The sequence below is a fragment of the Thermobia domestica genome, chromosome 12, assembly GCF_964235325.1.
Source record: "Thermobia domestica chromosome 12, izTheDome1.hap1.1, whole genome shotgun sequence".
Classification (NCBI taxonomy): domain Eukaryota; kingdom Metazoa; phylum Arthropoda; class Insecta; order Zygentoma; family Lepismatidae; genus Thermobia; species Thermobia domestica.
Window position 1 is genome coordinate 147,214,321 of NC_137465.1, and position 144,179 is coordinate 147,358,499.

The following is a 144,179-nucleotide window of genomic DNA, read 5'->3' on the forward strand; positions in this document are numbered from 1 at the left end:
TCGCCTGCGAGACATAAGGTCTCTTCAATATCCACTTAGTGAAATAGGAGGAAATCGCACCATGTGGACAGTGGAATTTGAAAATAGCGTACTGGGAATGATCAGAGACCGTCCTGAAACTATTGTGCTGCCAAAATGTCTTGAGCCGTGCCAAAAATGCGAACTAACACTCACACCCTCAGACACCCACGCGTTGAGCCAATGAGGGTTCAGCTGTTGCTAAGCGAGAGAAAGCGAGTGGAATACCTTCAGCCGATAGCAGCGCTTACAACGGAAGACTAGGGATCAAGTCAATCTGGCATATCTTTAGAAGTAGCCATGTGTAGGGCATAAAAATCCACATGCAACTCTATTATGCTCCCAATATGTCTTGGGCCGTGGCAAAAATGCGAACTAAAGCTCACACCCTCGACACACTCACGCGTTGAGCCAATAAGGTTTGAGCTGTTGTTGAGCGAGAGAACCTTGCAGTCGTCTACGCTATTGCCAGATTTAACAAAAGAGTCACTTTTCAGTTTTACTCAGTTGTAATAAAGATGACTGAGAAGAAACCCGTTGTTCACAATGAGAGGAGAAAAATAATAAGTCAGGTGATCAAATTTTGTGAAGGGGAGATACGATTAGGCCATTGGATGTTTCCTATAGAAAAAGCAACCGAGAGAGCAGCTGCTGCTACCGGAAAATCTCTGGCAAATATCAAGAGGATAAAGAAAGAATCTCGTGATGCAGAAATAAATAAAAGCGAATTGACCACTCCCGGCAAAACAACGCGGGGAAAACCCCCAAAAATTACTCTCGACGATATGGACAAGTGTGGTTTCGGCGATTGGTTCACGAGTTCTATACCGTAAGAAGAATGGTACTAAAACGTGAAAATAAATTTAATGGGGAGCGCGAAACGCTTAGAAAAATTCTTCACGAAATAGTTTTCCGATTTGTGAAATGCAAAAACCGCAGACATTTTTTAATCGAAAGGAATGACATTCAAGCAAAAGGGCGCACTATCTCAGAAAAATTAGAGCTTACAGGAAAGCGAACATATCAGTATTTTATTTGGATGAAACTTTTGTTCATCAGAACTGTGCAGTAGCCACATGTTGGCAAGGGGAGGGGGTTAATGGTGTGTTTACCTGTGAAAGTGTTGGCCAAAGGTGGATAATTATGCACGCAGGAGGTGAAACAGGCTTCGTTCAAGGCGCGTTTCTCATATTTAAAGCTAAAACCAAAAGTGGCGATTATCAGAATGAGATGAACGGAGAGAATTTTCTTAAGTGGTTAAGGGAACAACTCACACCAAGTTTGCCCCTCACAGTGTCGTATGCATGGACAATGCCTCGTACCACAGCATGGTTTTGAAGAAACCACCGACAACAGCTTCTCGAAAGCACGAAATTCAAGAATGGCTGCGTGCTAATAATGTGCCATTCGATACTGAATTAACGAAAAGTGAGTTGTTGTGTTTTGTGAAAAGAAACTATTCAGGGAAAGAATACGTTGTGAACAATATTTTGAAATAACATGGACATGAGGTTCTGAGGCTTCCGCCATATCATTGTGATTTATCACCCATTGAACTTATTTTGGAGGATAATAAAGAAAAAAGAATTGCCGAACGGAACTTGGAGAAGTCTGCTTCGAAAATAGAGGGCATAACTCGGGATGTAGTTTCATCCGTTACAGTGGAAGAGTGGAAAAAATCTTGCGAACATGTACAAAAGAATGAATTAGAATATTGGGAAAGAGATGGTCTCATAGAGCAGGAAGTTGAAAGGCTAGTTATCGGAGTGACAATAGTTTGTCTTCTTCGGAAAGAGATAATTCGGACAGTGAAGAAGAAGGCATAAGTGGCGTTATCCCTTTCCCAGCGTCACCAAGTCATAATCTAATATTAGCCATATTATCAATCAGTAATTGCATTGTGTTTGTATTTATGTATGTAAATAACCTGTGGTTTCAGATGGCAGTCGGCTAGGGCAGCCCCTAAATAAAACTCCCCGTGATATTTCGTTTTGTAAATGTTATGTATATATGTTAATACCATCCGCGAGAGAAATGACGCGTAGCCACCTACACGTGGTTTCCTGAGTAATGCTAAGAGCTACGTTTCAAAACTATTCTATGTAGATTTGTAGAGTTGTAATCATTATTCCTTCATACGTGCTGGAAAAGCTCAATTTGTACGCTTAAGAACACATACCAAGAAACTATCGTATAGAATTCGCACGTTCTGTACTGACCGCAAGATTCACGTTCCAAAGTGCGGCAAAATTGCTCTACGGATGACGAAAGAGAATGGAATTCCTTCAGCCGATAGCAGCGCTTGGAAAAGAAGACTAAGTATCAAGACAGTGTGGCATCTCTATAGTGAACCATCAGCAGCAGAGATTTAATGTGAGCGTGCGGTGCAATATGGTGGTTAGTTTTGTGGTAGAACCTTGTTTATTGCCGGCCCGCCTGTGTGGGAGTACGTATCCTTTATTTTTACCTAATATTCTGCCAGAATTGTTTGAACATGTGTCCTAGAACATAAGACAATAGATGTGATCTCAACATGACAGTGCACCTGCACATTTTGACAGGAATATGCAGCCCTACCTAAATGAAACATTCTCAGATTTTTTGAGTTGGGAGAAAAGGACCTGTGTTATGACCCCCTCGATCATCCTACCTCACGCCTCCTGATTTTTTGAGGGGCGGGGGTATGAAACGCTTTTCGTATGCAACAACAGCCACGATAGCCTAAGAACTTGATGCTCGAGTTAATATTGCTGCGGGAATCATCTCCGCCCACATAGCACAAGTACGTCCATGGGATGTCCGAGACTGAGCCCCCAACGGACGACGGGACATCCCGGGATTATCCGAATGTGCTCGCGGGACATCCACAGGATTTCCGCGGGCGATCCAGATGTCCGCTAATATCCCGGGATACGGGATATTCAACGGGACCACGAAGGGATGTCTATTGGTTTTCCCTCGGACCTCCTGTCCCATCTGGGACGTCCCGTGGACATCCTACATGGAAATCCTTCAGGACGTCCCATGCAGGACGTCAATGGGATGTCTTCTCATTGTCCCGATAATCCCGGGAACCAAATGGGATGATTGGGATCAAAATGGGACATCCCAGGGACCTAGTGTGCTATGTGGGCGAAATTTCAGGTGTGTTTAATCGCACGCGGAAAAATCTGCTTCGTCGATGTTTGCAATGTGGTTAACGGTAGACAATATCAGACTGTGAACTATTATTCTTTATAGCTGTCTAGTGTACACATACTGCATTGCACAAATACTGTACAAGGTACCTCTGAATATTTCACAATTATCCTACTTTGTATGAAACAAAATATATCTTTAGTTTGAAACTGTATTTCTTTGTATCATTTGCAAAAGCGCAACAGCATGTGTTTCCTCGAGTTTTATTGGTTCTGTGCACGAAATTACGTATTACGAGGAGGAAACCCTTTGATGCAGCTTACTTTCTACCCAAATTGAATTCACATAATTTGTGGGAATCACTGTTATCATGTGAAAAATCCCTGGTACTCTCGTTCATCATACATAATCTTTGCCACCTAACTGTCTTATGCACAGTCATTATAAACCTAATGTGGATCAAAGTTTTTATTTCCATTTTCACACTCTTGGACAGAAACTGTTCATTTATCATCCGTTACCATTAGCCTAGAAAATGTAACTGTGATACCGGTACGTTAAAGAATTCTTTTCATTTAAATTATGCTTCCGAAAGTTTATTCTGTTGATACAAAATAGATCAATCATACATGTATATCTCTCTTTCTGTCGAATTCTAAGTGTTCTAATTTGAACGACGTACTATTACTTTTGATTGTTCAAATCTTGTACTTGATTGTTGTTCATTTTTCTCATTCAACTGATAAAATACTCGAAAGAATACTCTAGTTCAGCGTTTCCCAACCGGTGTGCCGCGGCACACTGGTGTGCCGGGAATGGGCCGCTGGTGTGCCGCGAGAAAATCGAAACAAATTATTAATTCTATAGGAATCAAATTGCAAGACATGGGAAAAAATGTATATTTGTGTTTCACATTACTATGAACCTTTACTATAAATCTACAATTTTGTTTCATACTGTGTTACTTTTCTGTACATTTTTAATGTTGGAAAACGTATTTATCATTGTCATGGCCATTATTGCTTCTTTATTGTTGCAGACTATTTCGTAACTTGAAATTTTAACATATCATTCAATAAATTCAACAAAGCAAAGATGCATACAAATTACCTACATTTGTGTTTTAAAAGTATAGGAGACTTGTTTATTAATTCGTTATTTAGTGATCTTCCCTTTTAGTTAAAGAATAGATACAGTTTTCGAAAGAGAAAGTGGATTTTTAAAATCCTGAGTCCTATATGTCATTGCAATTGTTTTCTATTTTAAAATTAGAATGAAAAATAAGCATAATGATTTACCACGGGGGAAAATCAGTGATCGAGCTTTTTTCTCTGTAAGGAGATCAGTAATCACATAAAAATATCACGGTATTTTATATTTACAAATAATAATAGTAATATACATATATATATATATATATATATATATATATATATATATATATAACATGGGTGTGCCGCGAGAATTCAAGTTACACCTATAGTGTGCCGCAGGTTGAAGAAGGTTGGGAAACGCTGCTCTAGTTTCTTTGGGATTCACCCTTGCACCGACACTGTACCACAGCCTATCGTACACTAATGGTATCTACGACTAAAAATAATGGACATTCTCTTTTGCCCGATTTCGATCCGAAATTTTGTTCTCGAGTCTCAGTTATTTTCCCATTTTTCCGAAAATTTTTGTGGAAGCATAGCTCCAAGGCATTTCCACACCCAGGTTGATCTATACTTTTCATTTTATCTTGGGGACAGGAATCACCTCCCAACGTTTACTATGTTAATTAAGTTACACCATATAATGTCATGTGGTTCGAATTCCACGTGAAGCAATAGGTCCATGTATCATTATAACCTTAGCGTTGAAAGGCAAGGGCGTATATGTTGTAGTTTCCAAGGGTAGCAAATATAAGCGACATTTCAAATGTAGTCTCAAATTTTGCGGTAACTATTCTTAAAAGTCTATTGGGTTTTCGATCTTCCAAAGCACAATTTCTTCTACAGGGGGGTGAGCGCCCCACCTTGTCCCACTGATGGGCGCCCTTGTTAAAAGGGGCGCTAAACTCCAATGAAATGTAATACAATTTACTTGTATGCTCCAGTTGGTATCCTTATATGGTTCGTAAACAATGCTAACTAACAATGACCATCTAGCTCAAGTTGGTGGGCATTTCTCGTGCAATTGAACCGAGCATGGCTTACCTATAACGACACTACAACGCTATTTGCCGCAAAATACTTTTAAACCAGATCTATTCTTGAATGCAAATGAAGACGAACTGAAGCGTGTAATGTAAAGTTATTTTCAAAAACTTTTTTTTTTTTTTTTTTTACATGGTAAAAATAGCAAGGCCAAGATGCTTTTAATATTACATCATCAAGTGAGTTCTGCATGTAAAGTTGAAATCAAAATTAGGTGTTGCCTTACAAAGTGCACGATTTCTGCAAAAGCCAGTGTATTCATTTTGAGCGCCATCAGTTAATATATGATCTAATAAAAATGTTTAAATTGTAGACAGTAATAACATTCATGTGTATTGCGTTTTTTAAAACTTCTATTTGGACGAAGATTTATTTGAGGACAATATATTTGTACTGCGTAAAAAGTGAACACAAATCAAGGATTATAATGCAAGGTATTTCACAAGTAACAATATTGATAATCTAAGTAATAATATTGATAATCTTTCTTTCTAAACACACACACACATAAAACAGAGAAACGAAAACAAGCATAGTAGCAGGTTGAACTTGAAACTTTGTGACATCATCGGTACGTGGCCAATAAAATGCTACTTCAGCCATGTATTGGATGAACCTCTTGGGATCGGCGAAAATGCGAGCAGAGTTCTGTGTGACCTTGTAGATGCGCGACTGTTATCAAATTGCGCCAAAAATTAACCGCTATTAAGGGGGGAGTACGTAATAGAACTTTTCCATGCTGTTTTCGTACGTATGCATAACGAAATAGTGTCGGCAGACTGGATTAGCACTCGGGATGACTGCTACAAAAGCTATTGTGGTCCGTTACACGTAACAGGCTCCCCTTGCGAAACATTCACCCACGAAAACCATCAGAAGGGCTGCAAGCAAAGTGACACCCGTAGTGCTAATAGGGATCCGTCGATTGGCGTGCCAAGAAAATCCCCCGACGCAACATGATATGGTCCACAGAATCCACCTCGCACAAGCCAATTTGCAAGCGCCCCAGGTTCAAGTGTGTGCGGAAGGCCCGTGTACACCACCTGCTACCGCGTCACATTACCGAACGTAAGACAACCTTCAGGAAGCTGTATGAAAAGTATCTGGCGGGTTCCAAATGTGAGAAAATTGTCACAATGGATGAATCATATGTCCATCTCACAGCTGGTTGTCACATTCGGGCGATCACATACCGTGACATTGACGGCAAGGGGCGCAGCAATTTTGTTCGTCAGGCAAGGAAAGTTTCCTTCATAAAGCAGGCTGTCTTTATGGTTGTTACGGAATTTTGATATGAGGTGAAGTTGCTGATAAGCAAGGTAGACAAAAACGTGAAAGTGAATTCAAAACATTTCCAAGAATACATGCTGACTATCGGAAAGACATCCCACAATTGTATGGAATGGACCCTACTAAGTGATGATCTACATGGACAAGGCTTCGAGTCATACCTCCAGAACATCACTACGTTTTTATCAGGATATGGCAGAGGAATTAGAAATTCGTGTCATTCCATTTGAAGACATTCCTGTAAAAAACTCAGATACCAGTCCAATGGATTTTTGCGCATTTTGATTGTTGAAACGTCTTCAACATCGCCGCCCGCGCATCCTGGATGATCTATTGAAAGTTCGCAGAGAGAAGTGAGACAGAATTCCGATGTCTGCCCTGTGTCGGAGTTCGCTGCAATTGAAACTGCGATGCCGTATAATAGTCCACAATGCAAGGGGGTCCAATAAAACATGATCGGTGGCAGCGGCGCGATCTAAGGTGAGTACCCGTCAAAAATGGTCGGATATAAAGTGAAAAACCCTAAATTAAACATAACTTTCTTACAAGGCTGTCTGTATTCTTTATTATAAATTAACGAGAAATGTAACAGTTTCGGAAGTATATCACTTCCTTCTTCAGACTACTATTTCAACTCTCTATATATAAAAATATCTATGAAAAACCCTCTGTAGCAAGTGGATTGTGATTCTAGTCCTACATAATATCCGGCCATATTTGATGCATTGTCAAAACACTGTCCACTCATGTCTTTTACGGAAATGCTAAGGATGATAAGGCATCCAAAACTTTTTTCTCGAATTCACTTGCTACATGACCAAAAAGGTTTATAAATTTATGAACCTCTCTACAGGGATTCCATTCTCAAGTACATCCCTGAGTATTAGTTAGCTGACCTGAATTCGTATTATCTAAAATAGAATAATATTTGGATGCCTTTATTTCCTGCACTATAGTATTCAAGCTATTTTCATGTATTAAGTCAATAAATTCACTGCAAATTGTTTTTAACAGCTTGTTTTACCACTTCCTATACCACCATGTATTTTCATATGATTTTTCAAGAAATCGTCATATTCAGAGCTATAAGTTCTAAAAGACCCATATAATTTTCTTTGTCTTCCCCACCTCGACCACGAACCCCAACAAATTGCTCCCAATATTTACTCTCCTGTAAATATTGTTGGTGTAAAGCAGAATCTATTTTTTTCAGTGCACTTCCTCTCATAAATTTCTTTGTGCACTCGCGATGCCCATTACTGCGCTCATCTTCGGCCAGCCGCATTGAGGTTTTCCAGTCACAAAACCTAATGTGAAAGAATTATCACCGTGATGAAATACTTTACAAGGAATAGAGAAGTATTTACCATTGCTTTCAGAACAGAGGATCCACTCGCGCTTCTTTACCTCTCCATTAAGTATCTGTGAAAAACATCTGTTTCGAAGCATATCTTGTTTTATCACTGTAAATACGCTTTGAATTGGAGAAATCCAAGCTACTCATATGCCGCTCTTTTGGCAAATTTCTGATTAGTGTCAACATCATTTGAAGATAAATGTAACCACGAACCAGAGTCGGTAAGATTAATTTGATTGCTTCCTTCTTCTTGAAAAATTAAGGGGCCTTCGCTACAGCACAGTAATTCTTACACGAATTTGTAAGGTTTGGTATATCGAGCAAAGACTGTTGTTCTATTAATAGGGTGTCCATAGAAGAACTTGTTGCATTTGTAGTTGACGATAATTTAGCAGCAGCATCACACACGGTTTCTGAACAGAAAAATGTATTTAGGGATTTTATTCAGAATTTCCTGAAGACTTTTTCTTTCTTCACTTTTCGTTTATTTGCACCACTTGTACTATGGAATTTTCACACTAAGATAGCAACAAAAAAAAAAGAAAGAAAAGAAAAGAAAAGAAAAAAGAAAAATAAACTATGTGGTAACAAGTTCATTTGGCACAATGAAAGTCAATTTACCACTGAGACAATTAAAACGAAAAGAAAAATCAACTCATCAATTGTACTTTTAACGAATGTCTTCACTACAATGCCTCACTGTCTTGTTCTGCACAGGCTCGCAATTCTATTACATTTGAAAAATCAATACTTCTGTTTTAGTACATAGTGCGAAATTAACAATATTAAATTAAGTTTCACACTCATCTTCTTGCATTACTATTGCGAAACGAATTGCTCACGTCCTCACCACCCCACCATAATTTGCCACACAGCAGTTATTAAATCAAGGAACGAGTTCATCTACTGTGATAATGGTTGTGCTTGTGCAATGTCAATGAACCCGCTTCTCTCCATCACAACAAACGTCAATCCAATATTTTGTTTCAAAGTTTCCACCGCTGGCTGAGGCCAAATGTCGACGCTGAAGTGAAGAAACCCGGTCAGTCTATTGTTATCTCTACGATGAAAAGGAACGGTAACTCGAAGGAGCAGGCCAACACAGAGTGATAACATTCAACAGTATTCTGTTTCAGAGTGGTTGTGATGGGAATTTAAATAATACAAACACATTCATTTACCTCATTTGACTCTTGGCCTCTACAGCTGATCATAATGAGCTGTTAGTTTTATCACCCGATTCCCATCAGTTGTTCTTTTAAGTCCGCTAGCCACTAGGAATTTTTCTTTCTAAATTCTGCGTAAGGTTTCTGTGCGGCTCCTATGATTTCTGCGGCATTAGGGTGGCTTAGTCGTAAATCCCTTCCTTTTTTCTAACAGTACTAATCTTTGTATATTCTTGTAGGGATAATCAATATACTCTTTAACCCCTCACCAATGTTTCCAGTATAATGCATGAACCTCCTCATCAATGTTTTCTAAGCTACATTATGAAGATGCTGAGCTATTCACATTCTAGAGCAAGCCTGGCCACGGCGAGCAGATAGTGGAAACTCTCCTCGTGAACGCTCACGAGCATTCTACGAGCAAATACCGTTGTTCGTGCTTCGTGAATCTTCGGGTTTTGTCCTTAGAGGAGCGGAAGTGTTGTCAACCTTGGCGGTAATCACTAGCTTACCAAATAAAAAAAAAAGTATGTATAGTAACTGATTGCCATTTAGTGTATAGTGTTTTTTACAATGTGGTAACCGTTAACTATAGACAACACAAACTGGTAACAGCAATCAAATGATAAACTATGTACGTTCCTTTTCTTCTTTTTTCTTTCCTTTTGTTAAAGAAGGATGTGGTGGAACCAAACCATCGCTTACATTTATAAAAATTTGCCAGTTTGACCAATGGAAAACCAGTTTTCAATATATTATATATATATATATATATATATATATATATATATATATATATATATATATATATATATATATATATATATATATATATATATATATATATATATATTATCAAGTTCTTAATCCGAGTGTGGGTATGTTGTTTCGCTTTTTAGGAAAACAGATAATCTGTTGATACGAAAAAAAAAAAATACTGTAGCACTTGTTTGTAATTATCTAAGTATTATCTCCAGAAAATTAGCTTATGCATGTATGTGTGTACGAATAGGCTTAGCAAGGGGTTGGTTGTGGAGATTAGAGGCCACTATCAATAGGAAGAATAGTATTTCTTACTCCACTTTTAAAGTGGGGCCGCGGTGGCTCAGTGGTAGAACGTTCACATCTGGTGCTTGGGGTCCCGGGTTCGATCCCAGCCCCCGCCAAGTGAACTTTGCGGTGGACAAACACCGTGTGCGTGGGTTTTCTCGGGGTTCTCCCATTTCCTCCCACTTTCTTCATTCTATCATTTCATTCATTACTCATCATCACCGTCTCCTTTAGCCTAACCGGTATAACCGTGGGACGTAAAACCCAAAGATTTCATTTCATTTTTTCCACTTTTAATGTTACTTTGATCGCAAAGAATCAAACAAAATATTAAGAGAGCCAAAGAGATTTTCCATTTTTAAGAGTGACCATTAGTGGGTACCATTAGTTTTTTTTTTTTTTAACAAAAAGTGTCTTTTTAATAAGGAAAAATATATTGTCCCTGGCTGGTTGCTTGCCGGTAGCTTGTTAAAAGTGAAAAAGAATGTTAAATCATATCAACGACTGAAGCTACACGCTTGTCTTTCTTCGATAGTTACTGACTGGTTTTGAAAGTCACGATGTTGTAGGCCTACTGTAACAGCGTAAACTTGGAAGGGAACGTTCCAACTGAATGATACGAACAATTATTCCCAATGTCTTGAACATGAAACGTGGATTGCACGGATAACGCTTAAAGTGGGCTGGACTGCACTGGAATTTCCTTCCGGCAAATTAGTGTTTGGTCGGAACTCAGTTCTTCTGTGTAATTGACTCTTAACAACATTTGAACATTTCTTTTAGATAATAATATCTAACTAACTCTATAGCCTATGGAACCCGAAGGTTCAATGCGGCGTTTACAACATATTTCCACTAACTTCTGTCCTTAGCCAACTGGATCCAGTTTCTACTCTGTACTCTTATTTCTGCAAGATCCATCTTAATATTGTCTTCCCATCTACGTCTAGGTCTTCCTAGTGGTCTTCTTCCAATTGGGTTTTCAGTTAAAATTATGAAAGCGTTTCTAATTTCATCCATTCTGGCTACACGGAATGGCCACCTGAGCCTTCTACACTTAATGACCCTAACAATGTTAAGTGAGCGGTATAAACTATGCAATTCCTCGTTATGAATTTCCTCCAATCCCCATTTTCATCCGTCTTTGGTCCGAATACTACTACTACTACTACTACTACTACTACTACTACTACTACTAATAATAATAATAATAATAATAATAATAATAATAATAATAATACGCATTATTATTATTATTATTATTATTATTATTATTATTATTATTATTATTTTCAACCTCCCGTCGTTCTGCTATCAATCTAGCAACGAAAGGCGTTCACAACTTAGCAAACGTGAAGCGAGTGACAAGTTACAGACCGAGTGCTAATGTAATACAATGTCACGAATTGTGTAAGCAAGCTAAAAAAGGCCTGAAACAATTCGTTTTCGATTTTTGCAGTCGTTTTTACGTCTGTAAGCTGACATGTTTAATATTAGTTTCTTTCTTTCTTTTTCATTTGTTAGTTACTTCAACGCTAACTGTAACCTCTATCATGAGTCTTCCTGAATCAAAAAACGTACCAATTTTATTTCCTGCAGTGTTTTCGCGTCACTGCTTTCGAAATGGGGAGGGGGAGAGCACACCTGCACATTTCACGCTTGCGTCTGCTCAATGCTTCAACATCGTGCGAATTTGTGACCAGGCTTGGCCGTAGGTTTTTTACCATCATGTGTGGTTGGCAACACTTATCGGATGCAGTGGAAGGGGCGGAGCTACCAACACCTGTGCTCACCTGTTCTTATCTCCGCTCGTTGTCGCTCACGCTTCGGCTCCGGGAGCCAATTCATGGGCAGGCCTGTTCTAGAGTATAGCACTTCACTGGCAATAGCCAATTTGTAAATCAACGTATTCCTGCACTTCACCCAATGACGAAAACACTATAAAAATATTTTATATTCACTTCATATATGACCCAAAAGTGCGCTTTTTAAAGTTTATATAAACTAATAATTTCTTTTTCAGGTTATCATTACCTGTCTTGTAGCAAACACTGAAGAGTTTGTTAAAACAGCTCTTTCTCTTCTTCCACACTATTTTAAACGGTCTATACTAGAAAAAGATTTGAACACTGATACAAGATAAAACATGCTCCATATGTGTATATAAAATAAAATCAGCGAGGCAGTGAGAATGTTGCCTTTGACTCCCGAGGAAGCAAAAGCTTCTTACCAGCGCCGCATGACGCCGTCACTATTGGTAGCAAACGTAAATAATCCAGACTTAAAATTTCCGTTTTATTCCAGTTAAAGTGGTGTATATCTAAACAACAATGGATAGCTGTCCTCTTCGCTGGTCTAGTGACTAGCGCCTTTGGTAAGCGTGGTTCCTTACTCTATTTCTGGTGGAAGAACACTGAGCGCATTACGATACTTTGGATTCTACTTTAAACTTTAGATCTAATGTTTCGTGTAGCCTCGACACTCAAAAAGGAGCGTTAAACTTCAATAAATAAATAAACAGTATATAGTTATGTTTTTCTTATCTTCTGAAAACTTGACATATAACATGGTTACTTACACACATTATTCAAAGATTTCAATTTTAATTACCTTAGGACTGCGTGCACATTTCAACTGCGGGATTAGTAGCTTTGCGTTCGATGAAAGACTGTATTCTTTTAGGAAATCGGGGAGTTAACTGGCATAAAAATAAATAATTTAATTTTTCATATTTTATTAACAATTAATTACATATAGACTCTTTACCAATAATATTGCATCATAAAATTAAATTAACACACACGTGTAATAAAAAAGACATCCCGAAAATAATAAAAAATATAATACATTTTAAGGTACCTGGACAAATCTGACTCAAGCAAAAAAGGTAAGTTGCCAGGACTATACTGAAAAGTATTTGTACAATAGAAAAAACGTATTCACATCAAGCTAAAATCTAAGTCAGTAAAGCTATGAAATACAACAAGTTTGAAATGGAGAATGATGTTTTATATATACGTTATATACATGCAACAATAATTTTTCTATATCTGCACTGCTTTATCCATGTACCCCTTTTGTTTTGTGTTTAGCATTCACACTAATGAATACAAGCAAATGCATACAACAAAAATCGAACAAATGACCAAACACACTTGGTAATGTGGCCCTCTTCAAGTTTATAAACAAAAGAAAAAAAGAGGAGTTAATTATTTACTAAAAGCAGAGTAGTAATTTTATCGCTTAAAATTCTTATTTTTTGTTTCGTTAATATTTTGTAAGTAAAATATGTTAGCTGAAATATATTCTCTTATTTCATCTAGATTTCTTAGTAGCTCGTTTTGATTAACACCAGCACAACGACTAGGATCTATTTACATTATGGAGTGTGTGTATATATTATGTTCAGATATTAAGTTACTATTCTCCATAATGCATACACGAAAAAATATTTTTTTGAAATTTTGTTGTCATTTTTATATATAACATAAAAATGAACAACATTTATATATGATAATCTGATATGAGTATCAGATTAATTGTTACAAAGGTTATTTCATGTTGTTTTCTTTTTCTTACAAGTGTAACTTGTATATTTCACATTACACTACTGCAATTTATACAAGCAGTTAGAAAACTAGAAAGCTCTTTTTTTTTTTTTTTTTAATTTCTTATGCTTCTGGAAACAATTTCTCCCGCTTTCGTTTATCTACACTAGTTATGTAACATTCTCATGAGGTAACGCGATCTGTATCATATGCTCTAACTGCGAACATAGTAGTACAGTATTAAGATTCACGAAAACCAGCCAAGTTTACAATATATTATGAAAACTGATTGAAATATCCTTAATTCTCATTCAAAAATTCTATGGCGTAATAAAAAGAGGAGATAGATGAATGCTGTCTGATATTAAAATCACCAAACGACTAGAGATATGAAATGTTCTAAACATTTCATTTACAAATACGGAATTTGAAAATGTACGCACGTCGAAAACACTTGCATGATACCAAGTAGCACCATTATAATACAATCTCAGCACCAAAATATTACCTTTTTTCTTACTTTTAATAATAAAAGCAAAATACTACACCAGTAATTTCGCTCATGTAAAATTAATTCTTATTTTTGTCATTTTTATTTATAATCTAACTATAAGCCAAAATATACACATCTACGTAATTCTGACGACCATAAACAGTAAACTTCAGTGGAAACAAACAAACAAACAAAAAATACCTCTGCATGATTCACAACAGAACAGAAAATTATTTGAACATCAAAAAGATATCCTGCAGTTATGATTCGGCTTCAGTAGTACAGTAATGGTGTTCGCAAAAACACACACAGGGTATATTTGAAAATTTGCACAAACTTTCAGAAGAACACAAAAGTATTCTAGGAACATTATTATTATTCCTGCTGTTCAATAAGTTAAGAGATTACAATCTAATATTATTAAGTCATATTTAATTAGTACCATACTCTTTTTTAAACGAAATAATTTCAGTCAACTATTCACATACAAACTTTTAGAAAGAAAGAAGCAGTAGATTGAATTGATTTTTCTTATATTTGCAGTCTACTTCGTCTAAAGTATGCGATATAAAATATCTTACTGTATTTCCTGTTACAAAGTAATTTCGCCTCATAGGCGCAAAATGCTGCTTATTCAGTTGGGAGGCATGCGATTAGTTTAAGTAACGAACAATTTGGTTACATCATAATGTTCCTCAGTAAAGTATATAAAAATTTCTACTTATACTATGTTAAGGAAATAAAATTCGCAAATTCTATATTCGCATTTCTTCTTTTGTTACCGTTCTTTCTTTCTTTGACTGAGGTAGTCAAGATAGATATAGAATACGCCAAGGTAAAGAAGAAATCCTTATTTAACTATCCTCTTCTGATGTTATGTGCAATAGTGCCAAGAAGAATGAAAATATGGAACAAGAATCGTTACAAGTGAAGAAAGAAAGAAAAAATGTGGGATATGTATTCAAAATCCGAGTGAAACAATTCCATTTCTTTCTCAAATCAAAAATAAATAAATTTTAAAACATGATAAATATATACCTTAGATTGGGCATAAAAGCTTTTTCTTGTACTGTTGCGACAGTTTCTGGTATTGTCTCTTACAATAGAATTAGGTCAATAACGAGATCACTGAGTTACTTCTTGTACAAGTAACTTGCACCTTCTAGTGCAAGGTTAGACAATGCTCAACTCAAAAATCTAGACACACTGTTTTTTTTTTCTTTGTTTTGTTTTGTTTTATTTCTGAATGTTAACTGCAATGAGATCTTTCTTAACGAAGCACTAGAAGCAACAGACTTTACTTGAAGAAATTATTCATTCGTACCAACTTCTGAGATCAGATATAAATTTCTCGATAATGTCATATTTGTTATTGAACGCATACGAAAAATTAAGGGAAGTTAGATATATACAAAATATTTTCAACTACAGTGATCTTTGCTTAACTGTATGATAGCAAATTGAAAAAATAGTAGTAGTTGATTTGAACTTCTGAAAATTTTGTGATTTGATTCAATAATTTTTATTCCATTATAAAATTTCCACATACAGACAAAGATCATCCAGATCTTCACCTGTTTTCAGTTGAAACTAGCATCAGAAAAGAAAAACGATTTATCACAGCCATAAATTTTTCACCAATTCAAATCTACTATTTCTTATTGTTAGCTGTTATTGAAGCTTAAACTACCCCGTATTTGTTGTAAATATTCCGTACAAAGGCATTCAAAAGGTTTTGCACAGTAAACCAGAACTTTTTAAATAGCAGCACAAGGGCCATAAAATTTTGTGTGCATATACTTCTGTCCTTTGTGTACATACGCATGTTACCTAACGTATTCTCCATCCGCTGTGACATATTTACGCCCACCGTTCCTTCCATGTCGTAAATGCACTCTGGTAAAACCCCAAACACTGACTATTACACGACTGTTTCACACACGCAATGAGATCTTGGTCATTAGCAAACTGCCTACTACAAAGTGGGCCTTCAAACAACCAAACACAAAGAAATCGGACGGGGCCAGATCCGGACTATAGTGGAACTGAATTGAATTATTTTGAGTATAACGTCCCTTTCAGCAGCGAGGCTATATGAGACAAGACTTACTGATTAACGTGGAATCCGAACCACATGAGCTTCGGCCGGGAATCGAACCCGGGTCTCCCATGCCAAAGGCGCGTATACTAATCGCTTAGCCACGAAGGAGCTCCGGACGATAATGGAGTAGAGGGACCACTTCCCATCGCATACTTCTGATTTTCTGCTGTATGTGACTGGCAGAATGGGCTTATTTCTGTTTCTCTGTAAGCAAGTGTGACACCCAAGGGGCACAAGGTTTTCTGTAACCTAAAGACTGTATTAATGTTACAACACTACCCACAGATAATCCAGTCGCTTCAATAAGTTGTCGTGTGGTTCCAAATCTGTCAATGTGGTCTTTATTAACGTCGCTCACTACAGTTGACTGTCTGCCGGACGGTGTTGGTCCAGCAGACTGAAATTACCACTGTGGAACCTATATACTGATAGCTGAATTTTGCTGTGGCCCAATGTCTCATCCTCATACACAAGAAGCAATTTGCGTCAGATGAACGTGGTTGGGTAATCGCTGGTTTTGAACAGGAACTCAATGACAAACCGTTGGCAGGTGCCACTGTCTACTTCCTTTTTCATTGTGGGCGTCTTTTATGGCCGATTGTGCAAAATGTTTTGAATGCTTTTTATACATATCAAATTTTTGTCTTTTTAAGTTATCTGCGTTCAAAATGTGACATTAACTTCAATAATTTATGTAATAATCTCTCAAGCTGGTGCACTGAAACGTATCTTCGGACTGTTGTCCCTAGTTCTTCATTAAGAAATATCTCACTGCAGGTAACATCCAGGAATAAAAAGAAAACAGTCTGCCTAAGAGTTTGAATTGTTTTATCTAGCCTTACACCACAAAAATGAATCGATGAGCTCATTGGTGACCTAATTCTATTGACAAAGACAGTACTAAAGAACTGTCGAAACTGTGCATTTTTTAATTATTTTATGTTAAAAATGCGTTAATTCTTCTCTCTAAATAGTTACTCTGTCATTAAGAAACCATTGTTTTCTATTTCCGAATTATTAATATTTCGCTTTTAGTCATTCACAAACTTTTGACCATTAATTCTTCCTAATGCTACGTAGTTTCCAGCGAATTTGGATGTCTCAAGGATTTGAAAATTTTCTCTATTTTACAAAACGTGATTTTCTGTAAACTACAGAAGTATCCAAATAAAAAAAAATGTAAAAAAGATTTAACTAATTTTGCAGAAGATACACTAACGAATAACCCTCAAAAATCACGAATTTTTACTACATTCCTCTTAGCGTTCTTCTTGAAGCTCATCTTTTCTACAGCTCCTACGACTTTGGACAGTACAATGTTAATTTTTCAACCTGCAATAATGTTTAACGTTCAAGACACCTCATCAATATTGTCCGATAGTCTCAACTTAAAACTTGAAAACATGGTTTCAACGTTTATAACATTGAGTTAAGCGACCGAACTAGGATAAACAAATACCTTACTTTATAAATCATCGCGGCTCATTTACTTTAAAACCCAATACTTCGTACTTTTAACGATCTATTCAATCCACAGAACAGCATGGAGGCTGCATGTATAAACCTACCACCAGGAAGAAAACTATTGACGACGATGATGACATTATGCCCCAAGGCTACATTATAATTAAGAGCTTACATGTCAGAATGATAAACGCGATTTAAAACTTCATTTTTCATAAGGATTCACTACGCTACGGTTTGCTTCTAAATTTTCTTAATTACCAAAATGTAAAAACAAACCATATCTGAGATCTGAGATATAAATACATTTTTCTTGGTGTTTTCTTCTGTGTATTTAAAGCAGATGCCATAAAGGTAACCTGATTCTGAAGTGCGTTAAAAACTTATATTTTATTAAATAAGACCAGTACAAATTGATATTTCACTGAAAAAAGTTTCGCTTGTTCGACTTACGCATCAAAATGACAAAATTCCTACTAAAGATTTGGTTGTTCGAGCTATATATCAAAATTACAAACTTTCTGGAGAATGAGGAAGAAAAAAAACACGATGCTACCAGCAAACAACTTCTAACAGTACAACAATTCTCCAATTAACTAGAAATGAGTGGATTGCATTGGATAATTATGATTGAATATTTTACAGTATATGCGATATATATAAAATAAGGCAAGAACATAATATTTGCACTAAAGACTCTATCGTCAATTTTAATTTCAATGAAAGAAATATTTAAAAATATTTTTTCTTTTCTAACGATACTTCTAACTCTCCCTTTCCAGAATTTTCAGAGCCGTAATTCAGCATACAAGATTACTAGCGTATTATCTACTTTATTTAATAATGTCCTAGAGAACACTTTCCAGATTTATATACAACACGCATACATATACACAATGTTAATTTAGAATTAGTTGTACAACAGGATGCAAATGTTTGGCACGAGATAGAGCACAAAAGGAAGAAATTTCTGAATCTGATCGTACAATGGCATGCAAAAGAATGAATTGGTGAGTAAAATTCAATAGGAAATATATAATATTATATCTCAGTTTTCGTTTCAAAAGCAGCTTCATATAAACTTCTCAATTACGAAACTTCTGTAGAAGAATTGAAAAAAAGAACAGTATATGCTGAATCAGAAATATTCTAGTGATTTCTCTCAATTATTCGTTCATTTACGCGTAGTCAATAATATACTTGTCGTACTTTAAAATCCTATTTGTTTCTATTGCTTTTAAAATATTTTTTTTTTTCAACAGAACCATTTATTTATATAGATTTCTACAATATTAAGATAATATACGAAATCTGGATTCTTGTTCGTGTGTATATCAAAAATTGATAGGGCCTATTGCATTCTGAGCTATGGTTTACTTAATTACATTTTTCATACATGAGCTAAGACATGGTTCCCAATCGCATGCGCGAATAATTCATATTATTTATTTTTAAAAAAATCACAAGTGTGTCGCGTTGTCGTGGGTATTCAGAAAAGTAAAAATGAAATATTTTAGTTTTACGTCCCACGGTTATGCTGGCTAGGCCAAAGGAGACGCTGATGATGAGAAATGGATGAAATGGTGGAATGAAGAAAGTGGGAGGAAACGGGAGAACCCAGAGAAAGCACACACCTATGGTGTTTGTCCACTACAAAGTTCACTTGGTGTGAGCTGGATCGAACCAACGACCCCATGCACTAGATATGAACGCTCTACCACTGAGCCACCGCGACCCAACGCTCAGAAAAGTGTTGTTAGCCAAAAAAAAAAAATAAATAAATAAAATGTTATGAACCACCGAATTAAGTAACAACTGAAAAAGGAAATTTAACACAATAAATCAATTAGTATCTTAACTATATAATTTTTAAGGAAACTTCATATTCGATCAATTATTGATTTATAAAAATTAAAAGGATATTATAACGGATCATTTTACTTAAAATTTGTTATCTTTCTCGTTATTTTAATAAAACAATTTTAATAATGATTATAATCTCTTCATAGCTTTTGAATAGTTGCTACTATGCATTGCTAAATCTTTATTTCTCTCTATGGTTAACTATATCGAAGACTAAGTTATTCTTTTTCTAAGTGTTCAGAAAATGATCACTGTAAATACTTTTGCATGCCTTTGTACAATACATGATTGAACACGGAAATATCCCTTTAATTAAAGGGTAGAATAATTGATAAAATGTATCAGAATCTTTCACAGTGTTTTATCTGACGTTAAAATACATGATTTCATATGACACTATCTCCTAAAGAAATGATTCACTATTTCTCCATCACACATTCCTTTTAGCTCAAGATTAACCTATTTTTAAAAATGGAAATTGTTCTGGATAAACCTTATGAAATCAAGGCTTTACGTAAATGATCATCCAACACTACAGATACATTCCTTTATAATTTACTGTTATTTTCACACATACAGCATTAAAAAAGTGAAGTTAGATAACAATTACACTCACATATATATTTTAAACTGAAAAGGGATACAATCAGTTACGAATATGATTAACAACAATTAACAACTTATTGCGTATTCTTCTTAGAAAATATTCTATTGTAGAAAGAACATGTGTCTTCATATTTCACTTAACGAAATTATATAAGCATAAAATATATAGCATTTCTAATTATTATTCCTGCACGGTAAATTGTAAGTTTATAGAATATAAATGTACAGTCCTGTTCAACTGACCACCCATCTCTCTAATTTTCACCACTCTTCTATATGAGCATAAGTAAATGAAACAAACGTGAAGGCTGTTACTTCGAAGCAAATTAATAAACTGATTTATTAATTATGGTTGTGAAAATGCAGCTTTTTAAAAAGACATGGTTACCTAGGAATTTTTTGAATAAGGCTGTACACAAATACACACATACAATTGTCACTAACTCTCATAAGATCATTTGCTACGTTCGCATATTTTTAAATCAAAGCATTTTGTCTCGGTTACTTAGTAGTGGCTCTTGGAGGAAGTCACACCGGTAAAATTGCAAATGTTATTGTTACAAGGTAAAAGAAGAAAACATTCAAGAATTAAGACATATGATAAGTTTTCTTCCTTTAGCTAGTAGCAATAAAATCGTATATTTTTTACCGATATAACTTCCCTATTGGCCAAGTGTCTTTTTCTCTCTTCATCCAATTGTTGTCACAACTTAATCTGAATGTACCTAGGTATATATCTGTATTATATCATCAAAACAGACAAATAAAAACTAATAACGATAAAAAAATTACGGCAGTACAGAGCTGAAATAACGGAACATTTTTCGAAAAACTTCCGCTTTTACAATACAAATACTTCTTTAAGAAAAACGTACACCTGGCCAAAGAATCATATTACTTGATACAATTTAAGCTGGCGATATCTTTCAGATAAAAAAGAATAGTGTTTATTGAATTATAGAACATCGTCCTTCCTATCACTCGTTCCGGATGGGAATCATTTCGCAATCTTATTTCTTGTCCTTTGTGAAGCAGCATTTCGAGTAGTATATGTTGCACACACCAAAGTTACAGAATATGAAGGAAGATACTGAATTTTTAATAAAATATTAAACAAAATCATTATTCATGATAAAATATATAAGTAAAATTGCAAGTATTCTAAGTTTTAAAAAATTAAATGAAATGATATTTTTTACGTCCACAGTTATGTTCTTTAGGCTAAAGAAGACGCATGATTAATAGAAGTGAACGATTGTAAAATTAAATTTTTGTGCTCTCCCACCGGAATCGAACCCGGAACCACGTGCATTAAAGGCACAAGCGCTAGCCACTAGACCAGAAGGAACGATAGAGAAAGAAACGAAAGAAATTGGGAACTTTGCTTTTAATTCAGATTAGTCATTTAACGATTTTTCAAGTGGAGTACGGACACACGAATTTATATATACGGTTCACATGGTTCTTCGGCCAGTTGTATCAATAAAATCTAAGTATCATTGATCTTACATTTACGTCAATAATAATAAATAAAATGAGGAAAAGAAAACACAAAATTACACTGCTGTAAATTTTCCATAAAGAAACGAAACAACACTTCAGTAAGAATGTTGCAAGTCTTAACGAAAGCAAAATCATGCGTAAATATATTCCGCATTTTTTTTAAATTTTAATAATAATTTCTAGTACTTCAAATTAAGAAGTTATTTTTCTGTACAAGGCAGCATAAAGATAGTATTTACGATAGTAATGAAATTTAATGATCCTACAAAACAACATTTCACACTTTTCTTTCTTTTAAATTTGGGCTTCAAATATACTTGTAAATGTATTTTAATATTTGTTGATAAACAGTTTATGACGATGAATATATCAACTCTATTGTACGTAATAAATACACAGTAATTTATTCTTACGAATTCGTTAACTATGTTCATTATTCACTATATTTTTCACAGATTTAAAATGTCAAAGCAGAGATTGATTTAGTGGTAAGAAAAATAGATTTATCTTTAGTCAATTGTTTAATCCTCTCCAAAATAGCTACGCATTTTTGTAACAAATATATAAAACAATGTAATACATTCTTTTTGAAATATATATTTAAAATTTATACAGAAATATATCATTTTTTTTTTTACCAAGAAAAGAAAAACATGCGATATGGATCAACGGAACTCTCCAATTAATGTAATAATAATATATTTGGCAACGATGTTAATCATTGATAAATGCACAATTCTATACTGAAATTTGAAAGAGAGGAAAAAAACTCAAATTACATTTTCGATTACCTGGCTACTATACTATCTTTATTTACTTTTACCTCTCAACTTTACAACTGCTTAGTAAACATCTGTCTTTTCATAAATTAAAGCAAATTTCAGGAAACGAAGAACAATACAACAGTTCTTACTTTTCTGTTATGAAGCAGAAGTCATATAAAGTAGTACAAAAAAATAATAACAACAGAGTTTTTACTCTATAGAAAAATAAAGAAGAAATATATAACCTCGTTGCAATCCTTCAGAGATATTCTTAATCGTAATTCTTTGATAAACTGCGATAATTACAGTAAGTTCCAAATTCTGATTTTCAAATATAGTCCCGAGGACGGAAAGCAAAATTAAGTGTTAAATTTTTAGAAAAAAAAAAAACTATTTTCTCTCAAAAAAAATACCGTAAAACAACACAACAGAGTATGATAAAAGAAAATGGCAACTGGAAGCAGAAAAACAAAAGTTATGCACAGTCAAGCAAGCATAATCTGAGTTATTGTAAATTACTACAATATAATGATGAGAGCCATACTCCGCATTTAAGAGAAATACACACATTTAAAGAAACATTTGCAGACATTTTTGTTTTTATTATAGGGGCTAAGCTTACAAATTAACATAATTTAAATCTCTGCACAGTGGAAGATTTTATAATAGGGCTATAAAAGCAAAGGAAAGGGGTAGTAACCTAGGTTTCAGAACTAGAAAGCCTCGATTCTTGAAAATGCACAGAACATCCGCACGGCTATGTTCCCTTCGAACAAGCCACAAACCTAAGAAAACAATAAGCGTCCTCGCTTAGAAAGAGGAAAATAAGTTGCCAAACGCACCCTTTTCTCCAGATTTATTTTATTTTCATTTATCACGAACAGTAATAACATTGTCTTTATTTTGCAGGTTTCCTTTTTTTTTCTTTTCTTTCTTTCTTTCTTGTTCCTTCTTCTATCTAATGACATCGGATATCTGTCAAGGTCCAACCACCACCGTCCTAACAAAGGTTGGGTTGCCCTTTTGATAGCGGTGTCAGACAAGACTCTTATGTTTTGAAACGGACAATACGCGAACTCGTCCCTTGAACATAATACGAAGATTTCTTCAACAATCAACACTGAACTTACAAATATATAAATTTTTAAAATTAATTTTGCTTATTCGATGTTTAAATTGTTATCTTCTCATTCATATACCTATGTAAAGGAATGTGCTGGACTGTAAAATTGAAACTAAATATATACTCGTACATATCACTCTTTATATACATTGAGACAAAACTAATACGTTTTCTTCAACCCACACAAATTAACGGATTTATGAAGAAAATTGAGTATTTTATGACTGACAATTTGGCAATCAGATCTAATAATAGTGATAACCATAATTTTGTTTTTCCAAAAATGAACAATTTTTGTAAGACGTAAGAATTCCGAAAACCTTTTCATGTTAAAATGAAATGACTGTTACCACCTATTTTAACCAAAATTCCAGTTATCCGAGGTAGTACTGGTTTGTAATCGCGGGAAAATCGCGATTCTGTAATATTACCTGCGAACGACAATCCTTCAAGGAAACGAGAAACCATAAACTGTGACAAAGATAGTGAAAGATAGTAAGACTTGAATACAAAGACAGAAGAGGCGAAAAAAAACAATTTAAGATTTAAAAAAAAGTCGACAACCGAAGAACATTTTCTTTTTTTAATGATTATTTCTAATCTCCAGTGACTCATTTTCGAAATGATTATGATAAAGTGTTAGTGGATATACTTTTGCCATTTTTCTTTTTAAATAACGGGAAACTTGAAAACATCTATTATAATTTGAAAATATAAAAGTAATATTACTATTAAAAAAAAAAAAAAGAAATCTATGTCTTTCCTATATTGTTTACGATTGCATTATGTAACCGTCCATTACTGAGGAAGACAGTCGAACTATACGCGTCAGGAAATAATACATTAAGAACACTGACTACTTTGTTGCACTGGATATTGTTCCACTACGGCTCCGTTATTTTGCAAATTGTACATACGCAAATATACATACACATACAAAAATGTCTGTAGAGCTTTTTCGAAACGAAATTATAGTTCCATCATTATGTCTGTAGGCTAAAGACGACTCACATAATCATTAACCCACTGGAATCTATGACGAACTATGGCCGAGCGAAGTATTTAAACGTTTAAATCATATGACGAGCAGAGTTCACGCAATATAGCCAATCAATATAAGCGAAAGAGTATATTTTCATGTTGAGAGATGTCTCTTACATTCACTTTCTCTTGTACAGGAGACACGTAGATTGGGGATTTGCGTCTTAAATATAGCGTCACGTATTATACGATAGACCTGGTGAACCGCCTGACACATTAAGACTGAAACGTGGAGAATTTGAAATTTGGTCTGACAAGAATATTTTGTACTTAAAATGGAGGCGTAACAAGGACGTTCACCTTGTTAACACCTAAATACAAACCATTTGACATAACCAATGCGTGAAACACGAGAAACTACGTAGAAAGAAAGGCCAAGTGCCAAAGGAAGAGAGAAAGAAACCCAAGTATGTTGTTGAATATCTGAAGGGAATGGGAAGGACTGACAGGATCACATGATAATTGTCTCCTAGCATACGCCATACAACGAAGGATTATGGAGAAAATATTTTTCTTCTGATAGATATATTCGTGTTCAATTCTTTAACTGTGTATTACAACATCACTGGACAAGAAGAACGAGCGTACACAGACTTGAGAATATGTACTGCAGAGCAATTTCTACAGTCAGGATATATGTCAGAGTACTTTGTGCGCGGTCTACTTTCATCTAACGCTACCCCCACGCGATTTCAAGCTAAAGCCTGTCCAATGCACATGTCAGCAACTGCAAAAAAAAAAAAAAGTCCTACTAAATGATGTGTAGTTTGCTACAGTAAGGGAAAAAGAAGCGAAGATATATATATATATATATATATATATATATATATATATATATATATATAGCAGTACAAAAAATGTGTTGTAGCTCTACATTAACACAATGTTTTGAGATCCACCACAAAGAAAACGTGTTGTATTTCAATTATTGTAAGTTTATAGTTTCTAGTGTCAGAATTATGCACGCAATTAGTTATTTTTAAAATAAATTATTGAATATGTTCATGCAGTAGAAACTCTAGGACACTTAAATCTGATGTCTATGTTACAGCAAAGTATTTAAATTCAACTCCGATAAGTTAACGTAAATAAAATAACACACACAAAATTCTCCAGCAGCTTTTTTTGAAATTAAATTAAATTAGATCTTCAAAATTCCGCCATTATATCTGTAAACTAAAGGTGACTCTCATAACAATTAATGTAAGTCAATCACATTATTACTGATAAGAAAGAGTCAATGGAACTACAATTGTGGAAAAAAAAAGCAGAAAAATCCCACGGACACAATGCTGTTCAGCACAAACTTAGCATGGCTTGAAACCAAGGACCCTTTGTATCAGGCGCAAGCACTATTAATAACTAAGGCATCGTCACTTTTACCTGCAGCTACTTTGAGATTACTAATTGTTATAACTTTCTTTACACAGTAAGCTTCATATACATACTGAGCACTATTATAATTTCATTCGAATATTTTACTTAATTATTGTAATATTAATTCGCCTGTAGGAGCCTCTGTTCTGAGTAACAACTCCACTTCGGATAAAACTAATTAATAGAAACAAATGCTTCATAGTAAAATAATTTCTTTTATGATCGCAAATTCCGTGCTATGCTGCAATTCCCACACTTGGTGTGCCACGACAGGTTTATATGCCGAAAAAACGCATCTGTGGCAGGAAATGCTAATTTTCAATGCTACAAAAGTTTTGCCATATTTATTCCTGTTATTGTGAGGTAGTTTCAAATGTCACTTAATGAAATACGAAGTAGTAATTAATGTTTACCTTCAAACTATATAAGCGTGTCACAACATATAACGTTAGTTCTTTAATCTTTCTGAATTAAGAGAAAATATACATACGACAAAACTAGGCCTGTGTTCCAGTCCTGAAGATATCTTTGACATCTATTATGAACTTACATGATACAGTAACCCATTTTGATGCTAATAACAGGCAAAAGTCTGACATAATAGTATTCGTATGCTATGCTATTTCACCGTACTATTTAAAAAAAAGACACAAACATAGTACAAACATATATTTTATACACATGTGATTATTATCTAGAAAATTATCTTCCAAATGGAAAGAAGCTATATTAGAATTTGCGCATTATAGGCAATTACAACTTCTTTTTTCTACTGCATAGATCAACATGACATTTTCAGGATGACGTTCACACATAGTGCCTAGAATTCTAAATTTGCCAAATAAGAATTTGAAAAATCCAAAATGAGGACTCTTCGGGACAATGTAGGCAAAAATTCTTTCTGTTACTTACCTTTTGTATGTTAACTGTGTATGTTACACTGTCGTAAAGCCTTGAGTCGTGATTCAAATGAAGTATCTACAGATACTTCATTAGAAGTTACAGGTATTTAAATAACTCGAGAAAAAACGTTAATTTTACGAAAACAAACTCGTATACAAAGCAAAAACGCGTATATTACAAAAAGATAATGAAAAACAATGTAAAATTTTGGATACGACGATGACGGCACGACGGGAAAAAGCAGCTGGATAGAATAAAATATCAATTAGGAGTGTTAGCACACGTTGCGGGAAACATTTTAACATCTTGCAATTCTCTAAACTACGGATGAAGGTAGGAAAGGGGCTGTCGAAAAACTTACTATCACTAACACAATAAAAGAGAATTATCACAAGAGGTACGTACTGAATATTGTAGTTAAAATTAAAAACAAACTGGTTACAAATTATTTGAAAAGAGCCTATGTTACTAATGACGTAATACAAAATATGGTAGCATGTAAAACAAAAGAAGGAAGAAGGTGATTGATGGAAATTATTATTATTATTATTATTATTATTATTATTATTATTATTATTATTATTATTATTATTATTATTATTATTATTATTTGCCCACTGATTAATGAAGGATTTTAGTGCATGAAATTAGCTAAATATAGAACATTGTAGCTGCGTATGTATGCGGTAATACTAGAATATTTACGATGATGATCTGGCTAAGATTAAAATCGCTGCTATACAAAGTGCTGATGTAATTAAAAGGTGTCTTCAATATATGAAAAACTGTTTTCCGCAGTAATCGTTAATTGAAATGATAGATAGTAATGCTCCTTTTTTTAACAGTAAGTGATTATGTCCAAGTGATGATTGGATGAAGAAAAAAAACCTCAGTAATTTTAAGTGAGTGTTGAATTATAAACATACACACATACACTTCACTAAAGAATAATGAAATCGTTAATGAATATTAACAAATTCGTCATACTCGTATACTATGTAAACACGATCAATAGTAATAATAGTAAATCTTTTAAAAAAATATTTATTGCTAGGATTTCCAAAGGAAATTAAAACGCTAATCATGGCTTAGAGAGCTTATGATTGTCCGAGTAATTTTTTGTTCCTTTGTAAGATCTATATCATCACATCAATGATTCTGTACCATTTGTTCAGTTACCATTCACCAAAACATGTTTGAGAAAAGTCTGATCTTAAAACCACTTCTTTCTTCGACTTGAAACAAGTTCTTTCTTCGCTAGTACCTAGGTAATTTAAACGTTTCTTTGTTGGTAGTTTTGATAATAACTGAGCAATGGAAAGAAATAAGAAAAATAACTTATAATAAAATATTAATTACTGTAATTTTTATATGCGCTCAAAAAATATAAAATTCAAAAACAAGGGAAAATATAAAATTTAACGAAGAAGTCATTCACAGAGCAAAAGGTTTCCGTAATCTCCAAAATATACACCCTCCAATATATTTGCAAAATATACTGTTAAGTTCTGAAGAACAATCCAAGCCTTGTAAACGATTAAAATTAAAGCATACTGACACTTAAAGCATACTTCTTACATTACAAGATGTAAAAGTGGTCCAAAGAAGCTGAGCAGGCCAAACACATGAAAATATTAGGGATGGTCAACTATCCGGACAATACTGCAGGGTAACAACTTTATGTAACATCCGAAAATTACGACGAAAGTGTTCTTACAGATTCAATACTTCCAATTAAAATTAATTATATATTGAAACAACTAAATATAGAAGCATACTTTTGTTGTAATTTTAGAATTAATTCTTGCTTTTTACAATTATATACGGTGTCAATTTTCTATAGAATAGTACTCCGGATAACGGATATCAGTTGGCGGACAGATCTGCACACAGCCATCTTTAGCAAATATCCAACATACAGATTATACTATATGATATTTTAAAAAATCAATGATAGTTCCGTAATTTCTGAAACAGAGTACTACTATACAATTGTACAGCATTCTTGTGTTTACAGAAGGAAACTGTACAATTGGCAAAACAATACTGACAAATAGTCTATAACGTCAAATTTTGCATAATACACGAAGATTTTACTAACTGACTTCCCAAAACTGTGTGTATTGTATAATATCAAAATAAAAACGAATTAGGGTAACAATAAAAGCACCTCGTGTAAAACAGCAAATATCTATTTAAAAATAGAAAATCCATTAACAAATAAAGAAATAAACAAAAATGTCTGCAAAAATACAACTCCTTCTAAATATTACTTTCCCTATAAACAATTAAATAGATTAAAATTCTTACTAATAAAGAGTCTTTAGTAAAAATTATTTGGCATTAATAAGTTATTTTGTGAATCAGTAACACATTGCACTGGAAAACATGCACATACAGTGAACGCATGTAACAGAAAAAGTCTTAACACAACAGTTATTAAAAACAGGTAGTTATGCAAGACAATGTCTTAACTCCTTCGCCTGTATATAAACGATTTAAGTTACGGAATGTTAATTTCAGGGAATGCACAATGTCCAGGAAACAATACAGACAATTGTCAACAAATGTCCACGAACATCTTTAATGTTCTTTATTAGTTCGTTCCGAAGTTATACAAAAAGAGCGTATAAGGGAAAGGTATATTCGACTCTGCATGCCAACAGGAAAAGAAATAGTATCATATGATCTTGAACATGGAATGTCCTTCATGGGATGAAAAAAAAAAAAAAATCTCAAGTACTGAATAACTTTGCAAGAAACTTACAAACTATCAAACTTCAGGCTTTTCTCATAAAATTAATAACACTTCTAAGCTTACAGAACAACTCTTTTATTAAGTTGCTTACTTATCAACGATTTGCTGTAAAGGAATCACCCTGGAAGTTTACAGCGTTGCCCAGAACAAACTATTTTACTTTTGGACAAAGAGGAAGAGGTGGAGATAGCACAGGATCATCAGATTTCTTTCAAACTGAAATATCAAAAAATATACGGTACATTCAAAATATTGTTGAAATTATTATGTTATTGTTTCGATATTCGGTATGGCAAGAATATTTTTATTCTTTTTCTTGTTTGGTATGAGACTCAAAGAATTATCCCTCTCACCGCTACAAAGATGGTTAGGACTTTTGCTTTTGAGTGATGGACCAGAGTTCGATTCCCGGTAGCAGCATAACTGCTCGAGTTCCCACATTAAACCAGAGGTGCATATCTCATGTGTCCTCAGACGTCAAACAAACAAAACAGATCCATGTAATCTATTATTATTATTATTATTATTATTATTATTATTATTATTATTATTATTATTATTATTATTTAAATCACCTCTCACATTTGCATATCCGTTCCACTTATACAAAACTTGCGAAACTACAAATATTCGTTTGATACATTTCTATAACAGATAAGCGTGTAGAGATCTTCAAACGAACTAGTCTGTGTAGTCGCCAGTAAACTGATTTTTCTTTTTTCTTCTTGTAATAATTTCAGAACAAATGAACAAATCTGAGTACTATTCTCGTTCATTTTTTTAATAACCACCAAGGAATACAATCGTTTCAAACTTATTGAATAAAGAACATGCGATTCTAATACTGACTCTGCAATATTACTCAAAACAGCACCCCTATACAGTCATCTGTAGAGCGGCGCTGCTCGGACATTTTAGTGAAATCCTAGACATAAAAGTTACCAGCCTATTAAGTGTGGAAGAATTTCTAAAGAAAATGATTTTTTAAACCATAGTATACAGCACTACAATACGTCTTTCTTTATTCGTCATTGAAGGCCATAAGAGATTTGGATCTACAATCTAATACGGGATCTGATCCACTTGCACTCTCACCAGGAATCGAATGCGATTTTGTCACACTGAATGCAAAAGAGCATTTTTTTCCCTTTCAATAACTGTATGTAATAAAGGTTACATCTGAGAGTGAATCAATAATCTGTAATTATCGACAACGAGAAATTGTATATTTTATGTACTACTATTTTTTTATATGGAATAAAAAGATTTTTTTGATAACTGCAACCATGACTAAAAATTATGTAAGAGTGAATAAATTGTCATAAAACCAAATATATCCAATACACGTGATTTAAGTGTGATTATCAATCATTTATCTGAGAATTACACTGTATACTAATCGCCCATTTCGTCGGCCATATTATTATTACTCAATCACTACATTAAATCCTGGTATCATATCTTACACATTATGATTTTGCTTTGTAAATCAAGAAGACTTAAATAAGGAACAAGGCTTACTAGTCTTATGTATAAAGCTAAATGTTTGTTTATCGTTTTATATGTTTGTCCCGTATACATATCCATAGTATTGGCCTGAAATAGTTTTAGGTATGGAAGAGACTGTAGGCTAAAGAATCTTTCTATGCGTCCTAAGGGAGGAAGGAGGGAGGTTTCAAATTTATAGTTTCTCACATGTTCCTCGAATGATCATATTGTGTTTCAGTTTCATACCGTTGAATCTTGCGAGAAACGGACACTTCTGCTAGTTTCAAATAAAACAAGTCTTGGCTGATGTGATATGTGACAAATACATTTGGGAAACAATACTCTTCTTTACAGAAAACATTAATATTTTACTTTCTTAGTAAAACGTTTTATACTAGGAGTTAAGACAATGAATTGCATCACCATACACTCAAGAGTACAAAACTATAAAAACGGCACAATGTCTATTTACCTACATGACTTGCGATGTGATGTAATGAAACCCTGAAAATTCTAACTATTGAAAAAAAGCACCACATGTCACACATTATTTACATTATATACATATACTATACATGAGATAAATAAATTGTACAAAAAAAACTAAAAAGTTTTAAGAAGCTTAAAGAAAGCATTCTCTTCGACTTAAGAACGTTGCAGGATTATTTTTTTTCGAAGTCAATCTACATCTTCAACGCATAAAAACCACACACGTTCTTCGCGCACATTTCTTTATACACACAAGCACACATGAATTGCTATTTGGGTTATCACTGAACATCAAACACCCATCACCCTCACTCGCAAAACAATTTCTAGGCATTCAATATTCACTTCAGTCTTCAATGAGTAAGTAGAGTGATACGTCTGCACACAACTGAAGTATGCAACATTTTTGTCAATTCACACTTTTAAAAAGTATTTGCTTTTTAAATAGTTTTTGTACACAGCACTTCAGCCCACTCGCACACACACACACGCATATATATACACAATTATTATATACAACTGTCCGGATGCTGACTCGTTACTGACTTACGAGATTTTGACTTGCCATCTGCTTTTCCCGCTGGGTCTATACTGACCTTTCTTGGATTTCCTAGTGTTACTAACGCAGATGCTATAGCAAGTCCTGAAAGAAGAACAACAAAAATAGCTTCTAGTGGATTTCAATACCAAATAATAATAATAATAATATACTTATAGTCTGAACCACCCGAAGTCTATCGACGCTTGCCATTACCTCATACCTTTTGTAAACCCAATCCAGTCAGAATTGCCCTTTAAAAAAACAAAATAAATAAATAAATAAATAAAAACATGCGTTGTTTTTTCTTCCTGTTTTAATCAATTTCGATGACAGTTCGTCTGCAATTGCCAACGTTTTCGAATCGACAAATCTTCGTTCCTGTAGTTTGTACGTCCGTTCTTTACATTTTTATTTGCTCTTTTTCATTATGAACATTTACTCCTATCCTATTTGAAAACTTTTACTATAGACTGCGAAGTGTTGTTATCATTAAAAACACTACATATTAGGAACTCGAAATTAAAAATGAAATGTAAAACTTGTTATATGCACGTTATATTGTTGTAACTAACGCGACTCCACGTTTTTCGTATTGGTTATTACAATTACCAGATCATGTGCTTTTTTTTTTTTCGGTGTAAAATATCTTAAGACATCCTTGACTTCTATTTCCGGTTCTTCAAGTTACATCTTGTATTCTTTTCTTATAAAATTTTATTTTTAAAAATCTTGATTGTAAAATTTCTGTTCTTTGTAAATTACAACTTATTAATCAAGTTATTGATCATGCTATTCCATTATTTATCTAAACTAATTGTTCAGCCGAGCATTCGGCCTGCTGCATCATCAAAGAGCGATACATCGAAATAGGTACGAGCACAAAGAATACATTAAATATTACTTTTGTCTTGTATCCATAAACAAAACGAGTGTAGTACTATATCTATATCTAACACATGCAATTAGGTTATTAGGCGCCTTCCCTCACGGCAATGCTACATCACATGTGCCTGGTAACCCTCGCAAACTGTTACAAGTTGACTGGGATGTTTGGTCCACCAACCTTACCCCTCCGACCTTGTGCCTTAAAGACTATTAATTATTTTGATCGCTTCACAACACTTATCTTTCGCTAGAAATCTCAGGCCTCCTGTAAGTGTGGGATTTTGCAGCAACCGGAAAGATGGACAAAGGTCAAAAACAGAACAGCATATACTTTATTAATTAAATCTTATGTTTAAGAAGGCAACTGTTTTAAGTTTTTTCACAAAAACGGAACAAACTGTTGCATCAAACCAATATATAATAACTTCTATACAATTTTTAATTTTAATTTCAAGTTTCTAATATTTAATGTTTAAAGTGAAAACACTACGCAGTCTACAGTAAAAGTTTACAAATGAGACACAAGCGTTTGGCGGCTATCCTTAAACATTTATTCTTCTACACGTTCGGCGCCTTTTTCGACCTTCCTTATAAGATTTCTGTTTAATTTGATCTGATCAATCACTTTTAGAAGTTTGTACCTAAAGCATTCATTATACATATATTTTGCTAATATTCACAACACATAATACAATTACTAATATAATAATATCTACATGTAAGCTTGACTATTTCCTTGCACAAAATTAAAGCAAAAGAATGGCTTTGGTTATTACTGTTACACACTGTCAACTGGATAAGGATAGAATGATGTTACTGCTGCTGTTCAATTTTACTAGTATAATATAATCACGAAGGAATCTTCAGTAGCTCTCACAGCAGAAAAACTTCATTAATAATTACATTTAATTTCATATACAGTTTCTACAATGCTTATTTAGCATATCGACTCCATAGAGAAGCAGGATTCTTACCTGATTGGCCTGGAGGTGTGTACGATTCACCTCCTGTTGGAAGTCTTATTAAAAGGGAAAGAACTGCAGCTCGATGGCCACAACATGGTTCCAGAGCTATAGGACTAGGTGAATCCTGTAACAAAAAAGAATCATGCTGTAAATGCCATTTTGGAGAAAGCTGAAAGTTTTTTTTTTTTTTTTTTTTTTTTTTTTTTTTTTTTTTTAATCGTACGAAATTACGAATGAAATAAATACACATTTACCATGTTAAATTCGATGTAATGGAGTATTTCACATGTACAGTTGTACAAAATTCAAGGGAAGTAAGTGAACCAAATTAAGTATTGCATTCAACGTAAATTTGGAATTTATGTTACTTCGATTGATTGATTGGGTTTCATTTCAGCACTGATGCTATATGAAATGGATATTAAAGTTCGAAGCATTAAGCGCAGATTTTATCTGAAGGGCTCCTACTGGAAATTGAACGCGGGACCATGAGAACAGAAAGCACATCAGTGACTTTGAATTACAGAAACGTGGTCTAATTCTAAATGACAGAAGACAATAATTCTACACTGTAACAGTAAAAGTTTTTATGGTGCACCATACCAGTTTCATTTAACTTTCATATTTTAGTTCTACACGTGAAACTAATGTTGGAAGGTAAAACAAGATGTCAAATTTGGGCGAAAATTACTATGATAATGAAAATATGGTTTAGGTTAGTATTCTGTAGTAGATTTTTGATATACATAAAATTTAATATCGTATTCAAAATGAAATGAAATCTTTGAGTTTTACGTCTCATGATTATGCCGGTTAGGCTAAAGGAGACGGCGATGATGAGAAATGAATGAAATAGTGGAATGAAGAAAGTGGAAAGAAACAGGAGAACCCCAAGGAAACTCACGAACACGGTGTTTGTCCACCACAAAGTTCACTTGGCGCGAGCTGGGATCGAACCAGGGACCCCAAGCATAATATCGTATTCAGTTTTGGAGACTTAAGTGGTACGGTTTGTGTTCATTTTATGATTATTTTTTATATCGTTGTATATATAGTTACAGTTACAGCAACAATGAAGATACTTTAAGTTTCAACTGAGTTATTCCGTACAGAATTTGAACGTTTCATATTGCCATATCTACGTCTTTAAGATTCTAGTGTTTTGGTTAGCCTAGTATTAGATCGTAATTCGGCAAATTTCGAGACTCAGCGTAAGTGGTGACTGTATTAATGATAAAAATATTAGGTTTTTGCACCTGCACGACGTAAAAAAATAAATAAAATAAAAAAATAATCAGGTGGTATTATTATTATTACTTTTTGCATTGTCGACTTGTTAAGGCCTCAAATCTAATGTAACTCTATCCAAACATAGCATGTGATTAACTATTACTTTTTTTTTTTAAATCATTTCAAATCACACCAAAAAGCTGCACAACCAAATCAACTCACATCAAATTTGATACTTAAAAAAAAAAAAAAAAAAAAAAAAAAAAAAACTAAATATAAAACATCTTACCTTTCTTAGTTACACGCATCTTATTACTTTTATTTTCCAATTTAACAAAAAAATTAATTCTAAAATAATATTTATGAGTTCCATCACATCAACATCAACAACAAATAGCACTGCAAACAATTATACTGAAAATGTACCTTTTTCCTCTTCCTTACGATTGGAGCATCAGAAGAGTCTGATAGGTCAACTTCTCTGGGCTCGATTTCTACTAGCACTTGGGAGAAAGGACGACTAGCCATTTTTTCCATTTCTACAAATAACCTCTGTAAAAAGAAAAGGTGATTTTAAAATAGTTGCACATAAAAGAATTACAAGAAGTCAAAAAGTCTACTTGCTTGTTATAGACACTAATAATTACGTATATTTGACGTTCTTACCCAATATAATTTATATTTAATTTTCTTTTAAGGAATTGTTTAATTTTCATTGATCTGTGTTCCTACCTTCTTCACTAGGAGTGGATTAGAATTTTGTTAAGCTGATGTGAAAGAGAATAAATCTAAACTCTAGATAAATATTTTACTCAAACTATTAATAATCCTAAACACTATGCTGTCATTCCCTCTTTCCTTTATTTTTCTTCTTTCTTTCTTAAACAAAAATATTACTCGCTGAACAACTATTGTTATGGTCAAATTTATTAAAATGGTGAGTGGAAACACCAGTTCCACTGATTGCATCTGTAAGACTTTTATTAGACGATTTCGCCCACTTAAGCTATGGCCTTGTACACCAAGCAAGTTACTCAGATTAGTAAAAATCTTGCAGACACAATGAAAGGAATTGCTGTTTCCACTCATTATTTCAGTAATTTGACTGAAAATGGGTCAATTTTAGACTTTAAGTAAATATTCAAATTGGTTACAGATAAAGGCTACCTGAAGAAATTTTGAGAAGTTTCGCAACACGATTGAACTTACTAAATTAAATACACAGTTCATTCATATTTGGAACTGCATTTATGAAAGGATTCCATCTTAATGTCAGTTATCTTCCTGGTGAACAAGTCCACAGCTTAAGTGGCTAAAAACCATTCAGTAAAAATCTTATAAACGCACTCAACAAAGTTAGGGTTTCACTATTTTAATAATATAATTAAAACTGAGTCACTTTTAGTTTTTAAGTATGTACGATTTCGATATTATTTGTGGCCCTATTTAGGTTACCTCTATGTTCAAAGTGGGATAATTTGCATGCAGTATAATTAATATCTCTACTTCTCTACTTGATCCTCTTTCCTAGTCTAGAGGCTAGACCTTATTAATTTGTGCACAAGATCCCCAGCTTGATTCCCGATATATATAGTGTTCCTGAGCACAGTGGTTCAGAAGATCCCACTTGAAAATGTAAATTTCTTTCTATATCCTAGCTGCTAACAGAGGACATAAATGTAAAATTAATCTATAGTACGCAAAGACAGCTTCTGTCTGTAATTTGGACTTGTGTAAAATAGATTTCTATATAGGTTTCTTATAAATTAGAACATACTAAGATTAAACTGTGATATTGTCGTTAAGTTCAAAATCGCTACGAAGTCAATATTCAGCTAGCTGTATTCATTGGGTTCGTATTTCGAAAGAATATGAAAATTAAATGTAAGTAATGTGACCTTGTTTCACTTCTTGAAGTGTCTGATACAATTACCCATTTTACCAATATTTTTTTCTCTTAAAACTAAAAACAAATATTGAACTTGTAATCTGAAACAAAAAGGGAGATCATGCACATTTTATTGATTTTAACATAATTAAATAGGTTGTTTCCGTACCTGTCTTCTTCTGTACATGTCATATTTCTGCTTTATCTTCCATAATATCGCAGCAACAAGCAGCAGCAACAAGAAACACCTGTTAACAGACCAAAATTATACATAAAACTTAAGAACTTCGTTTAGCTTCGTAAATACAGATTGTTAATTAAATTTGTGTGCCTTAAATTAACTGATATTACCTAGTGAAATAATTTACCTAGTGATACCTCTAGAATCATAGTATCTGTTTCGAACTTCAGCGATGTATTAACATTAGGTACCCTTTCCTTTATCTTCCACCCTTTTAATTTTAGAGTGAATCTTTCTATCACTTTTCAAAACAATACTGCCTAGTTCTACACCTACAAAAGTTGTTAATTGTACCCAATTATCAAAGGCATCTGAGAAGTCCTTCTAGATTATCTGTTTCGGCCGACTTTATGCAAACTGACCTACAATGAATCCTTCAGTTTTTAAAACACCAGCTTCCTCCTTTTAACTCTCAAAAAATTTTGTACTATTTTTCAAACCATAGATCAGTTTGTGTTATTCTTCCTACACCTCGCTTTCCTTCTAACCAGTTTCTTCTTCAGTCCAACGTTAAGCCTGCCAAGTAGGAGTGATCTCTTGTTGATTACCTCTTTGGGTTGGCAATTCTTGACCTGATCTCTTTAGCGCAATAAGTTATCTCGTCAAAATACTTCAAAATTTTTGAAATGATCTACATTCCCAAGTTCTCTTTGTTCTACCCTGATCTGTAAAGCGTGTTCCCACGAATATTTTCATGACTTTCGACTTTTCCATTCCATATTTTTTCACAGTTTCAACTATTGTTCTGTAGTACTTCCTCGGTTCCAGCTATAATGACCATATTATCCGCATACCTCAACTTGTTAATGATCTGGCCTCCGATCTTGAAAACTCCAACTTCTATTAATGCTACTTTCAGTAAGCATTCCTGTAAATGTTGAACAATTGGGATGACATGTAACTTCATTGTCTGATTTCTCTCCAAATCCTCTCCACTGTTAGTTTCCCCTTGATTAAAGCGCAACTTTATTCTTTGTCATGTATACAGATTGTGAATGAATCAAGGATACCTCCAGCTGATCTCGATGTCCAGACGTTTAGTCCAATTGACCAATTGACCTAATTGACCTAGGTTTTTAATACCATTCGGTAAAGTACAAATACAATTCTTTTACGTCAATAACTCGCTCTTATATAATTCTCATCAACTCTTTTCCGTCTCCGTGTCCAAATTTATCTTCCTCCAGCGTCTCTATTTTACTTTCCAGACGTTTATTCAGTATGTATGCAATAATCTTTTCAATGCAAAAAATAAAGCCAGTGATCCTGTGATCACTGAGATTCTTTACTTAGAAAATTATTCTTGAAAACAAAAACAAGTGAATACGAAATATTAAGCGTGAAATATGGAAATAAAATACCATTAATTGCACTTTCCTTCACAATAAACGGATAAATAAATAAATAAAAAGTAAAAATAAAAAAATCATTTAACACTATTTATTAGTAAGTTAGACAGAAAAACGACGAAAACTATTAGTATTAGCAACAATATGACTATATTTACTAGAAGTTTTATCGAAAAATACTAAAACAATAAATACTTTTTAACGTTTTCTACAACTACGTAACATTTCAAAAATTTGCTTTTCTTTCTTAATACTTACGTGGAGAAAGTAATAAAGAATTGTTGAAGATTAAGCTTTGGATACTGTGAAAAAGACACTTGAATCAAAAGCGGAGGCTGAAGGTCGTATACATAGACGAAAAATGTGGTTAATGTTGAATTATCTTCTTTCCCCATTCCAAAATTGTAATCAGATTTCGAAAATGTTCTGCGATTAGTTGTACAGTTTACAGCTTTCGAGATTTCTTTTTCAGCTCCATTACCTACAATAAAGGAAATTTTAGAATTTTTATTTTCTTATAGAAGAACTGTCTTCTTGTTTACACTTTTTTTCACATACAGCACATATTTTCACGCACGCATAGATAAAACAAAGGCCAATCTAATACAAATAATTTTTCTTTTAGGTCATTGTACATAATTATTAATTTAACTAGAACTAATATATTGTACATGAGGACACAGTGAATTTTTATGAAACTAATAATTCAGTACAATACGTTTTAAAAATATATAATCTAATGAACTGTTTCAATAAATTGCGATATAAATCCCACGAAATGTAAATTCACATTTCATACAGCATTAGTATTGAAAAGCAATTAAGACTTAAACTTGAAACACACAATAAAGTTTTCAACTAGCTATAGAATTCCCTAGCTATAGAAGTTTTTTTTTTTTTTTTTTTTTTCTGTTCTGCAATTCATTTTCAGTTACAAGATAACCGAATCATACATATAAAAAAGTCAGTATTATTAAGTAGTTTTTACAAATGAAAATATAGCTACTGATATATATAATTACCTACAATATTCAATATTTTAATAAATATTTCCATAAAAAGATTTCCATTTCCATAAACTAACTCCAGAGTCAGCAGCCAATTTGTATGGGAAGATAAGATCAAGCATACCACATGATAATAAAAACATGTTTGGGGTCCGTTATGAAACATTGAGAATATGGCACATAGAACTGATTACTAGAGTGGGATACAAACTACTATCTGAGTTTCTACTGTTATGTTGTACTTTCTGTAGGTTCAGCCTACGAAGACGCGCAGTAAAATATACAAATGTTCAAATATAAGTAATTATATTACTTTGGAAGTCTTGGATTATTATGAGTCGAGTTGGTTACGAAAAGTATAAACCAACCTGGGTGCACAAATGCTTCCTTTCGGAGTTATAGGCTACTGAAAACATGAAAAACTAAGATCCATAGCACCGATACTATTGGACCTACCGATAGTCCGGACAAGACTTCACTTAGAACCTAATATGTGTGCTATCCAAATATCCAAGTTTCAGAATCCTGCGGGACTTCTGCAACAATTTTTATAGAAGTAGTTGGTGAGTGCTTCAGATTATATGCCCGTAGTCAAACTCCAGCTATAAAAATTTTTACGTAAGTACCTTAGGATTCTGAAACATATATTTTTGGATAGCTCCTAAGTAAAGTTTTGACCTGACAACGGTAGGTTCCATAGTTTTGGAGCTATGGACTTTTAAAGTTTATTTTTTCATGTTTTCGGCAGCCTATAACTCCGAAAGGAAGCATTTGTGAACCCAGATTGGTCTATACTTTTCGTCTTATCTTGGTGTCAGGAGTCTCCTCCCAACCGTTGTCGGTGTTGTTTTTAAACACCATGTATATATATATATATATATATATATATATATATATATATATGAATCTTCTACACATCACATCCCTTTCAGCCTATAAACCTGGAACTTTGTATAGATGTTTCTCTTAAAACTTAGATCGCGGATAAAATAGGATTTAATGAAATCTGTTATATTACAAGGAAAAGGCAGGTTAAAGATTTTTTTCCATCATCATTTGTTTGTTTTGTGTTGCTGACTATACAAGAATAAAATTCAGTATATGGAAATATTTTGATGCATTGTAAATATCAAATTTACTTCCATGAATTTTGGAAATTCAATCCAAAAGAGAACTGCGGAGGAGGAAAATTTACAATTATTACATATTTCCTTCATATTGTTCGGCAAAAAGGCATGAAATTTGTTATATGGAAGCTTTTTGCACGAGTGGAAACCTATCTGACATACTTTTCAACGAATTTCGTATTGTTGCGCAGAAGGATGGAGATAGAAAGTGAAGGAATACGAAATTTGAGAGCCGCAGTAATGCAAATTCATTGGTAATAGGTATGAAGTAAAATCAGTAAGTCACAAATGGTTACAGAAAAGAAGAAAAAATGAATTACACTGTAATTTGTCTTACTTTTTCGCATGACTTCCATCTACATTGAAACAGCAGGATTTAGGATTTAGACTTCTGGACTTTCGGCATCTATGGCCATGTTAGTCCGTCATCTTTGAGGGATGACGTCCCTCGGCGAGCACACTATCCGAGGAAAGGGAAGGAAGAAAGGACTGGGGAAGGAGAGAAGTGGCTTGGGACCTATATGTTAGATATCATCCCATCATTTGGCTGCTGTGAATGAGGAAAACCTCATTCACGGTAGCTGGCCTGATCAAGATTTGTTTATACTTTTTCGACCGATGGGGGTGCAGTGGCTCAGTGGTAGAGCGTTCACCTCTGGTGCTTAGGGTCCCTGGTTCGATCCCAGCTCGCGCCGTGTGGACTTTGTGGTGGACAAACATCGTGCTCGTGGGTTTTCTCAGGGTTCTCCCGTTTCCTCCCACTTTCTTCATTCCACCATCTCATTCATTTCTCATCATCACCGTATCCTTTAGCCTAACCGGCATAGCCATGGGACGTAAAACTTAAAGATTTCATTTTTTTTTTTCGACCGAGTGCCCACACCGGGAATCGAACCCGGAACCGCTCGCACCGAAAGCGAGAACGTTAGCGACTACGCTACGTGGGGTCACTATATTGAATCAATAGTCCCATCGAAGTATGAGTGCCTCAATGTGTACTGTGTAGAAGCCTAGGGTGGTTGTGGTAGCAACTTGCGGGATTTCCGATTCATTTTTGCATCATCTACAAAATGTTTACTGCTAGGATGTAAATAAGAATTTAGGGGACCAAACAAGTGAAAATTATGTGTTCTCTTTCCTCGGCATATTACTGCAAACGTTTCAGTGACACTTAGTCCAAGGATAGTCAGTCACTACCTATGTAGAATGCTTTTGTATTTTTCAGGGAAATATCTGGGTATCCATTGTACACCCACTTTTCGAAAATTCAACTGAATTCAACTGCTTGCACACTATCGCATACGCTAATCCCTGTGAACACTCAACTTCAGGTACAATGTAGTTAATCGAAACACATCTGTCCTCACAAGTCACCCCACCCACCGCAGTATATCCTCAATCACAACCTCTACTTTATACGTCCTTCGGTATATTTCGCAGCCCAGTTCTGCATTGCTTGCCTTCGCAAACACCTTTTCCTATACATGTGTAGTATTTCTTTGGCATGAAAACATCATTACACTCATTACAGTCCTTCTCACGTACATTCTCTTAACACGGTAGTCATTTTCACACTACCCTATCATGCCCTCGAGCACACTAAGATTTTTCGCAAAATTTCAGTACGAAGTAGGATGCTGCTGTAACATGTTCAGAGAATTTAAAAATGTTCACTTCTATTTTGTCTTTCCTAAAACAGTTTTTAAACTATTTAATTACTTTTTCTCGTAATATTTCAACTAGAAACATACCTGGGAGAAAAAGGCGTGTCCCATAGTTTCCAGAGAACAGTACACGAAAAATCATTAGTGTCTATCGTTCCAAAGTTTTGGGGAACTAACCTGGTATAAAACAACGACTCTTGAAACAATTAATTAAAATAATACTTTCAAAATATGAATATACAATTGTTTTATAATTTCCAAACGGTTATTTGCTACCCGTTATGATTCTTACAATATACGAATTTTAATAATGATTTTACCTGTTTTGTGAGTTATGTTCATTTTTGCAGGCACTGAACACATAATCTGAAATTCGACATCAACGTCAGGTTTCGGAGGACTATTTTTGAAATTTATTTGCCTAAAATGTCTATCTTCTTTCTTCGACAGGTTGAAAGTGAACTGATAATCAATATTAAGAGTATCTGTAAAGAAAATGTACATAAAAAATCAATAACGTTCCTACTGCATTACATGAATTTGACAAGTGAAATTCAGTATTAGTTTCAACAAAAATTAACATGGGCAACTATTTTAAAATAAAATTGTGATAAATGTTAGTTTCGAACACTATTGAAACCATAGTAAGCAATAGTAAAAGATTGATAACTAGCAAGAAGGAATCCCAAAAGATTACTTTGGAGCAGATATCTAGAACTGGCTCAGTAGATACAGCTGGTAGAATTTTCTTACTACGCAAAACGTTAAAGAGTAACTGAACAAGTATAGCTTTACTCCTGTGAAATTTAGAGAAACTGAACCAAACGGATTATCTTATATTACGTTTGATAGGCACTAACAGATTCTACTACAAAACTTTCGATAATGTGTATATTCTACTATAAAACTTTCGATATGTATATGACTAAGCGAAAATACTGTCAATGTTATATTGATAAAAACGCCTATGTTGAACATTAGAAAACTTACGGTGATGCTCACTGACAAGGAAACTAATGAAGCATAATAATCCGAATAATAATAATAATAATAATAATAATAATAATAATAATAATAATAATAATAATAATAATAATAATAATAATAATAATAACTATACTTACAATAGCATGATCCTGAAACTGGATCTCCAAAATATTGATTTTGAGTGTCACAGCGTTCGCAACTGTCCCCCGTAACCCCCTTTGTTGTACAGAAGCATTTCCCCGTTTCTGGATTGCACTTCACTCCCTGGTGATGACATTCACAAGCTGAAAGATAAATACTTATTTATTAGCACCAAAATAAATAATAACAAATCAAAATTAATCACTGGATATGATGAATAAGTAGGAAACAAACAAATAAATAAATAAATAAATAAATACTAAGCCACCTACTCAAGAGTACGTAGAAGTGTTTTGAATATCTTTGTTGCATGAAATCTTACTTCAAAGGGTAGTTGATAAATCCCCAACCTCACAAAACAAATATGCAATGTCTAATAATGTAAGGTTATTTTACTAAACCGTTTCCTCACACGAAATAAACTTCCAGACCGGTCAAACAGAAGCCCGGCAACTGATCTGCAAACAGTGTCTGTGACTAATGACAGTATCTGCATCGGATTAAGGCCATTTTCAACTAGAAAAAGAGGTAATACATGAATCCAATTCCGGGGAATAAGGCGGATGCTCCCGTACTTTGAACTGCAACCCTCCTAGTTGTTTGTCAACTGCCTGATGATACTCGTTTGTGTACCGTTGTATCCAAATTATTTTCCTTCCCCTCCGTGTAAAGTTTCCGAAAGGAATGAGGTTTTATTATTATGCAATTTAGCGTATTTTTAACAAAATCTGAAAAGTGCTACGCTGACATTTATTAACAACAGAGAAAAAGAACCATGAAATTTCCTTCCTTCTTTACAAATGTATAGTTATTAAATATTATTTAAGCTAAGCCGAGATCATACAATTAAGCGGAAAACAGTAAATGATGGATATCTAATGGTGATGGCGGCAGTTCTCGTCTCCTATTACATATCTATTCTTTACTGGTCTATTATTTCATTAAACGCAAGGACGTTCATTTTTGAGTTTTCAAGGGATGTTCATTACGGAATTTCTTCAGATATTTTTGAAGCACTGAATGTGTTATTTCATTCTTATGAACATTTGATTTCCAGTAACTTGTAGAGAATAAATACACCAAATTCCAAAATGTTTGAACCCGGGTTCGATTCCCCGCGGGAGCTCATGTAGTTCGGATTCCACGTTAATCAGTAGGTCCACGTCTCATCTAGCCTCGCTGCTGAACGGGACGTTCAACTTAAAATCAACTCAAATCCGAAATGTTTGAACACCTATTAGGAACGGACTTTTACATACAGAATAGATAAAACAGCTATTATATCAGCCTTTACAAAAGTAGGCAAGATATTCTAACGCAAGTCCTTCAACTTCCTAATTCTGAGCTTCTTGCTTCTCATTGAAAACCCTCGATTTAACCCAACATATGCTATTAAACACAATTTGCATTAAAATATCCTCCCACTTGTTATCAAAAGGCTGATAAAGTGGAAGCATCAATAGTCAAATAAAATTAGTGGAAGCATCAATGGTCAAATAAAATTTAAATTTAAAAACTTTTAACAACGAACATATTTTTGTAAGTCATATTTGAATAGTCTTTACATTGAAGTTTATAAGAGATTCTAAAATAACCAACATTATACTGCTACTCCTTTTGTTTCGTACAAAACTTCACTTGAGGATACTGCTGCCTTTCCACATATATTTTTCCGGTTTCAATCACCAAGCTATTGGACATAAAATACACATTTAAAAGAAATCACGTACGTTATGAAGAAAGAAAAGAAAAATACCTGATCTCTTACCTGAATCATTAAAATAACATCCTTCTCCTATACTCTGACAACAAGAAGATTGCTTTGAAAGTTTAGGGCAGAAACGCCTATTTGGTTTCTCCACAGCGCCTTCCATACTTAACTTTAATATCTCTAGCTTATATTGTTATTTGAAGAAATAAAATAAAGAAATAGCAACTAATTACACATAATATAGGACGACGGGAAGATTCATTACAATAGAAATCTGCTTGGAGGGCATCGAAGTACGTGCATTACAAAAAAAAAAAAAAAAGTATAGACGGTTTCAGAACAAGAGAACCCCAGTTTTTGGAATTGCACGGCACACCCACACAGCACTGTTCCTTATCAACAGGCCATAAATCTGAGAAAACAGTAGGTAACCCTCGTTTAAAAAGAGGAAAAGAAGTTGCCAAACGCCCCCTTTTCTCCAATTTATCTTATTTAATTTACACAAAAAGTAGTAACATTATGCCTTTATTTTTAACTTGTTTTCCTTTTTTTTTCCTTCTTGTTTCTTCTTCTACCTAATGATATTGAATATCTGGCAACACCCACCAATCACCGTCCTAACAAGGGTGGGTTCCTCTTTTGGTAGCGGTGTGAAACAAGGTTCTTATGTTTTGAAACTGACAGTACGAGTATAATTATTCGAATAAAAACTTACGTTTACAATGTCCTCCATTGACGGGATTCCCGAAATATCCGTCTTCACACTGCTCACAATGATCCCCCTTCGTTAAATTTGCACATGGCTTCTTGCAAATTCCAACTTTGTACCTACTTCTAACTACGCTATTTGAATGGTTCCCATTTGTCGTGGTGATACTTTCATTGACACAAGTACTATGCCCGTTGCATTGACACTCTAGGAAGAAAGAAAGAAAAAAAGAAAACATTAAAATTTCCTTTCAATACATGTTAACAAATCAAATAAATAAAGCCTGTCCAATTTCATACGGTTTAATACATATTCGAGGTTTGTTCAATTTTATTTACCCTGTCACTCTTAGATATTTCGAACATTCCTCTATTAATTATCTGGAAGTTATTCACGTTAAAAAAAAAAAACCGTAAAAAGTACAATATATAGAAATATGAACACATCATAATATAAACCACTTCAAAAGCAACTTCATCAATAAATTTAAAAAGGTACTCAGTACTCACTCGGCTGTTTTGTATCCTGTCACAGTTAAGTTCAAGCAAACGCTAAACGACGAGTTTTCGCTGACAGCTGTCAGCATTATCAAGATATAGTAAGAAAGTTTTTAACGGGTCAGCATTATCGGCATATATAAGGGAAAGTTTTAAAGGGTCAGCATTATCAAGATATAGTGGTGACAGCTGTCAGCGAAAATTGGCAGTTTAATATGTATGCTTGAATTTAACTACAGGATACAGAAAGTAAGCTGGATTTGAGTTTTGTGTCCCGCTTAGTAGCGAACTATGTGAGACGCGGACCTACAGCTTAACGTGGAATCCAAACCACATGAGCTCCCGCCGGAAATCGAACCTGGGTCGAACCTAGACCAAATGCGTGTACGCTATCCACAGAAAGTAAGTAACTAGAGGATAAAGGTGAGCAAGGCGAGTACCTTTCGAGTTTATTCAAAAATTCGGACATAATTCAGATTGACGAATAAATAAGTTATCATTTTCGACTGAGAGCTCCTCCGTGGCTAAGCGGTTAGCGTACGCGCCTTTGGCGTAGGAGACCCGGGTTCGATTCCCGGCGGGAGCTCATGTGGTTCGGATTCCACGTTAATCAGTAGGTCCACGTCTCATATAGCCTCGCTGCTGAACGGGACATTGAACCCAAAATCAACTCAACTCATTTTCGACTGAAAACATTATTCACGTATCACAATTGAAGAATAAGAATACAACTTTTTTTTTTCATACAATCTCATGGCCTGGTTTTTAAGTAACAAATTTACTAATTAAAAAAATGTATCATCATCAAATATAATACCATAACACTACACTGAAGCCAATGACAATATACTAATAATTTTATATTAATTGATTGAGTTACATGCTTCCGCCATGTACAGTCTTGTTCAAAAAAAAAAAAAGTTGGCCACCCACTCTCCGTATTCTTACATACCGCTGGAATTAAATCGAATCTGGATTTCTTTGGCCAACTGAGATCATTTAGAGGCAGATTACTAGAATTTCCTACGTGCAATTGCCAGAAAATGGCCTTTTCAAAGTAAGGCGAGTAACCGAATTTTTTTTTAACAAGACTGTGCATTAACCTGGATTTAAAAAAAAAAAAAATCCATTAAATGAATTGGTGGAATAATAAGATTATAAAAATGAACAACTATTTCGAAATCTATTATGAATGTTCATCTTAATATTTGTTAGAAAAATAATTTGGAAGATAGCTTACACTCAAGTATATGTCGTCAATTATTTGTCATTGAGAACTATTACAGTAGTTTAATCTAATAGGCAAGTGCAGTAGAAAAGTATCTTACAAGGTGACGTACTGAGGAAGTTTCATGAGCGCTGGGGAGGTTAAATTATAAGCTCGTGCGGAGTACTTTTGCAACAGCTGCCAAATAAGGGACAAGAAGTGATAATCAAATAATCATGATAATTAATAGGAAACGATAAAACCTCTGCAACTGCTGCTTGTAGTTGTCAGGATATATATATATATATATATATATATACAGATGGTGATCAGAAAAATGGAAACACCTGTAGTTGGCAACACGTCAGATGTATGGGTTGGCAGTGTTGTCGTGGCGCCCGCAGCGCCGGACCGCTGGTGGTGGTGTGTTAGGTCGGTTTCCATACTACGTCAGGCGCAGTGGAACAGCAGTGTCCAGTGGCTGCAGCAGACGGAAGTAGTGTAAAATGGGAGACCTCTCAGATTTTCAAAGAGGGCAAATTGTTGGTGCGCGGTTATGTAGAGTGAGTGTGACGGCAGTGGTTACTGTGTTAGGTGTGTCGCGTGGGACAGTGTCGAAGGTGATGACGGCCTACACAACACACGGGAAAACCACATCGGGGAAGCGGAACAGTGGGCGGAAGAAAATCATGAGTGACAGGTCACGCCGGGTATTAAAGGCCATTGTCACGCAGAACCGTCGTGCCACTGCGGAGCAAGTGACGGAGGAACTCAATCAGCACCTTCCCCACCCTATTTCGACAATCACAGTCCGCCGCGAATTACATGACATGAACTTACGGGGTCGTGTTGCACGGGCCAAACCGCTCATCAGGGACCATAACGCTTTCGCACGCCGCAAATGGTGCCGCGACTATGCAACTTGGACCGTTGAGGACTGGAAACGTGTGATATGGTCGGATGAGTCATCTTTCACCCTATTCCCAACCACGGGCCGTGTTTATGTATGGAGAACGTCCAAAGAAGGTTATGATCTGCAGTGTCTCCGCCCAACTGTGAAACATGGCGGCGGCTCGGTGATGCTGTGGGCCGCAATATCATGGTTTTCATTGGGTCCTGTGGTCACACTTAGCGGACGAATCACTGCCAACGATTATGTCGCAATTTTAGGAGACCACATGCATCCTATGGTCCGGATGTTGTTCCCGGACAATGACGCCATCTTCCAGGATGATAATGCACCCATTCACACAGCTGGCGTTCTTGCAGCGTGGTTTGAGGAACATCGGGATGAAGTTCAACACCTCCCCTGGCCCGCCCAATCCCCAGATCTCAACATAATTGAACATCTGTGGTCCGTCTTGGAAACACGACTCCGGCGACGATTTCCACCTCCATCCTCTCTCACAGAACTGACCGATGCCCTGCACGAGGAATGGTGTAAAATTCCACTTGCTACCATTCACGACCTCTATGCCTCCATCCCACGTTGCATCAAGGCTGTTCTGAAGGCGAAAGGTGACCCGACACCATATTAATCTGGTAAGTTGCAATTTCGTTCAGGTGTTTCCATTTTTCTGATCACCATCTGATACAATCATACACTATATATCCCAGACGATTATGAGAACTAAGTTATACGAGGTGTGTGTCCACTCGTCAACTGACAATAAGATCTTTTACTCAATTTCCCCGTACAGTAACCAACTAGATTACTAAATCTTTCATGTAACTAGCAAGATTCCAAATTCAACAGAATTTAGCAGTTTGATTTTGGTCACGTCTAGGATTTGTCTTTCCAAATATTGTACTGGTACGTTTGTATTATAGAAAATCTTAGCCATTTACTGCATAGAATGGTATATATTACAGCAGGGTTCTTATCTACTAGGTGAGCACGAATTCCTTGACTGTTCCAAATTTTCCAGAGCAGGATCATAAGTAAAAAAGCAACTATATTCTTCCCAACCAGGGGTTTTCTCATCTAGTGTTTGAAGACAAAGATGTTTTGCAAAACGAGTTAACTTATTTTAATATAACATGTCCTACCAAACAGCCCGGTTAGGCAAACAGTGAGATGGGTTCTAAGAAGTAAAAATCTGTACTTAAAATTACCTAATTTTCGTTTTATATCATTTTATGACGCTTCTGCATTAGAAACAACTACAAAATACGACAGTACTGTACAGAGTTTTAACCGAGTTTGAAATCTTGGATAAGTCAGGGAACTTAGCTTAATTAGAAAAAAGTCAGGAAGTTTCATGAAAAGCTGGAATATAGAAAACCTGAGACATGTTACTTATATTTTGTGAAGCTTGTTATAAAGTAGCAATTAATGCACGATCATCTAACAGACGTACCACAATCAAAATTTTCGTTAAATTACGTCCAAAATCAAAATTTAAAATTTCTATTATATTTTTGAATGTGCTTTTTTTTTAAAAAAAAAAAAAAAAAAAACTGTCATAAGTAAAATCTGTACTCACTAAAAAATAAATACGAGAGTTGGAAATTTAATACTGGCAACACTGCTGCACAAACGTACCTAGTTACTTTTACATCTAGTTCATGTTAGTCGATGCTTTTCCCACCTCTCAGTAAATGGACTCATCTTTCCGACACAACGCGTAAGTGCTGTGACAAAAATACGATAGTAATGTATAGGCGGCAACCTAAACATCTGTGTGTGATATATTTACCCTGTTCACAAAACAGGGACAACGAACTTGGTTTAAAATTGAACAGCAGCAGGACAGTGATATGAAAGTCTTGATGAGCCGTGTGGGGATATAGAGAGAGAACACACCTTACAGAAATTGGCGAGGTGGGTTAAAGTTTTCAAAGACGATCGCGAAATCACGGCAAACACGACTCAGTCAACTCACCTTACTATCAAAGACCAACAAGCAGACTGTTAGCGCGCTGAGACATATCGACGTCAGGCAATACATGAGATATCCTCCGATACACATTTATCGCATACGACCGTGTTACAAATTCTGAAGAAACACCTGGGTATGAGGAAAAGTGCATTGGTTGGGATATGTTCCCCACCTTTTGACAGAAATGCAGATGTCGTTACGATACGACGACGCTCAAACACACTTGAACCGCTATCATCCCAAAAAAAAGATGCTTTACAGGCATTACTATTACAATGGCTGGCAAGAGTTTCTTTTTTTTATAAATATCTTTTCAATGTTGCTCTAAATTTGCAATAATCTTTTTTCTTCCTTCCCCCGTCATCTATCTCCGGATTTTATTGCACGTTTTATCACATCGCTAATACAATTTCTCCCTAAATTATATCCTAACACTTATTCTCGTCATTCCCGATAAATCCTCTTTACGCAGATATTAATATGTGTCAGATGAGAACAACTATGAGCAAGTGTGAAATTTATAGAAAAGTCGAAGCAGTACGCCTCGTTAGTTGATTTGCGTCTATATTTACGTTGAGTATCACAAAAATGCTTTAAAACTGTAGATCTACACTACGTTATATCAAAACACCCGAATGCTTACCGGGACAATACGTAAAGTACCATCGATCTCTAGAGCACGTCTTCGGATCGTCTGGTTCACGATTACCTCCTGGAAGACACTTGCCAAGGCCAGTACCAGATCCATCATCACACCATCCGCATGCTGGATCAGTTCTACATTCTTCACATGTAGGGTAAAAACTACATGACGATTTTTCTGGAAGTAAATATCAAGAACATTATAATACAATTGCAAGTTATATATGTACGCAGATAACTGCATTCAGTTCTAAATTTCATGTAATCTAATACAGAACTTGATTCATTTATATTGAGCCGAATTTGAATGTGCCACTTACCTAGGAAATGCCGTGTTCCCACCACCAGCTGTGTTTGATCTGCAGGCCACCTCTATTGACTATTGCCGGGCATCGGAGATGCAGGAGACGGCGTTGCAGCACCATGGATATTGAATGAAATGAAATCTTTGAGTTTTACGTCCCACGGTTATGCCGGTTAGGCTAAAGGAGACGGTGATGATGAGTGATGAATGAAATGGTGGAATGAAGAAAGTGGGAGGAAACGGGAGAACCCCGAGAAAACCCACGCACACGGTGTTTGTCCACCACAAAGTTCACTTGGCGGGGGCTGGGATCGAACCCGGGACCCCAAGCACCAGAGGTGAACGCTCTACCACTGAGTCACCGCGGCTCCTACCATGGATATTGAATCACACTCCTCTTTACATGCTTTCTACAGGCCAGAGACGGTGTGGACTCGAAGATGGGGTAGACGCTGCTTGAGGAATCCGAAAGCACACTAGTTCATTGACAGGGACGTCAGAGAAGAGAACTGCCGAAATTCCAGTTTCCTGCTCCATACGGTGATAGGATTCCAGCGATGTTTTCGCCGTGTGGTTGGATGCCTTGTCTTGCTGCAGTTCAACCTGGTTCACATCTTGTCTGTACAATGCTGGGATTTCAGCAAGTATATTTTAGTCAGGAATGGTAGCAATGTATTTGGTAGTATGCAGCATTGATTTTGAAGTTTCGCTCCACCTTTCGAAGGCGCATTATGCCCCTGTACAAGAATCCGACCATAATCATAACCCTTCTGGGAAACTGTCTGCGCACTGGTGGAACAACGAGGCACCAACGGGTTTATATATAATGGCATGAACTTTACCAGAATCTGTGAAGTAAATCCACATTTCATCAAGGGCAACAACGAACTTCCACCGATCTTCCGCGAGATGACGTTCATGCCGTCTCCTGTGGTTTCTTTTCCACTCAGCCACGTGATATGGTTTCAGGGCGTGCACACTGCTCTTGTGAATGACTATGAGGTGTAAATCCCTGCAAATGGCGCGGTTGATTGTCGCCTGCGATGAGCGGCATTTGTTGGCCGTCTCACACTGTGTGGAGAATTTTCTGAGGTCGCCATACCCCTATCGCACGTAATATCGGCGAGGTCCTCTTCACGGGAGGTCGGTTTCAAGTTGCTCGCTTTGGTGTGGTAGGCCCAGGACTCTATGCCGCATATTTGCACATAATACGATTCATAGTGGCACGATCTGCACGAAAATTACGCACTTGACACATTTCTACGATGCGTAATGCCGTGAACTTAGCGTCAGAATGGGTCACAATGTAGCAATCCCAGAATCTGTTCAATTGCGGCGCCATCAAACTACGCTCGACCACACTGCACTCCTGCGCGATACAGTTGCACATTGACTTCGGCGCAATATAAATAAATCAATCTCTGTAGTTACGCCTCCAAACTTCCATACTCATTTATGAAGATTTTCTAAACATTAGACAAAATTTAGAGATAACAAACTTCGAATATCTAAATCTTATTCTGTAATTTTAAAGCACGAAATGTAACTTGCTCTTAGGAGTAAGTCTGTCTCTAGAGTGTTATATTATTTAACAAGTAAACTATCTGCAAAAACAATACAAACGTAATAACAAGAAATGTACATAGGTTGGATAAAAAATAGTGGCAAAATGCTTTTCACGTCTCAGGATTACAGGACTTCCGTACCCGATAAGGGAATGAGAGGCGATGAAGTCCGGCGAATGGTAGCAAGTGTGTTATTCAGTCAAAGGCAGCAGTGTCATAAAGTAGAGGAGTAAAGTGGAAGCGCCAATATGTTTCGGAAACACGAATAAAGTGCATGGATAAAGATTGAAGTGGCATGTGGGTGCAGCACACAACAATGTTTTCAGGGATTTTATGGCGATTTTGTTTGCTAAAATAAAGGAATTACTTCGCAGAAAGCACTACGACACAAGAAATGAAATGAAATGAAATCTTTAAGTTTTACGTCCCACGGTTATGCCGGTTAGGCTAAAGGAGACGGTGATGATGAGAGATGAGTGAAATGGTGGAATGAAGAAAGTAGGAGGAAACGGGAGAACCCCGAGAAAACCCACGAGCACGGTGTTTGTCCACCACAAAGTTCACTTGGCGGGGGCTGGGATCGAACCCGGGACCCTAAGCACCAGAGGTGAACGCTCTACCACTGAGCCACCGCGCCCCCCTACGACACAAGACAAGTCATCATCCGTGCCATATGGCGGTCCTGCGAAACATCGAGAAACAGTGTCGTGCTGACGGTGTATGTCTTCTACACGTGTTGCAGAAGGTAATAAGAAATGGGAGGCGTTTACAGTGAAGGTGTTGTTCTATGCATAAAAACCAGGTGCGAATTACATTAATTAAAATGTTGCCATTACCTTTTACCCAGCTCTTGTATCAAAGGGTTGTATCCTGTCTTATTGCTTTCATGTAACATAATGGTTTGTGAAATTTTCTCTTACTTTTTATCAGAACTTTGAAAATTAATAGGTTAACTACAGGTTGGTTTGATATACAAGTTAGATAGATGATGTACAAAAGTAAAAGTGTGTTACAATCACACCATCACATTATACTATATACCAGTGAATTCACCTCATGAGGATCAAAGGAGCATTTCCATATACTCCAATGTCAAAGACAATAGTAATACCAAACACAATCAATGCTTTCCACTCATAAGCTGGGTTACTCTACTGAATTTCCCAAACTGAAACTTATTACCTGAACATTATTTGATTACGTGTGAGACATGCTTAGAAGGAACTGTGAATGATTATTTAAAGCTATATCTAATACAGAATATAATATTCCAACCAGCTAGACTTAGTAGTGAAAATAAAATAATAAAATACACCAATAACACAAACATTCGAATGCATCAAAGTCACTAACGCCAAACATTAAGCAATTAAAGTAATTCTAAAACGTATTGAAGTTTTCTTTTAATCTTTTCTATATACTCATTGATAGTCAATATTTACAAGAATTAAATGATTTTGTTGTTAAAACACTTTATCAAATTAGCTGTTTTCCTTTGTAGTAAAGAAAATTTTATTTACCCGATGAGTTACTTCTACACCGAGTCTGCATAGTTGTCCATTCTCTACATTGGCCATAAGGAAATGACGATGTATATGCATTTTTATCTATACATTGTCCCAAATTATGACACCATATGCATTCATCTATTGTACAGTTGAGGCAATTTGTCAATTCGCTGCAACTTTTGGAACATGTTGATTCTGGCGTTTGATCTGTCGTATTTCCAGCTACTGAAAAAGAAACGACTTGTTAGATTTGATACACTGTTTAGAAAGCACAAATATATCTTCAAGATTCTTTGCTTAAAATTTACGTCCCAAAGTCATGCTTTATGGGTTAACGGTCACAGACTCAGAATGAACTATATTCAAAAATATGTAAGTTAAGGAACAGGATTTTTTTTTCTGAATATTAGATGTTTCAAAAGATTACAGTCTAAGCATATACCTCGACAAATATATGTAAAAAAAAAAAATAATAAAAAATAAATAAAATATACTTCTTTCTATCAATATTTAATATTCCAAACAGTAAAATCGAAAAACTAATGAAAACATAAAATTCAACTCTCGTTTTTTTTTTTTTTTTTTTTTTTTTTTTTTTTTTTTTTTTTTTTAAATCTTGCTATGATGCCTTGAAATAATTGATGTGAGAATGACTACCTCACACAGAAGCGGTAATTCCAAATAATAAGATATTGAATTGACACGAAATCAGTATCCTGAACATCCTGATAAATTGTAAACTGTATTCTCATATATCAAAATAGCACAACCTGTATTACTGATTTATCTTCCGAAATAGCACTAAAAAGGCATATGGACTCATTACTTCATTGCCATCGGCAGTACATTACAGGTACTCGTAAATTGCGTCTGACCCGTAAAACTGACTAAACAAGGGTTGCCGATCTTACCTATACGTTTGAGTAATGACCTTCTAGAAGAAATATTTTAATATGTTTATACGATTATCCCCATAATACGAACTTCCTCTGAAGACGAAGATGGTAACACCATTTTTTTTTTTTTTTTTTTTTTAAATAAACATGAAACATGCACTAAACAAAGTGGTCATTCGGTATTACGACTAGTTGAGTGTATTAACATCTTACTAGCTCCTTGACACTATACCATGATAAAGTGCCTTATATAGAAAAGTATTAATTGACATGTGTAACAACTGGTTAATTATTTGTACAATGAAGCAATGATTACACAATTCTTGGTACGTGGTGTTCCTAATCCTCATACTTATATATATATATATATATATATATATATATATATATATATATATATATATATATATATATATATATATATATATATATATACCTTGTATCCGAAGAGTAAAAATTTCTCCAAACCGTGTCAATGCTCTCAGGTGTCTAAATGTGTTCAACTTAGTTCCATCTTCCCTTTAAAAATTAAGTTAAACGTGATCTCCTCAAACATTACGTTATAACGTAGAGAAGTGGTTCATTTTCTTGAAGGTGGAGTTATATTTCTTCACTTACTTGTAATAAAAATTGGTTACATATACGTTAATTTTCAGAAAGCTGTTGATTTTCAAACCATTAATGTTAATTTTCAGGAAGCTGTTGATTTGCTGAAAATTAAGTCTTGTAGCATTGATGTGTACAAGTTTTCTTGAGTTAATGCCCATCTGTGATTCGGACTTCTTTCTTTACCCAGATTCAAAGCACGAACTTTAGTTTCCATGAAAAACAATTCAAACATTTCCAATTCGATGTTTAAGTTTCCTGCACATGCTTCGATACGCCTCAAGGCAACGTCTTCCTCCTTAGACCGGCGCATATTGACCAGAGGAAGGCCAGCCAAGTCGAGGCAGAAGGTGGCAGGAGATGAGGGGACAGAGACTTGAGTGTATTGACTGTGTGCTTCAGTTGGAAAGGCCTGAACCTCGGCTCGGTTGTTCTATCCTCTGGCCCATATACACCCTGCCTTAGAACCCCTAATGTGTTCCTTTATTCGCGTCGAGATGTTCACTGGGCATTTATGAAAAAGATACCTGAGAACACCGAAACTGTTTCGAGAAGTTTTTGTTCCCAGGATACAAGGTAAGGTCTGTCTATCTCTAAGCGTACATGGACTAGAACCTGCTTTCGGACAGAACATTGAAATAAGACAAAAGGGTTATAATGGGCATATAAAAGTACTTACCAATAACTTTACAACCACTTTCATTCCAATGGCACTGAGGATTTACACTACATGCATGGCAATTATGAAACTGTTGACAAACAGCAGCTTCGTTAGCCTCACATTGATCTAAACTTGTCACCGCCTACAAAAGTAAGCTATTATTAATTTAAAACATAAAGAAAAATATAACCATGTATTTAGAATACATTATTATAACTTCTCTTTAGCACTTTCAACATAATTTTGGTTTCGCAAGGACTGTCTGGTATCCAAAGCCAGCAATAAACATTGTTTATTATTATTATTTTAAAAAGCACAGCACTATCACACTGTAATTCTATTGATTAGTACGTATACAGGAGTTCAACATTGTTCTCAACACCGAGGTACATAATATGCGAACCTAACTTAAAGCTCTACGAGTGAATCTACGGATGAATCATATATATATATATATATATATATATATATATATATATATATATATATATATATATCCCTACAAAGTAGTTTTGTTCTCTACATATTTAGCTCTACACAATAATTTACTCATCTTCCCTTGTAACCTCTACAATAATGAAAATTTGTAAAAACTTAAAAACAAATATAAACTCTAAAGCTTTGGAAGTTCTACAGTGCGAATACATTTGTAATTCTAATGTGAAACACTAAGCACAACAAAAAGCGCCCGAAGTCTGGCCCACAACAATGAAAATAAAATATCAAAGCTTTAAATTATTTACCTGTTATTTATATCAAGTTTAATTTTATTTACCACAAATACCGCTATTCGCCGATGGAAATTAGTATCTCACTGGCATTCCAACAAGGATGACAAGAACTAAAAGCGTGTTAACTAACACTAGTTAACAAATTTAAACTTTTTGTTTGTTACATGAGAAAAATCACCTGATCTTAAAGGAACTTTTTGCGCTGAATTCGAATATGCACTCGGTTTCTCTCCATCACGTACAGTTTTCCCGTAACAGAGAGATTTTCGGGAAATTCCCTCAAAAATTTCCCTTTTTCAGATATTTTATTCCCCTAGCTCCTGTCCCCTTACATATAGTAACATAGAAATTATACCTAAGTATACCTTGATTTATATTTAATAAACCCTAAAAGTTTCGTAAAAATCGCTTTGTTCTTTCTAGAGAAATAAATATATTTGTATGTATACTGTGTGCACTGTTTATTGTACCTGATAGTAATGCTTTCAGATCTCCTGAGTTGGGGTAAAAACGATTTGCTTTATTACTACAAACACAGACATAAAAATGAATATTTACAATAGTCAACAACACACTTGTATTGCTCTCTGTAAATTAGAAACGTGTATAAAAATAGAAATTCTCCAAGGTAGTTGGTATTTTATTAGGACTGCAGTGCGGTTACACGAAGTACCAATGTTTTTTATGTATATGGGATAGCCGAGCTGATGACAAACATTATGAAGTGAAGGAATGGGAACCTAGAGTGAATTACGTACCTGGAGAATGCAACGTCAAATACGCTCCTTTGGTAGATCCTAATAAGATATTACTACCGCCACTTCATATCAAGTTAGGACTTATGAAAAACTTTGTCAAAGCCATGGACACATCTGGTGAAGTTTTCAAGTATTTGCGAGATAAGTTCCCTAACCTGAGTGATGCTAAGATTTCAGCGGGAGTGTTTATTGGTCCCCAAATTAGGAAATTAATGCTTGATGATAGCTTTGACAGCAAGTTAAACAGTGCTGAGCTAGCTGCCTGGACAGCATTTAAGTGTGTTGTGCGCAACTTTCTGGGCATTAACAAAGCTGAGAGTTACACAGAAATCGTACAGGACATGATACAGAAATACAAAGAGTTGGGTTGTAGGATGTCTTTAAAAATCCACTTTTTGCACTCCCACCTCAGCTTCTTTCCTGCTAACCTAGGTGCTCTCAGTGACGAACAGGGGGAAAGATTCCACCAAGATATAATGGCAATGGAGAAAAGGTACCAGGGACGATGGGATCCTTCAATGATGGGGGACTATTGTTGGGGTCTTGTTAGAGAATGCAACATTTCTTACAAAAGAAGGAAGTAGTGTACGTTTTTGTAACCCAATGGAAGTTTCATATATTGTGATAGTTTTGATTGTCTTTTCATGACCTTTTGGTACATTTGTATTATTGTTTATTGTAAATTGTCACACTTGTAAATTATATTGTATTATATTTTATATATGTGTTTGTGGTAATAAAGCAAAACGTTTTACCTCAACTTAAGAGATCTGAAAGCATTACTATAAGGTGCAATAAACAGTACACACAGTATACATACAAACATATTTATTTCTCTAGAAAGAATAAAGCGATTATTACGAAACTTGGAGGGTTTGTTAAATATGAATCAAAGTATACTTAGGTTTAATTTCTATGTTAGTATATGCAAGGGGACAAGATCTTGGGGTGTAAAATAAACGAAAAGGGAAATTTTTGAGGGATTTTCTCGAAAATCCCTCTGTTACGGGAAAATCGTACGTGATGGAGAAAAACCGAGTGCATATTCGAATTCAGCGCAAAAAGTTCCTTTAAGAACAGGTATTTCCTTTTATGTAACAAAACCTTTGTTAACTAGTGTAATCAATCAGTATCAGAGAAGTCCAATAACTACTTTACATTTAATTTCTAATTAAAATGGCATCTCCACTCCTTTACAAAGTATTTTCCTTCTACTAACTTAATATTATTTAACTACAGGGCGGGCAAAGTATCGTCATCTACTTAAGTATAAAATAACTTAACTATATAAACTGTAAATATATATGACAGAATTAAAACATATTTCTTTCTTATTTCAGGTATAAACAATGGCTGATACAAAAGATTATATCATTGAATAGTGCATCGTCACAAGCACTTGGGTTCACAAGAGGCCAAGAACAGAGAAAACGTTGGAACAGGTGTATGGATTTACAACCACGATTCGGAGGAGAGCCTCTCCGAAGAGAACGATTTTGTGTTGGGAACAGAAATTGTTTTCTACCGGCAGTGTTAAAGATAAAACACGAAATGGCATATTATCAACAAGAGAGGAACAATGCAGAGAAGTCGCGGTGTTAGTAGATCACTAATGAAGTCAACTCACAAACAATACGTTGAACTTAGTATAGCCGGGCCAATTCTGCGCAAACACGTAAAACATGACTTAAAATTACACTCATATCAACCAAAATTTCCTCAAAAATTTATCCGACTAATATAAACCAACGGAGAGAGGCATGTGACGCACTTCTGCACGTGTTTGACACTATCTCGAAACGTGGAAAAGTAACTTTCAGTGATCAATGTGTCATATACCGAAGCTCCCGAGCGAGAAGTGTTGTCTTCTGGTCCTTTATTTTTATGAGAAGATTGACAATAACCCTCTTAAACTTATGATATGGGTTTGCGTAGACAGTGCACAAATTTACGGTCCATATTTTTTTGATGGACCTGTTAACCAAGATCGATATCTCGATATGCTACGAAACTGGTACATTCCCGTTTTGGAAACTCGAGGGGTCAAGGGGACGTGTTTGTTACAGCAACATAGAGTGCCTCCTCATTTTGCCAATTCAGTTCCAGAATATCTCAATGAGGTGTTTCCAAGACGCTACAATGGCCGCGGACCGCTTTCATTGTCCGTTCCACTTGGCTGGCCACCTCAAAGTCTGTACTTAACGACCTGTGACAATTCGCTCTGGGAATTCATCAAGAATATTGTTACAGTACAATGTTATGTTACGATTGATGGACTGAAAGAAGCTATAAGAGTTGCTTTCAGATGAGTAACTCGAGCAGTGCTGAGAAGATTGTCCCACAGAACCTGGCACGTATTATTTTGTGTTTGAAGCACGATGGAGAACATATTGATGCGTTAGACGCTTACATATGGAAGCAACAGGTGTCTATTACACATAAAACTCTATCAATATTGTGTACATCTATAGTTATAATTAAAGTTTGTATGGGGACTCCATCCCCGTCCTGTACAATATCCATTTACTGGCAAATGGCTACACGGAAGGGAGTTGCGCAATCCCTCTATATTGAATTCGCGGATGCAAATGCCACATTCGTATTCCCTGAAGCCAGAAAGCTATCGTACTCCAAATTTCGTGGCTTTAAGACGAACAGTTCTTAAGAAACACATAACAAAACTTTCTCCCTTTGAGGTGGAATTTTGATATAAAAAGTCCTTTCCTAATTGATGAGTTTCATTGAACCAAAACTCATCGCGATCCATATATACGAATGAAGTTAATTATGATTACCCTCGCAACATTTTCTGCAACATTATATTGAATTTGTGCAAGTGAATAAAATATTTGAGATCATGTGTAAGGAACACTTTTCATTAAGCAAGTGTAATGGAAGAAATCAACCGATTTTCGTTACACCATATCCTCTGTACTTGCGAATCCAATGAAAATTCTGAGTGAAAGAGTGAAACAGTGCCGCATTTTCTCATTCTTTGAATTTTTAAGGACTTTTACGCATTTCTTCAATGGAAGAGGATAAAAAATCTACATTCCATTGAGGAAACTAGTATTCTGAACAAGCTGAGATGTCCGTCCTTCGCACGGGGAAAACATCTGAGTTCCTTTCCTCTCTAGGATATGCATTTTAATAAAAGTGTAATGACAAAAATCCATAAGATATTCTAATTTTGCCATAAATTTTGAAATCACCTACCGCATAGAATACAACCTTTAATGAGAGTTGTGTAATAAACACTAAGTTTGAGGTGGATAATATCTATATTCCATTAGTAATTGCAAATGGATTAACCGATTTCCTGACCTAGAACACTACGGATTCAACACCAACCTCGGTCATTTTGGAGTTTCTCATCCCTTTGCACATCCCCTGCCGATGTGGGCTGAACCTGGACTTAAAAGGCACTGGGGGTGTCACTATTCATCTCAGCGATCCCGGAAACTATGAATTCCACACTAATACCGGACATTTTCGATTACTTTTACATGTCACCCGCTTACCATATCCCTAGAGATACTACGGATGTCTTCTCATACCCTCGATTAAAATGAAAATGAAATGAAATCTTTATACGTCCCACGGTTATACCGGCTAGGTTAAAGGAGACGGTGATAATAAGAAATTAATGAAATGGTGAAATGAAGAAATTAGGAGGAAACGGAAGAACCCAAGAAAACCCACGCACACGATGTTTGTCCACCACAAAGTTCACTTGGCGTGAGCTAGGATCGAACCAAGGACCCCATGCACCAGAGGTAAATGCTCTACCACTGAGCCACCGCGGTCCCTACCCCTCTATTAAACTTAAGCTTGAATATTATCGGAATTGTCACCAATCAGCTTAGCGACCCCGAAAATTATGGATCTGACACTAACATCGCTCGTTTTCGATTATTTCTATATGCCACATCTTTCAACTCTTAAGGGGGCGCTACGAGTGCCTTACGCTCACGGTATTTCTTTCCAGACTGTAGGTCATGTGTGTGCCAAGTTTGGCTGAATTGACTGAAATCGATGCAGACGTTCCAGAATTATGCTGTTATACATACTCATTCATCCTTTTATATATGACGGTGATATATTTGAGAAAAGTTTACAGTAAAAATGGTTTTAGTTCGATCTCAAAGCAGTTCGAGTCGAACACTGCCAGGTCAGAAAGCACTGTATTTATACACATAATGATTGAAGCTCCCATAAAGTAAACCTGCACCGAGGAATATAATGTCGCTTATAAAATATAGTTTCGAAAATAGTAAAAGTCTATTTTATCCAAATGGCAGGACATACTTATTTTGTATTGGTACACCTATCCTTAATCTGCACAACAGAGATATCTAGTTGCACGTATTATATTCATATTATTGTTGTATATCAGCATATAGTTGTAGATAAATGTATGTTTCGTGAATTGAAACAATCAGTTTTGTTCCAAACCTGGAGGGTGTGAAGAGCAAGCAAAGGAGACGCAAGCTATTAACAGGAATAAACTACATACACTCGTATATGTATTGTAACAAAGAGGTGTTAATTGAAATGCTGCACGAACGTTAAGTAACTACTGAGTAAGAACTGTAGTGTATTAAGAACAAAGCTAGTAATAAATAAAAATAATAATAATAATAATAATAATAATAATAATAATAATAATAATAATAATAATAATAGCACACTATAATGGTATTAAGAAGTTTTGCTGTGAAGAAATATAAATGGCTAAGAGTTATTATTATTATTATTATTATTATTATTATTATTATTATTATTATTATTATTATTACTATTATTATTATTATTATTATTATTATTATTATTATTATTATTATTATACGCTCGCTATTCAACCTAAGTAGTTTAAAGGATAGAAGAATTGTACATTCTCTTATTATTTTAAGAAATATATTGACAAATAGAATTAACAGTTCAACACTGTTGCTATATATCCCTTTCTATGTACCAAGATATCGCTCCAGAAATCAAAATATCTTTTATATACCTATGTCGAAAAGTTCAACTCATGCACACTCACCTATTATACGAATGCTGAGAGTCTATAATAAATTAAATGACAGGATAGACCTATTTTCAGATGGAAAAGTTAAATTTGTTAAACTTCTCTATGAAATACTGAATAATGACCATGTATGATCTATCATTATTTGTTAACGTACTGATATAGATATGTGTACATATATATATATATATATGTATATTATTATTGTTCTCATGGCTGGATTGTACATTCTTTCCTTTTAATTTTTTCCTTTTACTTTTTCCCTTTCTTTCCGTTTTATTTTTCTCCTTTGTAAGGTCATGTTACCATCAATTATGTACGAGGGCTATCCAGAAAGTAGATTACGTTTTGGAATAAAAAATCAACAAAGTATAGGAAACAAATTTTATTATATACAGATGAAAGCCACACACAAATACTACTTTTCGACATAGTCACCATTCAAATTAAGGCATTTATCGTAGCGATGTACGAGCTTGGAAATTCCTTCGTCGAAAAATTCGGCCGCCTGCGACTTCAACCACTTCGTTACCTCTTCTTGCAGCTGTTCGTCGTCATCAAAACGCTGCATAGCCAGCCACTTCTTCATTGCTGGGAATAGGTGGAAGTCGCTCGGTGCCAGGTCGGGACTGTACGGCGGATGAGGAAACAACTCCCACTGAAAAGATTCAAGAACTTCACGCGTGACATTTGCCGTGTGGGGCCGGGCGTTGTCGTGAATCAACAAGATCTTAGAGCTCAACATTCCTCTGCGCTTGTTTTGAATTGCTCTTCTGAGGTTTTGCAGAGTTTGGCAATACCTTTGAGCGTTTATTGTAGTGCCTCTTTCCAGGAAGTCCACCAAAATCACACCTTTTCTGTCCCAAAAAACAGTCGCCATCATCTTCCTTGCCGACATTGTTTGCATGCATTTCTTGGGTTTTTGGGGAGAACCTGTGTGCCCCCACTGCATTGATTGCAATTTCGATTCACAGTTCACGTGTTTCACCCATGTTTCGTCACCAGTAACGATGCGATCGAGTAAAGAGTCACCATCCTTATTGTATGCGTCCAAAAAGTGCAACGCTGCAGCCATTCGCTGATTTTTGTGGTCCTCTGTCAAGATTTTTGGAATCCATCTTGCACAAAACTTGTGGTAACCAAGCTTTTCGCTGATGATTTCGTGCAACAAACTTCGCGAAATTTGTGGAAAACTCAAAGAAAGTTCCGTTATTGTGAACTTTCGATTTTCACGGACTTTAACATCGACTTTTTCGACAAGTTCGGCAATCACTTTGCTGGGTCTCCCACTTCGATCTTCGTCGTGAACATTGGTTCGGCCATTTTTAAATCTTATGACCCACTGTCGCACTCCACCTTCAGTGATAATGTTGTCCCCATACACTTCACACAGCTGCCGATAGATTTCTATCGGTTTACAGTTTTTTGCTGTCAGAAACCTTATTACTGCACGCACCTCGCAGCTCGCGGGATTTTCAATTAACGCAGACATTTCAAACCGTCACAGTATCTTAACGGAGCACAGCACGAACCTCTCACTAGCACGGCTGGATGCCGACTGAGCTGCGCAACGCTCTGACCCCAAGATGGCCGCGCTAGCCCCGCCCCTAGCGGACACAGACGAAAACGTAATCTACTTTCTGGATAGCCCTCGTATCAAGAAGGTATGTTATGGGTGTATGCCTGTGTACTTTCATATAAATAAATAAATAAATAAATAAATTATATTATTATTATTATTATTATTATTATTATTATTATTATTACCTGACGTACCCGTTCTTTTCATGCGAAGAATAGATTTTCCGAAAGCATTTGAATCCCTCCCCCCTCTTAGGATACACATTCCAATGGAAGTGTAAAAATAAATATCCTTATAATACTTTATTTTGGACATATATGTTTGAACACCCTTATCTACTTATGATACGCCCTTTAATCAAGTAACATGATAAGAATCTAGCTTGAGGTAGGTACCACATTCTAAAATTCATTTCAAATGGGTTAGCCGCTTTCCCGTTATGCAACCACAAAAACAAATAAAATCGATTTTGGTTTCACCCCTTTTCACCCCATTCCAATGGGGCTGAAATTAAACGGTTTTGTGAATGTTACTCAGAGACCTCGAAAATTATGGCTACAATATTAATATCCGTCGTTTTCCATTATTTTTACATGTTACCACTTTCCGCCTTACGGGTGATAGTGGTAACTTACGCAACATGCGAGCGTCACTATTCATGCCAGACACTCCGAAAACCATGTATTCGACACTAATGTCGGTCGTTTTCGATTTCTTTTACACTCTCTGTCACTCCCTCAATATAAACTCCTAGGGGTGATAGAGTATCCTGCCCCGCAGTATTCTTTCCAGATTTAAAGTCGAAAGTGTATCAACTATGGATGAAATTGCTCAAGATGTTCCAGAGTTATGCTGGAACATCCATCCATCCATTTATTATTATTACTATTACAAGGTAACCAAAAAAGTTCTTGTCGTTTTTGACGTCCCATTAGTCACGCGCTCAAAGGGAGGAAACGGAATGACGCACGTCCCTGCCAAGCGATCGGAAGTTAGCCTCACTATTGACCTTCAATAATACAGGCACACTGCGCACTCACAGCAGTCATAGCTCGTCCAGTGTCGAGGAGAAATGGACGTATTGAAGTAATTTGTCCGCCTGTTTTTGTTGTATGACTTTAAAGTGGAGAGAATGCCGTGAACGAACGCACCGCCAGGCATTTGTTCCGTGATTTTACATTCGACAATAACTATATGATTCATCTTCCGGTATTTAATTTTCTGATTACTAACAATGGTTGACCTTTGGTTTTCGTTTATTCCTTCTTTCGTTTAATTAGGGACTTTTACATTATTTGAAATATACATAAAACTGAATATACGTAGAACCTTGAATATTATGTAGTAAGTAACATTTTATTTTTAGTTGTTTCATTTGAAGGGTAAGGGGAAAAACAAAGAATGTTCATGTGTGCTTTAACGAGTGCTTTGGCCTATCTGTTGGTGACTCTTGGTACTATTTCACTGCGTACAATAACGAATGGACAATAACCACTAACTTTATTAGTAATCGTTCGTGTAATTCAACCCTATTCATTTTGTACATGGTTTTCAATATTAAAAAGTCGTTTTAACAAAAGAAACACTGACCAAAGCTGAAAACTCACTGTATTTTAAACTATAATAAGTAACGGTTTCGGATATCTAACATATCCTTCTTCAGAACTATAAAACATAAATGAAAATACAGACATATATGTAGTATTATTATGAAAAATTTTAAATGCTTTTAACAGTCATTGTTATGACAAAGTTTAAATCTTTTAACTGACATACATATAGTCATTGTTATAAATTTTTATTCTATTTGCTGTCATAACTATATATATATATATATATATATATATATATATATATATATATATATATATATATATATATATATGTTAAAATAATTTAAAATGTGTCATAACAATACTACATATATGTCTGTATTTTCATTTATGTTTGATAGTGTCTGAAGGATATGTTAGATATCCGAAACTGTTACTTATTATAATTTAAAATATAGTGGGTTTTAAGCTTTGGTCAGAGTTTCTTTTGTTAAAATAATCAAAAACCGTATATAGTCTTGCTATAAAAAACCGTATTCTCGAAAATGTAATTTTGTGACATTCCTTCTTTTTTTCCCCTTCATTTTAATGTTTCTTCTTTTTCAGATTCGAAGTAGATTCCGCACGACAAGTTCTTCGAAGATGCGGTTAGGTGAGTGGTAAGTATACGACTTCCTACTTCCTAATTATTTTAACTGTTTTATATTTCTCTCCTTTCTATTCATATTAACTTTATTCCTCTATATATCATATACCTTATTATTACATTTAATCTACATATTTTCTTTTCTTAATATAATAACTATTTTGTTTTATTCGCAGGTCAGTTGATTTCTATTACATTGATAAACAAGAATCTCCAGATGAAAGAGCGTACGTGGGTAACGAAACTTCTGTATAACTTACTTTATAAGATTATGATTTTCTTTTTTCGAAACATCAAATTGTTTTCTTCCTTTAGCTACTCGGCTGATAACCTAATTATATAACAAAATCTCAACTATAGTCTCCCGTCTTGTTGATTATTATAAACAATCCGAAACTCACAATCAGTATAATGTAAATTACTATAATCGGTATAAATTACATTATAATATTCAATATAATGTAAATCATATCAGCAGCAGAAAATTAACTAAATAATCTACATAATAAATAAAAAAGGAATATCACGAAATGCGCTCTGACACAACTCCAAAATATCGTGTAATGCGCTGTGGTACAGTTATAAAATAGCGTCGTATTACACGTTGGCATGTTTGCGTTACGGAAAATATTTTGAAAGTCATTTTACTGAAATAGTGTGTTTTTGTCATTAAGATGTTCATTCCATGTTTCAAAAATCTGAAGACAATGAATTTAGTTCGGTATTTTTAATATCAAACTATATTATAGTATAGCAAGATCCCGATCAATGCTCTTGTTTAAAATTTGAGGCTTCGTATTCACGCTGCAAACCAAACTGAGACAAAATTTAGTTTTAAATGGTAAATCATTAAGAGCACATCTTACGTTTCTTAAACATTCTTGAAGAATTTATAGAGTAATAAAAATCCTAGTCCTACATATCGCACATAATCATATTTATACATAGTAAAATATAAGCATGCATCTATACAATGTTGTATAGAAAAAATCCCGTACTATAAAACATTCAAAAGACTCATTTGAAACTGTACGTTATTTTACCTTTTAGATATTTTAAAGTAAACGATATTTACTTTTATTTACAACTAGCAGATACGCATCCCATCGTATTAATTAGTAATTCTATAGAATACATCAGAAAAATCCTCACTAGTGAAAAAATAATACAACGTTAATAGCTTAAGAACGTAAAAGCTTACCTTAGTTGCATCTGTACATTTTTCGTAACGACACATTCCTCCACACCACACACATTCATAGGAAGTCTGGACACAAGCTACACATGAGGTAATTTTTGTGCAAAATTCTGGTGTTCTACTTTTATTTGCACAAGCGAAATGTTTATTCCTGAGACTTGTAAGAACTTCACACTTTTCCACAGTACTATTCCACACACATTTTACACCCGGCTGTCTCCGTAAACACTCCTCCTGAGTACGGAAACTATCACAACTTCCCGGCGTGTACTTAAGCAGATCCGAAAGCATCTGACCATTAAAACCTCCGTAAATGTACATTGCGTCTTTAAACATTACAGCGGAATGTCCAAATCGAGGAAGATCAGCCTGAATCATATCAGGCACTGACAGAGTACTCCAGGAATCACAAAGAATATCATAGGCCAAGAAGTCTGACGAATAACATTTGGCACCGTGACTAATAGCCGTATCGTTATGAGTATTACCACCATACACAAGCATTAGTCCCTTCGTAATAACAGCTGGATGAAGAAAACGAGCTGAAGGCGAAGAACTCAGTAATTTCCTGCAAGAGAAGACAAATATTTGTATGATTGAAGTTACATTAATACTTAATAGACGGGTTAAAAACACAGACAAAAGCAGTTTTGCACGACGTTTGTTTATTAGCTTCTACAAAGCACGCATCAAAACATCTTTACATATTAATCGCAATATTTTCAAGGTTGCCTGAACATTTGGAAAATACTTTTCATTAAGTACCCTCTCCTATTTGAAAATAATAACTCTGCATATAAATGCTGGAATTCACTCAATTACAGAATGTATACAATTGATTCAAAATTTGTATCTGGATATTCTCGATAACAATCCTAGATATACTGGATTCTTTTTATTATGCTACAAGAGTTAATCTCAATCTTCTGCGACCCTGAAGCCATAGTTATCTTTTTATAACCGTTTGTTCTAAAACATGACTTAATATTTGTTTATAATCGGAAACAGAGCACTGAAAACATTTTTGAATGTAAATCACTTAATTATCCTACTATTCTTACAATAATTGTTCTAACCACCAACGATTTCGAATGCAAAATGGATGTCCTTCCATTAGGTGTACACACTAAGTTTTTAAAGTCATAAGTTCTTATATCTTCAAGTGATGATTTTTCTTTTCATATTAACCGTCTCAAGCATGAGTTAATTTTTCATTTCTAAACAGACTGCATAAACAAACCTGAAACATAGACACGGGAACTTCGAAGAGTATTACGGATTACTCTTGGCATCTAATGCTGTTTTTATGCAAGATCAGAACATTTTTCATCATTCAACGGGTAATAAATAATTTCAATCCAATTATTTCACATCAATTGTCATGTATAGAGGTTCAACACAGTAAACTTTCTATTTATTTATTTGTTTATTATGGGACAATTATTTCATATGAATTTTCTTTTTACTCGCAATTATTTTTCGTTATTCCCGAGTTGACAATAGTAATTTTATTAGTTTTCAGTAGACATACGGTATTTCATTAATATGTTAATAAAGGGTCATTTAACTCGAACTGGTAACACTACTACGATTGGAGTGTCGTGTAGGCAGGAGACAAATGACGAACGTAGTATGTTCCGTGGATGTGTACGAGTCAGTTGAACGCTGCTGCGATCCCAGATTACAGTGTGTGTGGCGAGTAGACACTGTTCAAGTGATTGTTGTGTGAAATACCGCCCTAACGCAATGTTTACGCATGCAGAACAGCGTGCATTTTTAAAATTCCAGGTTGCACGAGGGCGAAATGCTAGGACGATTCACAGAGGATTAGTAGAGCCTGTGGTGAAGCTGCTCTACCGTATCGGACAGTGGCAAGATGGGTTGCAGCAGTTGAGGCGGGACGACAATCTACAGACAAATGCACGATGGAGGGTATATGCGAACGGCTACGGACGAAATTTATCTTGCAAGACTACGGACACTCCTTGACGATGATCGGCGCTGGACTTGTAGTGAATTGGCGCAGGAGCTGGACAGTTCTTCCGGATCAGTGTTCCGCATGCGGACAATTGCAGCCAGATGGGTACACCATACTCTGACAGGTTCAAAAGTGGCATAGATAGGAATGTGCGCGCCTACACCTTCAACGTTACAATGAGGAAGGTGATGACTTCTTGCACCGCATTATTGCAAGTGACGAAACGTGGGGAAGATCCTACGTACCTGAATTGAAACGTCGGTCAAGTGAATGGCGCCACCCAGAATCTCCACGAGCGAAAAAGCTTAGGCAAGAGCTAACAAACATGAAGGTCATGATGATAATGTCATACGACCACGAAGGCATTATCCTGACACATCAAGTTCCACCGGACGTTACCGTCAATGCTCTATACTATGCTTCATACCTCAGTCACCATTTGCGACCAGCAATGCGGCGCAAACGTCCACACCTCCTGAAATCTGGACCAATCCTCCTACACGACAATGTCAGATGCCATACAGCCAATCTAGTACACACTCTGTTACGACTATGGGGTTGGGAAGTACTGGAGCACCCACCATACTCCCCGGATATGAGCCCTTGCGATTTTGGTTTTTTCCCCAAAATGAAACAACCTTTCAGGGGCGAACGTTTTAGAGACATTCCCAGCATAATTCGTGCCTTAGGGCGCACTGTCAACATCCTCTCACAAAGTTGGGCTTTGACAGGTATTTAACGGTTACCAGACATCCGGCGAAGGGTTAAGTAGGCTGGCGGAGACTACAACGAAAGACTGTAAGCTTCTTGAGGTGAGTGATTTACTACATTCCATTTAACAACTATGTTGCAACTTCGAGTTAAATGACCTCGTATATTAATAAATAAATATTCATACAAGAGAAAATTAGTGTAGAAATATGTTTTTACATATGCTGTATCATAACACCAGGATCAAAGATTCTCAAGCGAACATACAGAAATCGTTACTTATGAACTACCGTAATACTTATATGAATGAGCTAGGTAATGTTAAACAGTAATTTTTTTTTTTTTTTTTTTAATACTTTAGTCTCATTTTTTCTTTTATAGGACAGCACAATACGTCAAACCAATGGATGGAGAAGTAATTCCAGCGAAGTAGACAGAACTAATCGCGAACTAAGTCACCGAGCTAACCAAAATAGTAAGGTAACTTAGTGCATAGACAAGAAAAATCAGATGAATCCATTGCTCTTATATAGTATGAACTCTACATCTTTTATTAGTAATCACTACGTACAAATGTTAGCAATAGAAAAAAAAAAAGAAAGAAAGAAAAAAGAACATATTTCAAATGTGGAAAACCATGACAGCTATTTTTAATATGCTTTAAATAAAATCACATATTGCAGCTCTACAGTAAAAGAAATACGATTTACTTACCAAAGCCTCAGATTTGGATCATATGAATATAATGTACTACTGAGCAGAGCTGTTGAGGGATTCTCTGACACATGACCCCCATACACGTAGATCTTCTGTGTTAGAGGATCCCAGGCACTACTATGGCCATAACCTCCTTTGACTGGATAACCTCTAGTCGGAACTATATTCCATTCTCTAGTTCCTATTCAAAATAGAACTACAATTATTTTTGTCCAACAGGAAATATACATGAAAAATAAACACTTGAAATTAAACTGTCTTCATACGTTTCAATATCTAGGACGAGGAAAATTTTATATACACACAATATTTTAAAAAAGAGTTTGTCTACTCTTTATTATTATTATTATTATTATTATTATTATTATTATTATTATTATTATTATTATTATTATTATTATTATTATTATTGAAAACGAAGAAAATAATTATGTTTACACAGAAATTCTTACGCCAACACTATTTGCAAAACAAATGAGAGTACTTTTCACAATGTGCATGTCTTCTTGTAGACATTTTAGGAAAATTCAAAACCGGATTAAGATAAGGTGAGACGATCTTTTACATGTACCACAGTAAATTCCCCATCAACCACAATCTATAAATAAACTTAATTTACTCTGCAACTGGACATGATTATGACTTTCAATTAATTCGTAGTAAAACACTGACGCTATGAGAGACTTGGAATTACTTAGTACTGTCATGTGCAGAATTGAACTTACAAAAACAGTAAGCCTTACAAAAACAGTAAGCCTAAAGAAATGAACTTTGCCATATTTATGCACCAAAGTACAACAACGTGATAAGCAGTAACAGTAGAAAGTCAAAAACGGTGTCTACGGTATTTCGCACCATTTGCTCGGGATACCGCTTCACAGCTTGGACAAGGGATCGTTTCAGACTGCACATTGGGGTGATGTTTAGTACAGATCATCCTCTACAATTGATGTAACTGCTAATAGCCCAGTGGATACAAGACAGTACTTCCAGCTGGACAATTCGCACAGTCACTTAGAGAGTTTTTACCAATAAAAACAACTTTTGTACTAACTTAGGATTCTTTTCAAATTTAAAGGTTTTTGTTTTGTATTTTCAAATGATATTTTTTTAAACAATTTTATTAATGTAGATGTCAAAAAAAAGGAAATAAATGGAACGAAACTCACTTAGGAGCTTCTCCACTTATTTCCGAATTCCAACAAATTTCGAGCTTTTGTATCCTTAAAAATTGTGTGTGTACTTCTCCCACTCTGCCAAAGTAATCTTATCGTAATCATTAGCTATAATATTTTACAAGTCAAAATAATTTATTAGGACATGTTTATGAAATGAAAGCTGCCATAATGTTTCGCCCACTTTTATTTGGCCCCGTCAGAGTAGAAAATAGGAGAACCACTGCCATCATTATGGAACAGTGGTTCTCAACCTTGTTTTCGTGAACCTTGCATAATTCACATCATCCTCTTTCTCGCTCATCTATCTGACTTCTTTTGTGATTTTAGGTGCAACATTGAATTTAAATATATTCAATAATAATAACTAATAATAATAACGTAAGCTGTTAGCGTAGGTAGGAGACCGAGGTTCAATTTCCGGCGGGAGTTCAGGTGGTTCGGATCCCACGTTAAGCTGCAGGTTCACATCTCATATAGCCTCGCTGTTAAAAGAGACGCTAAACTCAAAATCAAATCAACAATAATAATAATCAGGGCCCGGATCTTGTTGACAAGTCAACTTTTTTCTGTTACGCATAGGACAAGGCAAGTTCAAATAAAAACATTATCCATCAACTCTTGGTTCTAAAAATATATTTTTTTAGGGTCAATTTTTGGTCACTTTTTGCCGTTTTGAAGTTTCAGGTCAATTTTTAATATTTTAAGGTAACTTTTAGGTCTTTTTATTCTTTTCTTCTACATAAGGAAATCTTAAAATGAAAACTGTTTACGGATTTAAAAACAAGAAGTTAAATGATCTTTTTTCCTGTTTCCAGATTATTGCGGTGGAAAAACTGCATTCCTAACAAGTTAGTGAACACTAGGCTGTAGCTGGTTGACGAGGGCTGGGGGTTCGTAAGTGGCCAAAGCAGATAGTTCTGGTTGTTTACCACAATGGATATGACTACGTGAATAATTAAAAATAGATTAGAAGACGTTCAAAGGTTTTAAACAGGCTTTTTATCTATTATTCTGGTGTATACAATCTACACTTGCGAACTTTTATTCTTTAAGTGTGCTTCCTAGTTTCAACTCGAGAGTGAATTGATGGTTTCAGTATGTAGAATGCCGAGGTCTAAACCATCTACAGCTTCTCATTTAAGACAGATTGTTTCCGAATTTGGTGAGGATGTTTTTAGTACTGACGGTACAATATTGTTTTGCAAGGCATGTGAAGTAAAAGTGGCAGCAGAGAAAAGAGACACTGTACAAAAGCATATCAGAAGCGAAAAACATTTACGCGCAATTGAAAAAAAAAAAAAAAAAAAAAACATAAAACCAAGTGTTCGCAGTTATTACTTGTGGAGAGTGCTTTGAATAGTAAAGGCAAATCCTCAGTTTTCAAAAGAGTTGTGTGAAGTTTGTCTTCAAATATTCCTCTTTGGAAACTCAACAATGTGAAATTGCGGGATTTCCTGGAACGTCATACAGGTCGTTCCATTTCAGACGAAACGAATCTTAGGAAAAAATACATGCCAAAGTGTAACGAGAACACAATAAGAAAAATAAGAGAGGAACTTTGAACTCAGATAATTTTTGTTTCTATACACAGACTAGTGATGTGAAGGAACGCTATATAGTCAATATTATTGTTGGGGCAATGAAAGCCGACGAACCTAGCAAAATATTTTTGCTAACTGGTGAAGTGCTGGAATCTGTCAACCAATTTACAATATATAGATTTTTCGATAAATCGATATCCCTACTTTGGCCTGAAGGTGTCCAACATGGCCACGTTGTTTTTGTAACAGATGCTGCTCCGTATATAATTAAGGCTGCTAATTCAATAAAATCGTAACAATATTTACAGTTATCTACTGCAATGCTGAATAAGGTATGAGCTAAATTTTGTGACGATTACAAATTTCCTGAGTTAGTTTGTTGTATCACAGCTTATAAAATGTTTATATGTTGCTTAACTGGATATAGACCTGTAATTCAAATTCTGTAATTCAAATATGAAATGCTAAGCTATTTACTAAATTGGTCAAAGTTTAGTTTTAATATTATTGCTTTTTTAAATCAAAGACACAAATGATCAATGGACTGCAACTAACTAAAACAGAACTTTTGAAAATGAGTGAGAAATAGTAATTAAAATCCAATAAATATTCAAAAAATGTCAACGTTTTAATGAAATAAACGTTTAAAAAACTGCAAGTTTTCACGTCAACTTTTGTGAATTTTAGGGTCATTTTACAGGAATTTTAGTGTCATTTTATAGGTCACTTTTTAGAAAATTTTAGGTCAACAAAATCCGGGCCCAGATAATAATCTTACCAATTTGTATTTATTTCCAGCAAATCTGCATATATACATTTAGGAGGTGCGTACTGAAAGTACGTGCCGTATCTCTGGTAATGCTCAATATTTGGGTGAGACTTCCATCACTTTTCAATGTAATCTCCGTCCACCTTTACACGCTGTCGTAGTCTGTGTACCCACTTTTCAAAAGTATCTGCAAAGTCATTTTTTTAGGGGGGAGAAAGGGGTTAAGACACGGGTACACGGTACTTTCGAGGGAACTTCTGGATGAAAAATTCTGTCCCGCAAGGAGAGCTTAAGCTTGGGAATCAGCCAGAAGTCACTGGGAGAAAGATCTCGGGATTAGAGTAGTGTGGAAGGGATTCGATGTGTTTGGATTGCAGCCAGGTCTGTGTGGTGGTACACTGTACCAGTGCAGAAGAAACTCTGAATTTAAGAGCTGTGGTCAATTTTCTTGCAGCGTAGCAGTCAATCTATTCTTTGAAAATTATACATAGTACTATCCAGTGATCTATGTCCTTTTGGTACAGGATTAGATAGAATCACCTAAATTTTATCCCAGAATATGGCATCGAGAATTTTTTCTTTTGAGTGAACAGTTTTAATATTTTTGGAGGGGAGTAAGGACTCTTTTGTTTCGAGACTGAACAGGGGAAATAAATGTTTCATCCATACTGATCACGGAGTCAAATAATTGTCAACTGGCACTACTGTTTCTTGTCAGCAGGCCACTTCTTTCCGTACAACTTCTTTACCTCGCCCAACTGCCTCGGGGCACAACGTAAATTAATTTTTCTCAGCTTCAGGCTCAGGCAAATTGCATTCCACGACACCGTACTAAAGCTCTGTTAGGTTGTAGTTATCTTCCACAGTTGCCTCAAGTTGGGAATTACTATTATAAAGTATACTAGAAGGTCAAAAATAGAGCAGTAACGAAAATGGTATGGAATTTACTTCCATTCCCATAACGGAGCCATATAACAACACAAAAAATATTTTATAAATTTCCATTACAACATGCTCACACTCTTTAATCTTATATATGTGAAACAATTTTATACACAGTGATGACTGTGAGACGTGATGTTAGCATTTGCAAGGCGAATTCAGAGAAATGAACACACACATAAACAAGCAAACAAACAAAAACTTTACATATAAAGGCTTCACAATATGAATATCATATCTTTATATTAGGTAATGATTAAAGTTAATGCTAGAAAAGAAAATTACTTACCGAAATAATATTCCTGAACGTATTTTAAATAACCATATACAGGAGAATGACCAAATATAACAATCATTCTTTCCGATCTCTTGGCTTTTGTTGATACTAATGTCGCGGTGTGACCAGCTGATCTTAATGGACCTGCACAAAAAGAAAAGAGAAATATATTGTACATTATAGAGCAAATACTTAGAACATAATAAAATTCAATATTGCCTAGATAAATTACAATATATATATGAAGTATCTTCATTCTGATTACCATACGTTGTGTGTTGTCAATGTTATCACCAATTCGCACTACTTAAAAACCTTAAATCTTGACACTATTTTTTCCTATTAAAATAGAAAAGAAAAATCAGTAACACTTATTGAGCTAAGTGAATAAAGCTTTTACGGTCGGCTTCGCATTTCGTTCGCTGATTATACATCAACTCCAGAAGCGAAGAACTTATGACCATATTTTTCTAGTAATAGATTTATAACCAAGGTGCATCTATGATTAACAGTATCCGTGAAGAACAGACACTCAAAAAATTCCACTTGTTTAATATCGGAATTTGCACTAAAACAAGTGAAAGCTCACCAATAAGTTAATTAATCATGAAGTTATAAGTGTTACAACAGATATCGAGTGTAGGTTTACAAGCAAAAATATTTTCATTTGGTGCCATCAGTCACCTCTCCAAGTTTGGCACGAACTCACTCAAACACTGTATATAATTTAAACTATAAGCTTCCCTACTAAGGAATTAAATAATAATAATAATAATAATAATAATAATAATAATAATAATAATAATAATAATAATAATAAACTTCATAGCTTTTAAAAGCAAATCTTTACAGAAATGTATTTACAACATACCTAATCAACCATCTCATCATTTACCTTCTTATGCTTCAATTTTTTATTTATTTCTACTTTCCCTAAATTCAAATTGCAACTTTGGATATTCCATACTTCGGAAAGAAAATACCTACACATCATAAATAATACTTCATATGCCTTCTAAATTCGTCAAGGTTTATCATAAGGCCAGGTTTGATCTAGATTAGATGAGTTCAGTTGTACGATATATTGATTTTAAAAAAATCAAATGAAGAACGAAAAATTTCTACAAATGCACTGCGATAATGATATCTGTAACATAAAACAAACTTAAAAATTTGAAACTTAAATACACAGTATAACTTGAACTATACCCATAATGAATCGAATTCCCAAAAAAAGCTTAAGTCGTACTCTCTTTAACTAAGTACTATTGTATTTTTTAATATTTCACGCAATCACGTTACATTTGCTCTACAATAACATTTATATTCCATCAGTTCCTGCGATCAAGTACCCTTTACGGCATACTTCACAGAGGATTGTACACTTAAATATATTGTGGAAAAAATACTACTAAAAAAGTCAGTATTACAATAACTTACAATATTGAAAGTAATTTTCCAATTTATAAACATACCACAAAGAGTTATGTTACAGTATTCCGTCTGCACCGTAATATTTTCCCATACAGCTGTACTAATATCAAAGGCCCATAGTTCATTCGTAACTGAGTTATTCTCCAAAACACCACCATACATATAAATTTTATCCTGAAAAGCAGAAAACGAGGAAAGTTTGCAATAAGTGAAGTATATTAAAAATCATAGAAAAATGATAAACAAATCTGTACTTAATACTAACTGATACACAACAACAAAAAATAATAACTGATTATTCTTTTATAAAAGTACTGTTTATTTGCTACATTTAACGTAAACTGTTCTATACAATAAATAAAAATTATTACAATGAATTGATAATTCATCCCTGATTGGGTAGAAGAGAAATATTCCGAACAACTGTCTGAATAAGCCAAGAACGCTTCAATAATCGAAACTGATCCATTGTAATGTGAAGTGCTTGAAGAGCACTCTTATTAATAAACTCAAACGTACTCACTTTTGCTTCTCAAAATTCATAATAGATTACTTAAAAAATTATATTAAATTGTATTCTTACTGACAACTGTCAACGTTATCAAGATTTACGTAAGAAATTGTGTTTGGTAGAGATAGGGAATCTACAAATTCATTTGGTTTACTGCTAACCTATATTTCTTTAATTTTTTTATTATTTTTACAACCCAATATTTTACAACATTATACCATATCGTCGGCGGCAATTCAAAACCTGCTATGTGCATTTTGCAGGAGAAGCGAAAAACAGTATCCTGGTTAGCTTTTTGGCTTTATAAAAGTGATGTTATAAGTAATATTTGATGCTGCACGTAACTTGATACCTTTTCAAGTAACTTGAGAAGGTACCAGTTACGTGCAGCATCAAATATTACTTATAACATCACTTTTATAAAGCCAAAAAGCTAACCAGGATACTGTTTTTCGCTTCTCCTGCAAAATGCACATAGCAGGTTTTGAATTGCCGCTGACGATATACTGTTTAGGTTAACGGATACAATGAGAAACTAATTATGGTAATGAAATTATGATAAAATATTCATGCCTTAGGCAAAATTCAAACCAATGTCTGGTACATCTTGTGCTTGTTAGCGTTTCCCTCCATTGTAAAAATTGAAATCGATCAACGTGATGGGCACAAAGTAATTTCCCTACGTTTTAGTTACAATTCAAATAAGTTGCATATTCAAAGAATGCACGGGATAAATACTATGGAAAGTAAAATAAATAAATAAACAAATAAAGCTATGTCATAAAAATACATACCCCATACACCACAGTGGAATGTCCATATCTAGGATCAGGACCCCCTTGAACATGTGGTGTCTCCCACACATTTCCTGTAAGAAAAAGGTATTTTCTCTTTACCTATTACAAACAGTTTACACATTTAATTTATGATTATTGTTACTTATTAATCATACTGATAAATGAATAAGTACCCAATACAACTGTAAATATGTGTGTCACATATCAACGTGAGGTTCTGAAACGTGAGCAGAAATAGACTGGAAAATTTTGTGCACACTAAAGAATAATTTGCAAGAATGCCCTTTGCATAAAATTACGAAAGCCTTATTTTCTTCAAAACAAGCAACACTACAGAAGGTTATAATTACATGGGCGCATGGGGGAATATTCAAAATTAACAAAAAATTGGCTACTTACCAATGAATGGGGAATTATGCAAGAACGACATGTATGTTGTCTGAATTTGTAGGTAGACAAGTATTGACAAAATTCAGCCTAGATTAAACCGTTACTAGCAGGGGTATGTTGTGACCCTTTTCCATTCTAGTTTTTCCTAGATAAGCATAGTGAAACCGCATTGGGAGAATGGTTTGACACCCAGACAACTACTGCGAAAGCTGCTGTAGCATGTTACCCAAACCAGAAGCCGTGGCGACATAATCGCTCACAAAAAAGAATAGGGCTCTAGGAGTATTATACCCACAATGTTACATGAGATCCGACAGATTGGCGTGCTAAGAAAAGTTCACTATCTTAGGGTGAAATGGGCCAGAAATTCAATTTGGTGCCTTCTAGTATGAATACAGCCATTCATAAACCATTCCGACTGAGATTCGCTTTCAATATCGTATACCAACTGCATCCGCACCGCATTGCAGAACGAAAACAAAACTGCAAAAAACTGTGTAAGAAGCACTGGTAGAGTCCAAATGGCACACAGTCGTTACAAGGAACGAAGCATTAAATCCATATCACTGGTGGACATCACAATAGGAGTTGACATATCATGATAGCAATGTCAAAGGCCACTGGAATTTTGTTCACCACTGTCGGGGAAGTTTCTTAAGTGGGTTTATAGTTGTTACGAGTTTCAGTTATACGGGAAGTTGCTGAGATGTAAGGTTGATAAAAACTGCAAGATACTTTCACGAATCCATGATGGCATCCATCTTTCGAATTTACCCCTCACCCTTGTACGATGCGGACGCTAAGTGAAGGTAAAATTAAAAACATGGTTTCAAGTCGTATCGCCAAAACATTTCTGTGGTTTTATTAGGAAACAGAACATGGATTAAAAATTCGCGTCTTTCCGTTTCAATACAATCCTATGAAGAGCCCTAGGAGTGAATTCCCTTGCTTATGCTTCACTGCTTCACAGGAGTTACTCCAATGGAAACTTCGTTGTTGGGCAATAGTCCACAGTATTTAGGATCCAACAGAACACTGTCAGTAGCGGCGGTGAGATTTCTTGTAAGGTGAATATCCTTCAAAATCGTTCCGATATAAACTGGTTAACCTTCTAAGTATTCTAATTGATCAAGCTTATTATAATATTCAATGAAAGCCCTCCTGTTTAAATTATTACACTAAAAGCACCAACCATCCGTTTTCCTTCCGGAAATACTGACAAATAAAAGCAGTTCTTGAGGAAGCTGAAAATTAAGTTTGACTTAATACAATAACATAAACCATGACTATATACAAAATACATTGTTTTCTTTTGTCACAGACGGGCAATATATTTCTAAAATGCTCATACTTCCACCATGAAATATCTATCATGCTGCATGCTTCTGCAAAGTGTCAGCAGATGGCTAGTTTGTAAGAACTGAAGGAATAAAACGTCAAAACGCAGAAAAACTGCCGTATTGCTGGTCGCCCAATTGCTTGAAGCGAATACACAAGAGATACTCGCCTCGAGTTCCCATAATGCAGCTTCCTCATTTGTGTATAATTACATCAATTTATTGCCTCTTCAGGGAGTTAAAGAGCATTTCAAGAAAACTGAAAACAATGAAGTGCTGATTGTTTGTAAAATATGCGCACCACAAAATATCTACCCACCCTAATAGAAAGTGAAGAATCTGTATTCTTAAAGCTCTCACATAACTGAAAATTTGTTTCGCTGAATTGTTACATTGATGAAATTCTGAGAATACCATATATGATATCTATCGAATCAATGAACTTCCCTCTAATTCTTTTCAATTCACTTTTATTTGCCTGCTGTCAATAAGTACCAACAATTAACTACTACTTCGTCTAGTGGCCTATCTAGTTAAGTAGTATTGTATTTTCTGTTCATAATGTAAATCATTTTCTTACTAGTAACTAAACATATTTTATTGAAACTTTCTGCTGGACTTGACATGCTCTTGAAATGTTTCAGAGAAGCTTTTAAACAATTCATGCGTCAATGGTGAAATTACGTTAAAGAAAAAAAGGTGGTGTTTATATCTTGTATATCTACATAGATATTACACTGAAACTTACGTTATGTAACTTGCCAACTTCCTAACTTCATGTATGCCATATTTGTTTTTATTTAGTATGGTTATTCTTGAATCAGATATGGTGAATGTCTACTTAACTGATCACTGAGGAAAAAACTCAATTTGCTGCGAGACATGAAATATGGAATTTGTTGTCAGGTACAGTGATCCTGAAGTCGTCGACATGATAGACATACTCTGCTGGATGCAGAAACAATGAAAAACTGTCACACAGGAAGTTGGTAACTAACAGCAATATGGCGGCCATCCAGAGAACCGGTAAGTTTTCAACATACGATCTGCAGAAAAGGTGAGCACACTGAGAAAAAAAATGTTAAAGCGAAACCCATCCAAATCCACATGGGAGAACATAAAACAAAGTGGTTTCACTCTCAATTCTGTGAGTGTCGCTCTTACACATTTCTAGTACCGATCATAAAGCTTCACTATGTCCAAAAATTGTTTCCGGAAGATTGTTATAAGTGTATGTAATTTTATGGAACGATGCTTGAATGGAAAGAAACGGACCTCTTCTTTAGAACGATGGAACTATTTTATATATAAGGCTTCTCTATCTCCAGACGAACATTGTGGACGCAGAACGCGACCTCAAAATTTAACAAATGTTTGTGTGGAAAAAATTCCTCAACACAAAGGTCTGTGAGAGCCCAAAGAATGGCCTGAATTATGTCTATCCCTCTCCCTCCCCCGTGCTTAACTTATATGGAGGAGAGCAAAGGAGCAACTGCATTATAGTAATCTCTGATCAGGGGCGGACCAAGGACAAACTTCTCGAGAAGGGGACGGTGGGTTGTAATACTGTTACTTAAAGCTACTTTTACGAGCTCCAAACTTTGGGATGGATTTAATTTATATATAAAATAAGAAAAGGGGGGAGGGGCGATAACCCCGATCGCCCCCACCTGATCGGTCCCTGTCCCTGATGAAAAAGATCAGCTAAGGATATTCGGTGTACCTGCTGACATATTAAGGAAGGCTGTAGAAAATGATCCTGTTTGTTTAAAGATGTGTTGAAAATGCTGGAAACCACATCGACATGTAACTATACAACAAACGGCATACAATAAATAACAAGTAGAAAAAATTAGTGTCATCCTGTGTACTAAGTATTTTGAAAGGAATCGTATTAAGCAAAGAATGTTGCCTAATAATGAAACTAACCATTGATGTCATATTTATACATCATTCTGGCTCTTCGGTACGACTCTCCACCCAAGATCCACAATGTGTCTCCCCAAACAGCAGCACCATGGGAACCGGATCCAGCTGGGACAAACGATCCGTCTGGACGAATTACTTCCCAATAGCCGAAATCCGCGATCTGACTACAGTCTTCTCCTGCAACAAAAAAATATGTGCGTTTATTATTAACGAACTTACCTATACTGATTTATTATTAATTAACTTTCCAATATTAGTAAAAGAAATAAACAACCTGAAAAGTAACAGCTCTATACGATATTATCATCTTATCTCTAGTGCTACTGTTGCATTACTAGTTACAATTAACGAAATGAAAACTTACTGAGTATTCAACAATGTAGCACAATCAAACACCTCAGAATCGCACCTGTTGTTTTCTATGGAGCAAGTTTCTTACCAAGACGAGCTCTCCACCCAAAAAACCTTTAAAACAAGATAATACCAGTCTTATCACCTTATTATTTATGTTACTTTCCTTTGTACATGTAGTTGCTTTAGCAGTTATTTAACTAATAAAAAAAGATATACTAAATGTCATTGGGAACTCACTTTCTTGCGAAGTTTTAAACGAAACTACCATTTTCATTTACATAGTTAATTATATTAATGGTTAACTTGAATCAAATGGGGTTGATGCTTTTTTTTTTTTTTTTTTTTTTTTTTAATTTCTGGGCTTTCGATATCTAAGGTCATGTTAGCCCGTAACGTCTGAGGGATGACGTAAAGCGGCGAGCACACTATCCACGGAAAGGGGAAGGAAGCGGCCTGGCATCTATGTTAGGTACCACCCCGCCATTTGTCTGGTGTGAGGAAAACCCAGGAAAACCTCATTCAAGATGACTGGCCTGTAAAAGTTAGTTTACACTTTTTCGACCGAGTGCCCCCACCGGGAATCGACCCGGAACCGTTCGCACCGAAGTCAAGAGCGTTAGCGACTACGCTATGCGGGGCCATGGATTGATGACTGAATTCGTTCATATGTGCCAGGAATTAAACAAGGTAATTTATGAGGTTCGTAAGGTAAAAAATAAATAATAGGATACTTATTTGATGTAATAAAGATCGTGGTAAGTTAAAGTATGAGTTACCATTGGATTAATCGTTCTAGTAGATTTGGAATGGAAATATAATATATGGTTCTCTTGCGTACCTGTTTTATTGTAGACAAATATATTGTGCTCGGACAATGCTATTGGTTATCGATTATGACTGTTGGACTTAACTATGTTGCTTATTAGTTGCGAGAGTTTCTAAACTTAACTGACAGTATACACTAATTAGATGTAGATTATATTTCCTCCAGTAATTAGAAACACTAACCTCTATAGGGGTCATGACATTCACATCTGTGTCTCTCTTTATTACACACTCCGTGATCCCCACTACAGTTATTTGGACAAATAGGAATGTCGCATGCTTCTCCACTGTACATGGCGTCACACGTGCAGAAACCATCTATACACACTCCGTGACCAGAGCAATTCACTTTGGAGGAGTTACTTGGACAAGAATTTATCCTGAAACAGAAGAAAGAAATATCGTATAGTTCACGCCTTATTTAACCACATAAAATTCCGTAATGCACAGAAAATAAGATCTTTATGATTTCATTATTTTTAATGTATAAATGAATAACTGATACCTCAACATTAGAATCCACAATTACTTTAAATTAAAACAAGAGCTGATGGCAGTAAAAGTGGATATACCAATTGTTTTTCGTATTTTTTCACATTACAGAAGAAAACGGAAAAAAGCAAAGAGCGATATTGTAACTGTTTTCATTGAGGCCTACAATTTACTGAAAACTATGAAGCTAAATGGTTAGTCTTAAAGATACTAATTATAACCAAGAAATTTGTCTGCAATCACTTCATTGATCGATTTTTATTTACCACTGAGACTACGGAATTTTAGCATGAGATTCCAACTTTACATACTTCCATTGACACGGTATGCACACCTTCGGTGTCGATGTAGATTCATATCGTTATTGGGACGCTTGGTGGCTCGAACATTACTATGCAGCAAGGATTGCGATATAGTGTTTTTAAAAAATAAATAACAAAGCCAAAAACAAACACTATTGTTTTCCCTTAAAGAAGTGACTATATAATTGTAGAAAAAAGAACAGTATTTTCCTTTGACTACAATTATATTTGTACAAGACTACGTGTATTTGTAACATATAATATACACGTAACATTCTAACGTGTTCATACACATTTGAGAATTGCAGGCAACACCCTAATACTTTTCTTAAACCTAATTTTTAATATAAGTGATATTATACTGAATTTCAAAAAGTGACAAAATGCATCGCACTCAAGAGTGAAAAAATAAATCCATCGGGTAATAACAAGACTAATTAATCTTGATATCGAGAGCAGCGAATAGTTCTTGAATTGCATAGATTTCTTGATTTCAAAAGTGCTTGATTCTATTGCGCTTAGTACATTGTTTTTATGTCGTTGGCACTGTTAAGCTATTATGTCCAATTTGGAGCTAAGAGTAAAATAAAAAATATGTTTCTACAAATGATAGAATTCAACTGCCATATAGCAAATTGGAAAACGGAAATATGTTTTATTTTCTCATCTGGCAAGGAAAGAAACAGAACTCATCTGAATACGATTTCTCCTTACCGCATTTGAATACATTGATTGAGACTTAAAGTAATATTTCTTCATATTTTTAAAATCTTGACCACTTACAAATGAATTTACAGAACTGCACCTGTGTCAAAATTTAACTTCCTTTTTCTGTCGTATCACAATTTCATTGCAATCTGACTATAAGTTTCGAGAATATTAAGAAAAATGCTAGCATACTTGTAAAGCCATATAGTTTTGTTATAAGAAAAGTATTAAGTAAGCAATAACTTATAAAAAGAAGTACTAGTTTTACATAGGAACACATGTTTTGTAGCGAATTTATAGTGTTTTAACCGCTTAACTTATAATTTTTTTTTTCGCAAAAGTCGTTCCAAATTTTATATTTTTTATTGGCTATTTTTGTTGGACGTTGAAGGTTGAGATACGTGGAAGCAAACATTACTAAAACTGTCTAAAATTTAGGCCCGAATTAGGCACTTGAAAATCACCGATTTTAATACCACGAGTATATTCGTTCGTAATAAAAGCAGATGTATCTTATTGTTAGTCTTACTTTTTTGAACACTTTTTGTGTACATGAAGAGACAACGAATCTTTTAAAATATTTTATTCAGTCCATTCAATTTATTTGAACTTTAAGCTGATCAAAATTGAGATTTAAATTTTCCCGCAAGAAATATTAAAATTCCGAATATGTACGTTCCACAATAAACATTACCAAATTACACTAGCATCTTGAGAAAACGAAACAGTGGGGAAAATGAGTACAGTATAAGTATATATTTCATTCAATCTAGGCGGCGCGGTGGCTCAGTGGTAGAGCGCTCACCTCCGGTGCTTGGGGTCCCTGGTTCGATCCCAGCTCGTGCCGTGTGGACTGTGTGGTGGACAAACACCGTGCTCGTGGGTTTTCTCGGGATTCTCCCGTTTCCTCCCACTTTCTTTATTCCACCATTTCACTCATTTCTCATTCTCACCGTCTCCTTTAGCCTCACCCGCATAACCGTGGAACGATAAACTTAAAATATTTTTCCATTAAATCTACTACGAATTTGTGTATTCTTTTTGCAAAAAAATACCATTATTTCAAAGAGAAATAACAGACAAATGATTTCTCCGTACAATGTAGATATACTATTTCAGTTCCGTCTTTTCGTCAATAAGCATTGGCCTCCAATGCAAAATATTAGCCGAAAATAGTTAAATGAATCTTACCCAAGGGCGCCGAGCCTGGGGAGCCGGGAGACCCGCCTCCCCCCCCTCAAAGCTCATGTGGACTCCCCTAGTGTATTTATGAATATACAATATTTGGCATAATTTGAATGCAATTTGTCTTACCATCCTCATATATACACCTTCTGCGTCTGATTGAACCTTCCCCCTCAAATTTACAGAGAAATCGGCGCCCTTGATCTTACCCACATCTAGCAGACACCCATATACTCACCTGCGTATGACGAACGTAAAGAATCGGCATTTAAATTTATATTCAGATCCTTTTTCTTTGCACGAATATATTCGTGACCATAATTTTTGGGCAAAAAAAAAAAAAAAGTAATAACTCGTGGTTTTAAGTTAAGCGGTTAATATGATTCATAAATTTTATTTTAGGAAATTTACTACCAACGGATTATTTCAACACATCAACACAGTTGATCCAATCAATCATTTTAAATTTTCACGGAATTTACTAGGTGGCAAGAGCTTTATTCACGAAAAAAAAAAAAAAAAACTGGATGCTCTCCTCGTTAGTCTAGTGACTAGAGTGCACACCTTTGATGCACGTAGTCCAGGTACGACTCCCGGTGTGAGAAATGCATCAGGGTTGTTTGAATTCCACCTCAAACTGTAAGTCCAGGTCTCACATTGCATCGGTCATGAAAAAAATATGCTAAACTTCAACAAACGAATGAAGAGTAAAAATAAAAGTAAAAGAACTAAAACCATTACGGAAATAAAAAAGGATGGACTCACTGGGAAAGAGCAGTGCAGAGGAACTTTGCCCTTTATTGTTCTAATCCACTCAAATGTGATGTGAATACACATGAGTGAATATAGGTTCCAATCTTGCACTTTCAATGGAATTTTAGGACCCTGAAGACTTTATTTTTGGTTGCGAAAATAGAAGGCTCAAATGCAAAAATCAAAGTTAAAAATACCTTAATTGTTGTCTACATTGCAAATAAAAGTTTACATGAACGTCGGAGCAAGGTACATTTAGAAATAAATAATATTTTTATTGTGTTTTAACTTGATGAAACAAATTTAAAGATCCTAATTTCACTCCGATATTAGAATACTTTCAAAAATTACACAATTCCAAACATTGTAACACCCCTGTCATCAGTTGATATCAAAAGGAACTGTTAAATAACCCTCAAGACATGACTAAATACTGAACAGAGCTATCCTACACCTTTTTGTTATGGTCGTTCATGTAATTACAATGATAGCAATATTATTACCTTCTGGTGTTACCAATCCTTAAGTATCAATATCAGTACCCTAGACTAGGTACCTGTGGCCATGTCGTGTACAGTCTTTAGCTACTAACATTTTCATTAGTTCTGAATGTGTTACTTTGTATGGAAATGTATATATCTGCATAGGCAAACCATACCATGATGCAGTACGCTATGTGCAATTTCGTAAGTACTATCAACTACAAATTAAGATATAACTTACAAATAAAACTCTTAACCTCTTTACTGAGTAAATTTAACTTATGAGTTTAAAAGATTCTCCATGTTGATGTTTGTCACAACATTTCTACTGAAAAAGTTTGATGGTTATAAATTGATACTAATTTATGTAGATTATCTATATATCAAGGATTCTTTATAGTTGAAGAAAAGAACACAAATATCAAGATGAAATGAGTTAGTTTTTCAATTTGCCTTTTGAGATATTGGTCTGCAAACAGATTTTGAATGTTTCTGACCGAAATATAGCCCAGGATAAATTAAATTCATTAGTAACGAGTGTAAAAATGCGAATCTTGACGTATTAAGATATAACTTACCTATATGAGATATTGAATCCTGACATATTGTACGCTACATCACTGTAAAAATGTAATAAAACTGAACCTGAAGTAGCTACCACTTCAGGAATTCTTCTAATACTGTAGTTACTATGATACATCAAACCACTGCAAAAGACAGAGAAATGACAAAATTAACGTATTTTAAGAAACACATAGATGAACAGTTCACGTATCTGCAACAAAATGTAATAAAAATGCACAACTACGTCTATTTTATATATGAAATATGTTAAATTATAAATTTTAATATATATTATTTATGACCCATTTTGTTAAAATATTTCCTACTCTCATTGTTATAGTTTTAAAAATGAAATGCAACTTTTAATGTAATATCTCATGATTGTAACTATAACTTGTAAGTCTGCCCAAGGGGAAAACTATACTTTGCAAACTAAAGGACAGAAAGATAAATAGGGGAGGGGGACATGATAGCTCATCTTTGCTGGGAGGAATTTCTGGTTTAATCAAAACAATATGACTATGGTGGTCAACGTCGTGTTCGTGGGTTTTCTCAGGTTTTTTCCACTTCCTTCTACAGTCTCATTTCATCCATTCTTTCATAATCACTTATCTCCCTGGGAAGACGAAACGACAGGACCCACGAAATATTCCAGACACGACCCTTGTTACTACCAACCAATATAAACTGGGATATCAACTGTCACCTTTAGCATCAGGGTGAACGTTCTACTACCTAGAAAGATATTTTAACTAAAAAGGGCATGTACCTTTCGGCTCAATTTTGATTTAATTTCGATAGGATGTCTTCGGATGAAGAAACAGTTAAATATAACTAACAGTAACTTGAATGACCAACTAGAAAAAAATATGCAAAATGAAAATAAGTAAGAAGAAAACCACAAAGTGATAAAGTGCACAAGAGCAGGACAGGAAAAGGCAAATGTACGGCTAAATGGGGAGAAAATCGAAGAAGTTAAGACGTTTCCCTATTTAGGAAGTTTAATATCCTCGGACGAAAGAAGTGAAAAAGACGTAAGTTCCAGAATAGCGCACACTAAACAAGCATTCAATAGAAAAAGAGGACTGTCATTAGACGTTCGTAAACGATTTATTAAGACCCTGGTATGGAGCGTTGCCCTTTACGGATTGATCCAGTGGACATTGAGAAAAGCTGAAATATCCAAGCTGGAAGCATTTGAAATGTGGTGTTGGCGCAGAATGCTGCGCATATCATGGACCGAAAGGAAAAGGAATGAAGACGTACTAAAGGAAGCTAATGAAGCACGACAGATCATGAAGATAATAGGAAAAAGAAAAAACAGCATGCTTGGTCATCTTATTCGGCACTCAAATTGGATCACCGTGTTGATAGAGGGAAAAGCAGAAGGAAAACCAGGAAGAGGAAAACAAAGGATAGAATATCTAGATGCAGTAACAAAACAGAGACCGTATCGAAGTATAAAACAGCTCTCCCAAGGGAGAGAAAAGTTTAAAAATTCCCATGTTGCCCACCAACCTGAGGTTAAGGTGAATTAGAAAAACTAACAGTAAAATAACATTGCTTAGTTCACATACAAACAATCCTTAAAAACGTAAAAGGACTGCATCACTAAGACTGCTTTTAAGTAGTCTTGAGTTACCGCTGTGCTACCATAATGTACAAAGCACTGACTCAGCTCTCACGCCTCTGGTGCCTCTGGGGTCTACATGTGCATTATGATGATTCGGAATCCATCTTAAACTGCAGGTCCACGTCTCATATTGTCCCGGTACTGAAGACAGATGCTAAACTTCAACAAACAAAAACATGAAATCAGTAACACAGCTCAACGGACCAACCAGACACTCATGTTTAAGTCCAAATGAAGCAAGTTTTGATAAGGGTTACAGGTTTAAAAATGTGAGTTTGCCGTATAAAGAACTAAATCTATGCCAACATAACCTCTTCTTTCTGACTTCACAAAATATCGTGTTCAGTTGGACATTATTATGTAAAATATAACCGACGATTTGCTAGATACATTTTATATTATTATCAAGCACTGAAAAATATTGTTTTTAAATGAAACTCATGTTTATATAATTCAATAAGCAAATATTTACAGAATGTCTATTTGCTGGATTCTCAAAAATAACAATTCAAAAGTCTGCTTCCAAGTTCTTGCTGTTATAATAACTCATGACCAGAGACAACAGAATCTTTCTTCACACAGCTTTATAGCAGGAATATAACAGAAATATTTTTGTACTGAAAATTATTCAAAAGTTATAATACGTTATTAGTACGTATATGCTAAAATGCTTCAAATTTTGTGGAGATATTGTACAATATGTTCTAAACCTTAGATTATTCTAAAGTGGCTTGTACGTGGTTATGGGACATAATATCCTAACTAGGACGAGCAAATATAATTAATAAATTTCGACCCGAGACTGAACAGGGTAAATTCAATTCGCATTTAGAAAAAAAAAAAGAAAAAAAAAAAGTCAACGGAAGATCCAATAAATAAATTCCTTAACTGATAATGACAGAATAGCACAAATATATAATATCAATATTCATTCAAGACCAAGTCTCTATGTTTACTACAACTTTCAAAAACGCTGGTTTAGCACCTTCCATCTTCACATCTCTTTAAAAGGCCACATGCATGCAACCAAAGACGATATTCAACTGAAATTTGATACATAACCACCACAGACAGTATAGTACCTTCCCACTAAATTTCACTGATTTTGGAAATGGTAGAGCTGGGACACCTCGTCTCCTTAACGTGGATTAAACTATATACAACGCTAGGATTATGAAAAACGGAACATACACATGGACTCGAACAATTACTCAGATTGTATCAAGAAATAATGCTCCCACCACGGATCGAACGGCCAAGATTAAGGACATGCTAAGATCAGGCTCGGGAAGAGCATTAATACTGCTTAAAATACAGCCAAAACCAAGAATCGATTTAGCAATAGTATAACAAGTTGTTTGGAATAGTATTATATTATAGCAATACTGAGCCACTGTTCCCCTAAATTTACTTGCGTTGCAATAGCAGCTGTTCAGGAAATTACGGTCCTCTCCTAGATGGCCTTTCTTTCATCTATGCTGTCTTACTAACCATGAAGATAAATTCAAATTAAAATATCAGTAACACATAATCCCTATATTTTCAGATGGAATCATCAAGCCAACAGTTGTAGGATTGAAAGAGGCATATCACGGATGAGTTTTATTTTTATAATATATTAATCGGCAAAAAACTAACAATTGTGTAATAGAAAGTTACCAGCTCAGCTAGCTATTATTAATCCTCAAGTACAAGATTATTATTATTATTATTATTATTATTAGGGCTAGAATTTCTATGACATGTAACATTTTTATCCTGACATTTTAGAATGTCTAATTCAATATTAACATATTTTTGTCTCTTGTGAACATGAAGATATGGTTTCTATTCGTAATATTCGTAATGCATATTTCAATCATATTTACCTTTATATCATATTTGAGCCCGAAGTGACATAAAAGCACTTTTTGGTGATATTTCAGGTGAATTTCACTTACTACTTGGAAATATATTTGCCAGTATTGGCAACGAGGTTGTTTGGAACTTATTTCTTAGAAATATTAGGCCTTGTGCAACAGGATTCGAAAGAATACTGTACAGTATGTGAGAGTTGAGCCGGCGTAACATCATTTATTTTAAAGAGAGAAATCGCCACATTAGCCTCTCTGCCTCTCTTTCTCCTCTCCTGCAAAGATACCTGAAGTTCAATTCCTTTGTTGAATATTGGTGAAAAATATTTCCATCCACGCCCGAAAAGACTTAAAATACACGGAAGAAGAAAGTAGTACTACGAAAATACTGGTAATCCACATTGAGCACAATCGGAGATATGACCCTAGGAGAATTTATCCCAGTTCGACTCCTAAAATCATCACGAAATTGATACTTATGGTAAGATTCATCCATATTCTTCGAGTATGAGGGATTTTTTACAAACATTGGAGGGATTTTTGTCACAGATCTGGGATTACTGAGTATAGTTTCAAGCTGTCTGAGGTCAAATGCTCTAGTAGTATGAAGATGCGTGGTTTTTAGCAGTAGCGTTATTTCAGCATTTGTTTTTGGAAGAGGAGGTACTCTAATTTAAGTACTTTCATGTTTTTCGTTAGACTGACTGAATTATGCATATGCACACATCCACTCCTTCAATTCCAAACACGCCTTTCTTTTAAGGTCATATCTTACCATTTTTAAGGGCATAAATGCATAATTCTCAAAAGAAATTCTCAAAAGATTTTAGGCAAAAGAAATCAAAGCCCTAATTATTATAATTATTATTATTATTATTATTATTATTATTATTATTATTATTATTATTATTATTATTATTATTATTATTATGGGAATAATTATTCGTACGTAGTCTTCCAAATACAGTAAACAAGAATAACATCTACATAGGCCTGCGTTAATATCTTTTTACGAGACTTATTAAAAATTTTAACTTGCTACTGAACACATCACTTGCAAAAAATAAAAAATGTATAGTACCTACTTTTCAACATGAAATGAATATACTACACTAACCTGAACACAGCCAACAGAGGAGCATTAACACTATCACCGTCATATACATAAAGATGATCCCAGCCGCATTCAGTTGCGAACTCCTCTAAATGTAACCTTATCGTCGCATTAGGACGCTCACTCTCAATTAACCAACTACATTTAACGTCTGTTGAATAGTTTCCGAACCCATCGTGAATGGAACCAGATGGCTCGGGAAGTCTGAAAGAAAGAAAAGAAAAATGCACTGTAAGAACAAAGACAACTGAATTTTTACCTTGTTATATACTGTACATCACACTTCGTGTAGCCCTGTTTATTTACCAGTCTTAATTTCCAAGAAAGAAGCTCAATGTCATTTCTCGTTCCAGCAGCAAGGCTATAGGACACAAAATCTAGTCCTTAGAATGCAAATTCAAACCACCGAGGAAAGTGTTCTCACTGGGATTCAAACCCGAGACCACGGATACACAAGCACGCGCATTACTTAATCGGATACTACGGGAACTTTTGGGAATCTCGATTATTTAAGTATTCAGCAAATTCGCATTCCGTGCGTGTTCTCGGTAGAGATGCAAAAGCTCGAAAAAAAAAACTTTTTTGGGAAAAAAAACTCTGTTTCTTCTGCTTCGCTTTTTTGCTTGGGAAATTTTGAGCTTTACATAGATAAAGCAGACTTTGTTTCGCTTCTCTAAAACACAAAAGCTCATTTAATTAGTGACTGATCCAGAAAATAATATAAAATCTCGAAAATAAACCATGAATTTCGAAAAGATTTTTCAAACAATTTTAACTCGTAACATATTTACATTATGAATCCCAAAGGATTAACTAATGTATATAATAATTTTTAACCTCTTATATACAAAAATAATTACTTTAAAAAAAAAAGGTACACAAATAAGTAGCAAAATTGTATGTAGTATTTTCCTTCAATCTCTCACACCCTCTTTTTGAAACAACATAAAATTAAAACATGGGAAAAATACATTTATATGATACTCTTAAAGGCTGCACATCAAGAGCTTCGTTTTGGGTGGTTCTGTACATTTTTGAAATTTAACAGTTAAGTTTTAACTTTCATATACATTGTATGAATATTTCAAATGAATTTTGCATTCACTGATCACATACGTAATAATCTGTTACCACCTATCAGGTGCTTCGGACCTGCAAAATCGGTAATGTTACGTATTCTGTAATGCACTGACTGTTCCTTAAGCTTGTTTAGAATCGGAAAAGTGCCAAATTTTCTGTTCATGGATCATATGCGTAATAGACTGTTTATCTGAGCGTGTGGGTTTCTTACGTTCTAGAATATATAATCACCATCACGGTTTACTCAACCCTGAAGTTTCTGAATTTTTAACAACAAGAATTCAACGTATCATTACGGAACTCCCCTTTAAAAAAAATAAAAAATAAAAATAAAAAATAAATAAATAAACAAAAACTACGGAATACATTTAAGAAGAGTGGAAAGGATGAGTTATTGTTCCAATTCAAAGGAAAGGCGACAAAACTGATTGTAATAATTAGCGAGGCATCTCTCTTATCAACTTCCTATAAAATCCTTTCCAACATTCTATTAGAAACTATCAGTGTGGATTTAGGATTGATCAACTATCGACCAGATATTTACCATTCGACAAATACATGAAAAGAAATGTGAATATAATGTCCCAGTATACCAACTATTTATTGATTTTAGAAAGGCTTACTACATGGTTAGAAGGGAACTTTGTACAACATTCTTACAGAATTTGAAACACCGAAAAAGTTATTTAGATTAATTAAAATGTGTGTAAATGAATCCCAGAGTAAAGTCCGAGTCATAGAAAATTCTTATCCATGAGCTTCCACGTTGAGAATGGCCTGAAACTAGATGAGTTATCGCAATTATATTCAACTTTATTCTGGAGTACGCTATAAGGAAAATCAAAGATAGCAACCAGAGTCTAGAGTTGAGTGGTATTCATCAGGTTATGTCGTATGCTTATGATGTAAATCTGATAGGGGATGACAGGAAAACAATAGAAAGAAATACAGAGGCCTTATTAAACGCTTGCAGCGACACTGATTTAGAAAAAAGTAAATGCAGAGAAAACTAAATACGTGTAAGTTCACCAGGGCCGTAATATTAATTTATTTATTTATGTATTTATTTATTGAACAAAGTCCCAGATACAGCACAATTTTGCCATTATACACAGGGAAATGTTAACAAGTAGGTAATATGGCAAATTATGGATGCGTCAAAACATCAAACAATACTTTCGACAAAGTCGATACTTTCAAATATCTAGGTTCAATATTATCAGAACAAAATCATATTCACCAAGAAATTAAATGTTGACTGAAAGCAGGAAATTAGTGATATTATTCAGTTCAAAATCTTTTGTCGTAGAGAATTCTGTCGAGAAATTTAAAGCTTAAAATATATAAAACGATAACATGCCTGTTGTGCTTTATGGCTGTGAAACATGGTCGCCTACTTTGAGGGAAGACCGTAGGTTGAGAGTATTTGAGAACAAGATCCTGAGACGAATATTCGGACCCAGGAAGAAAGGGAATGGGGAATGGCGAAAACTTCATAACGAGGAACTACATATTAATTTATACGGTTTAGCACACATTGTTAGGGTCATCAAGTCTAGGAGGCTCAAGTGGGCAGGTTATGTAGCCAGAATGGAAGATAGTGAGAACGCTTTCAAAGTTTTAACTGGAAATCCAATCGGAAAACGTCCACTAGGAAGACCTAAGCTCAGATGAGAGGACAAAACTAAGATGGATCTCGCAGAAATAGAAATATAGAGTAGAAACTGGATCGAATTGGCTAAGGACAGAAGTCAATGGAGGCTTTTGTGAACGCGGCACTGAACCTTCGAGTTGCCATAGGCTATAGAGAAAGAGAATACATTTAAGTCAAGCACTATTGTACAACAAACATGAGTGAGTGCTTAGTTTTTGCATATCGGGAAATCCGAGATTCAACCCCGCATTTGACCATTCTGGCAAGTTTTTCTTAATTCAATCTGTGAATGTAGAGATAGTGTGTGTACTGAAGGGTCCTGGCCGACTTGCTTTCTTATTGTTTTCAAATCGTTGTAATCACTAATTACCAGCAGTGACGGATTTCCGAAGGGGGTTAGAGTAGAGAGGTGTTTTTCCGATTGAATCGTGTACCCCGAAATTACAGAATTTCTAAAACACACAGAATATTAGTTATGTCTTTACTCATAAACTTCAAGCTCCTCTCAAATAAAAATTAGGGATTTTTAGAAAAACCAAACATTAATCAGATAAACCCTTCCCAAAATACTTTTCTAAATCCGCTCCTGATCTTTCTATAAAATGGTATTCGAAAAATTATTGCTAAATCATTGCACAGCTACAGTATAACAGAAATGGAGAAGTACGCTCTGACGGATATATTGAAAAACATATGTTTAACTATGTGCTAGAAGCTAGAGTACTAAGCTGTAAGAAATGAAACATAAGTGACTAAAAATGAAATCACCTAGAGAAAGAAAAAATGTCCATAATTCAGAAGTTAAAATAAAGTTAAATATCCTCTAAAATTGCTCTCAAATACTACGTACTTCACATTTACTTTAATTCATAAAATATGTGCTCCATCCACCATGATGGTAAATTCCAGAGCGAAATATAGCATTTAGGTCACGAAATCTTATTTAACTATGGACTATACTATAAGAAAGCAATTTAGACAGAAAAATCGTGAAAATGAAAAGAGCCAAAATTTCCAAAATTACAGTTTTTCACCCCAAAAAAAAGCCGGCTTTTTATGTGAAAAAAACCGACTCAAAAACCCGGCTTTTTTGCATCTCTAGTTCTCGAGTTCACTACAGATAACATGCAGCCTACATGAGTTTTTTTTTTTTTTTTTAAGACAATAATATGGAGAAAGAAAACTAACATAACACACCAACCATGCGATCGGTTCCCGACTGGAGCTCATGTAGTTCAGAACCCACATTTAACTGTAGATGCATGTCTCATACAACATCAGTGCTGAAAAAGTATACTTAAACCCCAAATAATAAGCAAAGAAGAATTTTTTTTTAGGACTTTTGGCTAAGTTCTTGCTCCTTTTCGAAAAAGTTGTTTCTTTATAGCTAATATTCGAAAGCAAAGGCAATCTTTCGTTTAACGTACCATGATTACGTCCTGGCCAAAAGCGCTAAATACAAGTGAATGATGATTGGATAATTTGTGGAATTAAAATGTGGGAGGGAACTACGTAAAACCAGGGGCATGATTTGTGGTCTATAAACTTATATGGTCACTATTGAAATAAGAGTCTTCTCCGCTGGTCTAATGGCTAGCGAGTGCGCCTTTGGCACCTTGGCTCCGGGTTCGACTCTTGGTGAGAAAGCACAAAAAATCAATTTCACAATCATTCACTTTTATTAACCATCCGCCTTCTTGAGCCTAAAGTACATAAACTTAAAAAAAAAAAGTTTCATCGAACCAGGGACTTTTCGCAGCAGAAGTAACAGCTCCGCTACTGGGCATCTACACTCAAAAAATTAACATTTGAATGTCTGGATATATATCAAAATAACTCCGAAAATTATATTTGAATGTCTGGATAAAGGTCAAAATAACCCCTAAAAATAATATTTGAATGTCTGGATATAGATCAAAATAAATGCTTTGCTTGAAACGTCGGGTAGGCGGTTGACTGATAGAAATAAAAAGTTGCCAGAAAAGAACCTAACCCAGACACCAACTACATCGAATCAATTATTATTAACGTAACATTACAATACTTCACTATGCCGGAATTTATTTTCTGTATTTCATTTCGCTTGACTATAGCTCAACTTTATTTTTTTAAAAGCTGTCACAAAAGAGTTCACAATCATTTACGAAGGAAAAGGTTTTTTTAAATAAAAAAAAGCAAAAAGCTTATATGATAGTATGACATTAAGTACGCCGGATATTACCACAGGAAATTGTCTGGACAAGAGATAACACTAAAAAACATACAAAAAATTCTAACTACTACAGTGCATTAACAATAATTCAGTCATCTATATTTTAATATATGTAACACATTTCCCATATTTATGCCAATCTCAACACTGTTCCTACATTCACACAAGAGAAATTTTAAAAAAGTGCTTTCTCTTTAATCCAGTTATCATGGTATATCTTGTATAGTAATAAATAAATACCTCAGGTCCTGGGCTCAAACCTAGAAAACGTTGAAAATGATTATATATATATATATATATATATATATATATATATATATATATATATATATATATATATATACGCTACTTCCTGCAACAATTCAGTCAGTTCGGCATATTTTATTTAATAGTTCTAAGACACAAAGCAAATGTATTTTCAAGCCACTATTGTGTTTCCAAGCAATTGTTCCCTCAAGTTGTAGCTTGTAACAAAAGTTAGATCTTGGTATGAATCATAATAGTTGGCTAAGATTTAGACAATCATCACAGGTAGTCTGTCATTACTGGCAGACATCTTGCTGTAAACTAAGAACCTACAATACACTACGGTTCTAAGATCTTTTCGTTTCGACCTAGTCGTACTCCTTGGCGATCCATTGACTGCTACAAAGTATGCTCTTCTTCTTCCTATAGGCTTTTCCGACATTTCTATACATCTTTCATTTTACGTTCGCACCTACATGCCGTCACTGATAATACTACAAATTTATCAAAAACTAGTCCCTTCTCCTAGCCCTTCAACTTCTAGAATTGACACAGTTTGCTTCGTTCCAATCACACGTGTACGTTAAAATTTGCTTAGAATTACGCAGTATATTTTGGATTTGATCTAAACTGTAATTTCGGCCGCACACTTGAATCATTTGCTATATCCATGACACTTAATCCTCCATAATCAAAGACAAATTAACGCTGTTCTATACTTTTTTCTACTCGCTAGACCTTCTTATTCATTTTTATTTTTATTTGAGGACAAAGTGACAAACCCATCTTCACATTTTTTGTATAGTAATGGAAGTGTCTTGACTTACAATTATACTAATCATTACGACTAATTTCAATTTTGTTTTTCTGGAGCTACAAATTGTACAAGGGCTGTTCGTTTAATTTCTTGCTTTTTACGAAAGTATTAATTGAGCTCGGAATCCTCACAGCAGGTATGTGGCAACATCTGATGACATCACAGTATTATCGTTCACCTGGACCAAGACAGGGTTCAGTAAGACGTGATTGCGTGTGCGATGCATTGTAATCCGTGTCAGACTGTAAAATGGGTGATCGAAAAGAACGGCAAATCTGTGTTCAATTTTCTTTTGAACTGGAAGAACGACTACAGAGATGAACGAAATGCTGCAGCAGCATTTGGTGATGCATCAATAAATTGAGCAACAATCTTTCAGTTCTTTGCACGATTTCAAGCTGAAGAATGTTAGTAGATGATGATCCCAATTCTGACCGCCCGTTCAGCAGTCGCAATAAGGAGAAAATTGTCCAGTTCAGTGTACTTGTGAGGTTCGATTGTTGATAAAATGTTTGTGAAACTGTGGGAGTTAAATATTTCTTTCAATCTACTTTAAAACGAAGACCTAGGAATGCGGCGTGTATCTGTCTCAATTCGTTCCAAGGATTTTCACAGAGGACCTGAAGGACGCCCGTATCATCATCGGCAGGGAAATGAAGGAAATAGCCACCAACATTCCTGGCCAGTATCATCGCAGATGAAACATGGGTGTACAGCTACAACCACGAAAACAAGGCATTGTTGTCCCAATGGAACTAAGTGGATCCAAGAGACCCAAAAAGTCTAGACAGGTCCGATTCCGGGAAAAGTGCAACTTCTGTCATATTTGGGATCGAGCATCATAATTTGTTTCACGTAATCATGAAAGGTCGGACAAGTGGACATCTGGACAGTGAAGTTTGCACCATGACAATCCTTCACGTCACACTTCCGGTGGTGTTCGACTTCTAGCTTAAAAACAATATTCCCATTATACACCATCCCTCCTGCTAGCCGGTTCCCTACACTGAAATCCACCTTAAAAGAGAAACTATTTGACACCATCCACACTAACACAACGAGGAAACACCAATCATTCCACAATTGGCGTTCCAAGACTGCTTCCAGCAATGCGCACGTTGGAATCGGTGTGTAGATACAACAGGTAAGTATTTTGAAGACGACAAGGGTTTTTACAGCATTAGTCCGGGAATTAAGTGAACAATTCATGTATATATATTATACATAATTAATTAGTTCATCTCGCCATTTTATGTCATTATAAAATTACGATTTTCCCATACTTACAACGAAACTTGAAAAAACGCGTAAATGAATAAGGTAGGATGATTTTTTAGCAATAGCCTTGCTCGTTACATGGCGTTGCTTCATTCACAGACAAATAGTTAGCATAAACTAGTTTGGAAGTGTTACCAAGCCTAATCTCCACTAATATACGTATGAAGAATGAGAAAATGAATGACAATATCAGGTATCGAATGCGGGTCTCTGTATTACTGTCCCGATGGTTAATCATTACGCTATCCAGTTTGCTTCCTGGACAGGCAAACGTCCTATCAGTCCCTGAAGGAGGAGCTGTCATTCAGTCTCATGAAATGTACTACAATTCCTGTTCTGTTTACACATCCCGAGTCTACAAAGAGTAAAAATGCATCACTGGACTGTGAATCGAACCTGGGTCTTCAGCTTACCATACCGATATATTAACCACTTCGCTATCTATATCTGGAGAGTGGACTTGGTAGGGTAGTTGTCATCAACATTGAACCATTTCCACTTATTGTCAACGATTTCTCAGATATCTTAGAACATGTAGATGGCTAAACATATTTATTGAGATACTGATTATTATTTTTAATCTTGAATGATATTTTTTTTCTGAGAATACCACTAACAAATGAGAAACGATGGATTGCAAAGTGCATACGTAATGCATCTATCATTTCTGTTAAAAGAGACAAGAAAAATAAAACAAGAATTTTAGTAATAAGCACACACAATCCAGAAAATCACGGAGAGGGAGCACAGTGGCTCAGTGGTAGAGCGCTTACATCTAGTGTGTGAGGTTCCTGGTTCGATCCTCAGCCAAGTAAATTTTGTGGTGGACAGCATCGTGTCCGTGGTTTTCCCGGGGTGTTCCCGTTTCCTCCCACTTCCTCATTTCACAAGTTACTCCATCATCGTCTCTCTTAGACTAAAGGGCATAATCGTGGGACGTTAAACTGAAATATTTCGTTTTATTTTTCATTTTCCCAGAAAATTACAGTGTACGTCCGGTAAACTAAGATAATTAAAATATGCAGTACTGTGTAAAATGCTATTCGCTTTATATATTATTTTTAAAATTTAATTGTCTTTATTAAAGTAGGAGAGGCCTAATAATGCTGATCTTCCACCTAACTAACCCTTACCCAAATGTAATGTAAAGATAAAAAAGAATGGAATATTACACAATGTAACTTAGTTATAAAATTAAAAACAATGTAAAAATATATTATAAGTGCAAACTTAAATTCACAAGAAATTAAAATATAAGAAAGTTAAAAAAGAAAATACAAAATCGGAAATAAAAAATTAAAAGAAAAGTATGAAATATACTGTAAATATAGAAGTATACCAACCAAAAAATACAAAGACAGAGGGAGGCACGCTGGTTCAGTGGTAAAGCCCTTATCGTTGGTGTGTGGGATTTCCGGTTCGATCCCCGGCCAAGTAAATTTGTGGTGGACAACATCGTATCTGTGAGTTTTCTCAGGGTACTCTCATTTCCTCACAGATTCACATTCCATCAATTCTTCCATGATCATTCGCTTGCCTTAATCATCCGTCTCCCTTAGCCTAAAGACCAAGGTGAGATGTTAAACTGAAAGATTTTTACTAACACGTAATAGCAATGCAGCGAACAAATACAGTCAGAGAAATATTATTTTACGGCTATCACAAAACTAGCCAAGTGTTAAAGACAAGAAAAGATTAACCAAGTGTTAAAGACCACGTAATACATAGTTCTAAAATTGCATACATCGAGCGTGACTGAGCAAATGGGTAAATAGTAAATTCCTGAGTTTGATTTCGAAGTTTTCAAGCGTTCCAGTATTTCGAATAATGTTAGGTATCAAACTCCAGCAGACTTTGTCGCTAATATAAAGAACGATCCTCCTGTTTACTTATTATAATATACAGGTATGTTAAAGTTTACTTTGTTACATGTTATGGAGTGAATATAGGATACCCTTGCATATTTACAAAAACAATGCGGTTGTTTAGTTTCAGAATTTCGTTAATCAAAATACAATAACGAAAGTACAGCCTTACGGCAATCAGGAAAACCTTAATTTTAGTTCAGGCAATGTGTAAGTTGGAATTTATCCCTAATTATTCCCAGGATTGTAATTTCGTATTATATTACTATCATAGATCACGCCGATCCGCGTACTGCATTACGAAAATCAAGCAAAAATAAAATTAATGAAGTAGATCGTACGCAGTTCATAGAAACGCCGCAGAATTAACAGTGCCCGATATGCTGATCTGATGTTTATTTCAATTTAGTTTATTCACGAAAGTCCTACAATTTGATAACAGGAAAATAAGGTACGTTGGTACTCACAGACCCCACGCAGTTTTTTTTTTTTTTTTTTTAACATATATTACAACGATCGACACTTTTACCCAAAATGAAACGCGAAAAAAAAAAAAAAAAAAAAAAAAACTCTTTAGCAGAAACCTCATATTGGTGAACTGTCAAATCAACCCCAATTGTATTAACTGGTACTTCTATATTATTTTATGTATTGTACATATTTTATTTCTTTCCACTTCCACTTAAATATTGATTATTCACTTCCCAGTCTGAACTTTTCTACAAGTATTCGGGGAGGCAATATTTTTTAAATAGTCCGGGACGGAAAATATTACATACGGCCCTAAGTACTCATGATATTTAATTCTTCCGAAACAACTCTGTTCAATTGACTCGGCGTACTCAAGATCGCAAACATACATTTGACCGGATTGGTGAATAAGTTATCATCATGGCAGCATTTTTATACATAACAGCAAAGTCCTCGTTAACCAGAACTATTGTTTCGTGTAGCGCTGAACTAATAAAGAATTGTATGTCACGTGCATAACATATATTGATGAGTATTTAATAACACCTACTAGATTAATTATGTATATTGAAAATAATGCTAGACGTTATATGGACCATTGTAACACACTTGATTTAACAATTGAGGAATTGAACATTGAATAATCTCGTTTTCTCAAGTTACTAGGATCTGAACTAGTGTACACTTGTACTGCAAAACTAATAGTACTTCATTCGTGCCAATAATATCTGGGTGCTTTTAACAAAAAGGCCTTACTGAGGAGTAGTCAGATTTGAATAACCAGCTGCCAATTATGGATTGCGTACAGAATTTTGCCTGTAATTTCTAGTATCGTGGAAGATTTTTTTCTACTAAAACTTGACAGAGTACGTGGTATAGGTCGTAGCTTTTAATATACGATCTTAGTTGTTCATATATTATTTTCTTACCTTTTCTAAAACTTCTGACTTAAGAAAAAGTACAAAATAATACTTAATGCATAACTAGAATTACTACATTAATAATACGTAGGTACAATATATTATTATGAATTATTAACAGGGTTTGAAAAATCCACTCGCCTGCTTGTCAGTGGTGAGTAAAGTCCCGTGTTTTATTCCACGTCACTCCTTTTTTTTTTTATTTGTAAAAGACATGTCAATAAATAAAATAAAAATGTATTGTTATGTTTACTATGTCGCAAAGTAATATTTGTTTATTTGTATAAACACTGTGACTGCAAAATAGTTTAGCTAGTAGATTTTTTGGCTGGCGAATACTTGCAAGCAAGATTTTTTAAGCCTTGATTATTATACGCAATAGTTATACGTTCAAAGTGCACTTATTTTCTGAAGGTGGCCATTTTTCATTGAAATCAAAAGTGGTCATCACGTACAGCTTCTGTGTGGCCTACACTTCAGGGATTTTTACTTTTTAAAACTAAAATATTGAATAGTTTTGGTGCTCGCATCTTTTTCATTTATTAGTTATGTATTTATTTTGAGCGAAATTTTCTTTCTCAAATTTAGGTTATACTCAAATAGTTTCGTATGACGTACTTTCCTGCCAACTTTCATATCAAATATTGTTAGTTAGAAATTGGATCATGTATTTCATTATTAATAGAACGTAAGGTTATGGTGTACGCTGATTATGTAAATCTGATAGAGGATGACAGGAGAACAATAGAAAGACATGTAGAAGCTTTTTAAACGCTTGCAGAGACATTGGTTTAGGAGTAAATGTAGAAAAAGCTAAATACATGGAAATTTGCTGGAATCGTAATACTAGAAATCATGGATGCGTCAAAATATCAAATAATACTTTCGACAAAGTAGATACTTTCAAATATCTGGGATCACTATTAACAGACCAAAATCATATTCACGAAGAAATTAAATGCGACTGAAAGGGGGGAATTCGATAATTATCCAGTTCAAAATCTTTGGTCGTCACGAATTCTGCCAAGGAATTTGAAGCTTAAAATATATATAAAACGATAATCATGCCTGTTGTGCTGTATGGTATTTTATATATATACAGTACAGATAATATTTCGGTTATTTACCTTTAGTAGGATGAGGCTGTTTTAATTCCCTAATATAGAAGAAATAAGTTACATTTCTGTTATTTCAACTTCAGAGGAAATCAATTGTTTGGAAGTTGAAAAAAACATTATGGTAAGTAAAGTAAAAAAAAAAAAAAAATCAGTTTTAATAAATGTTACTTTCGTTTTATAACTAACTAACTCTACTCTATGGCTTATGGAACCCCGAGGTTCAATGTCGCTTTCACAAAAACTCTCCTCTCCTCTGACTTCTGTCCTTAGCCAACTGGATACAGTTTCTACTTTTTACTTCTATTTCTGCGAGATTCTTCCATCTGAGTCTAGGTCTTCCTAATGGTCGTTTTCCGATTGAATTTCCAGTTAAAACTTTGAAAGCGTTGCTACTTTCTTCCATTCTGGCTAGATGACCTGCCCACCTGATCCTCCTAGACTTAATGACCTAAGAATGTTTGGTAAACGGTACAGATTATGCAGTTCATCGTTATCAAGTTTCCGCCATTTCCTATCTTGTTCCTCTTGGATCTGAATATTCGTCTCAGGAATTTATTCTCAAGTACTTTCAGTCTGCGTTCTTCCCTCAGAGAAGCCATTTTCTTTTTCTTTCTTTTTTTTTTCCCAAAATAAAGGTCTAAAATTCTTGAAGGGAGCTTATAATCGCATAATGCGTTTTTAGAACAGTGGTAGAGATACCGGTATATACATTTTAATTGATCTTTTACAGAAATCTCTAACAACGATTTGGGAATTTAGATAATAAAGTCTTACAGTCGATTGTTTCATGTTTCAAATCAAAACAATGCATGTAAGTTCAAGTACAAGTATTTTTCAGAACAGACATAGGTACTACAAGCAACTTTGAATAGAAAGATGCTTCTAATAAGTCATCGGTTTTGCAACCAGTGATAAGCCACTGACTAGGTGACTGCGTGAATTTTCTGCAATGACCTTATAGAGGGTGTTTGTAGTCGCATAGTAAACAGATTCTCAAAACCGAGACAATTTTTAGGAGGGTGCTTATACTCGAGTAAATACAGTATTTGTTGAAACCTATGTAAATCTTAGAGCCTTTCTATTTCAAGTGTGCCCCTGCTGGCTCTGATGTCGATGAGTTTTTCCCGTACCTTCCTCGAAACAGGAGGGACAAGTTGCTGTGGCCGACATCCTTCAACAGTTGGATCCAGACAGGATTGCCACATTGAATTACTTAACCGGCTTCGCTGTACAGTGTCTTGTTAGCCATTCTAACTTTTAAGTAGCCTCTGATCTTCACTCGCCAAGATCACACGACTGAATGGCAAATCGGCAACTCAGCTGACGTCATTCATTTCTTTCCTCAAAAGCAAAAGGAAGGTTTCCTCTGTAAGAGAATGGCGGGGGTGGGGCTGAAGTATGTTTCACATATTTTCCGAAGGCACACTTGAAATGAGAAAGGCTCTAGTAATTTTATACCACATAAGTAGTTTAAAAATCACTAAATCTAAGTGAAGATGTTTGAGATTCCACAAGTATCACTAAAAATTCATTGGATTTTCGGCAATTTCTCTGTTCTGATGTTTCAAGTATAAATAGTAACTAAGTGAATAAGCAATTAAGAGAAGAAATAGCAGCAAGACCAGGGTTTGCCCACCGGGTTTTTTCGGGTTGGACCCACCTGAAAAAACCCATCTTAAAACCCACCTGGGTTTTTGACTTTTTTGTTAGTGTATTATTGGTACAACTAAGGTGATCATATTGAAAGTTATTTTTATCAGATTTTAAACTTTCTTTGGGCGAATTATATGCTTTCATGTTAAGATAGAAAACAATATTCAACATAAGACCTTTATAAAGCTCTAAATGCACTGAATGAATGAATAAATAAATAAAACCTCACCTTAGCTTGAGATAATTGTAGAACAAATTAATGTGTGGATTATGCTTATAGCCTATTTGAAGTAAAGTAAGCGATTGAATATTTTAGAAAATACTTTCCGTGAATAGTGTGTTTCCTGACTCGGCGCCGCCGAGGGACGTTACCCCTCATACGTTGACGGGTTTAAGGTCATAAGTGCCGGTACTAACAGTAAATATGTAAATACATTAGTAAAACTATTAGTATTATTTCTTACCTTTGATGGTAACAAAATTATTCAGTAAAATTTGGTTTTCCAACAACACTAAGTTCAGTCATTTGTTGCTAGCCTTTAAATAAGCATTCTGTAGAATCAACACTAGCAATAACGTAAAAATTCTTGTCAAAATTAAGAAGCTTAATGCTCGGAGCTCCGAAGACTACGTAACGCTTACTATTTCAAATGCTGCATTCAAACTTCAGTATTAATGGAAGTTTCGATGTATAGTAAAGCAAGCTGCATTTTCAGGGAAAACCCGTCGTGAAAGAAGTGTTCGGGAAATTCCCGCAATTGAACCCACAAAGCATCGAAAGTGAATACTCCAACAATAAATCTATTTATTTTACGCTGGAGGATATTTCATTTCATTTTAGACATTTTGAAACATTTACTTTATAAAATATGAATTATAGGCCTCTCTTTGTTAATTGTTTTAAATTAATTTTCGGAAAAGAACGGTCTTGGAACAAGTGCTCTGGTAATTCCCGTAATTGAATGCACAAAGCATCGAAAGACCATTTATTTTATGTTGAAAAATATTTAAGACATTTTGATGAATTATGTCTTTGTTTTAAATTAATATAGCTATTTGGTATTCATATTTGGCGAACGTCACTGAGGCTCCTAGGATGACTCGATCTACGTTTGTTAGTTTGTCTGCCTTTACCACACAGTGTACAACTTTCGGTCTTTTATATTTTCAGGATACAAACCAGAGACACTCTAAATTTTCTGTTTAGATTTTGGCAGCATACCAACGTAAAATTACAAAATGGCCCCCCTTTTAAAAAAAAAATAGCTGATATCCACTGGCAAAAATCCCGGGGGGGGGGTGATGGGGACATATCCCCTACAATCTTGGAACTGTCCCCCTCAATAATCCGATTGGAAATGTGTCTTTTAGGAAGAAATGTGATGATTTGTGTCTGTCACAAAGGAAAGTGAGATGAAATTGATACTTCCCAGAATAAGCCTCAAATCTGACCGCCTCCCAATGTTGAATACAACTCTGCTCCCCTACCCATGTTGTCCCGGAGTCCCACACAGGGGACATAAAATATGACGATATTATTATTGCTTTACAACTTCAAAATCAGACTGGCAACATTGAAAACTGTTTACAGGGAATGATCATATTTGGATCATTCCTTGTGAACAGTTTTCAATGTTGCCGGTCGGATTTTAAAGTTATAAAGCAATAATAATGTCGTCATATTTTATGTCCCCTGTGGAAGACGCCGGGACCGACATGGGCAATCCTCCTCAGCATTGTTTTTCGCCTTCATAAATATTTTGTACATCGCATATATATATATATATATATATATATATATATATATATATATATATATATATATATATATATATATATATATACCGTCTTACTCGTCCCCCCAATGTTGAAGACAAATTTGCGCCGCTGCTGATATCCACGCTACAAAGCGCAATTTTAGGTCTTTCAAGTTGAAATTTTCAAAGTAGACGCACGAGAAACTAAATTAGCTGTATATATTTTGGTGGCATAAAATTTCAAAATGGCGTCCATTTTTTAAATAGCGGGTATCCATGTTACAAGGCGCAATATTCGGACATTTTAAGTTGATATTTTGAGGGTGGAAGCACAAGACATTCTAAATTTGCTGTATATATTTTTTTCGGCGATCCAATATAAAATTTCAAAATGGCGGCAATTTTTTCAAAACAGCAGTGAATAGAAAGTTGTTGCAAGTTGTGACAATGACACTCATGAAATGTAAATCATATTTTAACATTTTTACCCCAAAGAGATTGAAATATTTCGAAAAAAAAAACAATTAAACCCGAAAAAACCCAATAAAACCCGAAAATACACGAAAAAACCCACATGGGCCCAGGTGGGTTGGGTTTTTTCAAAAATACCCGGGTTTTTTCAAACCCTGAGCAAGACAGGATTTACTTAGGAAGGTCCCAGAAAGAATCGAAATCGTACACTATAAGAAAACTGTATCTTTCTGGATACAAGATCAGCGCTTATTTCTAATTTATACCATTTAATGTATCCAACAACGTCCATTTGAAAGTAAAAATGTTTGTATCTTCTGTTCAACAGTGGTAAGAGATTTAAATAAACTTTGAAAAATTTAAGGTAAATAATTTATTTTTAGTGGAGTTAGGTGTTTTGAAGACTAGAGAATAATGTATTAAAGTAAAATATTTATATCAACAAGTGAACCTATATATAAGTATAAATTCTGTGATTATTTAAGGATATCACCTGACGCATGTTTATAATAGTATGTACACATACTATTTTATTTACGATGTCTAATACTTAGTGCACTATTAACTGTAGTGTTTTGGTGTTACCGGACCCCTTCCTCGTCAGATATGGGCAACTGACATGGAACTCACCTCGAATCTTCCATTATTTCGTGTGCACGGCAAACAATAACAAGGTCAAAAAACGTATTATGATCATGTAAATTCCTTCCACTAGCTATAATCCTCTACTCTTAAAAGTATCATTTCTGTGATAAACTTACGCAGAACGGTTCATGAAGATTTACGTAATTTTATGCTAATTTGTAGAAATTTTGCTCACTTCTAAAAGGCACTTTATTAAGATGCTGTTAAAATTTTAGATCTATGCTCAACGTTATTAAACTTCGGTGATTACGCATTTCTTTAACTTGCTGTGGAATTATTCAAAACATTTACACGTTTATGTTATAGACGATTCTAGTGCAAAATATTTAGATTTAAGTTTATCGTTATTAACCATGCGCGATGAGTTCTATGTGGGTTGCACAGATTTGCTCAAGAAAGTGTCATCAGGAAGACCTAAATAGCACATACTGGGAGCAGTAAATAAAAGATTACATTTACAAATTAATAATGCAGTAACTATGATAAAAGGGAAGGTATTATTTTAATGGGACGTATAACATACTGAGTTTTTTTTTTTTTTTTTTTTTTTTTTTTTTTTTTTTTTTTTTTTTTTTACCATAATCCCATTCATAACCAAATACATTAGGTATGTTTTTCGTATTGAAATATCGAGTTGAATATTGTAATATTTAAATGCTAAACATCATTTAGTATTCTGAAAGAAATAAAGCAACTAACTAACTTAAACGGACAAATTGAACTGTATTTCAGCCCACAACAACTGCGTATCACACAAAACAATCCTACTTGTTACATCAGTGTCAAAGCATCACTTTTCTTCGATTTCAAGAAAATTCGGTGGGAAAAAGCCCTTTGTTTACGCACGTAGCTATTCTAACACGTCAACTCTTTCGGAATACCTCCAGCTTCACCCTTCACGGAACCAAACTGAATGTGAACTCGTAGTAACAAACTAATGTGTAAGTTGGTTCGTGGTGATAAGTGTGGGTACTGAATATAAGTACATCTGAAACTCAGAAGCGTCATTTGAGGCTGCAGGTGAGGAGACAGGATAGACAGCGTCTAGCCTTTAGAATTTTATAGCCATGCATTAAGTTTAGGTCTTTTCCAACTTAAAATTTTATATAACACGTTGAAAACAGATTCTTTCCTAGAACCTGCTTTCATTTAAGTAGACAGATCCTCCAGCATATAGCGTAGCCTTGAACATTATTCCTGTGTTGCATCCATATTCTTAGCATCAACCTACAGAAGTATACGATTACCAACCGCGCGTGAAATGAAGGCCCAAATACTCGCTGTGCAGAGCCCCTTAAAAACGTTCGGCACTCTCCATTACAGGATTGCGAGTCTACTTTATTTTAAGGTAGGTGCCAGAATACCGTTAATTTCCTGTTAATGTTGTTGATTATTCTAAATCACTTTTCGATCTTCCTCTACAAAATGTTAAATTATTGCAACGTGCCTTGCAATTTTTAACGTTTTATTGTGTATCTAACATCCGAGGGGAAAAAAATACCGAAAAGTTCAGTTGTTGCATTGGCAGCTCTACCATTTTTGTATATTTTGCGAGGGTGACAAGTAGAAGGAGGTAAATAAGACGTGGAGACAAGACTGACGTGAAATCGAACAATCGTGATGCTTCCATTTTTTTACGCTCTCACAATGGGAGTCGAACCCAGGACCGCATGAATCAAAGGTGCATGCGCTAATCACTATATCAGCGGGAAAAGCTGTTTCGAAAATGTTTGTTCGTAGCTTATTTTAAGTAACTATTATTACTATTGTTGTAAGTCACCAATTGAATATTAATAGCAAGTCAATAAATGAATAATGATAAAATACTTTTCAGCAAACGTTGATGCTTGCGAACGAGATTCTTTTTCCTTTAATGCCTTTACACCAAACCAATCTAAAGTAGTATTTGAAAATATACTTATTGTTTTAGTTTTATGTCGCTATACCGTTGCAGAAGGGTGTCGATCGCGCAAGGCTGATCAGAAAATACGATCTGAATTTTACAACCCTATCCATCTACCTACAATGATATTACAAGATGAACTGAAGGACAATAGGATCCACTAATACACTGAACATATACGTACTTCAAGAGAACACTGAGAATAATTCTATTCATGGTGCATGTTGTGGTGTCCTGCAAATAGGTTACTTCTAGAACTATAATCGGTTTAATTAGGATTTTGTAAACTTCGTAATTTTATTGAATGACACAACTGACTTTTTTTAAAACCACTCTGAGCGAAGGATCCCAGGCGGTTGCCTGATTTGCCCTACGTAAAGACAGTTGCTAATGATCCCTGATAATTCATACACATTTTACGATTTACATATTGTTTGTCAATTGCTACATACGTTTACCCATTTTCAATAAGTATAAAGTATAAAATTTCATAATCAGTTGACTTTGATGCACTTAGTATGTTGCAGTGATGAAATGGGTTATGGATCACTGGGGTTACGACTTTTGTCCGAGTCCTCCAGGTTTAGGTGTCACTTCTCAGACCCGGTGATCAGGAAAACAGAAGCAGCCGAAATATAATCACTGTAGCATTAATGTAGAATTTTACAGTTATTTAATGATGCTCACTACTCGAGTTCATACATTCATTTGTTTGATTCTCGGTGTGACTTTTCTTAATCAAGATCATATTTTAAACATATATATATATCAGACTCAGCGATATCTTTTATATTCTAAGCGACAAGTTTTACAGGTCGACTAAACTTTGACAATCCCTCATAAGAAAAATATATATACAGGGGTGCCCACAAGGGGGGGCTATGACGCAAACTGCGTCATTGAAATATTTGGGGGGGTTAAAATCTATATAAATATGTTTGATGAGGGGGGGGTAAAATTAATCGAAAAGAAGATTTTGTTCATGGAAGAAGACCTACGGATAGACAATTGGGGGGGGTGCGTCATAGACATAAGGGGGGGTGGGCACCACTGATATATATATATAGCTTTTCTGTAATTTTGACGCGTTTAATATTCTGATAACCTTGCAGTTAGCATTCAGTTCAATGTGTGGTACACACAGACACAAACAATAAGAAAGAATATTATATTTAGTGAAAAGGTAACGAGCGAGAAGAGAATCATGTTTGTTAGAACTAAATTAGTACTCATGCACACTTCACATATGTGTGGCGACAATTTGTCTCCGCGTCAGGGTCTGTGCGGACCAGACTGGTTCATGGATTTATCTGGGTCTAGTGGATCATGGGTCTGACTTCCTCTGTGTCTTCCGGGTCATGGATCACAATCCATCACCTTGCTACAAATTAGCGGTATTACTCCCCCACATCCTCTGTAGGAATAGAGAAGATTGTATATAGGGTGGACCATTTATCTTAATATGCCCTTGTAACTTTTAAACTAATGGACAAAAGACACTGAAATTTTGTAGCAGACAAATATCGGCAGGGAAACCTTGTTCGGCATACCTTGTGTGGAAAAGATAACAGTGTTGCCAACCCTAAATAAAATTTATTTTTTTACAAATGGCACTACATTACGTTATTATATATTTCAAATTTACATGTTACACGAAAACTTACGATGTTACATTTACTATTCAGTGTTGCAAACAAAGGACGTTACAGTATTAAAAACATACAAATTTCTGGTGGCTTCTATAGCGGTAACAATGCAAGTAAGACGGGCGAGGTATTGCACATCCAAAGTACTTAAAGTGTTTAATACTATAATCATGATATGACAGACTTCGAATGAATAAGAACGAAGTTACAACCAACTGAAATTTGGATTTTTTCAAAAGCCTTTATTTCGAAAAGCTGCTTCGATAAGTCCCTTATCCAATTACATAGGTGGTTTTCAATAGATGTGAATATCACAATGCCATTTACAGTAATTTGATATCTGAAACCGTTCTGGAAAGCAATATATTGTTTGACATACTCTGTGATACAACCAGATTAACAGTGTTGTTAACCGAACAAAAAGTTGAATTTTTTAAAGACACTATGTCGGTTATAACATATTTCAAATCTATATGTAAAACGAACACATATAATACTAAACTGTTAACGCAGTATTGCAAGGGTCATCACAAGACATATTTCGAACAAGTAGGAACAAAGTTACAAGGTATTGAAAATACGACTTTTTTTAAAAGGACTTTACTTCGAAAACTTGTTTAGATAACATCGAATTACGTACATGCTTTTCAATGTACATAAAGATCATAATATAGTTTACAGTAGTTTTATCTCGAACCACTCCCGAGATGTGAAAAAAAATGGTAAAATTTGATATATTGCTTAAAATGGCATATTTGTGGGAGCTTTTAAAAACTTTTTGTTTTAAATTTACTCTGCTTCTATGGCATTAGAACAATACTTTCTTGGTAATTGTAATTACAGCAAGTTCTCGGAATTAAGTAATCTTAAGCAGCAATCCAATTTACCAGTATTTATCTAATTCCAGAAATTTGAGTTATGAAATTGCTGTAAACCGCATTATAATCTTTACTTCTGTTGAAAGTCATCTATGTAATTGAATGAGGTACTTATCTAAGCAACATTTTCGAAATAAAGGTTTTGGAAAAAACTCAAAATTTCAATCCCTTGCATCTTTGTAGCTATTCATTTGAAATCCGCCTTATCATGATCATAGTATTAGACACTAAAAGTACTTTGGATGTACAATGTCCCGTCCGTCTTACCTGTGTTATTACCGCTATGGAGGCCATAAAAATGTGGATGTTTAATATGATACTGTAGTGTCCGTAGTTTTCAACATTGATTGACAAATGTGATTTAATTTTTTTGTTTAACATGTAGATTTGAAATACATGTATGCAATAACCTGGCGTAGTGCCATTTCACGAAATATTTTTTGATGTTGAGTTGGCAACACTGTAAACCTCGTGATATCACTGTGTCAAATAATGTCCCCCTGTCGATATTTGAATTACAATATTTCAGCATTTTTTTCTCTATTAATTTAAAAGTCAGCGTTTTTTTTCTATTAGTTTAAAAGTTACAAGGGCATATCAAGATAAATGGTTCACCCCGTATATATACACAATGTGATCAAAAGCATCCGCACACCTGGCTGAAAATGACTTACAAGTTCCTGGCGCACTCCATCGATACTGCTGAAATTCAATACGGTGTTGGCCCACCCTTAACCTTGATGACAGCTTCCACTCTCGCAGGCATACTTTCAATCAGGTGCTGGAAGGTTCCTTGGGGAATGGCAGACCATTCTTCACAGAGTGCTGAACTGAGGAGAGGTATCGATGTAGGTCGGTGAGGCCTGGCACGAAGTCGCCGTTCTAAAACATCCCAAAGGTGTTCTATAGGATTCAAGTCAGGACTCTGTGCAGGCCAGTCTATTACAGGGATGTTATGGTCGTGTAACCACTCCGCCACAGGCCGTGCAGTATGAACAGTTGCTCGATCACGCTGAAAAATCGCCATCCCCGAATTGCTCTACAACAGTAAGAAGCAAGAAGGTAAGAAGAAACATTAATGTAGGCCTGCTCTGTGAGAGTGCCACGCAAAACAGCAAGGGGTGCAAGCCCCCTCCAAGAAAAACACAACCACACCATAACACCACCACCTCCAAATTTTACTGTTGGCACTACACACGCTGACAGATAACGTTCACCGGGCATTCGCCATACCCAGGCCCTGCCATCGGATCGCCACATTGTGCCATCATTCGCCACGTGATTCGTCATTCCACACAATGTTTTTCCACTATTTAATTGTCCAATGTTTACGCTCCTTACACCAAGCGAGGCGTCGTTTGGCATTTATCTGCGTGATGTGTGGCTTATGAGCAGCCGCTCGACCATGAAATCCAAGTTTTCTCACCTCACGCCTAACTGTCATAGTACTTGGAATGGATCCTGATGCAGTTTGGAATTCCTGTGTGATGGTCTGGATAGATGTCTGCCTATTACACTTTACGACCCTCTTCAACTGTCGACGGTCTCTGTCAGTCAACAGACGAGGTCGGCCTGTACGCTTTTGTGCTGTACGTGTCCCTTAACGTTTCCACTTCACTATCACATCAGACACAGTGGCCCTAGGGATGTTTAGGAGTGTGGAAATCTCACGTACAGACTTCTGACACAAGTGACACCCAATCATCTGACCACGTTCGAAGTCCGCTCACGGAGCGCCCCATTCTACTTTCTCACGATGTCTAATGACAACTGAGGTCGCTGATAATGAGTACCTTGCAGTAGGTGGTAGCACAATGCACCTAATATGTTTTTGGGGGTGTCCGGATACTTTTGATCACATAGTACATATATATATATATATATATATATATATATATATATATATATATATATATATATATATATATATATAATAGGGTATATGTGTGTAGTATTACGTGTCTATTCAATTTTTCACGGCACGCTTTGCCACTGTGTTTTACATACCAGAAGATCAACTACTTTGTTAAAATTATGTGTAGCCGGAAATAAATATGACACCTGGAAAAATTTTCATTTTATATTTAAAATCCCTTTCGATTTTAAAGTAATTGTCTAGATGTTTTGTTTTACATTCAGTAATATTAGCAAGATTTGAGATTCATATTCCTTTGATAAATTATGACAGACGGACTTAAGAGCGCGTATTGTACTGCTGAACAAACTTTATATATATATATATATATTATTTCTGGAATTCAGATCCATCATCAACTTACATTATCAATGAAAGCAGATTTCATAACTGAATTTATCTATAACAGCAGGACATATTCTGTTCAGGGGCGGAAATATTTAATTTATTTATTCCCTCCTAATCACAAAAACCTAGATCTTACAGAATTTAAGTCCAAAAAACCGAGCCTAAATCTTCCAAATTCCCTCAAATGTATACACATGTCCAAAATGATTGTCGCATATCTATAACTGTCTTCTTGTAAGAACATCATTTGATAATGATTTTGCAGGGTACTTTTAATACTGATACTATGTGTATAATCGGGAAATGTATATTTCTGGTAAATTTCATAGGAAAAAATTATAAATACGAAAATTAGAATGAGTAAAACAAAATGTTGCTAAATGGATAAGAAAGATTTATTTTCGTTTTATTGTTCTTATTTATTGCTCTTTTGACATGAAATTCGCCACATACATGTCTTTGCTGATCATCCCTTTCAACACGGGAAAACACAATTGTGCGGGTTGGTTAAAATTACATTTGTGCTTCGGAACGGCGTGCAGTGATCATGTAAGTTTCGTTCAAGGATTTGCAGTTGTTTTGGTCTGTGATAGATTAGTTTTGGCGTGTACAAGAAGAAAGAAAAGTAGTGTTCTAACGAAGCCATGGCTGTCGCCGTGTTGAAAACATTATGCACATACTAACACTGCAAGAAATACAGGGCGAATTCGTTATCAAATTATATTCCTACAAGAACATATTTATAGACATGCGACAATAATTTTGGACATTAGTGCACATACAGGGAAATGTTTTTTTATTCATCACGTCAAAGAGAGAACCATACGTAATGTGTACAAGGAGTATAGCATCTGGACGTTGCCATAAACAAATATATCTAATTGCCACGTTTCGAAGAGATACAAAATGACAAGGTACAATCCTGCACACCGGCCCACTTATAATGAAGTGATCGTATGTGGTATTTATTTACAAAAATAATAATTGGCACCGATAACTCACTTCTTTGATTTTCAAAACGTGAACTTGTGCGGAAGCTTAGCCTACACGTCTACATTAAGAGAACAAACGACTACGATAGATTTTCGGCAAACTATGAAAACGGTGAAGTCATGTTTATTGTCTGTTTAAGGGACACAGGGCCCTTGCTTCTCGACTATCAGCCTGAACAACGGATTCTCTCCTTCTTGCATACTAAAAGAAATGTTCGACTACGAGAAAGAAAACAAGAGGCGGAGAAATGAAAAAAAAAAAGGTTAGTTCCGTACAAAATTTCAAAATCTCCAAGCACTTGTAATAAGCCCTTATGTTATAAACAGGGTTGGCAAAAAAACACGGTTTTTATTGAAAAAAAAGTCTTTTTTTTGTTTAAACCAGGTTTCTTAGGTTTAAATAGTTTGCTCTATATATTTATATCACATATGGACAGAAATAAATTTGTTTCGCTTTGGTATTATTATGCAACAACCGGATTATGCTGGAAGGGGTCACATAAGCTTAAAGCGGAATCCAAGCCGTTTCTGGGCTTACATCCAAGAGAAATTATCCTCTATTTGAACTTGAAACCGGGACTAATTGGTTGCAAATGCGAGACGTCTGCCGACTCACTCACGAAGGACTCCTGATAAAAATGCATTGTACTGATCTTTACATACTTGTTCATATAATTATCAAGAGCCACTTCAAAAAGAGTTGCACAAGTGAAACCATTATACAGAATTACATATGGACAATTTCAAAATACTGCAGAGTACAGAAGAACTAATTTAGTCCAAGTTAGTTCACTACGACTTTCATTAGTCCAAGTTAAAGAAATACAAAACTTAATTTGCATATGAGTAAGAAAAGTGAATAAAGACACGAATTATTTGAGTTCACTTTGACCCATTTATACATAAGTAGATACCAAAGACACTTCTGATTTCAAGAAATGCCTCTCGGGGGGTTTGATTTCCCTCCCCCCTCATAAAGTACGGCATTTTAATGTATTTTATCAATAGTAAACATTATTAAAATGAAACAATATTTAGAATTTTTCTTTGATTGCAAAATTGCATAACAATAATAACATACTAAAAAGATCACAAAAGAAGCATTAATAAACTTATTAAAAAAAAAAAAAAAAACAATAATTGCTTTTGTAGTATAATCTCGTTGAGTAATGAATGGGCAACTTAGGTTTGAACATAATACGAATCAAATACGGAAGTGAAACGTGATAACCGACAAATGTGTGTTCATCGAAATTTTACGAACCATTACACTTTTAGGAACATTTTTCTTTTCTTTTTTTTTTTTTTAACAGCTGGTTTAAACCAAGATTTAAACCACCTTGATTTAAACCAGCCAACCCGGGTTACAAACAAACATAAAATTGTTTTCATTATAGGTGTGGTCACGCCTAATCATTTTCATGAGTTGCACAAAATCAGCAGAGCTCCTTCGTGGCTAAGCGGTTAGCGTACGCTCCTATGGCGTGGAAAACCGGGATTCGACTCCCGGCGGGAACTCATGTGTTTCGGATTCCACGTTAATCAGTAGGCCCCATCTCATATAGCCTAGCTGCTGAAAGGAACGTTAAACTCACTATCAGCAGGACAGAAGAGAAGAGATACAGAAGGAAAGTTGTCTCCCCCATAATTTCTTTTTCGACTATAAATATAAAACATATCCGAAGCCGTTTTTAACAGCAATGAACATTCATACTAAAAGAACTATGTAGGCCTACATACATACCTAAGGCCTACCTAATTATTAAGTAATTCAGTTTAACATTTGCCAGTTTTGAACAACTCAGAAAGAGAAGCAGGACGAAAACCTGCAATATATAGGTTCTTATCATACTACTCACTGGTTACTGCCTATCTCCGTTTCGTCTCTCACCCCCTCATCCCTTAACTGCACTCTAACTCTCGTAGGAAAATAGTAAAGTTACAAGCTATGTAAAGTTTAGTAATAAATATACTGTCCCTCGAATTTGCGCTGCGGCGTAGGCCAAGCACGTTAACGCTTAGGTTAGCTTAGTGTTGGTCGGATTAGTTTAGTTTAGTTTCGGTTAGGTTATATACCGGTATTCCAGGACCTACTCGGCGGCACTTCACCCCATCTGTCTTCTGTATATACGTATATGACTATCACCCTTTTCCTTTAAAACAGAAAACGTAACAATCGCTTTTGTTGTTCATTATTTTAATTCTAAATTTTCCACCAGAATGTGATGGTAACACAAAAACAATAATAAAAGGGCGTATTCCCTAAATTACTTATGTTTCAAATCTATATTTCTCATAATTAGAATTAACGATTCTAATAAGCCAGATGCTCACTGTCAAAGGAAATCTCATAGCTGATGACTCTTCTAATTAATATTCGTAAGGCCACATCTAAAGCATTAAAAAAACTTCATATGTAAAATATTATTCTGTAGCAATGACAACAAAATTACTTATGCCGTTAAAATAAGTAACGGCTAATGCGTGAAGGTACTTAATCATTTGTCGAGCTTCAATTAGTTTTTGTTTTTCAAGTGGTCACCTATATAAACAAATTAGAAGTATTAAAATTGGATCATTAGCTTTGTTGCATTTCGTATTTCTCTCGGTGTAATAAATATCGCTGAGGTCCAATAAAAACTAACATATGAATTCACACATCTAAAACTAAAGGTTTTGTATGTGTCACAATTATTTTCCAAAGTCCTACCTTACTTTACTAGCACAAAAATTACAACCCTTCCCCCGCCATCCATCAAAACAAATGCAGGTATCATTTAAACACTGTCCGTTTACACAAGGTTCTTGGTTTTCGCAGTTCTCACTACATAACACATTCACTACACACAAAAATAATAAATACAAGTAAAATAAGTCACGACGAAAGTAACATTTCCGCCGGTATTTAGACTTGAAGAGAAACAAAAACATCTGAATGTTAGCTGCCATATTGGAGAACCATTTCCGCGACAGAACGTGACGTCATTTTACCCAGGATGCCTTGAATCTTACTGTTATTACTTGGGGAGCACTGATGGCTGCGTAAATGACAAATAGATATAGCTTCAAGCTAAAATATTTTACACACGTTAAGTTAAATATTTACACAGCACGCTAAACTATTAATCAAATTCTTTTAACACAGAACATTTTAAATTAAGTTTTCAGAATATTTACCAAAAAATTGAAGCAAATATCCAAAATACAAGGAAAACCCACTTATATTTTACGAAATCTCAAAATTTATGTAAATTTTATGAATTTTCAAAATTCATGTAAATTTTATGAATCATCAAAATTAATGAATTTGTATGTTTATTAATTGAGGATAGATATAATGTTAGTGTGAGATTAAGCTAAGACTATTTTTGAAAAATAAATGCTTCTTAAACTCAAGAAGTGAAAGGAAAAGGAAGTTCATAGTACTGAATTACTCTAGTTGAGAATGATATCAAAGGGCAAACACCGGATAGCTGAGATAATAAGTAGCATATTCGTTCTTATAGTTATTATTTTTAAACATAGTGACATAAAAGATTATGGTAAATTACAGAACATTCCCGCTTTAGGCTATTTAGTTCTCTTGATACTAAAGGAGAAAAGGAAATAAAATTTTATCCTGTTACCTATGCCAACGCTTTAGTGCGGTTTTGACTCCCAAATTGACTTGCTTATTACAAAATTAGGGGTGAATAAAATAATATACCATATCTACATATTACATAAAAATGAAATATCATAGATAGAAAATGTTATAAACGTGCTTCATTACGGAAAAGGTACTTAGGTTCAGGACAGGACCGGATTCAGAATTCTCTTGAGATCTGGGCCCGTCGCTCAAGAGAATTCTGAGTCCGGCCCTGTCCTCTTTGTGTGTATGTGTATGTGTGCGTGCGTGCGTGCGTGCTGTTAAGCGCAACATGGAATTTCAACTTTCAAGTTCCGGTGTTCCCTACGTTTGATATTTCATTTAAAAAAAAAAAAAAAAAGAACTAATTTCTACATAATAATAAATCCATTTGTTTGGTTCACTTTTTAAATTTGTCATTTGATTAATTTTGTTATACTCCGAAAGGGGAAAAATTTTGAATTAACATGATTTGCAGCTTTTTTGAAGTTCCAAAATTGAAATTAAAGAATGGAGCGAAAAGAAGCTGTATTTTTATACGACTCCAGGAATAAAAAGGGAGAATGTGCATTTCAAATGGAGCATGTTTCTTCTGTATCGTGTAACATGTTACCAATTAGGAATGCCTTTTTTCATGAATCACTTTGCCTGAATTTAATAGCGCTGACGCACAGGAAGCGGAAGTATCATGATAGTATTGCAACATGATCATTTACAATTATAAGTGGCCCATATTTTCTTAAGAAGATTTCAGATTTACTGCGGTGAAACGTGGATATGTATAAGATTGCAGATATATACGCGTATAAAGTAGTAACCAGGCCGTAGCCAGCCCAAAAATGTAGGGGGGCCCGGCTGAAGTTAGGGGGGCGATCCAACCATATTATAGTTCATCACCATAATATAGTTCATTTGCAAGCCTACCTTGAAAATTTTAGAGTGACAGCAAAAATTTAGGGGGCAGCCCTCCTAGATCCCCTGGATACGGGCCTGGGTAGTAATTGTATCCAAGATAAACCCTTCTAATAATAACTGAAACCATTATGCTAAAATCATTAATCCCTTGGAGTTCTAGTACCTATTTTTAGGTACTAAAGTAATGTCTTCATTATTAGTTTAAAAAAGAAGCAATAAAGCTTTTTACTTCGGTTTTCGTGTCTAGAGACATTGTAGAAAACGTTACGTATGGTTTCATTCATGGGCGTCTCTGACGGGGGACGAGCGGGTCACGTCCCCCCTCCCCCCAATATTTCGAAGTACAAAATATTTAATATTTTATTCTATTTTAATTTATTTACTAACGATAGAATAACATACAGTGCCGGATTTAGGTTTCGTGGGGCCCTAAGCTGTTGAATCAATGGGGCCCTTTATGTACCCAGATGAACGTAGCATCCTATATGCAGAAATGAAGAAACTGGTGACTTTTATGAAGCAAAGAAGCTACACAACAGAAAGGATTGTTGCTATATTTAGATGTTATTATATTCATTGTTTTCCTTATATTTTGCAAATGTACATCCAGTTTTTTCCTTTAATTTTTGGAGACCCCAAGAGAATGGGGCCCTGAGCTGTATCTTGTTTAGCTTATATGTAAATCCTGCAGTGATAACACCTCACCTATAAATAATAATAATTATATTTATTTGAAATATAATATTCAGGCCAGTGGCGGCGTAAGGGCGGGGCGAGCGGTGCCCCCACCCCGGGCCCCACTTAGTGGGGGCCCCCGACGGTAGGTAAAAAAAAAAATACTAAAGAACATTGTTAGCATGAGCCATACAAGGGCTGTCAAGGTTTATAATCCACACCTTCCCTAAAAGTAAACGCAATTAATTGTCTATCAATATTAAACCAAATAACGGATGAAACGACAGAAATATCTGTCTAATATAGCTAATCAGTACCGAACTTCCGTATAAGCTAAACAAACTATAGCTTTGGACCTCACTCTCTTGGCGACCCACAAAGAAATTTAAAGAAAGAACTGAATGTAGATTAAAAATAAATAAAATAAAAGTTTCATTATCTTGGAGGCTCACAAAGGAATTTAAAGGGAAAAGCTTTGAATATAGGTGAAAAATAAAGTAAATGCTTTATACTCCTTGGGGTCTCCAAAGAAATTTAAAGAAAAAGGCTGAATGTAGGTGAAAAAAAATAAAACAAACGTTTAGCTTTCTTGGGGCTCCCAAGAAAATTAAAGAAAAAATGTATGTGAATTAAAATATGAATAAAATAAAAGTTTCACTCTGTTCAATAACCTCAGAGAAATTTAGAGGAAAAAGCTGAATGTAGATTAAAATATAATAAAAGAAAGTCAAAGTATATTGTGTTGTTTACATTCTAAGGGCTTATAATGCAAGTAATGGGGCCTCGTCTGCTAGCCTGCTTCCTAAAATATCACTTTTATTTACTTATTTATTCATATATCAGTTCAAGAGAAGGGTAGAAAGAAGGGATCAACGTATATAATGCTTCATTAGGGTACTAGCATTATGTTGCTAACTAAAAGCTCTTTGGTGCAGACGCTATAGTAGCTGATTCACTTGTTTTCCTCCTTTTTTTTTTTTTTTTTTTTTTTTTTTTTTGTTACAAGTCGAATTTTCAGCAAGAAAAACCCTTTTGCTTAGCTGGTTTCCCCATTTCTGCTCTTGTTTTTTGGCGTATGAATTTACATTTCAGTCCACAAACTTAGAGTGAAGAAAATGTTCAATAAGAAAACAGATGTTCAAATATTCAAAATACTTTAGCATTATATTTAATTCAACTCCTGATAGTTTTCATGTGGAACAGTTGTCACAAATCATTCGATTTGTTGACATACAACGTGATTCTGTTCAAGTTCGGGAAGCATTTATTGATTTCATCTCTGTCGAAGGATAGACTTCTGAGAGTATTTCTGCTGAAATACTGAAGAAACTTCAACGTGAAAGGCTTGATATTAAGATTGCAGAGTCCAGTCTTGTGATAATCAGGCTACAATGGCCGGTCAATATCCTGGAGTTCAAACTTTGATACGGAATATAAGTCCTTTGGCCATTTTCGTTCCTTGTAACAATAGTTCATTGAGCCTTGTGCTTTACATGCTGCGCACGTTAACGTCCTGACGGTCACTTTGGAGCAATGGAACGTTTGTTGGTATTCTTCTCTGGATCTACACACCGATGGAATGTGCTGCAAAATCACGTAAAGATTGGTCTGAAACTTGAAAGTGAAACTAGATGAAGTTCAAAAGCAGAAGCTTTGAAGGCACTTTCTAGTCAATTGGATGAAGTAATTGATATGTTGGAAGATTTGCGTGACACTTCGACTGAAACGCTTCTGGTCTGCAGATCTCTCATATATTGATCAGATCCAAAAATGCCTTCAATCTCAGGATATGAGTTTCAATCAAACTCTTATTCAGTTACAGAGCCTGGTGGATACCATTGATGCCTGGAGACTTGAGCTGGGCAAAGAAATCATGTCCGCAGCTGAAGGAAGTTGCAGGGCATGGAACATAACTGTGGGTACACACAGTAGGAGAAGAAGATGCATGCATGGAGAAGCAAAGAATGACCCCTGACTGCACAGGCTGAAGTGAAGCGCTTTATCGATGAAATTCTAGATGAGATGAGACAACAAATGTATGATCAGTTTACTCAGATGCATGACTTGAACGGCAGATTTGGATTCCTGTTTTCTATGGCCAACTTTGTGTAGCAGCTAGATGATGAGAGCGAGGAAAGGCTAAAAGCATGTTGTTCTGATTGGCCTTGTTCTACCCGAATGACCTGGATGGCTTAGAATTATTTCAGGATTGTAAGGATCCGTTCACTAAGGTGTGCTCAGAAAGCTAAGGAACAACTTGACTTTTCCCCACAAGGCATCCTGAAATAGGGTATCTTCAATGGGGTTTGAATTTTCCTAAAGTATGGCAACCGCTCTTCAGATTTTGGTAGCACTGCCCGTATCTGTTGCATCATGTGAAAGGTGTTTCAGCAAAATGAAATTGATAAAATCGTACTTGCGTCCCACAATGAGTCAAGAAAGATTCACGAATCTGGCCATTCTTTCTATCGAAAATGAAATAGCATCCACTTTGGATTTTGATAATATAGTTGAGACTTTCGCTGTTACCAAAGCAAGGAAGGTATCATTCTGAATGTTGGTGGAACAGAGGCTAATATGGTAGTGGAACTACTGTCGAAAGTAGTTTCATGTTTGAAGTAAAGGCAATAAAAGTACAAACATACTAAAAGAGTAATAAAAAGCCGTCAAGATTTGTCAGTTAACTGGTGATAGGGGGTAATGAAAAGTAGGTTGGTATAACCCGTAGTAGAATTCTGTGCTCACATATTTAATTTATAATATATCCCCAATTATTCAATATATTCAGCATTTTTTGTCGTAATGTATTCTGATACTAAGTAGGTTAGTAAGTGATAATTGAAATAGTCATAAGTGACAGAATATAATCATGACTGAATTATTAAATACAAAGTAACATAATCATAAAACAAGTGTGAAATCTGGAAAGAATAGTAAAAAGACAAGCAGGAGAGAAATATTCTTGTGCTTAACTATTCATTGATTCTTCGGCAAAAGCAGTGGGACTAAATAGATCGTACATTATCACTGGAAAGAAACCTAGTAAAAGATAAATGAAGAAGACACTCAGGGGAGAAATCTATTCTAGCCATTATTTACTGAGAGTTCGGTTAAAAAAAAAAAAAAAAGTGTTTAAGTATTGTGTATGATCACTGGAGAGAAACCGAATGCTCACGTGAATGGGACTAATTGTAGAAGAAAAATCTAATCAAATAAAACCCATGTATAGTAATTCAGACAGGAAGAAACTATGAATAAACTTAACCATATGAGAAATTGCACAGGAGAAACACCAAAGGCGAGAACCGAACAAAAAAATTCTAGAAAACATAGAGCATACATTTAGAAATCCCGTCGGTTACATTATTATTTGGATTTTTTTCAATATCAGCTCATTGTTAAGTTGTGTACCGCGCAAATTCGTTTCTAAATGTATTATTAGGAGGATTACTTCCACTATTCCATCTAATTACAGTATCCGTTGATATTAGGATAATATAAGTGTAGGATAAATTCTGGATTCTTTGTTGTTACGTTTTATTTGTTCTTCAGATTATGCTATTTCTGTCGTGGGATGTAGTTTCCGTTACACTTGTATCCCTAATCCTTTTTCTATCGTGTCCTTTGTTTGAAAATAAAGAAAAAAAGGGAAAAAATATGCAATGATAGTCCTGGTCCAGTTTTAATTTTAGATACCAGCTTGAAGGCGGTTCTAAGCATTAAAAAATAGACAGGGATGCTGAATTTCACCCCTATTTATTTAATATATCCCAGATTAAAATGATCTGAACACACACACCAACGGGAAAGGGGAGGAGGAAACAGAAAGAATGATTTTGTAAATGAATGTCAAAAATAGAAGTGTATAAATCACGATTGTTCGAAAGGGGGGCCCGATCTATTCACTGGCCCCGGGCCCCAGTTTGCCTTACGTCGCCACTGATTCAGGCTATGAAACTATTATAACAGAGTTCTTGATATACCTTAGGGGGTCCGTGAAGGTAAGCCGAAATGTAACAAATGGAATCGAAGATCATAAACAGGTTGGGCTATGTAGTACTATTTGAATTACTTTCTCTTATGTACCCCCCCCTCCAAAAAAATTACATGCCAGAGACGCCAGTGATTTCATTCCTTTCTGCGTCGAGACATAGGAGATGATGACATCATAACTTGAAAAAAATGTTAGGTTTATTTTTATTATTTTTTGGTGGGCTTACTTTTGCACCTAAAAGATTGAAATTTTGCACAGTCACTCCACCGAGTAGTATTTATCAGTTTTTTTTTTTTTCAGATCTGTGCTTTAACATAGGAGTCGTCCAGAGGGGCAAAAGTTTAAAAGGGATATTTTAACCCAAAAAATCCCTTTCTTCGCGATTTTCCCACCTCAGATACATGATGGGGACATATGAATGGTACCGTTTGAAAGGCAGTTCTACTCTAAAGAGAATAATGGGCGAACCATGATCCTAGGATAAAATGTCTCAGGATTTTTTTTTTTTTTTTTACCTGAGATCAGAGTCTTTTGCGGTAATCTGGGGCATTGTGGGGATTATTGATAAATATTTTGTCCGCCCGCCCTTACTATTCAAGATAGAAGCTTGAAATTTGGCGCACACCTTTAGTACACCCCTTAGTATTTTTCTGTTGATTTTTAGGTCTCTGTGTTAACACGGGGTTCCAGAGGGACTCAAAATTAAAGAAAAATATATTTTCAGAGTAAAATCCCGATTTCTCTCAAAATTTCCCGCCTCAGGGACATGATAGGGAAATGTGAATGGTATCCTTTGAAAGGTTGCTCTATTGTGAAAAAACGAGGTACGAACCATGACCCTATGATAAATAGGAATGATGCTGTAGCCGCTTGACTGAAAGTCTATTGTTTACCTTAAAAAGCTTAAATTTAAAAGGGTTAATACGTTATGTGAGACAATTTGGTAATAACTTAGAGCCCGGGTTTATATGCACTAAAAAAAACTATAAACATCCATATAAATATGCACTAGGAAGTTTGAAAATATGCACTATAAATAAAATAATATGCATGTAAGGAACAGCTTATTCATTTTAGATTCACTTGCTACAATATGTACTTTGTGTAAAGCAGATCGAGTTTCCAGTTTACTACTAGAGAAGTCTTTATTATTATTATTATTATTATTATTATTATTATTATTATTATTATTATTATTATTATTATTATTATTATTATTATTATCATTCAAAATTTTGCAGAAAGGTAATACTATAGTAGATCTAGGAGTAATGTTTAACAGTTCCTTACATTTTAATGCACACATACAGAATATATCGTCAACAATTTAACGAAGGGTCGTATCTCAAAATTTCACTTTTTCAGACATAAAGAAAGAAATATAATTCAAAAAGTTAAATATGCAATAATTGATCAATAATTTCACATAATTATTATCCGAAATAGATGACAAGTTATTACATATTCAACTGCTGTCATGTCTACGTAATTATTCTTTCTTTCTTTATGTCTGAAAAAGTGAGTTTTTGAAATATGACTCTTCCTCAAATTTTATTGACGATATGTAACGAAGCGAAGAAAATGATTGGTTATCTGTTCGATCAATGGCCTTCTTTTCTCAACCAGGTGCATATATACTTTTATACAAACTGGTGGTTAGATCTAAATTAGAATATGCATCAATTATTTGGAATAGTTTAATACAGACACTCAGAATTGAAATGCTATAAATCGAATTCAAGTGATTCAAAAATGTGTTATATGTTTTAAACCTGAGTCACTTGAAGTCAGAAGAAAATTGCTTGATGCGAGGTTTATAGAAAAGATACTTGACAACAGCTGTTATTCAAACTATAAAGCTATTAAAAAAAAAAACTTGGATTTAAAAGTTTCAATATATGGTATGATACAAGGTGTATAATAGTATTTCAATCAATGAACAGAAAACATGTTTTAATATGAAGACTTTTTAAAAAAAATCGTCATTACTATATATCTTAAAACTATATTTCATTCGTCTTGACTTAGCAATGAATTTTAAGAACAGACGCCTAATTTATTGTTTAAATATTTTTAATTCACTCATTATATATTTAATTAGTATATTTTTTAAATCTTTTTCTGATTTGTGTCACTGATTTTAGTGATTTTATCCGACCAAGTGGTGTATTTTTGCTTTTAGCTGTTCTCAGAACGTCAGTAAGATTATCTATTTATTTTGTACAATATTTGTATATACAATGGCACACAAAAACCACAACATTTATCTGGCAAAGATTTACTGACCCAATACTTCTGTTCAAGGTGCGAATTACCGGGGGGATGAGGGGGATTTTCCCCCTCAATCACATTTTGTTTTCCCCCCAAAGAAATCAACTGAAGTATCCCCATCGGGGATGCTCGCTTCCCCCCCAAACCATGCTTAGTATAACGCCAAATTTCACTGATTTTTGTCATTTCTTGTAAGTTTAATCTGCTAGCCGTATTTCGAAATGAGCGATGTAAACTATTCAGTTTTGGTCATTTCTAATTCCCCCACTATTTTCACCGTTGCTTAGTTGAACTATATTATTATGACTACAATTGTTACTTACAACGGTATCCTCATACTATTCAGTACGTCGTCGTTCGTGAATTTGAATGTACTAATTGCCCATAACAAAGTCACATATGAATTTATAAATGCTCTTGGCGGTTGGCCAAGAAGAAGTAAACCAATAACGACCCGCTCAAGAGAGTAATGCTCCCGGAATACGTTTTTCGCGCGCTACTCTAGCCAGCTGTTTTACGCGCTATCCTAGCCAGTTGTTTTATGTTGGTCACAAAATTTATATCATGGAATACAAGGGAAACAAAACGAGCCCTGCGGGGCTTCTAACCCGTTCCTACTACTACTACTACTACTTATATGCACAAAAGTAAGTAAATCACTTTTTTGAGTATTATTTTAATACTCAAAACTCACGCCAAAAGAGATTTTCGTTACTAGAATATAGCGGTAGCCCACTTTTTTTTTAAATTTTTCCCCACTCGGCCACGAAGACCGACAACAACAACCGTTTGATTTCTGCTATTTGACAAGAAATGGATAACGCCAACCAATCAGAACTGTGTTTTTCGTTCCTACTTCCGGGAGCATTACTCTCCTGAGCTAGTCCTAACCAATAGGGGTCATTCCGTATGAAATCACCAAATCTAAAACTGAAATGTGGCTCATATGTTTTACATTTTCCTCAAAATTTGGACATGTGTTGTGACACTCAAACACAACAAATCTGTAAACTTTTACAGCTTTACCTCAAAGGGGACTTTTGTAGGAGACATTCGAAATTTTGGGGCTTTTGTGCAAAAAACACGTAAGTCCGCCCTCGACTTAAAGTACTGAAACCGCTAGATCTCTGGAGGTATTGAAGCTATTTGAAAATGATTTTCACTAATACAATCTTAGAATTTGTAGCATTTAAAACATTGTAGTTATAAACTTCCCAAGTGGGGTTAAGCACATGAATTTCACTAATGTCAAAATTTGGCAATTATTTCTGAAAAAGGCCCATCTAATATCAACCTCAAATGTTCATAATAAGTAGCTCTTGTGTCCCTCTTTCACATATATAAAAAAATAGGAGGGTGTTTTCTGGTATGTTCAAGAAAAACAAATTATTACACGTAAGCTGAAAGCGAATTTAGGCGCTTGAATGAATTGTGCTAGAAATTTAAAACTTTTAGTACCATTGCTGAAACTACTCGGATTCTGCCATTAGTTCCAAAATCATGGCCTATAATATGAAAACTATTGAAACATTTCAAACATCCGAGTATCTCGTTCGTAAAGCCCCGAAGATCAGAAAGGAGCATGATATTTTAGCCAAACCTGTTTCTAAAAAGGACATAGTATTCCTGCAAACAAGTTGATTTAAGTAGATTTTGAGTTTAACGTCCCGTTCAATAGTAAGGCTATATAAGACGTGGACCTACAGACTAAAATGGAATCCTAACCACATAAGCTCCCGCCGAGAATCGAACTCGGGTCTTCCACGCCAAAAGCGCCTATGCTAACTTCCTGCAAACAACTTTAATTTAGTAACATAATTTTTACAACAGTGAAGAAGTGCCCTGAAATGCTGAATTCAGTGTCAGTGTCTGTAAGCATATGAATTTTACCATCAAAGAGAAAAAAAGAAAAATATATATGTCAAAATTTGGCAATTATTTCTGAGAAAGGCCCATTTAACATCAACCTCAAATTTTCGAAATAGGTAATTCTGGTATTTCTGTTTATCATATAAGAAATTAGAAGGGTATTTGCTATGTTGAAGGGGAAAAAATCGTCTCATATTATTTAATTGTCTAGTATGCATGGCTAAGTATGATACGTTCGTTTACAATAATTGATGATTCTTATGAAAAAAAAAAAATAGAAACTCTTACCTTAAACTCAATTTATAAAGTTATTTTAAACCAATATGTGTCTATTATGCAGCGTATATAGTATTGTTTGATTTAATAAATGAAACACTGAACAATAGTGAACTATACATCTTTGGTTGATTTTAAGCAATTTGAAATATTGGGTCTGAGATTTCTTATCACCAATTGCAGAGAAGCTCTTCTCAATAGCTTGAACTTCTTCAGAAATGCTGTAATTTCTGGCAGTACCAGTTGAAATACTGGGTACTCTAATGTTAATGATGCAATTTTTGTATGGAATTCAGCGTGTGTCATTTGTTTTTGGCCAGAAAAACGTTTTCTTGGCTCCATGGGGATAAAGGAAATTCACATTAGTCACGATGTTCCTGTGAATTCTCAACTATTTTTCCAATTCACCATTTCTCTTCATAAATGCACGCAATAAATTGCTCACATGAAAGGTTAGTGTTTTTCGATTCTGCTCGAATATTTACAGTGAATTTTGTCTTTGAAGAAGATACACGACTAACTTCTAGTTTTGATAGGATGATGTGTTTATGATGATGATTTTCACGCGTCCCTTGCAACGTGCTGGCTTTTCCTCTCTCTTTTGAAGAATCGGACGAACGTTTTCAACATCTGCCGTCACACACACACACAAAATAAATAAATAAATAAATAAAATAAAGAGAGAGAGATCGGTTATAGTTTGGCAAAACTAGAAGAAATCGGCAACAGTAACAATCCGGTTATCCAGTGGTCTCTGTAAACTACCATGTCTCGCTAGACATTTCAGCGTCCCACCTATGCCATTACAAACACTTTTGCCGTGGTTTGTGGCAAAAATAGTTCCACTGACAAGTGAGTACAAAATCACTCATGAAGGTATAAGTTGACATGATATATATATATATATATATATATATATATATATATATATATATATATATATATATATAAGTTTTTATATCGGACTGCTGATCCACCTTTAAAGTAGATAACGAGTTTAATCTGAGGAAAAACATCGTTAACGTACTCTAAAAGAATAACTTGGAAAGCAAAAAATGTAACTGTATGCTCCTTTATGATCTTCTGGGCTTTACGAACGAGATACTCGGTTGTTTGAAATATTTCATCAGTTTTCATATTAGTCCGTGATTTTGGAACTAATGACAGAATCTGAGTCCTTTCAGCAATGGCACTAGAAGTTTCAAATTTCTGGCACAATTCATTTATTAAATCACCTCAGTGTTGACAATTATAAAAATGTTCAGCAAGGAAAACTGGAAACAGACATTGGAAATTTGGGGGTCTTGTGCAAAAAGTGAACATACCAGAAAGCACCTCCTATATATATATATATATATATATATATATATATATATATATATATATATATATATATATATGTTAAAGAGGAAGACAAGAGCTACTTATTATGAACATTTGAGATTGATATTAGGTGGGCCGTTTTCAGAAATAATTGCCAAATTTTGACATTCTTCTTCTTTTTTTCTCTTTGCTGGTGAAATTCATATACTTAACTCCACTTGGGAAGTTTATTACTATAATGTTTTAAATACTACAAATTCTAAGATTGTTTTAGTGAAAACCATTTTCAAATAGTTTCAATATGTCCACAGATCTAGCTATTTAAGTACTTTAAGTCGAGGGCGGACTTAGGTATTTTTTGCACAAAACCCCCAAATTTTGAATGTCTCCTACAGGAGTTCCCTTTGAGATAAAGTTATAAAATTTTACAGGGGTTTTATGTTTGGGTACCATAACATTTATTCAAAATTTGAAGAAAATCTAAAACATATGAGCCACCTTGATTTGTTGATTTCATATGGAATGGCCCATAGCTTCTTCCACCATATTTGGCGAAGGTTGGACATGTCATATTCATCCTCTACATTTTTATCGATTATAATTTTGTTTTTAATTTTTGTTATATTTCATTTTAGTTTGCAAGTTTGCATAATATTTGTAATATCCAATAAATAGAACAAGTGGACTTAATAGAACATAAATGGACTATTATTATCTGAACATCACTGCCTTTTACGATTTATGAAAATGAACTTTTGAAACTGTACTCAAAATCTGAGTTATATATTCTGTCGTGGCTATATGTGTATGGCTCCTGGATAGAAGTTATCAAGCTTATGTTATACTCTCTTTTGTAACTTCTATTTGAGTTCAACAGATGTAATGCATTAACTTCCAACCCTGTCGCTGAAAGTCACTAAAATCTCCTTATGGCGTTGCTAAAACTATATATTTGAAATCTGAATAAAAAAAAAAAGGTTGTTATATCAATCTTAAGAAACGAAAATATCATTGTAGTGTTTCTTTTATAGTAATTTGTTACTTAAGTGGTATGCATGTTGCGCATCGATGCTTAAAGATGTCGTCAGGTACCCTTAAATTCATTGGCAATACATCCACATCAAGCAACAGTTCTAAATTACAAACTGTAATAAAATTGTACATTAAACGCTTATTTACACGATGGAAAAACTATTAAATTTTGATTTACATGAACTCAGTTGTCTTAGCCCTGAGCAAAGGAGTCGCCACCCATTTATGCTTAGAAACGGGAAAAATCAGAAGAAAAGCAAGATTCAGGACAATGTGGAGAGCAACACCAGAAAATTAGCATCATAACGAAAGTAGTAAACAGAAAATCTTGTTGTAACATTATACCAAAATATCTATGATATTAACTTATTAAAATAATCCAGAGAACTAAAATAATTTCAATGGTACCGTTTATTTTATCAGTTTATAATTCTACTCGATATTTCATATTTCATAATAACAATCTAATGACAACATATAACGATGGATTCTTCTTCGTATACGAACTCAGGTTAATTGTATTACATTAGTTGTTTTATATAGTTATGTATACATACGTGTATTATATACATATAGGTTTGCTTGTTTCCTTGATTTTCTGATCCTAGGCGCAGATTTTTTTTTTTTTTTTTTTTACTTAAAATCCTCAACAGTATTTCATTGTGTGGTGAAAACAAATATATATCAATCACCATTATATTTCATTATTCTGAATCCTATTCATAATTATATTTCTTATTTACCATATTTATCTATCTCCATTTCTTCTATACATTTAATAATACTCACTTTAATGCAGGTTAACTAAACTCCCACCACAATGATCTACTATTAACATTTCTGCAATTAATGACGCACGTACTGAACATGCAACATCTATAACTTATTACGAATCTCAGATCATGCTTCCTGTAGGATCATACTTCTCAAAATTCTATATATTATATTCTCAGAAAACATTATGAATATACGACCTTGAGTTCGTCGAATCCCATTGTAAAACATTTAAACGGTACTATAGAATTATCTTTGTAGATATATCGTTAGGTTAATTTATCATAATCAGCTAAAAGTAGAATAGGCCAGATTTAAGGAGAATGTTTATAACACCATCAATTTTGAATTTTATTGCTTCAGTTTATATTATTAATTATTTCATTTCCTTTCTAGAAGTTTAGGTGGATGATGATGATAGGGAGAGGGAGTATCCCCCGAATAAATTTTATTCTAGCACTTCATTCTTTATTATTTCTCTCCCTTTCCACAAAATTTATAATTAATTATTTTTAGGTTACCTGGAGTAGTTATTTTAATCCTCAAATTCCGTGTACAGAAGAATTAAATTTAAATTTTTCAATAATACACACCAACTTTTAAATCTTTTAGTTAATACACGTATATCTTCTTTTCGTTTCGAAAACATTTTTTTTTTAATTTTCTGCAAATTTCAATTTTTACATCTAAAGATACAGATCAAAAACCAATTTTTAATTTTGTAATAAATAAATTTTCTATTTAATATGTAATAATCGGGTATTTTAGAGTATAGGTGAAAGACTTTTAATACATTTAGATGGGAAATATTAAACCCCAATGTCACAATGATATTATGAAGATACAGAGCAAGAAATTACAGATATGAAAAATATAAACTATTTATTCATTATGATCTTATGAATCCGTTAAATAATGGATATTCTATACATCAAATATTTTTCAAGAATGAGCCGCTAAAATGAATTCTTTTTGAAAATTTATAAGTAAAAATGTATGTTTAATTAAGATAAAAGATTTCTTCTAACTTGTGTGAAGGGAAGGAGCTTAAGATACTAAACGCATTGCCTTTTTGTATAGCTAGGCTAATGCGTTGTACTAAAAATTGTTGGCTTCTGGCGTCGCCTGATTTAGTAATCAAATTGGAACCCAGTTCTTTTAAAAATTTATGAGCTTCTTTGCTGAAAACCCCCATAGTTTCAGTTGCAAAAGCAACGAAAAGATGCTCTTCTTTCAGTTTAGAATATTTGGAGTGTTTTCTCTTGTAAGCCACTTCAGCTGCACTACCTGCTTCGTTTTGTGTTGATGGCAAATAAGATGGTGCAAAGGTATCCACGCATGTGACATCTCATATCAACCGTTGACCCATTTTCCATGAAGTTAAGGTAATTCCATCTGGCCGCTTTCCATCTTCTCGAAACATTCCTGGTGGTTCCAAAATGCTTGGAAAATCAATGCTCGCCAGTGTTCGTTTTATTATGTTGTTCAATTCACCATGGCGTACTAATCTTCCTCCACTTTTAGTAAAACTTAGTGCATGTAACCCTTTTTCATCCATTCTGCTTTGGCATGTACAAGTAAATGTATGGCAGATATTTACCCCCAGACGCAAAGCTACACATATTTGAAAAACTTTGTTATCTAAAAAGGTTCCAATTGTTTTAGATGGCGTGGCTTGCAACCAAGCACCGGTCTCTTTTTCTGTAAAGCTTTCATACGCACAGTGTCAATTATACTTTCAGGAATTACTTCATTATCTATTACTTCCTGTAATGATATTGCATCCCAACTTTTTTGTAATTCTATTGTCTCAGGAATTTTACTGTTGTAGATCCCCTTCCAAATTTCCACAGCCTCATCCATGTGATGTATATCCACGTTGTCAACTGAACTATTTAAAATATTGGAGACAAGTGGACGCATCCCATGGCAAGAGGAAAGGAAGGCTGGTAGGCTCAAGTCCGATGCTTTCCGTATGTTTAGACCTCCTTGGCGGACTGTTTGTGTTCATTGGGTTTCGTTTAGGGAATTGTTGATTATTAGCTGTAATGCATTTTTCAAATAATTATCTATCTGTAAAACTTTAGATGGTCTTTTCCATGTTGGAACATGTAACGTACCTTTTTTCCGGTACTTTACATTGTTATTGTTTTGCTGTTGTTTTGTTAAATGGCCCCCATTTGGTATAGTCGTGCCATTAGTGCAAGTACACGTTTTATTTGTTTTTATGGGTGAGTTATTACTGTTAGTTGTTGAAATGTTTCTTCACTATGAATAAAAACTTGCGGGGGACAAGGTTATTCAATAACAATAACTGCACACTTATTCAATAACTGTACACTATCTCCGTATATAACGTATATTAACTATAATTAATTTCTAACAGTATATTGGAATATTTCTAAATTTTCTTCGTAAAAACATATAATGAATGTGTTAAATTTTTAGTAACTAAAACTTACTTATAACATTGATCGTAAACATTCCGCAATCGATTATCGGCGATTCAATCTTCTTTGTCGAGTGCTGTTGAATTATGGGTAGAAAAACTAAATATGGCGCGTGGCAGTATTCTCACTCCGGAATGTTGGAAAGATATGATTGGCTGCTCAACTAGGCAGAAGTAAGTAATGGGTATAAATATTTTGAATTTTATTTTGAAGAATTGGTAATGTAATTGAATATATTGTATCTGTTGATAGTCCATTAGATTCTCAAAATTTAAGATGGTAATTATAATAATGTTTACGTTCTGCGATAGGGTATATTGCAAAATAGTGGGGTTTGTAATGGCCAAGCAATGCATGACGCTCCGCCATAATATATTGAAGCAAGATTAGTGACGCCGTAGGCCTCAAATGAAAGTTTGAAATTTAACAGCCTAAATTGGCTTACTTTAGGATCAAAGTGTACAAAATTTAATCTGGACGAACCTATAAAGTATTCAGGCAAATAAATTTAGAGGTCCTACTCAAAATCTTAATTAAACAGTTTAGATAAAATGCGTCACTAGAAGATCGACCCAGCCTTTGATGAAATCGTCGGGGCAGCCGGTCTTTTGGCTGTAGACATCACCGGTAATAGTCCTGGATCAAGCTCCTTCATTGAAATGTAGAGGTTTGCGCGAGGAGGGTTCTGGTGAAGTATACAACCTTTAAACAGGTAACGTTAAAGTTTACCTTTTCCTTTAGTGGGAAGTATTCTGAACTGAACTACCCTAATTCATGGTACCAGTTGCGTTTTAAAATCTGGAATATTGCAAGACATTAATTACTGGGAAATTTCATTCGTAAGTATTAGTAACATGACAGCTATGTGTGAATAGTGTGTCTCGTATTGCGTTACGCATCTACTGGTCTCATCGTAATATTATCGCTAATCCGCTGATATTATCAAAATCTTTAGTATGCATCACTACGATTATCGAATTAGCTTCCAGTGCGAAAATTGTACCGACTTAATTGAATGATGTAACTTGAAAGTCTAGGTTAGCTTCGGTATGGTCAACTAACTTGTCGGTTTTTTTTTTTTTTTTTTTTTTTTTTTTTTTTGAATAGTGCGATGTATTGATGGATCCGTATAATTAAATAGTACACTTATAGCATGATCAGGAAAGTATTAAACATTAATTTTTTTCATCTTCATTTGTATATAGTACATGCTCGTTTATAGGAATAATCAATGTAGTGTTTTCTTCTTGTATTGTATGTAAAATGTGACCCATGGCATATGAGCCAATGTTATAATATGCTACAAACATATGAATTATGAAATGATTCCCGAAGTGGAATAGCAATGTAGTATAAGTATGGGCACGTGCAAGGAACATTTTCTGTTATCGTTTTTTTTAAAATCCTTTCTTTGTACTTCCTGAGTTTAAATAAGCTTTAATGGATCAATGTATAATTATATGAAATAGTGGTAGCCAAATCATATCATCGCGTTTTGATGAGTATTGTTTCACCAAAGGATATTAACTTGATCTGTTTGACCTACCTATCTTAATAATTTGTCATTTATATGTTTATCTTCTCTTCCTTGTACTGGAAAGCTATGGATATAGAAATCTTGCAATAATAATGACAAGTGTAAGTACGTAGTGATAAAATGTGAAAACCAAAACAGTACAAAGTCAAGATATTTGAAAGGTAACATATTTCGAAACCAGTAACCTTGTTAAATTGTAATTTGATTTTCTTTTTTTCTTTGAATCAATAAATGATAATCTCAATTTTGAATCTATAATTCCATTCCAGAAATTCATATTAAATATCTAGATTATTTAATAGTAATAAGATACATTTTAAGATTGTGTCGAACATGTGCCAGGTTGCACATCGACTAAAATCTCATTGAGGGTCCACCGCTACAGCAAGAACCTGTGATAAATGTTAAATTCTCGTTGCGCATGTAAATTAGAAATCATTATTGATGTTCATTCTGATTTTATTTTTTTAATATTGAGTTAAATTAGTCAAGCCACTGAATCTTTAAAATACATTGAATGTTTTTGTATCCAATCTAAGATTTTGCTATGACGTGAAATTGAACGTTACAAACAGTTCTTAAAAAGTACGTTAGCTTTGGAATGCCGAAGCAGCATTTGAGAAAGAAATAAGCTATGTGATTTGGTAACTTTTTAGTCTCTCGGTTATTACTTTGAAACTATTCATATGTTTCTCGAAATGGAGATCATATCTTCTTCGTGGAGCCGACACCCTAATAACGATAATTCATCTGGTTGTAAAATACGTATGGTTGGCAACAGCTCTTTAAATTGGGTTTCTACGTCTGTGTCTATTTTACCCGATGTGTAATAGAGTTCACATTTCGATGGATTCACCTCTAGCCCAATTTTCTTAGATTCTCCAATTAAATGCTTCATGTCCTCTATGACTATATTCGGCGATCCTCCTAGGATTCCATCATCCAGATAAAAGGCGTTCAATTCAGAACAAGGCGCTTGGACTATCAGATGAATAGCCAAACTAAACAACATGCAAGATCTGCAGAAATTCCCTGTTGGCATCCTACTTGCGACGAGATAGTTCTTTCTCTATAAAATAAATTCAATTTTAAAATCCTGGGATACGGATTAAAATCCAAATTGTAGTTCACGAACATCTAGTAATCCGCTAGGTACAGGTATATTTTAGTGGCGCATTACAGAGCCATTTTCTGAAACGCTTTACTCTCACCTTTCATTCTAATTGTAGTAAGAGGATGTTTCACATTGATTGTTTTGAGGTTCGGATACTGACAAAAGAAACTTCTACAGTAAAACAATAACTTGGCGTTTTACCAGATGTACGAATACATAGTTCATCCAACAATAATCAAACTGTAAATGGCCAACTAGATGATGCAGTTCTTCGAATAACGATTTAATTGAGAATTATTCTACATTTTCTGATCAGCCTTTTATTTCAAATAACATATCATAATTACCTCATTTCATCATATATCATCATCATCTTTTTTACTTATATTCAATTATTTTATTTTATTACATCATTATTATTATTATTATTATTATTATTATTATTATTATGCACAATTCGTCGAGGCTGTATCAGTAAAAACTCCCAATATATACATTAATAAATATGTATACATCATCTAAATTACCAATGAACTACGTTGCACCATCTACGTATGAATTTCATTTCGTTGAGATCACAAACAAAATCTAGATACTAACACAATTGGATAAATTTTCCGACGTTTGATCCGGGGTTCTACGTTCTACAGATTCATAATTTTTACATACATATTTACCGATCAGAATCACAAAACTATTTTCTTTCTATATATCATTAACATTCCATTTTCCTCATTATTTACAGTATTTTTTTGTTGATTTCGATTCGAAAAAGTTTTCACAACTTAGATTTATATCTTATGGCACGGACCGAAATCAAACTGCCACTTGCCCAAATATCAAGTAATGCGCTGTTGCAGGTACAATATAGCGGTGCATTACAGACTCCCCGGTGTCTGAACAAAAATTTTATCACTGGATAAAATTTTTCAAAATTCAATATTCACATTTTCTCTAGAGTTTTATAACTAAGTAAGGACCAATTCGTACGGAACAAATTTCATACATTTCCCAACAGTCATCATTTTCTTGTAACAAAAATTCAAAATTAAAACAACCAATTAACATTGAATTAGAATAACAAAGACGTTATTCATGGCTTTCCAATTGAACACCTCACTAAATAATACAAGACTAAATAACATCATGTATAATATCGTAACATTTTGTCCTAATATATACTACAGCGACGATTTATCTTTTCTTTTTTTTTCTTTTACGTCGATAACTCCGTTTCTCTTCATGCTTCCATGGACTTCGCCTTCTCTTGCAGCTGTCAACTTTTTTCTTTTTCTTCTTCCTGCGAGTCATAATGTTTGCTTTATCAATTCTCCATTCACAATGACTTAAGTGTTTTAATTTTATACTGGTTCATTTTCTTGTTTGGAATCTTGTCTTCGATTTGCATCTTTTATATTTCCCTTTTTTTTTAAGACTTCCATTTTCTTTGTCTTTCATTTCTTGATTTCATCCTTTTCTTTCTCCATCTTCTTCTGCCACTTCTTCTGTCATTATCTTTTGGTTTCTTTCTGTCTTTCTTTCTATTCCGACTTCTTCCTTTCTCCACTTTCTTGTCTTTCCTCTTCCGATATTGCCATCTCTCATCTAGTTTCCATTCCTTCTTTTCCCTCTGTCCAAATTTCTTGCGTTGACTTCCGAATCTTGGCTAACTAATTATTTTAGCGATGGTAGGTTTTATTTTCACTTGATCTTTCCTTTCTTCTGATCCACACTTTTCATTCTGTCTTGTATCCTCTTCAATTTCAGCATGATGAATTATATTATTGGATACTATTTTCTTGTAACTTCCTTTATCTTTCTTCAATTTCTTAGAAATTTCTTTTACATTTCGTTTCCTCAGACACTGGTGTCTACTATTTCTTCTTTTACTACATACTGCACAATTACGTTTCTTTATTCGCGTATGGAATTTTCTCTTTGAATGACCTTGGTGACACCATGTGATTTTACTTTCCATTAAAAATGGTTTTTCTAACGGTGATTTGCTAGTATCTTCACCTACGAAGCTTTTTTCTTCAACAATTTCATTCTGTTGTACTTTAGATTTTATATCAACTTGGTCCTTCACCATAAGTTCTTGGTCCTCAGATTCCTTTATATCCTTTATTTGTTTTTTCCTTCAAGTTGTCTTCTTCGATCTCTCCAGCTTCCTCCAATTCTATTTTTGGGATGTCCACTAATTCCTTTCCTACATCAAGGATATTATCATACTGTTTTCTGCATTCATTCATCTCAGACTGAATTTCTAAGAACTTACTATCAAGTTCATTAATTAGAGATGATAACTTTTGATTAAGACGGAGGCTAAGGCTTATTTCAAAATCATTCCAATGTCTCATCATACAAAGATCCATTTCTTTGATAAATGGGTTTTCAAAATCCATTTTTTTTATTCGGTGTGGGTATTTATGTTTTCTTTTTCAGGTATAGTATATGAAAAACATTTCACTTCTAATTCTCTAGCTTTTATTGCTAGTTTTTCTTTTCTCTGTATTTTATCATCCTTTTTATTTACGTTTACTATCCTTGCTCCTAATCATATTATCCTTTTCCTTCGAATGTTCATCTGTTCGTATCTTATTCACTCTTTCCTTTTCGTCTTTCTGTTTGTGACTGTGTTTTCTATTTTCTTTCTCCTTTGGTTGACTTTCACTGCAACCTTCGTGTCTTCTTTTCTTCTTTTATGTTGTCTCTTCCTTATTTTCACTTTTATGTTTTATCTCCCTTTTCGTATCATTTTTATCACTTTTCCTTTTCCTTGATTTCTCCTTTTTCTTTATATCTCTTGTTTCATCTTTTATTATTTTCTTCTCTTTTTCACCTGTATTCTCTCTTATTCTTTTTCTTTCTTCTTCCATATTTATATTATTCTTCTTTAATATTATTATCAATCTCATTATGATGCCCCGGATCTACATCTTCTGTGATTTCCAATTGTATTTTTATTCTATTGTTTTTCTGCAGTCGTATTCTTCATCTGTACCTGAAAGTCCTTTTTCACGGTCGCCATTTTCTGAAACGCTCTACTCTCTCCTTTCATTCTAATTGTAGTAAGAGGGTGTTTCACATTGATTGTTTTGAGGTTCGGGTACTGACAAAAGAAACTTCTACAGTAAAACAATAACTTGGCGTTTTACCAGATGTACGAATACATAGTTCATCCAACAATAATCAAACTGTAAATGGCCAACTAGATGATGCAGTTCTTCGAATAACGATTTAATTGAGAATTATTCTACACTTTCTGATCAGCTTTTTATTTCAAATTACATATCATAATTACCTCATATATATCATATATCATCATTATCTTTTTTTTACTTATATTCAATTATTTTATTTCATTACATCATCATCATTATTATTATTATTATTATTATGCACAATTCGTCGAGTCTGTATCAGTAAAAACTCCCAATATATACATTAATAAATATGTATACATCATCTAAATTACCAATGAATTACGTTGCACCATCTACGTATGGATTTCATTTCGTTGAGATCACAAACAAAATCTAGATACTAACACAATTGGATAAATTTTCCGACGTTTGATCCGGGGTTCTACGTTTTACAGATTCATAATTTTTACATACATATTTACCGATCAGAATCACAAAACTATTTTCTTTCTATATATCATTAGCATTCCATTTTCCTTATTATTTACAGTATTTTTTTTTTGTTGTTGTTGTTGTTGATTTCGATTCGAAAAAGTTTTCACAATTTAGATTTATATCTTATGGCACGGACCGAAATCCAAACTGCCACTTGCCCAAATATCAAGTAATGCGCTGTTGCAGGTACAATATAGCGGTGTATTACATATGTTAACGTACATGCGGAGGATGCGTCCGTAGTGAGTACACACGTTAGTGAAGGTGAGTAAGCGCATAAAATTGGTTTCAGCATTTGCTAATACGACTGATTCTCCGTGTCATTCATTGTCCATGTCTGTATAAGCACTTCAACTGCAGCGGGCTTTTTAAAAGTTAACTCTTCGGTTTCCATCTTTTTTTCGCTGTATAGTTAGCTGTTCACGCCAATAATGCTGTCTGGAAAACTTCAATGTAATGTTTATACTTCATTTGACAATGTAGCACACAGTGAATCAACTCAGCTGTAATCTAACAGTAAAGTAATTGGAATATAAGTGTTGATTTCCTGAGCTCCGTCATGGAATCGATATTTGGAAAAAAAATGATGAGTGCAGCATTAGCGAGAAGTTGAAGCGCAAGCTTGAAATTTGAATTGAGAGTTTTTAAATATTTTACGTTCGATTTGACCTTTATGACAGAAGTCAGGACCATCAACAATCCATTTCTTGTATGATAGGCTAATACGTAGATTTTTTTTTTTACGTAATTCCGGTTAAATTGATAATTTTAGTGGTTTTCATAATACTGAAGTAGGTTTTCTTTCGAAAGGCTGTGTGTAATAACGCGAAGTGGGAGATTTCAACATGAGCGGAGAAATTAACATATGCCTGTGATCATGGGTATCACTCGGGCCGAATTATTAAGTAAATAAACCCTGGAGAGCTACGAGCACAAGAGTGAGTACAACATTTAAACACGTTCAGAAAGGTTAAATGTGGTATGTTCATGTCAAACAATGTATACATAGTTATTGTCGGTATATTTATTGAATCCTTATTTAATAAATATGTAGTACAAAATAGATCACACAAAAAAAGTTACAATAATACTGAGACAATCAAACGTAATTGTGAAGTTACTTCAGTTACTTTGACAAGTTTTTACTCAGTGAAAAACTTGATGAGGTAATCAAGTCAATTACTTTTTTCTTTGTCTACATTCTGGAATAAATCTTTTGAAAGCGAATAAGCGCAAGGGACTGTTACGGCTTTTGTTAAGTACGTACGAAGTTATACTGGCTCACGGGGCTGTACTGATATGAGCAAAGGGGCTCTAGAAGTCTTCTTTCGTAAAGACAAACTTAGACTTCCGCAATCTTTTTAGTAGAAATATTCACTCAAGAAAACATTTACGATCGCAAAATATCGACCAAGGCCTACAGGTCCTGCGCCTCGTGATTCTTACGAGGCCCTTTGGGCCTAGGGCTCTTGGCAACCGCCAAGTAGCCAACGTGGCCAGTCCGGCGCTGTTTGAATTCGAACTAAGTATTATCAAACTTCCCTTTAACATTTTCAAGTTTTGGCTGGGACTCCCTTTAAAGAA

The 144,179-nt window shown here is 34.7% G+C and overlaps 1 protein-coding gene across 2 annotated transcripts; it reads right to left on the bottom strand.

Moving 5' to 3' along the window:
- Positions 1-20,834: 20,834 nt before the first annotated feature.
- dsd (attractin-like protein dsd) lies at positions 20,835-120,102 on the bottom strand. 2 transcript variants are annotated; one of them, XM_081734228.1, is made up of 21 exons: positions 119,807-120,102; positions 93,231-93,431; positions 88,642-88,770; positions 84,325-84,521; positions 82,963-83,139; positions 79,304-79,377; positions 78,040-78,172; positions 76,577-76,708; positions 71,855-72,038; positions 68,455-69,019; positions 56,970-57,093; positions 54,801-55,010; positions 51,413-51,589; positions 46,190-46,390; positions 43,760-43,906; positions 42,956-43,120; positions 39,096-39,318; positions 37,417-37,495; positions 35,786-35,911; positions 34,139-34,253; positions 20,835-32,381 (listed from the first exon to the last, which is right to left on the bottom strand). In XM_081734228.1, exons 1-21 carry the CDS (start codon positions 120,043-120,045, stop codon positions 32,248-32,250), a joined length of 3,732 nt encoding a protein of 1,243 aa, XP_081590354.1. In that variant the 5' UTR covers positions 120,046-120,102; the 3' UTR covers positions 20,835-32,247. The 2 variants fall into 2 exon arrangements, with proteins under 2 accessions (XP_081590354.1, XP_081590353.1); XM_081734227.1 differs by having other exon boundaries at positions 54,801-55,013.
- Positions 120,103-144,179: the final 24,077 nt, after the last annotated feature.

What these genes read in the sequence shown, in the direction of transcription:
- dsd (XM_081734227.1), bottom strand. Translation starts at nt 120,045, where the DNA reads ATGGCAGCTAACATTCAGATGTTTTTGTTTCTCTTCAAGTCTAAATAC. An exon ending in GTATAAATATGACATCAATG is followed by an intron (nt 79,378 to 82,962) that starts GTTAGTTTCATT and finishes TTTTTCTTACAG; the next exon opens with GAAATGTGTGGGAGACACCA. An exon ending in GTGTAGAAGTAACTCATCGG is followed by an intron (nt 51,590 to 54,800) that starts GTAAATAAAATT and finishes ATTTACTTCCAG; the next exon opens with AAAAATCGTCATGTAGTTTT.